The following is a 144,179-nucleotide window of genomic DNA, read 5'->3' as shown; positions in this document are numbered from 1 at the left end:
GAAATTATCACAGCTCTGCTCTTATTATGATTCCTCTTAAGAATGGTTGATAAATAAGGCCGAAAGATCTAGTCCCGTAGACCCAGAGATAGAGCGAACTGTTTTAAAGGACGGATGATTGTAGTCTGAGTGCTGGGGTGTCAGACGTGACTGTAGGAGGGCCCCGTAACAGGGCCTGAGCTCAGGTAGGTCATGTTCTCAGCTCTGATTCAGCAAGAGAACTGCTCCAGCTCATTAATCAGGTAAACGATTTCACTTCGAGTCTTAAACTAATATTTATGCACCTGTTCACAGTTTATGTTCCACAGTGTGTGGAAGTTACTAAATGTACATCACAGTCCTTTGATTTCATAAAGACCCATTTTTGTAACGATGCTGTAAAGACAAGTGTGGAGAACCTTTAAATTGGTATAGAACATTGACATTGACTTTTTTACATTTTTAAAAGGTTTTTCAGATACACACACATCTCTTCCACAAGAAAAAGAGATTCTTACAGAGCAAACAATGGTTCGTCTATGGAATCACTCAAAGAGCCCTTTTTTAAGAGTGTGTATAAGACAGGATTTGTTACATGGGGACACAAGTTTGGTTTATGTGAACCTTAGCATTTAATGTGGACAGTGGTTGGTGTAGAGCAACAGATAAAACCACTAGCTGCCAGTACGCTACTACACCATGTTGGAGACCAGGGTTTGATTCCCAGTCTGGGTGCGCTACACCAATAAGAGTCTTTGGGCAAGACTTCTAACACCGCATTGGCCCATTTTTGTAATATGAGTAACCATGTAAGTCCCTCTGGATAAGAGTGTCAGATAAATGTAAATGCACATAAGATTATTTTATGGACATTAGATTATTTGAACTAAGAATATCACTGTTTGGTGTGACTTCATACATTTAGAATGTATGAATGTATGCAAAATTATATAAATAACATCATCTGATTACTTCCCATTACATTTTGACCCTGTTCACACCTGGTCATCTAATTTGCTTGAGTATCAGGACTATATGTGGATAAATGTTTTTAATTTGAATTTAAATATGTGGCCTTAAAAATTCACATAATCCAAGACCCCATCTACCCTTGGTCACTTCATGAAACTAGTATCTGGATTGTATCCTAAGATTTTAACCATAGCAATTATTATTGGTGTTTCAGTTGTACTGGGAGTGGTTTAGGTTGTAGAATGCTTCTTGGAGAGACTGATGTGTTTATACTGCTATAACCTGGCCCTAATGCGTCTCAGACCAAGTGATCAGATTTGTATCTGGTTTAAATGCATCTTGGGTGCATTTACGCTTGCATTTATGTGGCTTATGTACGTTCCCACAGTTGGGACTTATTGGTGTGGTGCCACTTGTAGGATTCAAACATTAGGCTTAGAACATTGAGCATCTCAGTTTAACATTTCTGCCATCAGTTCCATTTGCGACTTGTAACATTGTAAACAAACACGACTGGACCCACAAGGTTGAAGATGAAATTGGAATTTTTCATTCTACCTTAAATAGTGAAGAAGCAACAGGTGCCGATTGTAACTGCAGCATCATTAAAGTGGAAGGTTGGCTTCATGTTACACAGTTATTACAATTAACTTTTTATGTTTTTTTTTAAGATTTAACTTCCACAAAAAATCTGACTCAGAAGTCCTAAAATGTCAGTTATTACATGGTCCATGATTTGAGTTTGCCTGCATGTATTGCCTGTTGATCCTCCCAACCTTCTGCAGATGGTGTAGAGATGATGCTATGTAGCGATCACATTTTAGAACTGCAGCTGCATTCATGCTAAAAGAACTCACTCTGTGTGGACTGTCACAGATAGTCAGAGTGTACTTGCAAAAGTGTTTAGCAGATGCCCTTATTCAGAGACAGAAAAGTAATCTTGTGCAGAGACTCTGCACAGGGAATCAAAACCCTTTCCCACAGATAGGTCAAAGATTGTTATCTATTACACTAGCCAATCTTTCTGGCTGCATCTCTTCATAGTTTCCACATCGAGTTATAGAGCACTCTGCAGGAGCTCTTTAATTGAATTGTGTCTTTGATGCAGAAACAGGCTATTTTGTTTGACAACAGAGGTAAAAATTACAGCAGTGCTTATTAACCCATAAATCAGTGATTGAGTACCACAGGGATTCCTAATGGTTGTATGATGTATTTGTATAATGCATGCCAGGCTCTGTAGTCAGAGAATGTTCATGTGTCTGTTCACAACAGTGTACAATAGTGTTTTAAAGTACTGAAAACTTGCTACTGCGCCAGGCCACCAGCATTACTACCACTGCACTACGATTGCTACCACAGCACTAGCATCGGTACCACAGTGTTAGCATCGCTATCACATCTGCTTTCAGCCTCACCCATCATCACTACTGCAGCATTAGTCTCAAGCCACATTCATGAGGTCCTGGACACAAACTAGTAAATATGCGGTCTACATTGTAAGGTTCTGAGGGCAAGGCTTGAGTCTTTTACCAGGCAGGGTCACATGAAATGGTACATGAAACATAATAGATGTGATTTTATGCCACAGCACTTTAAAAGCATATATTTTGGTCCAGTCGATGCTTTTTTCTTGTTTCAACCCAGTCTCTATCTACTGTATCTGTACGTACCACCATTTTACTGTGCAGTGACATTACAGGACTAGATGGTACTGTCCCCTTTACTTGCAAGTCTGAGGCACATCAGGACCTAGAGGGGTGTCAACTGAGTCTTTTGGGTTATCAAGTGGGCGCCCTCCTTCCTCCGTGTTTCACTGATAGGCCAATGACATCTTCAGAGGGTTTGGCAGAGATTCTTGGCATCACCCCCTCAATGCCATCTGCTCACTTAGGTGACCAGGGATTCAATTCCTTTTAATCCCAAGCCGCTACCTTTTTTTTTTCAGCAACTCTGGAAAGATCTTTCACTGCTTGCTGGAATGTCTTGTTCCACACCCCCATCTTTCTGAGAAGTCTTGATGTGGACACAACTACAAAACCTTGCCAGCCTGTTTCCACTGACTGTATATTGACTCTCCAACCACATTGTTAAGCATCAGTTGCAAGCTCAGTGTACCTACGCTTCCTACGCTCATAGGCCTCCTCCACTCCACAAGTTTGGATACCCTCTGCATGGTCAGTACTTAGCAACTCCCCATCTGGCAAGCACAACTAAGCACTAAGCGCAACTAAGACCCCATTTTATACCTGGTCACTTAATGTGACTAGTATCTGTATTGTATCCTGCTTTTAACCACATGCATTTACACTTGGTACTCTCCGGTTAGTTAGATGGAATGGGGACAGAAATATACAAATTAGCTTGTTTATGCAGCAAGTACAAATTTTATTGTGTTGTACTGGGAAGGGTTTTGGTTGTTGAATGTGTCTTGGAGAGAGCATGCTATAGTATGTGTCGTAAATGCGCCTCAGACCATCTTGTAAAGTGGCTGGGTGATTGGTTTCCTGTCTGTATTATTATCCAGATATAATCCTTATATTGAAGACACATAAAGAGAACAGTGGAAACAGGGAATAAGACTCTTGCAGTTTTATTTAGGGATTTTCACCTATTTTTCTTTGCAAAAGGCTTCTAATTGCTGCTGCCTGCCTACCCCCTGGTTCAGGATCTCCCACTGAGTTACCTCACTAATATTTGCCACAGTCTTCCTAACCCCTTTGTTTTCCCTTCCTTTCAGTTTTCTCATTACCATATTTTGAGATGCCCTGTTCCAACTGTTCTGTCCCAGTATTGCCTAACCCAGCTTTCCATCACCCTGCTGCCCACTGTGATTCTGTACTGCTTTGGATTCTCGATTTGGATTGGATTTACTGATCCATCCACATTATTCTTAATGTAAAGCTGCTTTGTGACAACGTTTATTGAGAAAAACGCTATATAAATAAATCTGAATTGAATTGAAGTGAATAGTTTGGTTAAATGCTGTGAGGAGCCCATGGCTGCCAATTTTTGGGACAAGGTTTGGGGAGTCATAGCATTTATAAAGCTTTAAAATTTGCATCACCTGGCCTTTTTTAACGATGACTGTGAACAAGTCATAGCACTAAGAAGCTAAGTGAGGTCTGAGATCTTGGAAAAAGTTATCTTGAAAATATGTTGAAAAGAATGTTTCGGCTTTAACTTGCCTGTGGTCACTGGTTGGATGCTGGTGATGCTCAGAATAGAGATTTGGATGAACAGTTCAAGAGGATGCATTTCCATTGAAATCAGATAAGTATAGCTGATGCAGATTAGAATTTTCCATTGATTTTCTTTAGGGACCACACAATGCATTTAATTTCATTATAATTTAACATACAAGCCAGATTTCACAAATGCATTAAACGTTCATGGGAACGTAAGAAGTAACACCTGTAACCAAGCAAGTTTTTTTTCCATATGTGTGCATGTTGCTACAAGGAGGAATTGCTTCTGACACACAAAGAAGAAACCTTCTTTTGTCACAGCAAAGCATGTACATACCTGGAGACCTCTGTGTACTACAGCCCAACTTCTGCCCTGTAAGTGATCCCCTGTTAGGCTTACATCTACATGATCTCCAAGGACATCTCTTTTCCTGGGACATAATATGTTTGTGTGCCGGGCATAAAGAATATGATGCATCATAAAATATGTCCTTTAATGAAGAAGGAGCAGTGCAGACTCTCAGCTAGTGAGGACAAGGGCCATATAAAGAATGAGTGATGAAGGGTCCCATTAAACCTTTCCATTAGGCAAAGTGATCTTTCCTGCAAGCATCTCCCTTTCATATACACTCCATGAGTACTCATTTTTTACTTGTAGTCTAGTCCATTTCTGCTTTCAATGAAGCTTCTTTCTGTTTGAATACCATCTACCACACAATGCGGCTTCTTGGTTAAAGGGCAGATCAGGTAATTGTTTGAAATGTCAGATTGTTCTTGCCTCTGCACTCTTAGAGGGTTTCTAAATAGGGTTTGATGCAAATGGTTCTTGGAAAGTCCTTTAACTGGTGCAGAACCTTTGTGTTATATGGAGGTAATTTAACCTCCCAAATGATTCTTCACACCCTCACACAACTACAAAAAAACATTCTTTAAAGAACCACCCACTGAAAAGGTCCTTTATGCAGCCAAAAGTGGTTCTTCCATGGATTTGCTCCAAAGAACCCTTTTGGCACGTTTATTTTTAAGAGTTTAGATGTGGAAATGGCTGCTTAAAAGGTGCAGACTGTGGAGTGCTGCATGAATGGATGGTTAATTGCCTCTGTTTGGAAGGAATAATCAATCAGTTACCATCAGGGTAGGATTCTAATGTTCTCTTTCAGTGCTCTGTCACCTGCATTTTGCATCTGAACAGAACATGAAGTGGAGCAAAACACTCTTAAAAGTAAAAGTGCCTAAAAAGGTTATTCGGAGTGATGGCACAATGATGCTACTTATTTAGCCCCTTTCAATGGAATTGATTTATGAAGAACTGTGTTTGAAAACAAGATGTAACATGTATAGAATCCTTTGAAAGACCAGAGAACCTCATAATACTACCAATCAAAACAGAGACTTATAAAACAATAGGGAACTATTTTCTACATTTTAGAATAAGATAGAAAACACTTTGGCAATAAAAAAAACTTGTATTGAATTGCATAGTGATCAGAAAAAATCTTATTTTTAATTCATCTAACTAGTCCATCCTGTGGCTTGATGGGTCTTTACATACACTTGGCATTCTCTCAAGCAGCTCCTCTTAGAATCCTTTTCCAGTGGACCTGAAGAAGTTCTAACATGCTGAATAAGCAACATATGCTGAGCCATTGTTAGCCAGCAAATGTCAAGGAATTGAACATAATCTTTTAGATATTTGAAAATCATGTATATAAGCCAGAAAAATGGAGTGTAGAAACTCTTCTGAAGTTCTAGGCAGGACACTGACTTCAGAAATGAATGGTTTCAGTGCTTCATCAGCTGTCATTTTTCCATCTATGCTGAAACTCTAATCTTGCATATGACCTGTTGTGTTTGGGCATTAAATATTTCTTCAAAACTAAACTACTTAACTAGAATAGAACAATGTATTCATAAGAAATGAACTACACCGATTAAATGTACAGATTTTTTTTGTTACAGAAGATTTTATGCCTTTACAGTGGTGATGAAAGGAACCAGGGGTTGTGATGTCTATTTTGTCTATTTTGAATTGGTTTGTTTCTCTACAATGGAACATTTCACGTCACACCACTCTGACTTTGTTTACATCTTAATGATTGACAAGGGCAGCAAATATGAGCCTTTTTTATCTTCTGATATAAATATCTCTAAGACATTAAATCCAGTGTGTCCTAGAGTGAAGAACCAAATTACACTGCCAAACAGAATTATTTGTACTGGTTCAAATGCTTAATCTAAACCGAGAACAGAAAAGGACTGTAATTCTGTAATTGTAGTAAAAAAGCATTTACTCTGGCATGGTCAGACGTACAGTGTACAGACTGGCAAAATGAATCCCCATTCTTTCAGCTAAAAGGTACCTCGTCAATGGGCTCTGATGGAACCTGTGCAATTTCCCTCTGAACTTGGGTCAATAAATATTTCCAGCCTCTCCACTCCTAGTAATTGCTTTCCTCGGGTCTTCATGTCTGACTTGACCTGAAGTTATCTTTAGACAATACCCACAAAGCTGCAGACTCCACTGCCTCTGATCCGCCAACTACGAACACTCCGATGATGAACGACAGACTTCGGGGTCCGGCGGAGCGGGCAGATCCTCGGAAACCCAGCGGCCAGAGAGAGGGCAGCCACATGCTACCCGGATCATTACACCACCTGAGCCCAGACCTCTGCTGCCGCTCTGATTGATGGCCTCCGGTAGCCCAAAACGCCCGGTGGAGACCATCCCATCCAGCCTACACCCAGGGTCATCCATCTTGGCTGTGGATCTTGAACGGCTCCTCGTCACTGTACATCTCGTTGTGGGGTGCCAACACCTAATCCCAGTGTTGTGATTTAATGGGCACATTAACAGCAAATACTCAATATGTCACAGTAAATTACTGCAAGCCTGCCAGGCGGACGGAATTAACACAACAGCAAATCTTGAAGTTCATTCAGATCACCAAACAACCCTAGGTAATTCATAACTGTAGCACAGCCGGCATGAGGTTAAGTGTTTGGGAAGAAACATACTAAATGGTCTACAGCACAAGATGCATGACCTGTGTCTTTCTGTTTTTGGGGACTGGCATTCAGGACTCAGGATTTCTCAGATGCTAATGGTTAGTAAATGGTGGAAAATAATGCTAATGTCAGTTGGCAAGCCTAATCAAGTGTCTCTGAAAAACAGTGCAAACGGATGGGAAAAGCAGCTTCAATGAAGCTACAAAATCCCATTTGTAACCAACATCTGTTTATCACTGTGGAGTTGGCAGTCTTCATCTACAATTTCAGCATATATGACGCATACTCTTCATCGGCATTTGTGAAGGTACCCTGTTGAATTCGTTATCTGACTTCCACAATACTTTTCAAAGAGCTTCATAAAACTTGTTCAGTCACAATTAGCTCTATGCAGGATCAAACCCATTGGTCTGTACAGAAGGAGCGCCTTCGCTGCTTGTTTGCTCCACCACCTGTTTACATAAAACGCTAGTGAAACATCAAGACATGCGATAGGAGGGAAATGTTAATTTAATTAACTGCAATAGCCAAGTCTTCTCATGAAATCATAGGTTGAGGTGATGAGAACAAGCTGTGCACATTCAGATCTGCTGTATGTCAGAGAGGGCCTGATCAAATCTGACAAGATCGGTTTGAAGTAGCAGATGTTTGGGCCCATAAATTTCATCAGCCCAGCAATACCCTCACAAAAAATGATTTTCAGATTTTTTCCCCCGGAATCGCAGTTCTTGTGTATTCTGGAGCTTGTTTTGAACACTGGGAGGCAATAAAGTAAACAGAGCTGCATGGTGAGACATTCTGTGCAAGAAGCTTATAATTCAGTCAGTCGGTTGGTTTATTAATCAACCGAGGGACGAAAAGCTGTGATGTGAATAATTCAAAGGGGATAAAACACTAAAGCCTGGCACACAGCCTCTGTGGCATTTAACTGACCTCAAACAGAAAGCACGTCAGGTAAGCCAAGCTAGAATTCAAAATTGTCAATCTGTCAGCCCGTGAGATCATTTTCGGTCTGGGTTGGCCACCAGGGTGCGTACCCTAGTCGTCCAGCAGCTTAGCATCTGGGCAAAAAAATAAAAAATACTGAACACTCTCTGAACCATCTCTCTCCCGCCCCACGCTCCACCTCTGCAGCCAGCTGCAGAAGCCAGATGCACACAGCTTGCCTGCTACCTTTGCTGCTTCAATACTCCTCATTACAGTAATTGTTGCTTAATGTTTTCATAATCTGCTGCTTAGAGGAAACTGTTTTGCTTCCTCTACTATCATCGCCGGCTCCCTGCGGCCCCCGTGTCTCAATGCTAGACCTGCATATTTATTTACGGCCCTTTTTTTTCCCTTTCCACACCTCAACCGTAATGAATTAGGATTTCTCCCAGCTGGCTGGCTTCCCTGATCGGGAGTAATCTGGGCAGAGGGACGGCAGGCTCGACTGAGCCTCGGCACAGCGCCGGCAAGGTGTTGGCCAATGGGCTTACAGCTTTCCGCTTAATTACGTGGTCACGTGTCCAGTCGTTTGGCAAGCGCGGCCAGCATCTGGTGCCCAGGCGACTGAGCATGCTTGCGGAGTTTACTTACATTTCACCTGCACAATTACTCAGAATGAGTGATTTAGCTATTTAGGCACACTCCTCGATGTCTTTTATTCTGTCTAAAGAGAGCCATACACATCCATGCATGGCTTTATGGACTAATTACCCCTTCCCTCCCACACACACACACACACACACAAAAGTAGTCTCCCTGTTTTAAAATACTCTGCTGGTTAAACATTCAGAACAGAGCACCACCACCTACCAACGTCCCCCAGAAAACAGAACCGAACTTTTGTCTCTGTCTGGGAGCAGTATGAAAAATCAGAATTCATAGTCTTCAGTCTTTGTCTAGGCCTGACTTGTGTCATTTTTTATGGCTTTAATCAAACTCTCCACAGCCCAGCTCCCCACGGATTCTCCACTGCATTGTTTTCTGTCTTTAAATTTTATCACACCATTGATTCAGCACACACACACACACACATACACACACACACGTACAGAAGTATACAGCTCCCAGTCATAGCACAAAGCTGTGTGTCAGGATCTCCTGCAGGGGCAGGTAGATTACCTCTTCTTGTAATTTCCCTGGCTGCCACTACACACTGCTGCTAACAACACAACTCCCTCACAAGAATGCACTCAAATACATCTTCCCACTGGCACTCAGAAACATCCTCACGCCCAGAAAACACCAACTTCATTTTTACAGTAACTTTTTGTAAGGGTTTGGGACCATTGCAGATACACCTCGTGACAAGACTGGTAATTTCATGCTCTTACACTGGACACCCAATGATTCTAAACAATGTCTGTAACACTTTTGTTTTTAGCTCTTTTAACCCTGTTTGTTCCCTTAATTGAGAACAAATCGAAGAACGTTTGACTGTAACGTCAAATAATTATCAGTCTTAAAGTGGGCATTAGGCAAGAACGCCAATAGTCAAAAGCCAAGCTGTACCCTTCGAGCTTTGAGAAGTACAACTAGGCTTGACCCACCATCCTTTAAGATCCACGGAAAACAAGCATTCAGCTTTTTTTCTGTCCTGGCACTGAAGTGGTGGAGCAAACCTCCCCCTGGTGTCCAAACGCCGACTGAAAACCCACCTTTTCCCAGAGTACTTGGGCGAAGTGTAGTGTTGAGTATTATGGTCTCCATATTGATTTGTGTGTTAGCTTAGAGGTATCTTTCAATTCTAGTCTATTCAAACTAGCTAAGGCTATTCTTTAATGAACAGTGAAGCACTTTTGTAAGTCGCTCTGGGTAAGAGTGTCTGATAAATGCCATACATGTAAACGTAAATGGTGTTTCTTGCTTCCAAGATTCTCCTACAGTCGGGAAGTGTACTCCGTGCTTTGAGCCACCCCTAAAGAACACACTCTACGCAACATTTCTGGACAAGCTGAGGAATGCAGAATGATCACTGATAGTGAAAGAAGTATGTGGAGTGGGGCAGTAGTAGAGTAATATCACAGGATTTTACATGACGATGACTCGGGTTAGGCAGCATTACACACTTCTTGCGGGTGTTGTCCTGCAGTTTCATAGTGGAGTTAGCAGCGCGCCGAGCCCAAATTAGCAATAATAGAGACACTGTTCTTCTTATTACAGGACAGTGAAGCAACACAATGATGTTGAAGCTGATATTTTAAGGTAAAATCCTGCATGAAGTTGCATGAAGTTAAGAGAAGAGACTTAAGAGTTTTTTTTATCCAGTTTTACCTTTTACCCAAATTTCACCTAGTAGTTTAACAGTCTCCCTTCACACACTGCAAAGCAGGGAGGCTAGCATGTGCTTCCTCTGAGGCATGTGAAGTGCCAGCACATCCATTTCAAACTGCCATTAACAGAACATCATTGGACAGTTCAACATTCTTGGAGGAGAAGTCTAACTGGCAAATATTGGTACATCAACAGACACTCAGATTGGCTAGCATCATGATTAATGATGTGAGGAAAATGGGGAGCCATTCTACTCATCCACAGAAATAGGTGGAGAGAGGCCAACTATGCTCTTATGGACTCCTGGACACGAATGGCAGTGGTATCCTTTTGGTTGCACCTAAATGGACCCCCTAATATTCAGGTTTAAAACAGTAGTGTTTATCCCGTTTGCTCTCAGTCTTGGTTGACAGAGTATGAAGGACATGTCAGATGACCAAAATCCACAAATAGCTATATATCTTTAGTTAGCTTCATGTACTTAGGTGACATTTTAAAGGGCCTTTAAAGTTTGCCTTTTTCTGAATAGTTTCCAACACTAATACACTTTGAGCTTTTTGGGACTTTTTTCTTTGAGCTCCTTTTATGTGTTTAGCCTACCTTATGTTATATTGGTACCAGCATCTGAACTGTTTTGTAAGCGTAATTAATTAAGAGTATAACAGATCCTAATAAACTACAGTTCAGATGCTGATGACACTGAACACGTTCAACTATAGTGCTGTAAGTTACTCAGAACCTCTTGGTAAGGTACATTAACTTCTACTTGCGTAATTCTTTCACAGAAGTAATAATACTTTAACTCGAGTCATTATTTCACTGCCAAAGTCAGCACCTACATTCACACTTTTAATGAAATATCCACAAAACAGGCGCATATCTCGGCCTGACATTTGAAGGACAGAGAAAAATAGTGGTTGAAGTCAAAGTTATGAGTCCCCTGATGGCAGGTTATTGATAGTAGTCAGGCGTACTAAAGAAAGTGTCTATCGACCTCACCATCTGTGGATCAGAAGGCATTTGGGTTTTTCTAATTATCTTACGCAGGCATTCTTAAAGCCCTTGACTGCTGTTAAGGGCTTATGCTGGAAGTCACAGCAAGGGTTGAGATGCCACAAGGTGATAAGGCTCATTTATTGTTTGGTCCTCATCAGCACATTTCTCTCTGTCTGTCTGTCTCTCTCTCTCTCACTTTCTCTCTCGCGTTCTCTGTCTCAAACACAAACCCGTGATTAGAATCGCCGACGTTTCTACAGGGAAAGGAAATAGCCTGCCTTTGAAGGTGAAACCTTGAGGACATCATCTGTTTAAAGCACTTCTAAAAGATGTCTCTGATTTGTCCAGTGTAGCGATTATCCCTCTCTCTCTCTTTGTGTCCTGCTGTGGCTTGGGTAAGTAAAAAAGAGGTACTTAAAGACTGATATGTTAATGCCCTGTCATGGTGGCTGGAGTAATTAACACTAAAAGGTAATGACATGTCCTTCATACTTTCATCACGCACCTGAATTAATGTAACTGTCAGCGGTTTTTAATTCAATACCGGGACATATTAAGAAATATAACATGATCAGAAACAAGGTCATTTAATAGATAATAGAAAAAAGGAAACCATTTCTCTTGTATGCTGGGTGAGATGTTGAGCGGAATCCCAATTCAATTATTTGACAGGCTCCATCATAAAAATCCATTCAACTGAACTGTTTAGACGTATTAGGCCCAGAGTCAGATGAAGTGTGTGAGAACGAAGGAGGATTAGAGTGTGTGGGTTTCAGTCTGTTGCATGATTCATGACAAGTAGAGGCAAACTTTCATGAACTGACAGTCAGTGAATGGATGATTGATACCATGCTGCGCTTATCATAGCAGTGTATCGGTTTTATGGCAAAATCCTGAAGGACACCGCTGACTGATATTGTTATTCCATAGCAAGCAGGTGCAGACCTCCAGAGAGCTCTGGATTAAAGAACATCTTTATTTAGACCAAATATGCCAAGGAATATTTACAAATTTGTGATAATATCATATAATCAGATAATGAGAGTTGCCATTACTAAACCTAACCCAGGCATGTCCAACAATTAAATGTAATATTTAAGTGCAAAATTCCACAGTATTTGCTCTACTTAGCTAAACGTAGTGGTATGTTGTCTAATCATATCTTAGATGAACATCTAATGTCCATTTGAATTATTTTAATGTACATAAATTTCCAAATAAATTATGGTATCAGAAAATTGCATGAGAGTTTCCATTAATAAACATTATGTTAATAAAGTATTTATGTATTTTATCTGTTAAATATGTTTTAATTGACAAGTTTAAACTTTACTTGAATATTTATCTTTCAAGGGCATTACCGTGAATCCTTTAAATTTTTATATGAAGCACCCAGTGAAAGACTGCATACATTTTACTGTTAATATTAACAACCTTAATGACATTAATAAAGAGCTACTTGGCAACAGGGACATCTCTATTGTTATTTAAGAGAAAATGTATTTTGAGTTTAACATGCCCTGCATTGCAGCATTGTCTTTTGCCATAGTCCAGAAGTGTGATGTAAATAAACATAGCTCTGTGTAAAAGATGAGTGGCAGAGTCAAGTCCCCCAAGGACTCGTTTAAAACACACAGATGAAAAAGCCCTCACTGTTATGTACTCTGTGTAGTAGTGCCACTCTAAAGTGCTTTGCATAAAAATGATCAAAATTAGAATCACTGGATACAGTAAAGTGCATACTGAGACCAAAAGGGCTTATCATTTTAACCATATCTTTTTCATTTCACAAAATAAAACAATGCATATATATTTAATGACTTTTCAATAAATGTTTCTTTATTAAGTGTTCTTTAGTTCAAACATTGTTTCTGTATAGAACCATAACAACTAAATGGATTCTGAAATGGTTCTTTGCATGGTTAAAAGGTTCTTTTGGATTGGTGAGAAAGCTTTTGTAAAAAAAGCTTACTTTTATGAAAATTGTTGAGATAAGTAATTTTCTTTTTTCTAATTGTACACATAATACTGGAAGATAACTGACATTATCTATAAAGTAACAAGCCAACTGCCAACTATTTTCAATATTATGCCAGCAATGACAAATTACAGGAATTCCTTATTTTTTACAGAAACAATACTGTTAACAATCCACGTCATAGAAGAGCAAAAACGATCTGCTTAAGTAGTTAGCCCACTTAGACACATATGGCTTTTTTGTTCATGTATTGCCGACTTCCTTTGTATGAACATTTGTACTACAGGCTGCCTAAAAAAAATACCCATAAAACTTTTTTACTTACATCATACTGGACTAGCCCCCGGTAATACCATCCAGTAGCAGAGATGATTGGGTGGGGAAAGATGCCTTATCGCTGAAAGACATCCACTGATGTAATGAGGGAGGCATCTCATTAGCTGGGTTAGTTGTCTTTGATTTATATAGCCCGTCCAATCACTCCTTAATCAGCAACAACCAATGATCCGTGGAGAGACCCAGCCCATTTAATTAGCAAGCCTGCGAGCATTGTACCAACTCCAGTCGCCAAGAAGGATATTTAAACATCAGATGAAGTTGCTACACTTACTACATTGATAATTTAAATAATTAAGCCGTAATTACCAGGCAAGCCTGGGAGTAGTATAACAACAAAGAACGGCATTACTTCAACACAGCAGGAAGAGAGTGCAATAAACGAGTCTATAGGAACACTGCTCTTCTTCTCCTGCTCCCTCTGCTCATATGCAGTAATGTGCAAAAACAGAGAAAATTACATTGAAAAAGATGGGCAGTGAATGTTTATTTCCTCAGAGATGCATGAATATTAGAATAAATACAGATAATACTAGTGTAATAAGTAGGGACTTTATCTATGTCAATGTCTTTCCAAACCTGTTTTTGAGGAACATAGTATTATTTGTTGTTATAATCTGACATCCAGTACAATACAGTCATACAATGGATCAATCATCAATTTGTATATGAAACAGGAAAAATACACATATACCAGTAAACAGGTGTCAAACGTATTCACATTCATTACTCGAGTAGAAGTAATGATACTATATATTATAGATACTATGGTTTAAAAAAACTTCTATAGAAGTTGAAGTATCAACTTAAGCTTTTTACTCAAGTAAAAGTGTAAAAGTACTGGTTTCAAAACTACTTAAAGTATAAAAGTAAAACTAAGGAAAGGAAAACAAATGCCAAAAGCTTAAGCCGCTCCACAATGGCCTATAGTGCACTACCCCATCTCCCCAAAAAACATTTTTCTAAAAGCCATAATAACTATAATGCTATATTAAAATGTTAATGTTGAAAATGTTGGGATGCACTAGGCTATCTGTTTCAGCTGCATGAGTTTTACTAACCAAGGTTGTACTGCCCAAACATAAGGCACATAAATTCATCACCAAGCCTAGAAATGTACCCTAAAGCCACAAACTGTCAGTGGCCAATGAAATTAGTTGCGGATGTGGCCATGCCAGAACTTGCCTTGTGTGCAGAAGTTTGAATACAAACCAATATGTTATGTGACTACATATATCGCAAAAAGCTTGTTTATTTCGGTTAAAAACACAATATGAATTTATTTTTAGATGTACAACATAATTGATTTGTGTCACATCAGCACATTTCCTATGTAAAACATTTATTCCTCCCCATGAAATTAAATACAAAAAAAAAACATTAAAATGACTTACTATCAAGACTAGGCTTAAGCAAATCCCAAAAACCTTGGTCTTTACGTCTTTATAAACGCCATGGATTTGTTTTTGTTATTGGGTGTTGTGATACTACACCTGGTATCAATATCTAAATAAAATTCTCAGAAAAACATAGATTATATTAATGCATTTGGATATACCCCACATTTAGAGTTCACATACACTTACCTTAGATCTACATTAACTGGCCATTTTATCATAGACACATGCCGTATATAAGCACTTGGTATATTTATAGTTATTGACTTTAGCTTATCCATTGCTGCGCAAGGCCACCACTGATCAGATTGTACATGGCTGGTGGAGCTTTCTCAGTACAGCAGTATGCCCAACATCGCATGCTAGTGTATGTTTCACTCAGACAAACAAGCAGAAATGCAATTTTGGGGAGGCCTATGTAAAAGTGGATAGATTGTATATATTGTCTTGTCACACTTAGTTAAAGTTATCCTACCTAACCCAATCTATCTGCCATAAGGGTGATACAAAACAATAGCAAAACTGTGTACATTAACAGGACTGATGGATTTCTGTAAATGTACGATCCACATAAACCCAATCAACACTGCAGAATCCACATAAACCCAATCAACCCTTTACTGTAAGCATGGTGAGTGAAGTCAGGGGAAATGGCATAGCAAATCAAAACCTACACAACTAAAGCATGCTGCCACAGCAGGTGTTTGTTGACCATTCGTCTTACCGCACCTCAACGCCTGGTACCCAGCTGACAAAATGACACCCATAGGACCTTCTCAGAATGACTTAAAAAGTTGTAAGGAGACTTTAAAGCAAACCAGCCATCTTTGACCCTTAGCATGTACTTGTTTTCAAAATGCACCAGGCGTGTTCAGATGTTCCTTTGAAAACTTCTGATGTTGAATTGTGTGGTGAGTATGCAGGTAAGGTTTTCTTCTGTTGACTCTTCTATGAAGGTCATATTTGTGCAGGTGTTGCCACCATTTCAACAGACAAGAGGCTGCATCTGATCTCCTCATCATTGTCACTGTACATTTTTGCATTATTAGCTATTACAGCTACTTCTCATTAGCTATTACAGCTGCATCCCAGGTAAAACAGGGTATACCTCAGATTCACAGCTCTGCTTTCAGTTGCTCCATCATAATGCATGGAAAAGCATTCAGCTGCATGCTGTGAGCATTCATTGACCCGCATAACTTTGAAAAATAGGAGCCATTAAAGTGTTATGTTAGACATCCTCTGAATGTGAAACTCCAACCAAGTAGAATGGAGGCAACCAATCACCTGCTGTCCCCTGTAAGAGGAGCTCTGTGGAGTGGCACTAATGTTGCATTAGCCCACCTTTATGGCAATCAGTATAAGAAGGACCACTCTGCTGTCATTACCTCTCAGACCTCCGACTGCAATCAGTTCATTTTATTCTTTATCTGCTGTTGTAATGATATTCAGCAGATGTGAATTTGTGTTTTCTCAGGCATAGACAGATGACACAGAGAGAAAAAAACAAATGTTCCTTCGACCTGCTTTCCAACTGTATCATCACAACACAAAGGGTGGATGTAAAAACATTTGACAAAACCTCAGACTGGAAAGCCACATGAACAATACTGAACAACTCAAACGCAAACCAGGCAAAATCAGTGCAAAACATAACATTAGACCATGATACTAAATCCAATATTTCTATCTTTGTATATTTAAAAATATCTTAATTACATTATTTGATTTAAAACCAGCCTCTAAAAGTAGGCCATCATGCTCAAACCACTCAAACACTCTATTGCCCCCTGAAATCACACAGTGTACAATGTTCAAAAGTTGGTGGGACTTAGTAGTGGTCCTTTTTAGATGAATAAACACTCTCAGTAACATCTCAACAGCATCTGAATGATGTAGCAGCAGTGAAGCATCTGCATTCTGTAGATTATCAAGAGACCTCTAATGATGATGATGTTCACCTGAGGAATTACTGATCATCTAAGTTTAATACAGATCATTTCATCCTCAGCAAGCTGCTTTAGACCATCTGAACTGGAGTTTAACCTTATTGGGCTGAGATTAAGGGGCCAGGATTAGGGTTAGGATTAGGTTTTGGGTTGAGGTTAAGATTAGAGTTAGGGCCAGGATGAGGGTTGGGATTAGGCTTTGAGTTGATTTTGAGGTGAGGTTAGGATTAAGATTAGAGCCAGGACGATGGTCAGAATTAGGTTTTGGGTTGATATTAAAGTTAGAATTAGGTTTTGGGTTGATGTTGAGGTTAGGATTGGAGCCAGAATGATGGTTAGTATTAGGCTTTGAGTTGATTTTGAGGTAAGGTTAGGATTAAGATTAGAGCCAGAATGATGGTTAGGATTAGGGAGTGGAGGATTAGGGTTAGGGTATGGGAGTGGTGGTGCACTGTTTTTCTGCACAAACATGGAACAGTCATCAGAAGAAAACCTTACCTTACAGTGTTCTCGGCCCAAAATTATTCATCAGATGTTTTCATGTCTAAACATATTTATTCTTAACAATTATATAAATATATTCCACTGGAGCAAATTATGTTCTATTTTATTTCCATTTAACCACAAGAGGTGGTATAAACCAACTCCTTGCGTCATTCTTTCTCCACTCATGCATGACTCAGCCTTTAAAGACATGTTTGGACCAGGGTTGCGTTCCCTTCCATAGCACCTGGATTGGTCTTTGGTGTTAGACTACTTGTGCTGTCCACTCTTTCAGCTACAGTCTCAAGTAGGAAATTTGTCCAATTGCCTTTTTACTAGTGATTAGATCAGCTAAATGTGGGTGATAGCAGCCCAAGCTGTTCTCTAGTTAGATGGTTCTGTTTTTTCTCACTATAATTTCTTTAATTATTTTCTGTTTAAAGTTATTAAAATCATAGACTGCTCAGTGTTCCCAGTTTGACCAGTTTGCATTAAGTGGTTTTGACCACTGACATTCTTCAGATAGTCCAAATATGTGTTTTCTCCAATCAGAGGCCTAGTTTTGGTTTCAGAACTATGATTTCTATCAGTAGTATTGCTCTGCATTTCTATTATTTATCAATTTAAAGGGCAGAGGTTGTAAAAACTGGGTTTTGTGCGTGAGGGTGCCATCCCACCGTAACACCTATTGTGGCAGTGAAGTGTCTTTTTTCTCTGTTAAAACAAAGTCTTTAAATGGTGCCTGAAATGATGAGTGACAGTACAGTATATGATCCACTAAATCCATCAAGCAGCTAAAAGTAATATTGGAGTGTTTCTATATCTTGGTCTGAAGCGAAAGATTTACAAAGTCATATTGATCATTGCTTCTTGGTCTTCGTTTGCATATTCTACTGCTTGTCAGGAGTTAGTGTGGCCTTTACTTCTTCACTGAGCTCGGTGGTGTTACCTAGGGCTACTTCAACTTCACTCTAGGGGAGTCTCAGTGCTGTGGTTCTGTGAGTCCTATGACACTGGAGTTTTTCTGTCACCCCCCCCAATATGCAAGATAGGTATCAGGTATCTGAGTGGGTTGAAGCAGGTCCTCCATGTGAAAGGAGTCACACTTCACACCAGCTGAGGTGGTCATCCAGAACCACAATTATATAGTTTACTAATCTAGACTAAATTAAATAGAATCTCTGTGAAAGAGTGGAAAATATGACAACAATAATTACATTAAAGATAGACTAAAGATTATTACTAATAATATCATTGTTTTTGTTTACATTCAAATTGTTTAAATTAAATTAGTAAATGTGGTGAAATGTCAGCATGGCAACATTTCAAATGTTGGAAAAAGTGTTCATTAAAACCCACAGTGGCAAAATAATAGACTAACAATGAAACAATTGACAGAATACCTCTGATGTTTGTGAGCATGATTGGGTACGATATATAATCTAATAGCTGCAACGATTTCTCCTTGAATGGGATTTTTACCAATATTCTGTAAAGCTTGTCCAATCTTGCAACAGTTGCTCCGAAAGATGGTGGGTGTCTGGTTTGATTTTCAGCATGTAGGTAATTTATCCTAGAGTTTACATAAAATTGGTAAGGACTATCTTTGTGGTAAGTGTACCAGTGGTATTTGTAAACAAAACCTTTGTAATGTATTTATACATTACAATGTCAATACATTACAATGTAATGTAATGCATTTGCAAGCATTATGTTAAAAATCTGCATAATAACCTCCTTAATCACATTCTCACCAATTTTACTAGTTCTGATGACTGATGTTTTGTTATTTATAGACTGTTTGTCACCATCTGGAAGTCTGTAGAACCAAGGACAGCTCACTGTACACACTAAGCAAAGCTCTGCGAGCAAAGCCAGCCTTGTCAAAATAAGTGAAATGTTCATTAATAAATATGAAGGTGAGAATATGATGCTGGGACTTGCTGGGAGGTGATGTTTATCTGGAGTGTTCCCTAGTCATATTTCTGAAGGACTGAAATGCCTGAGAATTTGACTGCCACTTCGCTGATCAAACATTACACCTTGCCAACATGATTCTAACCTTGATGATGGCCTACAAATCCATACATGACAATGGTCAAAGCTCAATTCTTACATTGAGATAGAGCCCAAGAGAGTCAGCTCAACTGTATATTAATGGTCCCACAGACTTTGGATAAAAACACAATTCACTTGATCCTAATTAATGTTTTTAGAAGTCAAGGGTTGAAGGCCATTGCTTAAAACATTTAACCTTTTCATTCTAGTGTATTATGAAAACAAAACAGATGGTTATTTGAAGACAAAATTCAGATCAACACAAAATATTCATTTGTTAACTGACATTCTTGTTTTTGCAATACTTTTTACAAATGTATGCCTGTACAACTTAATGTCAAATCTAGGATTTCCATGGCCTTCTTATCACAGTCTTAGCTTCTGTTTGTCACAAAAATACTGTTTTGTATTTTCTGCAATTATAGTGCTAAAACAGTTACACAAGGCTATTTGTTTTATTGCAGTCTTTCTGCTCGGATTAATGTGGCTAATTGTTTTCTTTTTTGTGCTTAACAGAAGCTTATCATACAGTTTGCATTTTTGTTATCTAAATCTCCATCTAATGGGCAGTTGCTGTAATTAGCTTTCCACTGATTATTTGATTGGCCTCAGCAATCTCCCTCTCTAGTATTGCCACAGTTTCCCATGTTTCCCTTCACTTTGCCAAGTCACACATAAATCACTACTATTTAAATAAAACCATGGAATTTTACATTACATATGACTATTTTATTCTAGCTTGTCCATTTGCTCGTCTACTAACCTTGGTAAAACCTTGAGATCACAGATTCGTTTGTCATTCAGTTTGCTCCAATATTTCTTACATTATGCTTAACTTTCATTTACATTACATGGGGTGGCAAAGCCAGAGGTGAGCTGGCAAGCGGAAGGCTTATGCGTTCAAATCCCATAAGACAAGTAATATTTTTGGTTGTGCCTCTAAGCAAGGTATCAACCTCCCACTGTCCCAGGCAGAGCTGGTCTGTTGGGGGTACTGTGCTGCTCATAGACTCGGCATAACTAGGCTGCAAAATTACCAATTTTCATTTTAAAAGGGATCAATAAATTTTATTCCAAGGTAATTTATTATTTTTGGGTCCATTTGTCATATAATATTTACACAATGTAAAAGGTGGCTGGTACTGTATGTTCAAATTACATTAGTAAGTAAAAACTGGCAGCTGTTCTTTACACTGTGTCAAAATAACATGATGAATAGGTCAATAGAAATCAAATCAAATTCAAATTTGATGAATTTCAAGGAATCAAATTTTTTACATTGACTTCCATTTAAAAGGTAAGATGTTTTTGTGTGACACAGACAAATTGCTTTAGAAATGGCAGGTATGTACTCATGTACATACTTGCAACTAAATAATCATATAATTCCCCTGTCATTTTGATATGACTCATGAAATGACAGCAGTGATCCAGGTTGCACTAGACTTGTGGAGAGAACTCCAGTTACATGATATAAGCTGTGAGAGAGGGAGACTAATATCTGACAAACTGCATTTACAGAATGTCATCAGTCAGTCTGCAAAACATTAACAAACATCTGCTCCTTTAAAGTCCATATTAAGATTCATGCCCTTGCAATAGCACATCCATGCCGTAAGACTGCATTAATGGGATCTGATACCCGCTCCTTTGGGTAATAGCACAAATTCTTTGCATGCTAAAACATTAATACTGATTGGCAGGTTATGCATGAAGCCTTTCCACAAATTAACCAACACACATCCACGTAGATGTGCACACACCCTCTTTCACTCACACACACACACACACACACACACACATGCAAAATGGGTGCCCATTTATTTTTTCAAACATACCCTTTCATTTTCCAAATTTAATGAGCACTCTTTTTTAAAAAGGCAAACATGACAACAGGTAACACATTCAGCAACAGTTTGCTATCAGTTTGATAAAAAAACATCCTCATTTTTATGTTTTTGTTATAATGTTGTCAAGCCATGACGAGCTAAATCTTTAGAGGCTTTCAACCATCCAGTAACAGAGCAAAAACCTCAATTGGTATCTGAAGCATGGCCATCTGAATTAATAAGGTAAAGGTGCATGTATTTGTCACTGTACAGCAATGTGTGTCCTCCGCATTTAACCCATCTGTGGTAGTGAACACACACTAGTGAGCTAGAGGCAGTGAGTACACACACCAACTCCAGCGCCCGGGGAGCAGAGAAAGTAAAGGGCATTGCTCAAGGGCCCAACAGTGGCAGCTTACCAAGCCCGGGACTCGAACCCACAACCCTGTTATCGATAACCCGGGGCTCTAACCGCTGAGCTACTGCCCCTAATAATACATTGCAGACCAACGTATTGGGACACCTGCTCATTCAGTGCTTCTTCTGAAATCAAAGATATTAAAAAGAGTTGATCCTGCTGTTGTTGAGTAACTGTCTCTACTGTCCAGGGAAGAGGGCTTTCCACTACATTTTGAATCAACTACCTCATCCCCAACTCCCCAACCCATTCCAAAAATATTGGATGGAGCACCAACCATCATTCCAGAGAACACAATTCCACTGCTTCACAAAGAGTGTGAAATTCCATGTAAACCAGTGGTAATACTTTTACATCTACTACCATCTTTACACTTTTTTGAAATTTTATTCCTGCACTAAAATAGGTGAAATTCATCCTGCTTTATGCACAGCAGGTCATTTTGTGAAAAGCAGAAAAGGGAAGGAACAGTGAAAAGAGACTTTGTCAAATGTAGCAAATACATTTTTCAGAATTTTTAAGTACAGTAAACTATTAAACTGAAAGAATTGAGAGAAAATATACATGGAAAAGATCAATTATAAGAGAGTAAGTTATAATTATAACAGAAAACCTTTATTATTTCTTACCATTATTTTATTATTTTACTAAACTAATTCATTAACAGGGACATAAATAGAGCAGGAGCAGGAGATCCCCAGAAACTTCAGGTACTGCCTGAAGCTAGACTAAAGTATATTGGTCTATTTAGTTGACAGAAACAGAAACATTTATTCTCATTCTTATTGCTATTTGTTATTTAATTTATTATTTTTTATTATCCTTAAGTATAATGTCACTTGAGGTCCCACAAAGGTTCAGAAACAGCCCTGGGTAAAAGTAATGTTTGTGTACAAGGCCAAACATCTCACACAACCTCAAAGATGGAAGACAACATGGGACAGATCTGTTTAGACTCGAGGTCACTGGTGTTGGCAAAATGGAATTGAAATGTCTGTAAGTGGCCTTGGGATCTAGATTACCATTGCGCTGTTAGTTTTTAGTAGCCTGTACCAACAATTGCTGCCGTTTTGGTGTTTCATAAACTTTGCAAGCTCCCACTGCGATCAATTAATGAGGTCAGGAGCAGATTCTTTAGAGTTTGGTGCCGCCTGACTGGAATTAAGCGCCTGGCAAGGTAAGAAGGAGTCAAGAACCTTTGGCTGTTCTTCTGTAGAGCTGTTAGCATAAATTACTACATTTGAGGCCAGGGAAGCCTCCTGTCTCTCTCGTAGCTGAGCTGAAATGTCCTTGCAGCTGTCTGATCAGAATGCAGACCAGGGTTTGTTAGTGAAACGAGGAGCTCTGTCTTTGTCAAAACTCTGCCAACTCTGTTTGTTAAATTAACAGCTGGATGGCAAATCAACAGCTGGGTATCAAGAAGCTTGAATTGAACAAATGTATCCATATGCTCATGCTTGACATGAAGAGATGAATATAAGCATTTTACCAAATGCGTTCCATTTACATTTTACATTTATGGCATTTGCTCATATTACGGGGTGGATCAGGGGTGGAATCGAACCCCAGTCTCCCACATGGTGTGGTAGCTCACTGGCAGGTAGTGGGGTTATCTGTTCCAAAATTCAATGTAACTCCATTTCTGAGCACACAGGTCGGAAAGTCAAAAGGTGAGATATACATGATTAAGCAGCAAGTGAACAGTCATTTTGTGAAGTTGATGTGTTGGAAGCAGTCACTTTGACAATGGCCATACTGTTCTGGATAGACGACTTGGTCAGAACATCTCCAAAACATTAGAGCGGTCTTATGGAGTGTTCCTGGGATGCAGTGGTCAGTACCAACCAAAAGTGCTCAGAGAAAGGATAACCGGCAATAGGGTCAAGGGTGCCTAAGACTTATTGATGCTCATGCAGAGCAAAGGCTAGCCTGTCTGGTCCAAAACCACAGGAAAGCTACTGTAGCACAAATTGCTGAAAAAGTTTATGCTGGCTATGTCTTGTGGAGTCCAACAAGCCTGAAAGAGACAAAGCTGTTTTGACAGCATGAGGGGGAGAGGGGTCTACACAATATTAGGCAGGTTGTTTTAATGTTGTGGCTGATTGGTGTATGGTTTTAGGACAATGTTGAATTGTTATAGAACCTTTACTTTATGTGGAGACTCTTTACCTTCAGTTTCTACTTTGGTTCTTTAAATGGTTCTTTACCACCTTAAAGAACAATTTTTAGTACCTTCATTTTAAGAAATTAGGACTATTATTTTTGTACAATTGACAAATTATAAATGATTCTAGATAATGCAGATGCTGTTTCAGAAGGTGTGTGAAAACTAGTTTTCAGGGGACTTCAGTGAACCAATATGTCAGGCCCTCGTTTACAAGCGATCCCTGGCCGCCACCCACAGGCCCATATAAGGACTTCCGCCTTGTTTCCTGTTTTCTAATTTGTGTTTGATTCATGTGTTGCACCTGGGACTGGGAGCATTTAAGGAGCTGGTTGTTGGCTTCTCGAAGCCGTGAATTTATTCTCCATGCGTCGGTGGCGTGTTCATGTTGGCAAGTGTTCTGATCTGGTTCAAGTGAGATCCTAGTCTGGTTCTAGAGGCAATCGCATTACGTTGCTTCCTGCTCATGCTCCTTGGCGACCCCAGCTCACGAGGCAGTCACAGCATTCTCAGGTTGGGCTCTCCAGCTACCCTGTTTGTTTTCACAGAGAACTGGTGCTCAGTTCTAGTTTCCCCTGCATCCCAAGCTAGGCTACCTTATTGTATCCTGCTCATCCCCTGTTGCTCCCAGCTCCTCCCAGGTTGTTTTCACCATCTAGTTTGTCACGTTTTATTTGGTTTCCTGTTTTGGCCATTAGTTTGCTGTACCCTCTTTCCATTACACACACTCCTTTTGTGTTTATTAAATATCTTGCTTAGTTCCATCTCTGCGAGTGTTAATCGCGTCTTGTCTGGCCGTACACACCATGACAGAATAAACCATTAATGAACCAACCAGGTAAACACAAGTGATCGCATTTGAATTGATTTAAATGCTTATATAAAGTCTTAAATGTGTTCTTGAGAAACGTTGTTCGTTTAACAAATAAGAAAACATTGGTGAATATTAGAATCTTCATTTTTAAAAATCTGCATAAGTGGGTTTTAAGAAGACGTTTCTTTCTAAGAATGCTTGGTGAAGGCCCAGTGTTATTGACAGCTCTTTTATATCATCAGTATTTAAAAATGGTCACATCAGAGATTGTTGTTTAGTGAGATATTGATTGTGGGGAAAAGGCACACAACTTAAATCTGTCAGTTGCTCGATCTGTAGATAGATTGAAATGAGAGAAAATGAAGATAGGTAGAAAGTTAGAATTTCTTTTGAAGAGATGGCCAGTCAGGTGAGGAGGTTCTGCCAGTTCAAACAAAATAATTGAGTTAAGCTTTTAATTCTTTTAAATCTGAGTTTAATAAAAACAGTGTGCTACTAAACCCAGACAAGGAAAGGGAGCGAACGAAGCTGAATGAGTTTAATATGGCTCAAAGAGCAGATTTGAGCTGACACCAGTCTGTGTATTTGAATAAGCTTGTAGAAGAGAGCTGCACTGAAATGCTCTGCCCACCCCGACCATCCTAAACATCTCTTACACCCAGCAATTTGTGTATAGTTTTCCATTCTACAAATTAAATTTTTATATAGATATTTCATTAATGTCATATTCTACTAACTTTATATGTTTTAATAGTTTTATATTAATTAAATATTCACGCTACTGTCACAGCGTATTATTCAGTGCATATATTTCATATTTCCAAGTAAACCACAAATAAAATACTGGTGCTTCAGTACCTGTTGATGATCTGTGTCGGTTGGAAGTTGGTTGAGAGCATTTAGGTCTCATCTGTATCTAATACTAATAATGATATAATGTATAAAGGGACAGATCTAATGCATATCAGCTTCACCAAATAGCCATATATTTTTTTAAATCAATTTGACATCTATTGACATAATTAGGACAAACAGACATTTAGGAGGAAAACATGTCCCTGACCCCGCGAGTAAGAGCTACACATTTTTTTTAACTTGACTCATTTGATTCTGCCTCTTCTTTTAACTACTTATAAAGGACATTTTCATCACCTATGCATTGATCACTCTGGATAATCCCATGCTCACTAGAGCGCATTATTCATTGACTTCACAAAGGTTATATTTAACATGAGGCATATCAAGGGTGTAAATCAATAAATCTGTGAAGCTGTTGCATTATTCAAAACTATGCATCACATTGGTGGGAAACCGCTATGGCTGTATTCTATTTAATAATATATATATAAGTTGTGTTATAATTAGCAATGGTAGTTTTATAATTACTTTGTTCTTCAAGCAAATAACACTTCCAAGCTGTCTAAGGGCTCAAAGGCTAAGACCAGCCAACTATACAGCCTGGCTGATTAGACTCTGCTCTGCTTTGCTCTGCTCTGACATTCCCATGCAGTAGAGTTTACCAAGATGATGAGACTTCATATATATGTATTATATATTATCTTATGCAAAGTTTTGGACAACCCTGACCAAGTAAATAAATCCTCTACAGAAAAAAAACATAAATATAGACATTTCCTGGCCATTTTATAAGCACAATTTCTATTTATTTTCTGGGTTTTTTGCATAAACATACATCTACTATCATGCAAAAACCACAACTTTACAAGGAAAGGAAAAAAGCATCTTACCTTTTAATGAATAGCAATGTTATAAGATTTAATTTCTATTGGTCCAATAATCATCATTTTTGACAATGTTAAGAACAACTGGCAGATTCAAATTGTGTCAAAAAGTGAAATACAAAGTTTTTGTTGGACAGCACAGTACAGTGTGTGACAATGAGTAACTGGGAGAAGAAAATATAAGTCTAACATATGGGACATATTTCTAAATAAATAATGACAGAGAATCCCTGTGAATCCTAACCACACCTAACTTCTAGCCTAGCAACCAGCCTACACTACAATAGTTCACCTCAAAGTACTTTAGCAAAACAGTTACTTCCACTTTCAAGATGTCATCATGACAAGGGTTTTATGTTTGTTTAGTAAACCATAGCCTGGCCTGTATTAGTCCTGAGCTGTCACAATCTTGAGCTTTATCAGAGGTGGAACTCTCAGGGCTCAGGCTGGTTGATTCCTCTTGGTAGTTTTAGCCCACACTCTGAAGAGGGTTCAACAGGCAAACATAGTTATTTTTATTTTATTTTTCAGTTTTTATTGCTATTAGTGAAACTTCACTCCTGTGGTCTTTCGTGGTCTACCAAGTCATTTACCATGGTTCATCAGTGGGTTCTTGCTTCCAAACAAACAAAAACCAAACAACTAGGTTCATATTTTGACTATGTCTCTGATTGATTCAAACTGTCAGGTTAATGATCACGCTGACACTTCTTTACAAAACAATAACAGGTGCCAGATCTAAGAGGTTTTATTAGTTCTCTTGTACATGAAGTACACTCTCTTAACAGATGCGGTAAACGCAGCACACTGTCCCTAACTAGACACATCTGTGTGTTTCTATTTTCTTCGATTTCCTAAAATAGAAGGGATATCGTGCAATATATGAATAGAACTGTAAGATTTTAAAAATATTTTTAAAAAGCAGCTAGCATTCTTCTAGCATTCCAACTTCATAGGAATTGCATTCTTCCTTATCCGGTATGCAGCAGTAAGACGTCAAAAGCAAAGAACAAAAGCTATGCTCTTGTTAAATATTTACACACTACACTGTATATATAACAGTTATCTCACCTGGTTACATTCAGACAGAAGACTTCTGATGATCTGGAAGCAAAAGAGCCCTGAAAGGCTCAACCAGTCCTTTGGCAACAAAAGGCATATGCAGCTGCACTGCACAGTTTTATGTTTCCCCTGCTTTAACACTCTTGATTCGGATCAAAAAGCCTCGCAATATGCAACAAAAAGGCCTTGCACAGTCATTGTCCAGAAATGAAGCTGAAAAGCACAGATGTTTTAGGCCATTTGCATGTTTACGTGTCTACTGAATGATTTATCAATGGTCAATTTATGCACCTTCACAACTGCACGTTAAATTTCAATGTAGGAGTATGTATTTGTTTTTGCTAATGGCAGATTTAACACTTCGTTATAGAAGGGCATCGATTCTCCAATAATTGCAGCATAATTATGTAAATATATGGACATACTGATCAAGGCTTTCTAGTGAAAGAGAATACCCTCGAGTCTCCTCACCATTCACTGCTTTTCTAATCAATCACTGAAACAGCATATAGCGCTGCGATGTGTGTTCTGCATTTTACTCGGTTCTTTAATAATAATGTCCTGCACAGGCTGCTGTGGCAGACTAACATTAATGAAGTACATTCTGCTATTCAGAGATTGTCAAAAGGTCTTTAATGTGGCTAGGTTACTCATCACATCCATGAACAAGCTTGAGAAATGTATTGCAAAATGACTTCTTAATATCATACAGGCATCTATTTGTTGATGAAGTTCCACAGAAGTGCAGATCTCCAACCGCCTCGGAGTGAACGCTCAGCATGGTGAGTCTTGGTTGAGTACCATCACCTTGCCGTGGGATTTGCTGAATGATGATCTAAAGAAACCAGGCTCTTTTGGAGACATGACTGCAGTGGAGGAACCAGCTGTTAGCCATTTGTCTTTGTATGGTCAATGAACCAGTATTCAACATACAGCTGCTCCAGAGTATCCTACTTATTAAGCACATCTGTTACACCATGGAGTCTGGATGGCTCTTATCAGGCTAATAAAACTTTTTGGCAAAATTGTTGAAAGTTGCCTTTTTTTTTTTTCTATCCTCCTGCATAGGCAAATGTACCCAAATAGGATATTTGTGCTTTATTGGTAGTTCATTGATATGTGAAGCTGTATTAAACACAATGAAATATGGCAGACAACCCCCCCCCCCCCCCCCCCAAAAAAAAAAAAAAAACAAAACAAAAAAAACAAACGAGAACAGGAGCTCAAAACTCCCTCTCTTTCCTTCCGTCTTCCAATAAATCATGTCAGCTGCATAATGAATTGAATGCAGTCTCACCTTCCCTTTGTCCTTGCACCAATCCTGGCCCTTTCTTGCAGTCAGTGGAGTCCTGCCTCCTCTCCTTGACGTCTGTCTCCCATCGCGCCTGCTTTGAATAGATGGATTTATCTCTGCTTGATTAATACTGGCTCCTCTGCATTGCCAATATTGTCTCTCTGCATGGTTCCAGTCCTGTATGTTATATTTTGCCTGGAGGTGTAAATGCATGCATTTAATACATGCATGTATACATTTACTGGATCAGCCCATGTATGAGTGCAGACTCCTAAAAATAAAGATGCTATAAAAGGTACAGTATCACTTTACTTGGATGGTTCATTGTAGACGCCTCGTAGATGTTCACCTGACATTCAACTAACATTCAAATGAATGCCTTTTAAATGCAACTGAACTCAATGAATGAATTGATGAATTCAGATGAATGCAAATGTCTATTAAATGTAGCCCTACACCTTACCCCAACCTTAACCTTTCAGGGTTAGGTTTAGGATTAGATTTAAGGTTTAGGTTAAGGTTAGCATTCTGGTTAGGTATTGGAACTAATGCAAGGTTACAGTTAAGGTTAGGTTAGGCACAGGGTTACATCTATGAGGCATTGGTAATGGACTATCTGAGTAAAGGTATACTGAAGGTTCTTTGAATTACCTTGGGGCTCATTTATTCTCTTTTACTCTTTTAAACTGCAGAATTGTTTGCAGCTGTGCTCTTGTGATGATGGATCCCATTGTCCCTGCAAAATGAAGAAATCCCAAATAAGAAAACAGTTGGTGAATGTTTGTAACGTAGATCTGTGAAGAACATTTTAAGAGCATAAAGAACCTTTGCCTGCTGTTACCAGTTTTAACACCCACACATTACTTGTACAATCATGATTCCTTAGGGAACCAGAGGTGGTTGTTCTATGGCATCAATGGACCATCACTCACCTTTTGTAGCACCTTTATTTTTAAGTCTAGTTCATAATGTAGCCATGTGGGGCAAACTATGTTTTGCGAGGTGGTGGAAAAAGTTTCCGAAACAATAGGAGGACATGCTGTTTTGTTCTAGTGCAGGACATAATAGCATATGAAAAAACATGACTCTACAAAAATTTAGGTTCCTGGCCCTAGATATATAATCTATCATTAACTCAGTTTAACATTATGCATGCGGACAGATCCTCGGAGACAGGGATGCAAATGGAGGAGGAATTTCCATAAATTTACATTTCTGAAAAACTCGCAAGGACATAAAAAGGCATTGTGTCTTTACCGCTGTGATGCACTCCCAATGCAATCTGTGTAAAAGAAAAAATTAGCTGCAATGTGAAGCTTGTTGTTGAAGTGCTTTTGAGGCCTCTCTATATCTGATTATCATTTAATATAAAAAAATGCAGTAGGATAAGATTTGTCTGTATAATAACTGTCTGTCCATTTACATATCATGTGTTTTGTTGTGGGCCCTATGCATGATTGCACCCAACTGAGTTGAAAATATGAGGTCACTTCATTTCAAACTTTTAACTACCTATCTTCTTTCGCGCTCTGCTTTGCTTTACAGGCCTCCATGGTGTCTACCCTGATTAGAGTAAAATCTAAATGCCAATCTGGGGATAATTTTCTACTTCAGCATAGCTCATCCCATGAGAATAAATCTAATTTTTAATGTCACTGCTTATTAACATGGACTATTTATAAGTTTGAGTTATTAAGAAACATTACCTGAACACCTTCAAGAGGCATGAGAATTTTACAGCCATTCTTTTTTACGGACAGCCGCAGAGAAAGCTAACTATAAAGGAGATACATACTATGGGTTAGTGAGCACATGGTTTTATTATCAGTGGAGTGCAGACACTGTGTTCATGCAAGCCATATGCATTTTAACCCACCAGCAATGCTGTCCTAATATTGTGTTGTATTCTAATGCAAGGTTTGCTGTATAACTGGGTCAGGTTTGAGAAGGATTTCACATTTACTATAGCAGCTGTACACACATAAACATGCTTGCATGCACAAGCATGCATATATACACAAATACACAGAGCACATTTACTGGATTATACTGATATATTCTCAGAATGGAAATACAGAATACAGAAATATATTTAAGGGCCCATATCATTCGAACAGAACTCTTACATTTTTAAGTCTAAGCAAAAAATTTTTTGCACTGAAAAGGGGTTCTGTGACCTATAACAATGGAATATACCTACCTTAAAAGAACCATACAGCAGTTTCAGCATTCAAATGGTTGCTTAAAAATGCTTGAAAAAACTCATGTTTTGAGAATGGAGAAGAGTTTGGTTTGAGTTAAGGAAACATGCCATTTAATACCCGGTCCATACAGTCCATAAACAGTAGGCTATAAGGAAAATAAGCTCCAAGACATCGCTGTTCAATGAAAAACATATATCTCCAATACAGTGACTTTACAGGAGAAGGCAAGAATAATCTTAACTCTACATGGAAGACAATGTAAACTAAGAGAAATGTAAAGCATTTCCATTGGCCAGAATTATTCACACAGTGTACAGAGCAGCTACAGAGTTCAAACCATGGAGAAAACTAAGAACAGACAAAAATGGAGATACATGTTTTCCATTGGACAGCAGTGAAACATATTTTCTATTTTCTATATATACTTTTTTTGTTAATGTCATAAAAACAGAGCTTCTTTAGGTCACAGCATTTAGGCAATCTATTCAGTAGGCACAGTATCAAAAAACAGCTTTTCCAAGGATAAAAAAGGTCTTTGAAATGGTCATGTGAAAATGAATGATGGTGCATGATGTCATTCTCACAGTGAATCTCAGAGGGGGAAAAAAAACATAGAAATACAATGTATGATGTGAGATGTATGGGCCCTTTAACCCTTTAAACCTTTTAAAGCTCTGAATTTACATCAGTTTAATAGGCCTTAATAAATAACCTTGTGGGACTCCACAAAATCTATCAAGCGGAACAGCAATACAGTGTGCTCTAGGATTATTAATGGAATCATTAACCTAGTGTTTAAGGGGTTAAAGTCCAAGAGAGAAACATATTTATTTCCATCGTATGACTCTACCATACCCTCTGTTAAAAACTTACATTGTGTTGCCTTTGGAGCTGTTTCACACAGTTTTTCATGATGTTGTTGCAAAAGTTTGGGAATACCAGATTTACTGGTAATGGAGTAGGTGATTTTTATAAAAGTATATAATCTATTTACCACTGCTGCCATACCGGAGCATCTGGCAATAGCAACAGCTTACATATTTCTGTACATTTGTCCTCACCAACACTGATTCAGGAGTGTGGTGCTGGAGCTGCACTGTACTGTCTGTTTATTGTGCCAACTGTCCTTTGTATTAATTATATTTATTGTATACATTTTGGCACATTTTTGTGCATTGCAATCTGGGTAGCTTTGTTTTACTTCACTGTGTATTTGCATATGCTTAAAATAACAATGAAGCCTCCTGAACGTGAAATTCAGTTAGTACATATTGAGTATATATTTATATCTGGTACTTTATAGTTTTAAAAAAACACTTTTTTCAATTTGGTAAACTCCCCTTACACTAGCAACGCACCCATCACTAGGAGGGAAGGGACTTAACCCGTCTGCTCTGATACATGCAAAGCTAGACACCTCCTCTTTTCATACTGCCACAAGTTCGGCATTCCTGGGCATGCTTAGAGGAAAACGCCGGATCCGCAGCGCCACCGCACCAGCAAACAGCCGGCTGTGAGTCATGAGGGGAGAGAATGCCACCTCTTCACCCAGAGAGAGCACAGTCAATTGTGCGCTCTCAGATTCCGGCCACTGATGGCAAAGCGATGGGGCTGGTGTTTGAAGGAATCAAACTTTTATGGGAAAAATGTATTGTTTTGTGTAGTGGTACTTTATCATTGAAAAGTTTGTTATTGCTTTACTACGCATAAAATTCTTGTTATTATATATTCAAATAAAAGACTTAATATGAAAAAAAAATAAAACAACTACTATTAAAGAAATCTGAAATTCTCCATTATTCAGCATCTTGATAAAAAGATGTAAAAATGTATCTTTGAAATATCTTATAATAGTAACTTTTAAAACTAGATTTTCTGTGAAGTTAAACGTCAAGATATGTATAAAGTTAACTTCATGCAGTCATTTTATAATCTTCCATATCTCTGTTATATATCTTTTTTAGTTGTTTGTTTATTACAGGTTCCTGTCAAGAATTTGTAATTATACCCCTGTGTAAGACATTTCTGTCTACAAATGCATTTTAAAAATAAACATGCCTTGCCTTTAAATTAGTCTGAAGTCTGAAAATTATTTAAAAAATTGCCACTAAATTATCTTATGGTAAAACTTAATTCCATTTGTTAACTGTGCTTTATGCTGTATTTTACACAGGCTTTTAGGTTGGGCCTCATTAACACCACATTTTCTGACAATGCATCTAATGATAAAAGACATGTTATGGAGAATGGAAATGGAAATGTTGGCCCCATGACCAGTTCTACAGTTTCCTCTTACCGCTCTATTTCAGAAAGCTAATCTTTCCATTATTGCTTCCATTTTTTCCCCTATAAAATTCATTCCTGGCCTAAAGGTGTCTAATGAGGTGACTAATCATTTGCAATGTCATGCCTATGTCGACTTTGCCATATTCTTATGCATCTGTTCTTATTTCATTACAAAAACCGTGGCAATGGCTGCACTAATGAGTAAGGATTACACTATTCACTATCAGAGTCTTAGAAGGATTACCTTGAACAAGCAGTCTGGCATGCAGAGGTTGCACTGGGGGAAAGTAATCTATTTCAGCAGAATGCAAAAATGAAGTGCTAGGGCTGAGGGAAAAAAATCTGGAGAAGATAGCAGGAGGACATGGGGAGGTCTGTCTGTTACACTCCCGAATGCGGCCTCATCTCTGAGTAAACTCCAAACAAATCTCCTGACTTCTGTGGCATTTTCTTTCTCCTGCTATGAATGACTGCAGGGTCCATGGGATAAGCAGAACGTGATAAGCACGCACATGTGTCCAAGCCTGCTAGGATAACAGTGTGGAAGATATAGCTTACAAAGTGGCAAGTCTCATGAAGCTCACAAAATCGAGAGATTCACACAGCCTAAATTTATGCCACTGCATAAAGAGGGAAGATTTCCCTGCAGTTGCCCTGTAATAGAAATGGAAAAGGGCTCAGAAGCCAGTATGAGTCATAACACAGGTGTCTTTGTTTGGCAGGTGATCTAAACATTTAGAGAGAGGATACCCGGCAGGGTCCTCAAAAGGTTTGAAATATTCCATCTGAAAGGCATGGAAATATAATATTCATCCTTCTTGTTTCCATCTCACTCGTGTACTGCGTGTTGGAGATTGTGGCCGACCCAAAATGAGGCGAAAGACAAACAGCCATCTCGCACAGCTCTACTCTCTTTCTCTCTCTCTCTCTCTCCCTGTCAGCCTCCAGGACACATCAAGTGTAATAAGCAATAAGGCACACTCTGTAAACAATTCATTCAAAGCGGAGGTTGCCCCTCATTGAAAAACGTGAGAACTTGATAAGCCTAGCATGGCCATTTCCAAAATAATAAGACAAAATAAACAGTCCCCATTTGGTCTTAGTGCCATTTCTTAAACATCAGTTCAAACACAGAAACTCAGAAAATGGAGACGCAGCCCAAAAGTCATCAAGACAAGTAATACAATGTACAGTGTGTTTGCAAATAAATGCTGAAGTGACAAATGATGCATGTTGTGATGCTTTTTTAACATCTGCTAAAGCATGAGCATATAACCTTTTTCTAAACGTTCCTGAAATGTTACAGTTATTTTTACAGCTACAAAAAAAGCCCAGTTTTGGAGTTTTGTACTTAGATTGCAGCCTGAGAATAAATTGTCCCACATCTTGGAGTGCTCGGCAAAGAGAGTCCTTCACCTTTGAGGAGAGGTGGCTCTGGTAATTATGAGAGAGAAGTCTATGATGGGGAATGGGATTTTCTCCATTCTTATGGGTTATTATTCCTCTCTGAGGACTCTTCTGGGTTATTACACTGGTCCTTTTTCCTCAGGACATGAGGACATCATTTGCAAGTTTGGATTTCATCTTGGTTTAGTGCCTGAGATAAGGGGAGAGAAAGTGCTAAATCAGTTGCAAATGTGTTTGAGAACGTCTGAAAATTTGAAGAAAATATTTAGAGCAGACAGGCTTGTACGGCCTTTATTTCGAGAGGGGGAAATGGGTGGCAGTTCTATTTTCTATCCCCAGCATTAGTGCAAAAAAGTGATACCATTTTCTGTCCGAATAAAACAAAGGCCCTATGCTATATTATTTTAAACATCTTCTTGCCGACATAAAGAAAGGAAACCAGTGTGGTTTCTATAGTCAAACTGGTAAATAATATCAGTAGAATATATATTTTCAAAGACTTTCCATTAGTCTTCAAAAAAGCTGTGCAAGTCACCCATATGTGATAATCTGTCGGCTTATAATTGAAATGATGGGTGTGAAATTATAAATGACCTGATATTTGGCCTAACATTACATACCTAGACCTTTATTTTCCTATAATCATTTTCCTTTGATTTCCTTTCCTGTTTCAGCATCACATACATGTTCAGTTTCATTAAAACAAATATTAAAGAAAACCATCTGGCACAAATATTATGTAATGATTCTCAAAAGAAAACCAGAGTGTCTGGAGTATCAATTCGCCAGTTCATATCTGCCCATTCCCACCAGACAGAGACAGTGTCTTTCCTGTCCCGAAGTTCATGTTGTGTACTTATTTAACTCACTTTTCACCCTGAATGTTATCACAAGGTCCATGTCGGGGTTGTAAGAACACAGTTATGGTCTTTATAATCAGTAGCATACTTGTGCTAAATGGAAAAAACACATCATGTACACAGAAAAAAATAAAGGTACTACAGAAGGTTTTTTGAGTAATGCCACAGAAGAACTACTTTTGGTTCCATGAAAAACATCGTTGTAATACAGATGTGACCATTAAATTGATAAAGGACTTTTAAATGAAGAGAAAGTTTTTTGGGTCTTTTGAAGGTTCTTCACACTTCACACATCTCTATGATAAACATGGTTCTTTATGGAAAAGTGCTTCTTCCATGGCATCACTGAATGAACTATTTGTAGCATCTTTATTTTTAAGAATATAAGTTTAAGCTTAAGCAAAACCACCAAGTGTGGACTTCGGCATAGGTCCCTTTAGCCGAGTGTATTTTTTCCTGTAAGGCCAGAGCTTGATGTGGGCCGGTGCTCAGCAGGTACGCAGCACTGGCACTTCTACATCTTGCTCTTTGCCATACCGGGAGTTTTTTCCTGTGTACTGGAACTTTTCCCAAGTGTCAAATGGCCAGGATTTTACAGGATTCAGCATGTCATTGAGAAGTCCTGCCTTCTCAATGCTGCTATTGGTCTACATGCATCAACAATAGAAGGGACAACAGAGAGTTAAACTCAGAGTCTTCACTTCAGGAAGGGACAGAACTCTTTATTAAACGTATAATGCAGGTGGGGGGGGTGGTCAACATGTAAATATTAGTGTACTTTAAAAAGTATATGTTGGAAATAATGTATAATGTAATTTCCACATAACTAAATAAAGTAATCACGTAATTACCCACTGACTAACAAGAAGGTATTTATCCATTACTACTGCTCTCTTGATATCAGAGGAGGAGAACGTTAACTGCCCAGTTCATTCATGCCTCTTAATATATACCTACTCATGCAACTCAATATGCATGCAACATAATAGGCTCTGACAGGCTAGAACCTTTTCACACCAGCAGACTTGTTTGTGCTCTCTACATCTGGCAACAGACTGATGCAGGACAGCTAGAACTATAACTTGCAGTAGGGTATCTACTTTTCGTTTTATTACTTGGGAGCCTCAAAAACTAGGATTTTACCACAGTCAGTCAAATGTTTACTGATGGGCTACTGTTGCATGTCTCACTGATCAGTGCTAATCAGGCCCAGAGAATTTATAGTGGATCCAGATGGCTTGCCAGACCTCAAAATTGCAAGAACTGGGACTCCAACAGTGCCAACTATATATTCTGTATTTGGGCTCCAATGTGAGTCTAAAAATATGGACTGTTGTGCTGACTTTCTCATTATATCTCTGTCCACATAATGACATCCTTGATGCCGAGCTGACCTTCAAGTAGGCCTGCAGGAGCAGAGAGTGTAGAAGTAGCCAGTGATTCTGCTTTCATTAAGTGGCACCAGAACCCATGACAGAACACTCACACTTACTTATTAGTCCTTGTTTTGCCTCCATGTTCTCTTGTTAATGTGATATGACTGTTTGCCACTACCATTAAAAAGTTACTTGAGGCAAATAGATACGTTTCCATATATAACTCTCTTTTGAGCCATTATCTCCACTTCTTGCAATGAACAAGGACACTGTGAGCTGTAAGCACTGCAGTAGCCCATTTCATTGGACTCTAAATTTAGAATATATATATATATTGTGCTGGTGCAAATAAGAGTAGCTCAACTCTGGCAGAGAGTAACAGACTTTGAGAGAGAGATTTATTGATGCTGTTTGCATATGAAATTTGTGTCAGTCTATTTCAGAGACATTTCCCATGCTAACAAAGTGTGTCATTTCATCAAGGAAAGATTTATGTCAATAGCACAGCTGGAGAATTGTTGTAGCACATATAAATATAGGGTCCTACAAACACTTTCTTTGAGCCCAAATCATTGGAAGCCAAATTTCCAGCACATTTCGCACAAGTAAAATAAGGTTTCCAAACGATTTTACCAAACAGTCCATATTAGAAAACTACGAAAACTGTTCTTTTTATAAGTTCTTGTTTTTGTGATGTCACAAAGCCAGTACATTTACATATTGTAACTATCAACGATCATAGTTTTCACATTTTTTTACATAATGGGATTCGGGCCATTGTTCTTCACATTCAGCCCACATTTTATGATAAATGGGACTAATAGAAATGCTCCAACGTAGCTAAGAATAGAATCCTTTTACATTGATTTTCATCGTTAGATTTTTCCTTTTTCTGTAAACGTGCCATTTTGGAGCAATCCTGCTTTCCAGATTTGGAAACCTGTATTTATAAACAGTCTAGGTCATTAAAATGAATGAACACTAGCCTCTCCCATATCGTTTATGTTATGGGTACACTGTTTGATGCTTTTCTTGTCATATGATTGAAGCATAGCAGGTTTGGAACACTTAAATTTACCACAGAGCATGAAAGCATCCTAATAGGGACATTATGGTGACTTCAAAAATCTATGGAATTGATATGTGTGGTTATTAAAGGAAAATTTCTGCTCAATTAAATTAATACAATGTAAACAAAGTTATTCAGAGTGATTTGGTGAGAAACTTACCAAATCAGAATTGTTCACAATGGTGGTGAACGGAACCAGGCATTCAGAGGACCACTAAAAGGTCCCTCACAGAAAGTTATTACACCAGTTCTGAATACACGGCCTGATGCCTGAGACACTGTTATCCTTTTTTTTATCTATTGATGGCGGAGGGATGCATGTAGGCCACTGTAACGTTTTTGCACGACAGTGACGCTATATTTGCATATTTAGCCTGCAGCAGTTAAGCCCCACCCACTCACATCCATATTATAAGGCTAAGCGTTTAGGGAGTGTTTTTTTCCCCAGTCAGTCATTGTACATTTTTAAAACAGAAAAACAGCCTGTTACCTTCTTTTGGGTGAGGATAGTTCAGAAAATAAACAATGTAAATGTTCATGTAAATATGAAATATGACTGTTTTTGGAATATAAACCCTCACAAAATGTCCTAGAAAAAAATTAACATGGGTCCCTAATGTTTTTTTTTTTCTTTCTTTTTTTGTAAGTACCAATGACCTGCTGAATGACACATTGATTAGGATGTAGAGTCTTTGTCTTTGCACTTAATCAGGTAGGCATTGATAAAAAAGGAGATGGAGGGTGAAGTCGGGGGGAGAAGGACATGTGAATGTCATGTTACCCTCCTCACCACAGCCATTGCTCCACTGCCAAAAAGGCACAACACACCCGTGTCTGGGTCAGCGAGGGGTCAAGTGTAGCACATTTTATTGTCCCTTGCAGTTAAGTGTGATGTGCAGCAAAACAGATTTCCATCCCTAGTTTTCATGCCGCTGTAAACTTACAAAAGCATGTTTAATTGCCCAATTCGAGACAATGTAGACATGGGATGGGGAAAATACACACTGCACACAATATTCTAACAGTGGTGTTTCCAATAGTGTTACATGCTCAACAGGCATCAAGTCACTTCTGATTACAACTAGTAATCTGAAACTAAACAACCACTAAAACAAGTAATTTTATGACATAGTCTTATTTCCTCAGCAAGTACTGAATTCAACCCAAATAGAATTTAGCTTATGTAGATACAGTATGTTTGATATTGCAAGCCCATTGCTTTCTATATGGAACAAATAAGGTTGAGTGCATTGTAATAAATTGTATTCAGCAAATAGCAAAGCAGTATCTCATTGTAGCTTATGGACAAGGCCTAGAGGGAACTGCTTAACATAACAACACTGCCATCTAGTGCAAGGGAAATACACAGCAGCTCATAAACAGATACCACAGACAGAAGTGGATATTTTAGAAACATCACATTAACACAAGGCTATATGTACTTTTCTTAGTTCTGTGTTAAAGATCAGTATTAAAATAGTACTAAAATATCAGGACTTACTTGGATCAGAAGGCAAGCTGGTTATTCCTAAATTGGGGGTGGGGGGGGGGGGGGGGGTGTGGTGCATAAGAGGTGAAGCCCATATTGTGTCTGGTGTCACCATTGCATTTATGTAATTTAATATTAATTAGTTTGATGTTTCCATTGCTCATAGTTTGAGGTGGATTATTGCAATATATTTTATTTTGCATATAATTTTTAATTGTAACAGGTTTCACCCCAATTTTCAGACATTTCCAGTTCCCACCCAGCATAATGTTACTTGAGCTGGAATGGTGAAGGCTTTTGCGTCACACTTTTCAAACTGCCGCTAATGCAATGTAAACAGACAAGTGAATGCTAACTGCCAGTACTGTTGCATCAGCTAACAGACCCAAGCACTGGCTAGCACTGTGCTAAAGGATGAAGGGAGACCCAGAGAAAGTGTGACCAAGTGGTGCTCCCTGGGACTTTCATTCACTGAAGCCTGTGGCATCACCAGAAATTGAAACAGCAATCTCCTGGTTATTTGGACAAACACTTAGACGGGAGCGCCACTCAAAAATAAACATTATTTATTTCAAGTCAAAAATGAAGTGTGACAAAACATTCTTGTTTTTGCAAATTGCTCTCTCATGCAAAAACTTTGCATTCATGATGATTGGACCAATAGATATGTTTGAAAATACTAACCTCTTTTTACAATTTTACATTGAATGACAAGAAGGTTTTTTCTTCTTATAAAAATGTCAAAAATATGAGTTTTTTGCATAACAGTGACACACATCGTGTCTTCACATCGATTAACCCAGCGAGATAATATTATTCAATTTTTTATGATATTTTGTAAAAATCTAAATAAGGTAAAATAAAATAGATAGTCTAATTAAAGGGGTGTCTTTGTCAGTATGCATAAAACAACCTAGTGGGTCATTTTTACATTTTAAATTAAATCTAATACTTTAGACTTCTACATTTGTATTACGTTTCTACATTGTACTGAACTGGAAGTGTTTTTAAAGCAGTTGTGTGAATTATTCATTTAGCCTATAGAGGGAGCTATAGTCTCACTATGCTCACAAAACCCAAAGCTGGTAAAACAAAAATGCATTTCTCTTCAGAATCATCCACACCCTCATTGCCTTGATTAGCTTTTTGCGTCGTGCCCTAAAGGCCCATATTAGTACAACATTCCACATTTTAAGCACTTTTTTAACATTGCTGAAGATTCTGTAGCAGCTGCTAATCATTTGGTGCAGAGAAATTCACAGAAGAGAATGGGCTTAGGGCAGAAATAAAGACCAGCTTTATTATACCTTATTACATTATGAATAAGCATATCTTTTGCACCTTCTTCACATTACTACATTGACAACTATTGAAATCAGGTGAATGAACTACAGCAAAACAGCAATCGAGTGTCAGTACCTAAAATACAACCCTCAGACTACTTGAACGTTGATCCTGCTGACAGTTTTAGGTTGTATGCAGCAAAAGTACACTGGAAGCAGTCAGTGATTCCAACAACGTACATGTTGTTCATCATCTAAATCACCTCCCATATAAAAGTAGAAAAGAGAGCTGAATACACAACTAGCCATTAGAATGGTTTATTTCGTGGGCTTGCTGTTTTCCACTGGAACTGGAAATGTCCAACATCTAAAATCATTTTCTATCCTAAACAAAGGTTAGGCAGTCGTGAAAAGCCAAAACACGTCTCCTTTTTCAGTCCTCTTCAACCTCTCCTACCCATTCAGTACTCTTTTCAAAGATAATTTAAAACACACTCCACATCTAGCCACCTTTTCAGGATATGTGGGCACCTGCTCCTCCAGAAGATGAATATAGACACCCAAGAGCATATGCATTCAAGCAAATCTTTCCTTTTATAAGAATCTGCACAGCGTACAAGACAAGAGGTTGTAATGGCAGATCTTAAGAATGCTGTGCATCCTTTCAAAATCAGCAAGCAGTTCTGACTTAGATTTCATAGACCATTACGTTCCAACGTTCACAGCCTCAGATAGTTTCAATTACAGTAGATTGTACAAGTAAAAAGTGATTACTTTCTTTAACAACTATTGTCTACCAACCTACATGGCTGTGATTATTTTTTTGACACATGGAAGCAAGTGAAATAAGACCCTGAGATGATGTTCTCAATAATCCCTCACCTTTACCCATTTGAACATAAACACTGACTTTCTCTCTTTGTAAGAGTACATACAAACACATGAATTGGCCATTAGTGCTGTGCCTGTATCACTCCTGTATGGTGACAACTTTCAAACATTCTACTGAATGCTGTGCTTGTAAAGATTGCTGTAAAATCCAATGGCACCAAACAAGTAGCCAGATTATCTCTCTGCAAGTTTTGAGGCAAGCATTTGACCACACAAATCTGGGCAAAATACTCCAGCTTGGTGTTCTTCCAGAAAGTTATTTCACTTAAAGAGATGGAAAACTGCCTCGGGTGTATCCACTAGCCAGATCATAAGAGACCTGAGAGACAGGGCAGTCCGTAAAGAAGTTTGGGAAGGTCAACGAACATGGGGAACTTTGCTCCACAGGCACAGAGCCAGATGAGTCTGTGTTGCCATAAAGAGATGGCTGCCCTGGCACTGTCCTCATGTCCCCTGTTTTTTTGGCCGCAACACCGCCTGTGCCCCAAGGCTCTGCATACAGGAAACCACCTGTCACAAAATGGTGCGAGTCAAAAGTGCCTGGCTCAGGGCCTCCAGTTCCCTCCTGCTGGACTCGTACGGGTGTAGTGTGGAAGAGCTCCTGTTCAGTGACCATGTTGCTGTAGTCAGGTCCCAGGAGCTCAAAGAACTCCGCTGCATCCGGATTTCCCCGCTCCAGGTCTTTGAGGGACATGCCGGAAGTTGATGTAACTCTGGAGCTGTTGGCTGGCTCTGTGAAGAAAGATGGGGGTAGGTTTCGGTGTCTCAGAGGGGGCTTTTTGGCCCTCTCTCCCCTCAAGTCCTTGGCAGGGTTAAAGAGGGCGGCCAGACTCTTGCTCTGCAAGTTGGCCTGAGTCCCATCTCGTTTAGGTGGTGTTTTGCTCTGCAGGGTGCTGGCTGGAGCCTGCAGGGAGTCTTGTCTCTTGCAAGGCTCTTGAGTCGCTGCATTCCCAGATGTGATGATCCCTGTGCATCTCTTGATCTGCTTCTGCAGGTATTTGCGGTGGTTCACTTTCCTTTTGGACTTGACAGGCTTGTCCAGAGCCAGTTTAATGTTGCTCGAAGCAGAGTCGATGAAGCTGAGCAGGTCCCTGGTCGTTTCCCTGAAGTCACTCTCACAGTCAGCTTCACCCAAGAGACCCCCGTCCAAGCCCTTCTCCACCTCATACTCCATGACCGAACCAGGGAAACAGAAGTTTAGGAACTGCGAGTTCATGATGGCTGTCTGAACGGCCATTTCTCTCTGCAATCTTCACCCAAGATGTCCACTGTTATCACCAAGAGTTTGTCAGATCATCATTTAAACATTTTTTTTTTTCTTTTAGCCTAGGGTGTTCCAGGGCGGTTTGCTAACCCTTGGTCCTTGCGCGGGGCAAGCACTGTGTTTCTTTTTACTCTACCAAAAGCAGTACTGGGGGACAGACTTTGGGGGAAGGCAGGGGGGATTTTAGGGGGCAGGGCCAATGATGTCAGGACATTAAAGGGGAGGGCCAGAGGGACCCTGGGACTTAACTCTTTGCTCACGCCTGACCACCTGCAACTAAGAGGGATTTGTCGGAGGCATCCCACTGAGCAAAAAGACAATAGCTACTTGTCCCACTGTCTCCAAGCAGCTCTTATTGTCTGTTTGTGTGTGTATGTGACCTGTACAATTTCATTACATAAAAGACAGTGATGGCTCACCAATACATTAAACGCATCCACAAATGTGTGTGCCTTCTATGTCCTCGTTTGTTTTGCTGTATTTTTAGGTCAACATTTTTGTCTTTCAGCAAATAAATCACTATATACCTGTAGAATCACTTTCCCACTCATGACCTATTTTTATTAATAATAGTTTTGGAAGTTTGAGAGTTGACAATATTACATGTCACTTTCATTAGAGTAGGGAGTTTATTTGCTTTTTCCCTTCTTATTGTTGCAATTTCATTGTTGAATATGCCATTACAAGCAAGGATCATGTCAATAGCAAAGTTATTACATGCTTATTACAATGTATAAAATTAATAATGTGGCCTATACAACACAGGATGATTATTTTGGTCTTTGCCAGATATTTAAAGGGACTCCACAAGATCCCACAGTAATCAAAAGCAGTTATGCACAACAAAGTGAGTTAATAATATTTTCCTGCAGGAATCAGTAATCGTCTGTCTGTAAAGTCTGCTTGATCTGCAGAGCATAAAACTCAATTAAGCCTTGAATTATAACGCACATAGCAAATGCTGAAAAGCAAAAGCTGTGGGTTCAAGCTGGTGCCATCACGTTCACATGTGTATTCCCCAACTTCCTACTAGTGTCTTAATCTGCTTGTGCTGAAAGTTGATTTCTTGTGCATTCCCGCACCAGTGGGAATTTTAGCCTCTGCCTGACAACTATTATAGGCTGCCTTTGACATACAGCCCTACAGGGTCTAAATAGCTTCTATTCTTCCTTCAGCAGTGAAAGGGATCTTTGTGCCAGAGATTCATTAAACTGCACCTCACAGCCCCTTCGTAAAATGGGGCTCAATAATGAACAGTCGATTTAACTAGAAAAGCTGCCGGAGCTGTTAAATTAAAGGGGACTAAAGTGCAGTTCAAGCCCAGTGTGCCAGAAGAAATGTTGACCTTAAGAAATCCTGGGTATGAGTGTAACGGCCGCTGTAAACAATCCCGCATTTACAGGAAGTTTCTTGGCTAACAGTGAATGCCAGTATGGGAGATGGACCAACACTGGGAGGTTCATAGGGGCCCAAACTAATCCCGGCTGAAGCAAAAGCACTTACAGGGACATGTTTTGGGGATTTTGAGAGGTAGGAAAGTTGAGAATGCTTCAAGAAAAAGGGACATCATGGAAGAGTGAAGGTATTAATCCTGATATTGTGTTGACATTTTTGTCCAGGTTTACTGAGAACTCAAGTGTAATACTTTTTTTATAACTGATGGCTATTCTCAGGCAATTGCACTGCTAATAATGGTGCTTCAAATGGTTCAAAAGGGATACTATAGAAGAACCATTTTTGTTTCCATACAGAACCATGTTTGTAATATGTGGAAGTGTAAAGAACCCGCTGAAGAATCACTCTTGTACATCTCTATTACTAACATGCTTCTTCTATGGCATTGCTGAAACATCTATCTGCAGCACCTTTGTTTTTTTTTTATGTAAAAGTAGTCGTGTAGAGGGAGAACCCATTATAATTAGGGTAGAACTGGCACCAAAATTACAGAACTACTGAAATAAGTCTTATCTTGTTTTATTCTATCATTAAACTTTGCAATCATGTGCCAAGTGTGACACATTTCATTGTACCTTCTCTTTCTTGAACACTTTTAAAGGTTTTCCCAGGCATTTTCTTTTTTTCTCCTCTCGAAAAGTGCATTCTAAGGTGAGGCAGTGAATCATTTAGATGTTTGCAAGGGTGAGTTAAAAAAAAGCCTAAGCGTCTTTGAGAAAGAGGGACTGTCGAGAGAGTGTTATTATCATGTAAATTCCAATGGAGAAAAGGAACAGTGAAACTGATAGCACTGATCTAATTATCTGTAGCCCAGCTCAAGCCCCTGGCCTGAATGGGGGTCCCAGAGAAGCTGCCATAGCCTTACAATAAACAGCTGCACGACAATGGAAAAATAGCTACAAACTTTCCTTGACTCATTGTAGACATTTATTTCTTAGAATCTCAGATTTATTAATATTAGCTTTTACTGCTATAGGATATTAAATACAGCATGATATGATTTCTTTAAAAATCCAACGTCATATCTGCAACATTATTTCTAAAGTATCGGTTACAGTATAAAACATAATCCCGATTTAAATTCAAGCTTTAAACATTGAGACTTTGTCAATGCATCTAGCCCTTTCATTTCTTTCTAAGCAAGTTTCCACATCCTCTTCTTTCTTCAGCAGCCTAATTTTGGCACAGTGACATCACCAAACTAATGGCCGAAATTTTCTCCTCTTCCCGCACAGAGCTTTTGTACATGCTAGTCATTCACATTTGAGGGCCTGACGCACTGATTCCGGAAACAAGTCTCTATGGCCACATAAAGGGCGAGGGGATCAGAGGGGGTTGGGAGTTGAATACTGGCAAGAGAGAAGGGGGGGGGGGGGGGGTTGTGGTGTTGGGAGAATTGCATTACATTAAAGAAAAGAGACAAAGGGGATTCCTGACCACTTGAACTTCCAAAAACGTCCTGATGTGTTTTGTCTGGACGCAATACATGTTAGGAAAGCGAATGCAAATACGTCTGAAACTTTTGACATGCCTCTTTTTACACTGTATACAAACCACACACCCAGACAAAACATCATAATATCTCACATGAAACAAATTATTAGACTGGGAAAAACAATAAGCAAGGTCAAATGGAGGTGAACAAACGTCTCGGTGGGAGAACAAATGAGGCAGGCCGTGAAACAACATTCATCTTTCCGCTTTCGATTCACGTCCCTGGAAAGCTGCTTAAGCAAACGGACCATTGAAAGTGAGCATTGTTTGGTTATCGTTACACACTGTGCACCCCGCCCTCAGCCCAGGGAATTTACAAACTCAGCACCCACTCCTCTTTTTTTTTTTTTTTTACCCCTCCTTTACTCCCTCTCCCTACCCCCCAAACACTCTCTCCATCGACTCTGGGTGTCAAAAGCAGGTTTTACACATTGGCAAATACACACACAACTAATCTGTTCCCACTAGTGTGTGGTCTGCATGAGCAGTGGCATAGACAGGTCCACACACTATGGATCAACGGAATGCTAATAACAAATTTGATTTAAGTGTCATGAGAGAAGAAAGCACAGCCAAATTAATGATGGAACCAAAGTCCTGAAAAAGTGTGTTATGGCTCACACTAACGGCTGCTTCACCACCAGCGTTAGTCTGTATTTGTGTCTAGAGGGACAAACTGAGCATCATCCTCAATTGTGGTTTAGTTTTGCTTATATATATATATATATATATATATATATATAGTATAAGTACTCAGGTGAAGTATGAGATGCAATAAGCATTGCCTAATCTTCAACCAGGATTTTTAACAGGGTAGTAAGTGTGCAGGTCAAATCTATGTCCTCTAACGTCTTCAGCTTCGAAATATACGCAACTGGATCAATCAAGCAAAGCAGTGTCTATGCATACATATTCCAGCTTTGCACAGCAGCACCCCATTTTGCTAATGTGGTCATGTCTTAGCAACTGGTCACATCAAACAAGGATGAACTAATATGGAAATCTGGGGTCGATACAGTAACTGATAATATATTGATTAATACTGATCAATAATCAATAATAGTTGTGATCATTTTTTAAAAGAAAGATGATGATTTTCACATTTACATGTTAAACCAGTTCCCCCTCAGACCAATGTATGAAGTGCAGTGAGTGTGGCTTAGGTCAGAAGTTTAAAGATGGATCATTAACCCTTATTCACCAAAGTTGCCTAAAACAAGCCCATATTGGAGCACACACATCTGCACCTGATCCAATGATGAAAGTTTGGTACCACATCGAAATGAAGTTAAGGAAATCTGTCCTCATAAACTTTCAAGAATTTACATTTATGCTAATTTCATTAGTGAGCCAATAAAAAGAAAGCATTCAGCAACTTATGAGTCAAAATAAAAAAAATAAATATTTCAAATAAGTCAAATAAGTCAAAAATATTTTTGCTTATATTGACAACTTATTATTTAACCGTAGATTAAGCATTTTCCAGGTTATAAAACTGCTCAGGTATGCTTAAACTTACACACACAAAAACACTAAGGTGAAAAACCACAGGATAAGAAAAATCCTGCACCTTATACTTAGGGTTAAATATTGGGCCCAGCCCATTCCCTTACAACCTCTTTACCAGTGTAATCAGCTAGGCACACCCCTCTGTCAGTGCATTGCTGGGTTAAGCCCACCTCAACCACCAACTACTTTATACATCAGTGTTACTGTGAGAAGAACACAGAAACCACTAAGGTTTGATATAAGAGCATAAGAGTGTAACACTACGTTCATGGTCCACTTTCATTACAACTGAGTAAAATGAAGCATAACTATAACAAAATACTACAAGAACAGATAAAAATTCCTTACCTAGTACTTACACCTAGGGCCCAGCCCATCCCCTTTATCGATATTGTAACCACCCACTTTTGCAATTTCTACACAGGAGTCATCAGGTCGGCACCTCTAACGATAAAAGTGATGAACAACAAAGATATTTGTGGAATTTGCACGCACTCAATTTAAGATCAAATTTGACCGTACACAACTTAGATGAATAAGGGCCACTGATTTGATCTTACCTAGCCAAAACACAGGTATGCTTCAGAGAGTTACTGTAAATTTTAGCATTTTTAACATATATATTTATATTGTTACATTATTAAACAGACATTCGTATCTAAATTCATTAATAATATTCATGGAATTTAATATATCTCTTTTTAACGAGTGAGTTTAAAAAACAAATATCCAGTATTCCAATATCCATATCATGTACCATATAATCCAATTAGAGGAATGCCTACAGTACAGTGAAAAACTATTCACCTCTGTCCTGGTTGTCTCTATAAATTTATAATTAAAAATAAATTATGATATGTTAATAATAATGTGATGTGTTTGACAAAGTCCTTCTTTGCATATATTTTACTGTATACTTATAGCTTTCAGTGTGATGGTATGTAAAAACAAGAAAAAAAAATCAGAGAGGGGGCAAACACTTTTTCACTGCACTGTATACACACTGTGGGCCTGGTAGCACAAGAGCTGACACTCTTGTGACCCTTTAAAGATAGTTGCTCGTCATCCATCATTTCATCCCATTCAACTTCATTTCATCTCCAGAGCCTCACCCTTCAACCCCAGCTCACCAGCATGCCAGAACCTCCTCCGCACTCAGGCTGCAGTATTAATAATACTACTAGCGGGGGGCAGCTTGCGAAAGATGAGGGGATGTGGAGGTACAGCAATTTCGAGAGGTTGGAGTTGCCAGTGAAAGAATGGCAGTCTGGGGGAGTCCTGCAGGTTGGTCTGCATGGGGCACGGTCTCCCTGTTATACACTGCTAGCCTCCTGCTAGCCACTTTATTGCTCAACGTCTGCCGCGGAGTTTTCATTAAATCATGCCAGAGCAGTGGCAGAGCAAGAGCAGGAAATGGGATATCTCTGCTGGATTCTATTAATATGCATTTACATTGAAGCAATTTGTGTTTTTACAAAGATACATTTTCTTTCCACATCATACAAATTTTAGATTTCTTCCATTCAAACATTCATTTGCATAACTGAGCAAAAATCTGTGTGAATTTCATCTGCAATCTGCAGCTCTTAAACTCAAACGATGGACACTATATGCATATAGCAACACAGAAAGTCTCAGTTGAGTAATCATTTAAATATTCATTTCAATATTCAAGTATCAAGAAACGGTCTTTTACAGAACAGCGTTCAGCCATAAAGTCATACATTTACTGAATGATATATTTTTATAATAATACACTTGGGGTTAGGGGAATTACAACGGTGTTCACATGTTGCTAGTTGTGTTTGTGAGTTTGTAACACCTGAAAATTATCTTCAAACACATCAGTGGTAGAGGATGCTTATATAGCTTTATAATTGCTGCTATAATTGTAGAATTAATCCTTCTCTTGTTGTGAAAGCAATCGGAACTACCACATCAACTACTAATGCAATGCAAGGAAACTCACAAATTTCATTTATTGTTTTATGTAGTGATCTGTAAATCAAACATTTGCTGAAATAAGCACAGGTAAAAACACTAGATTAGGTAAAAAAAAAATAATAATAATTTTGTACCCTGGTAAAGAGACTCAAAGAATCCGTGCAAGTTTGATCACCCCAGCTTCACAGATCATGTTAGAAAATGTAAAGACAATTACGGTGTTTTAACTAATTGCATATTTTTTTTACCATAACAGCATCCAGAAACTGACACAATGAATAAAACTGTAGCTGTGTCCTAACTCAGGGGCTGCATCCTTTGAAGGACACGGTATACAAAGGCTTTGCCTCCGAAGACTGCGTAGACCACGAAGGTCGAACTGAAAAAAGACGGCCGGCTCTATGGCGAATTTCCTGTTTGTGTTGTGTTCCTGCCCACACCGTTGCATTGTGAAATGCCACTCGTGTCACCTAGCAACCTTAATGGTTGCAGTTGGCACGCAATGAATCTTGGGATATGTTAATTGGCAAAGAATCTACCTGTTGGACCCTTTGTTGCCATGGAAAAGTAGTAGCCGCAGATGAGGGAGCCTTCGAAATGGGACAGCCTAGTCGCAGCCTCCGAAAGATGCATCCCTGAAATTGGGACACTGCTTGTATTTAGCAAATTTACAAAACAGGAAGAAAGAACAGAGGTATACAGAATAGAGGTATATCTCCTCTGTAACACAAAAACCTTCAATATTCAAAATGGCAACTGTACAGAATGGAAAACCTTCTTTGCTTCTATAGTTAAAAGTAAAGTCAAAGTAAAAAAAAAATATTATAACAAGTTATTTTTAGGGTTTTTTATTGGTCCGTTCATTATGAAACTTGAACACATTGTGAAATTCCTTTTTTTTTATTTTTTTTTATTGAAAAACAACCAAATGTTTTTTGCATGATAGTGCATGGAGGTCGGATATAACAACCTTAAATGTTTTCTATCCCACATTATGACGGCTTCTTCATGTTTGACATTATTGCTTCTGCTTCAAATGTTCCACTCATGACCCTAACCACTTATGCTCCATGACTTTTATTACACCCTGAGGATTACTAATCAGTACCTACATGCAACGTAATACAAAACTGGCCGAAAAAAGCCAGAAATCAGTGGCGTGGCTCTGAGGAGTTTTAGAGGTTAAATAGATTTGGAGTATTTTTCTGTTTTAAAAGATAAAATCCATAATACAATCCACAGTAAACTTTCAAGGAACCCAAGTTTACAGATGTGATAAATAAATGCAATGTAACTTGTTCAGACATGGTAATTTGAATGACTGACTAGGTACAATGATACATCCATAACCCAGATTTGCTATTTAGGGAGAAAAATCTGAAAGAGAAACATATATTTAAAAAAAAGTCTATTTAAGTATAAAAACACCTTCTTTGGTCCGGTTTAATAAAGAACTTGCCTTTGGAACACTTTACATAACTGAGATGATTGGTTGTGCTTAGGTTAACTTCTATCAGCCCTGGTCTATTTCGAACTACTCTCCAAAGTGGTTATCATGTACTTGTTGATTGTTTGATCCACTGCTTGAAGTACTGCACCTCCAGGGTCCGGGCATGAATGACAGTTTGTGGGTCATACTCATTATTATAGCGTAAGTCAAGGTGGTGAGCTCCATCAGGGATCAAAATTGCCACCAGAGTCTCTGAGAGAGTCTTGGTAACGCCACCACTCATCCAGGGGTCCAAACCTCCATTACTGCAATAAGAGAAATCACAGTAAACTGTAGTGATGGTCAAACAGATTCAATATTAATTTTCTCACCTGTAGCTCACTGAAACAAGTACAACATTTAGCTTATTTTGTGGCAGCTGTAGGGTCAAGTTAAAATCTTCATACACACACACACACACAGTGAATTCTGAATGAATTTTGAATTCTGAAAGCATTGCGCTGTTCACTGGAATAATTTTTGACTGTTATGTTGCTTAGAAACATAAGCTTAGAATGAATGAACTACATAAAATTCATGACTGCATGAAATTTCATATCTGAAACTCACAACGTTCAGTGGCTGTACCAATCACTTGTTAATATGGCTCCCTTTGGCCCACTGTTGCTTAGCAACAAGAGACTTACAATGCATGTTGGTCCACGGTCGGTTCATGCATCAAGCAACGCTGCTCACTAGAAATTACAAGTGCAATGTGGGAGATTGTAGTGCCCTCGAATTCCACTTCACAATTCTGAGTCTGTTTACACCTGGCATTAAGATGCATTTTTAGGGATCGGATCACGTTCATATTTCACTTGCCCGCAAGAAAAGTCAGGCGTAAACACCCCTAAGATGCACTGTGATCGTATTCCGAACTGATCACTCAAACCACATTCGGAGGTGGTCAGAGACGGATCTCTTCCACATTTAATACAAGTGTGAGCAAACTGTGCACTCTCTTAAAAAAGCAAGTAAAAGAGAGTATTAGTTACTGAGGATCTTGGCTGCACTTGCTAGGAAAGTGTCCAGATACTATCTAGATCCAAAATGCATGTTAATGCAAGGTGTACAGGTTCTCAGAGAAAAATGGCTGACATAACAAATAGTATCCTACAACGTCAATAGAAATGCATTTCAGTCACAGCTATTATTTTTTACGTAATTCAGAACAATACATAAAAAAAATCACATTCTATTTAATGTCTGAGGCTTTTATGAGAGGCATTTGAGCAACCAATTAGGCCAGTGATTCAAGCTGCTTCCCATTCTTATGCAAGTAGTGTAGCAAAGGTGTAGCGTCACGCAAGTTGCCCACCTGAAGATGATGTTGCTGTGGGAGCCAATGTTCTTCCCACCATAAACAGTGCCGGCCCAGTGCTCCCTTGGTCGCACTCCAAACAGGTCATAGCACTCATCAGAGAAAGCCTGGAAGTTCCATGGCTGAGGCTCAAACATGTCTTGAATGCCATCTGTGCACACGGGCATCACCATCTCTGTACAGGACTGGTCGAAGGAATAGTGAAAGAAGTCTTTACTCATATGACACATTCATACCCAAGATAGCAATGACCAGTGAATTAGCCTGCAGGATCTGTAATGATACCCATATTAAATAAGAAACAAGGAGAATAACTGTGCTGTGTGTCTACCTGGTAGAACCAACCCCTAAAGCCCAAACTTCCAGTAGCAGTCTGTGACGTGTTCAGGCATTCAGCACTTCCTGTGTAGTTGTAGTACACTTTCACTGCCTGGGAGATGCCATGTAACAGCTGCTTGTCTGACACCTCAATATCAAGCTGAAGGTGTGTGCACACCACCTGGAAATAAAAGTAACACAGCATTACATTAACACATGAACATCCTGCTAAACTGATGCATTTTCTAGACAGAGAATACATGCACAAAAATGTTTCTTTACATTGGATAAAAATAATTTTAAAAGATTTCATTAAAAAGACTTGTTTTATTGATTGATCACATCATATGTTCACTCACCCAACAAACCCACCCACCTTAATAAGTGAACAAATCCTGCATGTAGTGTTTCAGTTTGCCACATTTCCCAATATGTTAAAATTAAGCAATTAAACAGTAATTGTGCATTAAAACAATTTAAGGAATTTACACGATTATGTTTTTTAATTAGAAAACAGCATGATTTACACAAGTACAACATATTACAGTATCAGACAAATAGCAGAATTAGAAAATAATTCAAATTCCAAAAATTTAATTCAAATGTATTTATATAGCGCTTTTAACAGATGTTGTCACAAAGAAGCTTCACGTAGAATCCAGGTCCGAGCCCATGTAAGTAAGCCAATGGCAACAGTGGCAGGGAAAACTCCTTCAGATCAGAAGGAAGAATCCTTGAGTGGAACCAACACTCAAAAGAGAAACCCATCCTCGTCTGGTCGACACCAGATCGTCAAACAAATAACAGCTAAATATGGAAATACCAAATAAATTGATTGATCACAGCATGATTAATGTTAATAGCCTTTTCAGGAAAACAGACATTAGGTCTATGACTGCCGTGTTTATTTGAATTTGTAAAGAAGAACCCAGAAGGTTCAGTATTCCACTGATGTGTTACTTAAAGCGTTTGGTGTAAAAAACAAAATGCTCCAGCACTTTCTCGGAGCAATCGTCTGATTTGCATGTGAAATTGTGTGGAAAGGAATTTAGCTTTGCTAGAATTTATAGTTGGAGTGCTGGCACAAAGACTCCAGAGCTGTGTAAGATCGACAAGGACAAGGCAAACAAAGAGACCTCAGAAAAGAGAAAAGAAAAAAAAAAAAAAAAAACACACTAAACAGTTCTATTTTTGTGCGACCCTGGTCTGAAAAACAGCACACTAAATGATGCAGTCTACGCAAGCTTTTATTTGATGCATATGGAATGCCTACATTAATATGAGGCAGTGTTTGGGTGTTCAGTGGCTAAAGAGTTCAAGTAGAGTGGAGTTAGCATGGAGTTTGTTGCTAAGGCTTTTGTTCAAGCCCTAAGAGAGGAGGTGGTCTATGCACGAGGTAGACCACAGACATGTCCAAGCTAAGACTTATACCATGACAAAAAATGCAGTGGCTCTCTAAAGCATCTTCTCTCTACTTTTCAGATGAGATTAGGCTTATACATTCATCTCCGCCAACAGATTTCCCTCCTCTAAGCCCTCAATGCCCCCTTCTCACAGTCACTCACATAATCACATTAGCTTTGTCATTAAAAGGCCCCCTCTTTGCACCCACTGTCTAAAGCGCTTTAAAGACCCAGAGGGGTCGCATACATTAGCAGATTTGGGCAAAAATGCTAAAAAAATGACATTTTCTCTTTGTCAGACAAAAACATACCCAAATACAGACATGACACTTGATTTGGTTAACACTTGCAGACTATTTGCATGTCTTGACAAGCTTTTTTAACAAGTGGACATCCATCATCATCTTCTTCTTCATCAACATCATTATCGTTATCATTATTATTAGTAGTAGTAATAGTAGTAATAGTAGTAGTAGTAAATAAACAGTTATGTACAATGTTTCAGAAGGTCTAATTCTTGTATCTTATTTTTGTGTCAATTTAAGCATGCAGCTATGTATGGAGGAAAGAGCATTTGTCTGAAACACATTAAATACTCTTTATTAGTTTGCATTTTTTTGTTATTTAAGCATGGTATGCTATATAACACCAAATTAACATTAAGATATACAACTTGTTCTCCAAAGGTTGGATGGGTTTTTGGATACCTTTATTAATCACTTCCAATAAACACTGAGCAAATGTCAGGATTAATGTAAATACCACTACCTTTACTACTAGTCAAAAGTTACACACAGTAGTACATAAGTTACATAACAATAAAGACATAAAAGCCATGATGCAACATGTGGAATTGTATAAACTCTTTACACCAGCCCCTCCTGTAATGCCAATGCAGCTTTACACACTTTGACACAAATTCTCAAGCAGCTTTAGGAGGGGCCTTCTGGTTCCTAAAGCAGAATCTGCTACAGAATCTGCTACACATATCCTTGGAGAAGGCCTTTAAAAAACATTTAAATGCATATATAAATATGAACATTAAAAAACAACACATTACTTTTTTAATATTTAAGCAAAGGCTCACTTTAAGAGGCATAATCTAATTTTGCAGTCAGGTGACTGGTATTTTAACCTGTAACTTATACTGTTGTTACACAGAGGAATTTATAGTAGCTGTACTGCATTTTGTTTTGAGTAAACTACAAAAATAAATACATCATTATCATTATTATTATTATTATTATTATTGTACTATTATGAAATATAACCAATTTCCTAACTTATATAAGCTTTGTCAGACAAATAGACCCAGTGGAGCAGAATGCACATGCTCCTATTATACAAAGCAGCCAGCACAGAACACCTCAAAGATCTAAAAGGGGTTCTCAATAGGCAGCTTAGTGGTAAAAGAGGAGTTAAAGAATGAACTACCAATAGCAACTGATCAAAGAGAGAGAACACAAATTGAACACCAGCACCTTATGAATATTAATGATGCTTCTAGGGTAAACAAGCAATTACAAAAGACCTGAGCCTTATCTGCACAAGTAATTTGTTTCGGACAACATTAACGAGGGATTCAATTTAGAGAAAATCACAGACTTAAGAGTTGCTTTGTAGTCTTGGCACAACAGTATAACACTGATCATTTTTCGTAGGGATATGATACAATTTATTGAATCTGTAAAATGTACTCTAAAAGATGCATCTGTTCCAGCATCTTTTAAATAATCTCTCAGTGTGTTTGAGCACAAGTTGAGGGTAACAGTGTGCACCCATTATGTTGTCCAAGGTTGTTCTGTGCAATGGGTTCCTAAATGGGTTCCTCAATAATAAGCAAGACTTCTTTCATTTTTTGCAAGCACTTGTTTCATGACAAACTTCAGAAATAAACATGGCCTTTCCTATTCGATTTCTATATTTATTTAGAGTTTAGACACAATATTTCACACAATCTTTGGCACTCAAATGGCAAAGAAGTTATTTATGTGTTATGTGTAATATTTCATAGCATGTGTGTAAGCCTGGTTTCTCTTTCTTTTATTTGAACAAAGCACAGGCACATAAAAAACAGCCCTGCTCTGTGAAAGCATCTGTAAACTTTCCTGCAGTAGAATAAACTGTTCCTGTTTCCAAAGGAAACTTCTTGTTTCTATAAAGGGCAACCTGTGAAAGTGAATTCAAATGTACAGTACCTTAATAGGCCAGCGTGGGAGGGGCTGGAGAAAGTTGGCCTCATAAGGATAATCAACCATTGCCAAGTTCACCCAGGTCTCTTGAAGCCACCCCTTGAAGCCACTCACATCCTCTTCCTTCAGTGGAGAGCATAGCCCAAACTCCTTAGATAGCCACTGCAGACCTTCATCTGGGATCAATCAAATCAAAGCAACATCATTTAAGGACCACAGCAGTGTAACTTTTATCTATGGTCCAGCTGGGACAATCACAAAGAATAGGGCATGCATACAAAAATTGTAAATATTCTAGTAAACAGTGATCACACCCATACTAACCTGTAGAGGATACATTACTGATCGCCATCCACGACCTCCTGATGTTTTTGCTGCAGTTGATTCCACTAATGGCAAAGTCTTGGGTGACTATTTTGTAGAAATCACCACAGGGCACCATATCAGTGAACTGCCAGATTGGAGCTGATGCAGCTAGAGCACTGGAATAAATAAAGTGAATTTAATCAAACTTCAGGTGATTACATGAAGGATCTTTAGATTATTAAATGAAAGGTGAGTGTGAAAGTAAAAGTTGTTAAAAAGTCGTTTCAACTATCAGATGTACATTTCTGTTCGATTCATAAAGCAGTAACAACTGGGATATTAATCCATTTCTCACCCTACAACAACACTGGGGTATTTCATCCTCAGCCAAGCCGACAGCATTCCACCATAGGACCCTCCGATGGCAATAACGGGGCTATTTTGGGCTCCTGCAATAGTCTTCTTGAGGTTTTCAATCAGCACTGAAAAGTCTGCTAAAGCCTGTTCTGATGTCAGGTAGTTCAAATACTTGGCATTCTGAAAGACAGAAAGTGTTAAAAATGATGATATGTCGTGATTCAGATTGCTATCAACATTAGAACACAACTTGGCTTACACTGTAAGATTCATTTCCAAATGGTAAGGATTCTCCATAGTAACGGTGCTCTGCAAAAACCAGCATAGCTCCCAGTTCCTCTGCTATGTCCCACATGAATCCCTGGAATGAAGAAAAAAAATGACCACATTTATAAGAATATATCATCACTGTCACACAAAAAAAATTTATCTCCATTTTTTAACATTTTTTACATCATTTGAATCTGTTTTTTCTATACGTTGTGTCAAAATTTCATGATGAATGGACCAATAGAAATGGTCCAAGGTGACCAGTTTTTTTTCTACTGTAAAGTTGACGTTTGAGATATTTTATCTGGAGAAACCGAAAAGAATACAACTCACCAGACTGGTAACTGAATGAATGATTTAATTAATGAGTGAATTAATGAGGTTCAATGTCATAATTACCGTGTTGTTACAGAACCATGTGATATCTCCTTCATTTCCGGTGTAAAACAGAATCGGGCCGTTCTCCTTGTGCCAGTGCAGGTCATTGAGAAGGAACCTCTGTTTGAATGTGCCATTCTCCAAAAATCCAAAGTGATCAATCTATAAAAGAATAAACCCAGAACACCAGTTTAAGCATGGTACACAATTCAGCTAAGAACACAATACCTTTATGTAATCTTGGTATCCATCAGCTGAAATTGCAAACTTTATGTAACAGGGATGGCGTGCAAGACATGTAGCATGACTGTAGTTATTCCTGGGTGTTCCCATTGGTGATTTGGCCCTGTGCCATGTCGGTATTGTCAAGTGGAAAACCTCAGGGGGAGGATGCAAGGATAATTAGCTTCAATTTGTATTAAAATCCAACGCCAGGCCTCAGGGATGCCACATTAGTTCCGGCTTCACCAGCCCTGTGACGTCCTTTCATTCAACCCCAGAACTCATCCAATGTCTTCCCTATTTATTCCCTCGCCCTGCATTTAAGGAATGGTTGGGGGGGTTGAGGTACGTTCCCAAAGCTGAAGCTCTGTGCTGCTGCTGTGCTTCTTAACTGTTCTCCCCTCTTCTTGAATCACACCCAATAAATAAAGAATGTTCTCCTTTGTGTTGTTTTTTTCCTAACCCTCTCTTTCCCCTCCTTTGGGATAAAAAAGAGGCACAAATTTTATGAGCCAATGACAGTAAATGGATTCCCAGGGCCAAAAATGTTCATTCTCCCAACAGTCAGATCGTGGCTTCCTGCCACATGTCTGTCACTGCTTTCATAGGTTTTAAATAGTAATTCAACTTCAAAGTCATGTTAAAATGCAAAAAAAGAGGAAAAAAAAAACTTTGAAAAGAACTTGTTCCTGCTGGCTTTAAAGTGTGATGTCTCCAAATACATACATACACGTTTATATGAGCAAGTTTCAACACTCAGCATGTAGCAAACTGAAGGCAAACTTCATTGTTGTCGTCCCTTCACAACAACTTTGTCCGACATCACCAAGCTGAACAAAAGACTGGTTTGAATCTATGGTGCCACCTGGTGGTCATGAACACATGATGGCAGCGTTCGTCTTCAAACACAAAAACCACCCTAAAAATCGCAACTGTAAAGTCTAAAACAGACAACCCTTTACATAAAGGTTCTTCATCAATTTAATGATTCTTCACACTCATACATCTCTATTGCAAACATTTGTTTATGTAACCAAAATTGGTTCTACTACTAACAGTGGTTCTCAGTTCTGGTTCTGGAGTACCACTGTCTTGCATGCTGCAGTGTTTTCCTTACTGCAACATACCTAGTTCACCATAGGAACAGCTTGTTATTTAGTTTACTGGATGGATCAAGTATGTTGGTTAAAGGGTAGACTCTAAAGTGTGCAGAGTAAGGGGGTACTCCAGACCTGTGATTGAGAACCATTACTCTACAATACAATAGACACTGTTCTCTAGGGGTTTAACAGCACACAGAGTTCATGATATGCTATGTATTGTACAGTTTTGGTACCGCAATACATTTTATTTACAGAAGTAAAAAAATAAATGGCAAAAAAAAAAACAAAGGCCACAGTGTCTGGTGCAACCATAATTAACACAAACAAGTCATTTTTTGCAGAAAATTAAGAGAAATAAATGTTAATGCTAAGGATGTCCTGATCTGATCCAGTGGCTCAGGATCAGGTCAGATCTAGGCATGTTTTATTGCACCGGGTTTCGGCTATTTTAATCCCAAGTCTTCGTTTTAACCATGGTGTTTAGAGCATGTTAAAACCTAAATGGACTCTTAACTATCTGACACTATTAATATTACCACTATTAACCATCATTACTCTCATTACTCTGACCATCACTGCCATGACTATATTAAGTTATAATACACCACGATTATTATATTATGATTATGAATATGTTGCAAACCACAACAGTATAGATGGTTTGGTCATTTTAATCAATAATGTTTAAATAGTTCTGATCAGAGGAGGATGAGTCGGGTCCCCTTTGTGAGTCTTGGTTCCTCCCAAGGTTTCTTCCTCCAGCTCTGAGGGAGTTTTTCCTTGCCACTGTTGCCGTTGGCTTGTTCACTTGGGGTCTTAGATTTTTCATGTCTTTTTATGTTATTTATTTTTAGACAATATTTTTATATTGTCTTTTACTAATTACTGATTGTGTAAAGCTGCTTCTAGACAACAAACAGCTGTGAAAAGCTATACAAATAAATTTGACTTGACTTGACTTTAGAGCTCCATCTGGTGGTGTCAAGGTGCCATTATCGGACATTATTGTCCAGCCAGCAGCGGTGCGGATGTTCTCAGACTGTAAATAAAAGAGTTAAGAGCCTGCAGTGTGGAGCTATTTTACAGTGGAATATGAAAACAGACTATAATATCTGAACCCATCACTGAAACTCTTTGTTTTACCAGTGAGAGAACCGCTCACCTTTCTTTGTTTTTAAACCAACACTGAAAAGCACATTCAGAACCGAGTACAGACTAACGCTAATGCAAATACACTCACACGCTACAGAAACCCAAATCACACACAGCACATTCACCATATATAAACTACTTATTTCACACAGTAGACAAACAACAACAGATATCAGTCAAGAGTGTGTACCACTACACACATACACACAGGAAGTGACCTGACTGCAGTGTTTTAGAGGAGCTGGGAGCTGATTGGTCAGGGGGGAGAGTCAGACTGGATTATAAGATATTAATACTGTAAAATTAATACAGTCATTTTAAGAAATGTCTCTACTAAACTAAATCATTCAGTTCAGAATGTCTCATTATAAAAACTGCTACTAAAAACTAAAGCGATTTTACTTATTAACTTACTTATTAATGAACAGCTCATCTTATCTAAACTGCCTGAATTATCTTTACAAAGATCGCATCTGTATCGGCTGACGCTGAGCATTTAGAGAAACAACCTGATCTTTACATTTCTAGTTAATGCGAAATGTAAATAATGAGGTTGCCTACACCCTTCCTATTTATTCTGGGGATACCCTGATCTGCACAATGTCAATTATTCTCCACCTCAACACACGATTCAGTTAGTGTAGTGTAGAGGGCAACAAAATTATCTTCCCTGTGACAGACCAGGGTTTGAATTCCCAGCCACACAAGACACACACAATACTAATAAGAAACCTTGGTTAAGACTCTGAACACTACAATCACCTAACATGATTCAATTTTAAGTGTCTATAGATAAGAGCATCAGCCAAATGCCACAAATGTAAATGTAGGTCAGGCCTGATCCGCCTGATATGCTCTCATCTGGCCAGTCAAAACAAATGAAAATGAGAATATGACAAGCACTTTCAGTTCACAAAAACAGTAAGCTGTTACAGCTTCTTATTTTTCCACTTCTGCTTTTCAGTCACCACATAAGGTAAAAAGAATCTGTGTTCTGCTGGAAATTCCCTCTTCTTAAAATGTGAAAACATCAGAACCAGCACAAGCTGCTTTAGGCTTGCTGAACAAGCATTCTTTGCTAGTAACTCATTCTCTGCAAATGCTCAAACCATCTTTATCAGTCAGCAAAAGATTGTGGCGATGTATGCTCTGATCTACTGTGGCGTGCATATGTTTGGGCACCCCTGATCAAAATGTCTTATGGGAAATAGTTAAGTGAGTTGAGTTAAGAAGATAAACTGATCTCCAAAAAGCACAAAGTTATATCTGAAACATTCTTTTCAACATTTTCACCAAGATTAGTGTACTCGTTTTGTCTTGTACTATTATAGAGTGGAAAAAGGCTAAGGAGCACTATGCAAAAGTATGGGCACCCCAAGAGATTTGAGCTCTCATAACTTTTACCAAGGTCTCAGACCTTAATTACCTTGTTAGGGCAAATGGTTTTCTCACAATACTCACTGGGAAAGGCAAGGTGATGGAAAGTTTTACAGCTTTACAAAATATTCTTATACCAAATCCTGTGGACTGACTGAGTAGAATTAGATATTCCTAAATCTTCTTTAGGCAAATAATTATTTGGAGAAAAAGGATGCAGAAATGCACAAAAAGAACACCTCTCCAACTGTTAAGCAATGCAGGTGGGTCGATCGTGCTTGTGCCGCAGCCAGTGGCATAGGGAACATTTCACTGGTAGAGGGAAGAATGGATTCAATCAAATACCAGCACGTTTTATTTATCCTTCTACAGCAGGATCATAATCCTAAATACACCTCAAAATCCACAATGATCTACACAAAGGAGCTCAGGCTGGAAGTCTCACCATGGCCATCGCAGCCCCCTCACACTTAAACATCACTGAAAATCTGTGGATGGATCTAAATAAATAATATAGTATTATATTATTAATAGTATAATATTATATAATATATAATAATATGGGCCAAGAATCTCACAGAACTAGAAGCGTTTTGCTAGGAAAAACGAGCAAAAGTCCCCCGAACAAGAACCGAAAGACTCCTAGTTGTCTGCAAAAAGCATTTTCAAGCTGTGATCTTTGCAAAGAGGACATTACTAAGTACTGACTATGCAAGGAGCCCATACATTTGCTTCAGGCCTTTTTGTTTTGTTATTTTAAAACCGTAATAGATTAAATTAACAAAAATAATTTCACTACTTATTATAGAAATGTGTAATCTTGAAGTTCATATCTATTGAAAATCAGGTCACATTTTACTTCCTAAGCTACAGTTCACAGCAACTTCACAGTAACACAAATTATGACTAGGGGTGTTCAAACCACCATATATGTCCTTCAATAAACACTGGGAAAACCGTATGCCATGAACCACCTTCAAGCTGCTGAACTGTTAAGAACCTATTTTTTAAACCATTACTAGGTTGTTTTGGCAGAAATGGTTCCACACAGACCCATTACTCATTTAAAGTACTCTTAAAGAGGCTAGCACAACTGCAGGTTACTGATTACAACCCGATAAGTGCTGACAAAGGGAAAAGAGAGGACAATAAGGAGCAAGAAGGTCAGGAAATGGCCTCACTCTTCCTTAGGCCTTGGCAGATGAATCTGGCACTGCAAAGCTTTACAAGCAGAACAGGCGGCGTTAAACAATTCCCTTCGATCTGATACGTTCAGGTCAAAAGGTAATTACGTTCACAGTCCAGTCCGCCAGACTGTTTTTGTATTAAACAAGTTGGGGTTTTCCTGTGTCAGCTGTTCTCACGCATAGTAAAGCAACAGCTCAAATACTGCAAAAACGACCTAAAAATCTTCCCAAAAAAATACAGCATCACATCACGCATTCTGCTCCGCTGATCATGTCAAAGAAATGTCGCACATATTCCTAACTCAAGTCTTTTCAGGATGTCACCAAGAGCTTCACTTTCAATTCAAATGCATAAATCCTTCTTGGCCCAATGCCATTACCAGGTGACACAGCACTACAGGCAGGACCAGCGCTAGGTCTCTTCTGGCTTTGCTTTTCTACTTAGTAGGCAAACCGGAAAAGCTGATTGTCAGCAGACACAATACAAAGCAGTGGAGCAGAGATTATGTGCAGAAAATTAAGGAAATCCGTAGAGGAAACCCAGTTGTAAACCATGAGTAAACCACCAACAGATATAACTGCTGGGACTGGGAATATTGTCTTACACTAAAAAAAAAAACAAACAAACAAAACAAAAAATCACAAATGATTTAATTGATTTTAATTTGACAGTTAAAACATTCAGGGTCATATTTTTTATATGCAAATAGTCACAGTCACACAAAAAATGCCAACTTTACAGGAGAAGGAAAAACACCTTAACTTTAAATGGAAGTCAATGGAAAAATATTTTATACCATATATAAACATAAGCTATAAGAGTCTTTTGGAGCCTTTCTGTTGGTCCAATCATGAAATCAAGGTTTTTATATAATGAAAAGAACAACTGCCAGATTTAAAGTATTTTAAAAACCAAGAACAAATCAACTAGCAGTTTTTTTCAGACTTTTTAAGACCTTGTCTTGAAAATCAATCAAATCTCATTTGATCTCACAAATTTTTTAAGAAGTCTTAATGAGCATTTAACCGTAATTTCTATCACTTGAAAGTGTTTAATTTAATACATTCTTTGTCCTAAAGGTCACCTTGCCCATTTCTAAGGACGTTTAGTCCCTAGACCCACTAAAAACCTCAGTAGTAATATATCTACATATGGTTTTATTTTTAATCCTCTGCCACAGGATCTGTAAGTCTTCCAGAAGGATAAACGTGAACACGGAAATCCCCACAGAAGAGTGAAAAGCTACAGGGGTTTTTGTGTGAGTGACAAAATACTATATTATTTAATGTAAGTATATAATGTTTTTCAAACACAGGGTGTAGATATGACTCATCCATATCCAGCAACTACTTTTTTTGCGTAGTTTCATGGACTATTTGTACTTTAAATAATGAGAAACTACAATTTTTCTATTTCTACAGTATTGTAAAATATGAGTAGTCCACTTAGTCCACAAGACTTCTGAGCAATAGAAACTCACCTTAAGCCACATAGTGTGACTGATCTGACACCTATTTCACATGATCATTAGCTGAAGGGTTAAAAAAGCTTGATGAAGTCCAGAAAGTCTTGCAGATACTCAGATACAGCCAGGCTGTGCTGATCCAGCCTGTGAGATCTCTCCACGTGACAGCGTCCAAAACATGCATTTAACTTAGTTCTGAGCAGAAGCTGAAAACCTACCTGCTGTTCCACATATAAGGTTTTGTAGAAGACGGTCCTCTGCTGGGGGGAACTTCGAGTAACTCTGTGTCTGCCGAGAAGATGAGGAGTTTTGAGCGCTGCTGCAGGAGAGCAGGAGGCGAGCAGTGCGAGCAGAGCTGCGGAGAGAAAGAAGGGTCCGGAGCCAGCTCTCATGGCTGATGGAGAGCAGAGGAGAGGACAGGCAAGCCGAAGAGGAGTGTGCCGGGTGTCCCTCCTGGACTGGAGCTACATGAACGGAAGAAGGAAGGAACCTGTCAGTGCTGCTGCTGCTGCTGCTGCTGCTGCTCAGACTCTCCACAGGGTAGCTAGTCCTCCCCCTTTACAGCGGGACACAGCAACTCAGCAAGCACAGCAGTTATGGCATGAAGCAACGACCAGACAACTTTTCCCATTTATCACTCAGCCTCTGTTTAGTCCCAAGTAAAGTCGTTAAGAAGGAAAAACAACATATACAAGCCGTTAAAGCGCAGTTTTCCTTCTTATCGTGTTTTTTTAAAGCTTTTCGGTTTGTGCTTGTGCCACAACAACAAACGCGGCACACTTTACGTCCGCCGTAAAGACACGTCAGGCGCAGTGGCTGACGGGAGTTGTAGTCTTCACATGGTTTCTTGCTGTCCATGATAATCAAGAGCTGGGTAGAGTACAGAAAGATCATTTTCTAACCCTAGCTTTATTCTAGCTACTATTTTGATGAAAACTCCTAGCACTACATTATCCTACCTGTGTAACATGAGTCAAATCTAGCTAAATTCCTCTGGATAAGATTGCAAAAATGATAATGCTCCTGCCTAATAGTGTGAACTGAATAGTAGGAATTCATTTTAACACTTTTAAGTTAAAATTATTAAGCATAAACATCCTAACAGAAGACGAGACACCCAAAGGAATCAGAAGCACTAGTCCTAGTAACACTAAAATAAAATATTAGTAACCAAAATTAAATTAATAATAAAAAACAATTCTGTCCTTACAGATATATACTATATGACAAAAGTATTGGGACACCTGCTCACTTAATGTTTCTTCCAACATCAAGGGAAGGACCAGGGAAGGCTTTTTTTCTAGATTTTGGGTGCATTGCGTTGAGAGGTTAGTGAGGTCAAGATGTTGGAGTATCACCACCACACCTCATCATCCCCAACTCCCCAACTCATCCTAAAAGGTACTGGATGAAGCACCATCCTTCATTCAGGATGAACACTGTTCCACTGCTTCACAATTTAAAGCAAACAGGGGTTTTATAGCCTTCTAGTCCACACCTAGCATTAGGCACGTTGCCTCTAGGTTCATGTTTATGTGCTCCAGAGTGTCCTATTCTATTTGCCTAACTTCTCTACAGGGACTAGACAAGCTGTATGGATGTATTGTGGAATGCATTCATTAGGAAAGGGTACCACAAATATTTGGACATTTAGATGTAGTCAAGTTTTATCAAGAATTAGTTGAGTACTTCTGAGTAAATTGACAGAGTGACTTGAAATTTTGTGTTTTACATTTTACATTTACAGACATAATATTTAGCCCAATAATCAGGAAAAGAAAAAGTACAGTACATACAATTAGTGGGATAACTTCATATTTAATTGGGAAAAGGTTTTATATTGACTTGCAGCCTACACACAGTGTGAGAAGTAACAAAAACATGATACTGAGACAGAACTGTACAAAGTAAAATATCTTATTTTAAAACATGAGATTCGGTAGTTGTACTGTAGACTTTAGTGAGTTTAGACTCACTAAAACTCACGAATAACAGCTTTCCTATCGCTCTCACAGTTCAGATAGTCACTAAAAAAGGGAACATTCAACAAATGTAACTGTTACAGCCTAATACAAATCAAAGAAAGTGAAATGAACTGAAATAAATATGGTCAACTGAAGGAATGGTGTTTGTGTTTTTCACTATTTTGAGAAAAAAAAATGAAATTATGAATTAGAATTTTAAAAACTGTATTTTTTTTAATACTACTATTTTGGAAATTAAGGCCTAAACATATAAAAGAAAGGGAAAGTCCCACAGTAATACAAAGCAAAATGTTACAATGTGACACATATCTGTAAAATAAAGCTAGACAAATTACCTGACAAAGAGCATATTGTGCATGGCACGACATAAAACATATAGAAAAAAATAGTCTATATACAAAATTAGAAAAGGTTATCACTTTGAAATAAATGAGTTAATAGAAAATATGGCCATTAGGGGTAAACAGCTAAAAGGCATGGATGTGAACGAAATAAAATCAAAAGCAAAACAAAGGGCTAGAGCTTGAAATAATACTAATAAGAATTCGAAAAAGCAAAAAAAAAAATAAAATAAAATAAAATAAAGATCTTTGTCTTTTAGCAGATCGTGTTATTTGTGGATTTGGAACATGGATTTTGTGGACGGTCAAGATTCACAACATGAAATGTCTGAATCCTTTAATCACAGGTAACACAGGGCATAAGAGGGAAGGCAATTAATGACCTGTGAAGGATCTATGAATGTATGAATTCTGTTAAAGGAAATCAAATGCAAATGCTTATAGCAGCAAGTAAAACATTTGAGAAAAATAAAAATAAAATAAAATAAAAGATAAAATTCACAGTTCCATTGTAATACAGGTGCAAACATCCATACAATAGAGTCAAGTCAACATGGAGGTACACTTTCCAATTATTTCAAACTTAAATCAAGATGCACAACAACACTGTTCAAGAAAAAGGCAGCGAACAAAGTCATACTTTATCACGTCACATCGTGGAAACGGGGAAAAAAAAAAATACTTTAGATGCCATCGCTCTGCTCTTGATGTGATGAAGTGCCATTAATATACGTGCTGACAATAATCGAATGTAACAGATTCTCCACACACACACGCACTCGCTCGCACACTCACTTCCAGGTCAAACGCTTTAAAACACTGCAAATGTAAATGACCAAAAGTTTAGTACCAAAGCTTCACTAAATAAACAAAGCTTCCCATTACACTGTATGTATTATATACTAATAATAATGGTTGCAAATCAGAGAAAGGCAGAATTAAGCTAACACAACTCTTTTAAGAGCTAAAGTCAGAATGAAAGAATTGTTCAACCATTAAAGGTGAGCCACAGTCTGAACAAATCAAGCTAAGCAAATAGGGTACAGTTTGATAATGACGAGTTCTATAGAGCCAATGCGGTTACAAATCCCTCCCTTGGTTTACCAGGGATTACATCCAGGGGTTCTCCAGATACACATGTGAACAGCACTCAGAGCGTTGTACATAAAGGGAAGTGAAGTGTGTTCAGTTTTAAGAAAAGTGTGCAAATATAAAGCCTTGATCCCCAAACTTCCTAACTCCCATACATCCACAGGCCTGCATTTTACCTGCTCCAACACACAAATTATATTATGAAGGAATTATTAATAAATGATCGCTGTCACATAAAATCCTTGTGTCTTTATTTTTTATGTTTTCACTTTAACATAATGTGAATCTGACAGGTGGTCTTTACACGGTCATAATTTCCTGATTAACTGACCAATAGAAATACTCCAAAATGACTTGGAATAAAATTATTTTACATTGACTTACATTTAAGGTTCATTTCTTCCTTCTCATGTGAGCTGCCAGTTTGAGTGACAACGACAATCCGGGAAGGAGAAAAAAACAAACAAACACACTTGTCCATTCTGCACTTGTCTAGAATTCAAAACACCACGAGGTCCCCCATGGAGTAGACCAGAGGACATTTCCAATGCATGTCATTTCATTTCATTCTAGTGAACGATCCAACTGCATAGTCATCTAAATGACTGTCAGATTTGTGAGAAACAAGTAGATGTTGTTCTTGATTCTGACCACAGTAAAACTGCTTTTCATGCTCGCATCACTGCAGATGTGCACCAACAGAACATTATACAGAGAGGCCACAAGACAAAAAGGGTGATGTCATGAATTGAGGGTAGATCACGGAGGAAGTTCTTACTGCATAATAATAACAGGAGACAGAAGGACTGACACTGTTACTTTCATGTACAACGCAGTCCAGATGTATGGTGCACAGTGTCAATTTCTGTTGTTTTGGCTGTGTTCTTCAGTATACTGGATCTGTAGTGAAGATTGGAGTAGCTTATCAGGGGGATATCTACATTTATTACAAAAGAAATAACAATAATAAAAAAACAGACAATGATAAAACTCCAGTAAATTCCAACAGCGACCTGATTTCAATTGAAAAGCGTTTACTATCCTGCAGAGAGTCTCTGACAGATATGTGTGCACCTATACAAAAAAATAGAGCACAGAGGAGCCCCTGTAAAAGAGTAAATTACCCCAGGACACCATGTAAATCTAACCAGTGTCTGAATAGTGTTAATGAATTAAAGTTTAAAGGTTAAAGTGTTGAGCATAAGCCTTAATTCATTGCAGGGTATCTGGTCCGACCTGAGCTGTTGACAAAGATCGTTTCCACAAACAGCTATACAAGCCCAAGCCATGACACTACCTCCACCACATTTCACAGATAAGGATCACAGTTCCGTTTTTTTTCCAGTCCCTTTCCTCTTTCCATCACTCTGGTTCAAATGAGTCTTAAGTCTCACCTGTCCCAGATGTCAAAGCATTCTGTGCACTTTCAATCAAACTGTAACCTGGGCTTTCTGTTGCTGAGGCTTATCACTAGATTGCATCTGCTGTCATGCAGGTACATTCTTCTCTCTATAGTACACAGTGACACATCTGTGTCCAAGCCCTGCAGGTGGAGAATGGATAATATTCTACATACATCCAGTCCTGTGGTCTCATTCTTAACAATGTATGATACAGATTTTGACTTATCTAATTGGGCTGATTTATGCTGATTTTTTATGATGGCCTGCTCCACTTGCATTGCTTTGGAACTTATTAAAAGGTGTTTTCACACTTGGATTGTTTGTTTTAGCATGTGTAAACACATCAGACGACCTCAGACCACTCTTAACAGGCTTAACTGAAACCACCTCAGCTCGGTTTATCTATGGTCCGTTTGGTAGGCTGTGTCTGAAACTGGAAGAAGCTAGCCGACTTGATGCCTTGCTGCCCACGCTGTCTCAGAAAGCAGTGTAGTAAAGGAGGTCTATGTAACCGAATCACAAAGGCAATTTGTCCATTTTTGACGGCTTACTGCTAAATATGAGCATTTAGCGGTGTTGTCAGTAGCCATTAGCTTTTTGCCCAATAAAACAGAAGGCTAGATTACTGAACTTCAATTCAGTCCAGACTGGGCATCTTCCTGTCTCAGAATCCTGTCTGAGTAGGCAGCATTTCTTACATTTCATGTAACATTTTCACACACAGCCATAGTCTGCTTGATTTGCGCACTGTGATATATGCCAATTGTGAGATATGGAAAGAGGACCCCCCGTTAGTCTGTTAACTCCCTGCAGTGCACAGAAATATTAAGATTTTCCTGCCATTTTCCAAAAAAATTAAAAAGAGGATACAGAATGACGCTGTAGCGCCACGGACAGTAAGGAAAATGAGACATGAGTGCACATGACAAAATCAGTGAAAGTGGGGAGTCCACTGAAACGGAGGACACATATAATTTCTTTGAGAAACTAGAAGAACATTTGAGGAACAAGTGCACATGTTTTACATAGCTAGGATCTGTGTTCTAAATGAGTTGTGGTGTGAACAAAAAGTGGCCTGAGATTTCATCAGTGCTAAAGAGGACCAGAAAAGAACTCAGTCACTCACAGTGAAAACACAAAAAGCACTGAGGTCATTTCCAAGTTCACTTTCACAGAACTGAGCTGTATGTGAAAACACCCTCAGAAACAACAGCTATGCAAATCACATCCATCATCAGCTTTCCTGAACATAACCCAGGATACAGTGATGTTATGTCATAATGTTACTTCATAGGGTAACTGTTCAACTACTTGTGGAGGAGACCATTTCTAAAAGGGCTATAGGTCCTATCTAATTGACTCAGTGTGGACAATCGCACATTTTGAATTCAGGTGGCAGTTCGTAGTTTAACCTCATGGTCATTGTTTCAGCTCAAATCCACTACACTGGAACACAGAGCCAAGGCAGCAGAAATTGCACCACTGTCCAAGAACCTACATACTACACTGTATTAGAATCTTCCCCATAAAATGACCCTATGTATGCACAAAACCACCTTCTTTCCACAGTGTTTTAAAGTGTTCACAAATGATTTGAATCATTTTCTGGTGTGCAGAAATGCACCTAACAGACAGTTAACTTCTGCTTGCGTCTAAACTTGGCTTGTGGAAACTTCAACTTAATGCAAGTTCAGCAAATTCATGCACTTGAGCGACGATACACTGACTTTAGTTTGCTGTATACCTAAAGCCTTTCAGAAGTGCATGTCTAGACTGGACAAAAACCCAAAGACCCCAAAGAAGAGGATTTCGGAGCAATATTCTGGCATATGACCATCTTTCAAGGGATCTGGCTAAGAAGAAATGTCAGTGTGTGTTAGTTATTAGGATTCTATAATGCATTGAAAACAACATCTTCCCTCTGTTACATTACATAACATTTGTGATTTCTGGCACATTCTTAAATTGTCAAGCAATCAACCTAAATGAGCTTAATATGTTTTGGAAGTGAATTCTGAGCAACGCTTGAATTAAGGGGTATGCCAGCGCTCCACACACTGTCGTTTGTCATTACAGTGTGGCAGATTTTCTGTGATTCAGAATGATGTGTCCCTGCTGGTGAAGACCTGCATTTTTGCTTAAATCTCTCACAGAGTACACACATTGGCTTATACATCTTTAGTATTATACTCAAGTGCATAAAAATCTCATTGTCTGGCCTGTGGTTTTCCTTTCAGTACTCCAACTAGCAGTATTCGGTAAGAAGGCTGTTTTTACTTCCAGATGCATTTAGAAGGTTCAGTTCCCCTCAGTGGCAGCAGCATACGTTATTATCTCCTCTTGACATTCTATACGTACAGTGAGTAGTTTTCTTTTTAAAAATACCCCAGGGGTTCAAGTAAGGGTTAAGGAAGTATCCTAAACTTCAACTGCGGTGGTAAAGAGGAATCATCGCAACAACGCAGAGAACGGCAACAATAACCACCACCTTATGTACTCCGTGGGGAGAGGACAGTGCCCTTCGCCGGATTCGCAGCCAAGCTCCCTAGTTGATGCTGCAGCAGCTTAGGTAATTGATGTTCTTCCCTTCTCCAGGCATGGGGGCAGCCTCGTTGTTGTCCAATGTGTTCTGCTTGGCTTCACGAATCAGTTCGCAGGCCAGGTCCAGGAAGAGTTTCTCCACATTGTCAGATTCTTTGGCGGATGTCTCCAGGTAGAGCATGCTCTGGGCCTCGGCAAACTCTTCCGCTCTCTGTCTGTGGACCTCTCGCTTTTCAGCCAAGTCAATCTTATTCCCTGTTGATGACAATGGTGATGAGCATGGTCAGATAACTGAGCACTGCAAGCAACACAACCTCTACTGACAACTGGCCTCAGATAGAAGCCTTAGATAAAGGAAGAAAAGCAGCACCTATACCTAAAGCCAATACATTGCTTAAGTCCCCAGTTGCAGATTAAAATACAATGTGGACAAAAGTTCTGGGACACCTGCTCATTCATCCTGCTTTTGCTGGAGTAACTGTCGCTACTGTCCAGGAAAGGCTTTCTACTAGATTTTGGAGCACTGCTATGAGGATTTGATAGAATTCAGCGGCAAGAGTGTTAGTGAGGTCAGGATGTTGGATGATCACCACTCCACCTCACCACAAACTCCCCGACTCAAGACCAAGAGTATTGGATAGAGAACCATCATTCCAGAGAACAGTTCCACTGCTCCACAGCTCAATGCTGGGGGATTTATACCCCTCTAGCCCACACCTGGCTTTAGGCATAGTGCCAATAAGTTTATGCTTATGTGCTCCAAAGAGTCCCATTCTATCGGCAATACTTATTTATGTGGACATTTACACTGCCCGCTGCATCCGCAAAGCAACCAGCATTGTGGATGACTCCAGTAGATAGACTGTTCTCCCTCCTGCCATCAGGAAGAAGGTACCACAGCATCCGGTCCAACACAACCAGACTCTGCAATGGCTTCTTCCCCCAAGCCATCAAACTTCTCAACTCTTGACTTGACTTGATGTGCGATTGCACATCTGTGTCAGCAAGGGTCAAAGATTTCATTTTTTATTTTTCAATTAATGGATGGTATTGTGTCTCAGGGCTCTTTGGATCACTGAAAGCAATCTCAGACACCTATGAGAATTAGTTTGCCAGGCGAGCCCAATTAAAAAACTACTTTAGAAGGATGATGAGATGTTTTTGACCGAAACAGCTTTTGGTTTCAGTAAATGTGACCTCTTAATGCTACATATTCTTCAAATTTACAACCTAAATAAAATGTTTAGAACAGTGCATTGCAGAGGTTTTTTTGTTTATTTTTGAATAATACATAACATATAATTATCATTGGGAGTTCGATTTATGCTCTAAAGGCTGATGACTGTGCTCTAAATTATACCAACTGTCATTTGCATCAACCATTTAGGAAATTCAGAGAAAAATATAATTTGCATAATCATTTGGAACGATGTTTATTGTCATAATTACCATCAGGCCCCAAAATAGAACAATGTAGAAACCCATGAGATATGCAAAATCAAACAGTTACAGAATAAATGACAATGTGTAATAGGAATAGGACACCTCTCAGTCATCATATTTCTGTATTAAAATATTGCTCAAAATATTGTGAGATTATCAAGTCTTTAAGTCAGTACTGTGAACTGAATGTCAAGTGTACTGTTACACCCCTAATTTGCAACATAAACCCCATCAGTCAGTACCAGGATTTATCTATTAGAGGGACATCTGTAAAAACGTACGTGTCTTCGAACTGGAATGTTGTATCACATGGTTACACGGTCACATTTGCATCCGAATGCTCAAAGAAACAATTTGATTACATTTTGAAAGTTTTCGTTTCTGAAAATTTTGTTTTTCATTGATATGTGTTTTTGATTTGGATTTTGGATTTGCACAGTCTAAGGCTAAATATGGCTTGTAGTAGCAGCCAAAACATGTTTTTTTTGAGCAGGAAGCAACATTTCATTTTCCTATGAAAAACAGATGAGAGTCTGGATGGGACTAAAATTATTATATTATTATAAGTTCAGTGAAACAGTAAGTCATTAAGACTGTAATTTTCTCAGTGGAGGAGTGAGAAGAACACAGACATGGCTGATCCTGAAAAAATATCACAGATGAGCGCCATGTATACTTAATAATCCCATCTGAATAGTGTTTTAATCACACTGTTGCAAAAGTGCGGCTTAAGACATGAATTTACCGAACTAGACAGGATACATCTGTATTATATTGTCATGAAGTAGGTTTGAATTAAGTAAACGCACAATCCTGTTTTTTTGGTTTTTAATCTGCAAAAGTACCTAAGTGCCCAAATTTACTAGTTTTATAAGGTCTTTCGTTGCTCTTATATGAACGTGGTAGACACCACTTACCAACTAAGATTGTCACCACTTGGTTATTAGCATATTGCTCGATCTCCCTCAGCCACTCTGGAAGACAGCGGAAGGAGTCCTCGCATGTAATGTCGTAGGTGAGGATGAGAGCATTGGCACTGCGGTAGTAGCTCTGTGTGATGGAGCGGAACCTCTCCTGTCCCGCCGTGTCCCAGATTTGAAGCTGCACAAATCAGAAAATCAAATAATCAATGCAGCCACTTAGCAGCTGAACCCAGTTTCCACTGCAACTGGCATCTGCCATGTGGACTAAAATGGGGAAGAGAGTAAAGTGACATTTAAAGTCAGCTGCAGTCAGAAGAGATAAATCATAAAAACATGAATTTATAAACTACATAGCAAAGAAATGACTAGAAGTTGGTGTAGTATCCTTGTGTCTTTTGCACATAAAGAAAGCAGCAATTCATCATAACTGAAATATACAACACAGGCCACTTATGCATGTAAACCCTGGCCTTGATATTCTCCAAGAGCCGCTCTGAAAGAATGATACACACATACCTTTACTTTCACTCCTTTTATTTCCACAGTTTTGATCATGAAATCAACCCCAATTGTTGCTCCTTGACCAGGTGGGAACAGACCCTACAGCAATTAGCATGAATTAGAAAACACAGCAAAAATGAGCCTCATAAATGTCTCATAAATACTTAACATAACAAAATACTTAACATACTAAAGCCACCGTCCAAATGCTGAGCTTCTTTTTACAGCATTGTAAATTATACAGCATGTCTCTAAAGGGTCCAAATCCTGCCAACAGCTTCTGCTCTGCATGGGGGGAGGCTGTGTTATGTGGGTGTTTAAACTGCATCCCCCTCATTTACCAGGTTTTAAAGCAATATCTCACCTACAACATCTTTATCTATTGGTGAATGGAGGGACAGCAAAGTAAGAATTTCATTGTACAGCGTAACTGTCTGTTTCTGCTGTGCATATGACAATAAAACTCTTGAATCTTGAATCTTGAACCCTTGTGTAGTCTCAACATCCTGTGTACTCCCCTTGTCTTAAGGGTTAAAAATGCACCTATGACAACTATTTTACCCTGGTGGGGTACAGCTTTTATGGAAGTTAGAAAAAAGGGCAATGTATGACTCTCTTTTTAAGCTAAAAAAAATAATAATAATAATTACAGGGGCTTTATCTGCAGGTAAACGTAGGGACAGGTCATTTTTGATCCTTAACACAACACAAGGATTAAGAAGAGTATAGTGGTCTGCATGAAAAAAAAAACTCTTTCACTGATTATTATCCCCACTAGCAAGTTTTGAATAAACTGGAACTAAACACAAAAGACATGAGAGGACAGACCTGAGTGAAGCGTCTGACGAGACAGGTTTTGCCCACTCCTGCATTTCCTATCAGCACAATTTTGAACAGGTAATCATAATCCTCCATGGTCACAAGTAGCTGAGAAGTGGGGAGAGAGAGAGAGAGAGAGAGAGAGAAATGTGTGTTTAGAGCCACATGACACACATCTGTGCACCTCATTAAATCTCAAATCCATATGATACGTAATATGAAGCATATCCGTACTCCCATTACTCCTGATGCATGAAAATATTTTACATAACCAGACATTACGTTATTTTAAAGGTCATTTCAATGATACTTAAAGGCCTTACAGAATATCATCAATCTTGAATTCCAAAAAACAGTAGATTGACTTTTGTTGACATTTAAGACAATGTAATTCTGCAGCGTTTCTAGTTGTCCACTCATTGTGAAATTCTGACACAATATAAAGACAGCAACTGGATTTCTTGTGATGTATTCTTGCCCCATATAATTTCCCTTTTATTGCATTTATGAGGTTCTGTGTACCAAAAAGCAGCCATAATTCATTTTTACACAACCATTTCCCATCCCCATGTTATCCCTTACAACACTGGCCACTAATCTTCCTCTCCTGAAGCTCTGCCCTCCTGGAGGTTTCACCTCCAACCCAAATAAAGCATGACTAGATAAAAGATGAATCAATCAGGGCTGGAGGCAAGGTTCGCATTAAGGTAGCGATCCAGAGTAGGGTTAGTGACCTTTCCCCTAGAATTGAACAGGCTGTCTTTGTCACTGCGTCTTTAAGACATGTGATATGTAGGCGATATGTAAATGATCTCTGCCCTTATTGGCTGCCAACACTCTTCCCAAAGTTAACGCAGCTGAAGTGCTGTCGGCTAAATAAATGGATGTGTACCGACTGTGTGATCGCAAACACGAACAATTAAAAAAATGTTTTTGCAGCTTGTTTACATATATGAACCGTATAGGCCGGCAAACATGAACAGTGTTTACAAACAGGCTCGTATTTTTATTATTGCTTATAAAAAAAACTACAGTCCTGGTAGCAGTCGTAGCTGCACACAGTCATGTGAAAAAAATTAGGACATCCCATTAAAACCTTTGCCTCTTTTAACAATTTTAAATATATGAATATATGAACATTTAATCTCCTTTTTCACACTATATAATTTTTTCCCACATTTATCACTGCTTAAAATACCTAAAACTAGGATCAGGTGCACCACATTAGCTGCAGGTGATAAGAAAAGGGTAGAGCAGATTTTGAGAAACCGTCTAATTTAAACCTCAGGCATTTTGTTTGGCTTGCTCATGATTGTTGATGTAAGTCGCATCATCATGGCCAGATGCATAGGAGTCTGAGAAGGGGTTTAAAAACATCTCAGCACACTTAGAAATCAGCCGTTCCACTGTCCACTAAATAATTTACCAGTGAAACAACTGTCAACATGGCGTTGTCTGGCCTAGCCGTCCTAGCAAATTCAGCCCAAGAGGAGACCACAAGACCATGAAAGTCTCCAACAAGCCTAAAATGTCATCACAGGACCTACAGGTAGCTCTTGCAACAGGTACAGACATCTACCATCAAAAAAAAACTGCACAAGTTTATTGTTTTTTGTGAGGTGCTCCTTGCTGTATAAACCCTCATAACATCAGGGCAAGACGAAAATTTGCCAGAAAACACCTAGAACAAGACTGTGTACAAAACGGTGCCCTATTCGCTCTATAGCGCACTCCTCTGGGGTTATGGTTGGTTTGGTGTCCAAAATGAATTGCAATAAGTATTACACAAACATTGAATAAAACACCCTAGCAGACATGGAATACCCATGACTAAAGACTGAAGATTCACGTGCAGCTCCTCTGAGGAAGAGCGATGTTCAGACTGCTGATGCGATGCAACCTGCGGGTCGCGCAGCAATGAGCTCACACGCTTAATGAGGTGCCCCAAACTGTTGGACACAGGGCACAGTTTTGAATCCTAAGTCTTGCCCTGATGTTTTCCTCATTGAACACATATATAGCTACATAGGCTATTCAAAGGCCATCCTGAGCCCACAATATGCAGGCTTGTATTTTTTGTCTTGGGTTATACAATATATAAGATTTATTTATTTATTTATTTATTTATTTTCAGCACAACCTGGGGAATCTGTAAGCCTTGGGACATCAGTGTTTGGGTTTTTTTCCAGCATTTATTAGAAACACAAATCTATCAGATAAAATGCTGAAGTGTATTCATGGCAACCTGCCTCCCCCTCCCCTTCTTTAAGTGGAGTGTTGCTAAGGGCAGAGCCTTCAGTGCGCGTGTTTAAATGGTCTGGTTGCCAAGGCCTATGGCAGGATGCTGGGAGGACTGCAATAAAGAAACAAGGGATATAAAGAAGGGGCCTACCACGACTCGCCAAGCCAAAACTAGGCAACCCACACATTTTCTCACACACACACACACACACACCCTCCTCTGTACAGAAGTGCACAGCAGAAAAGTATTTGCCTAAATTTGCCTAAAAAAGACAAAGGCATTGTACTAATACGATACCACCAATCTCTTACTATCCTGCACATATTAACGTTAGTACCTCAGATTTACATAAACTGATTTTTAATCCAAGCCAAGACTGCTAGCTAATTCAGCTCGTTTCAGCCCTGAGCACTGATTTACTGAGATTCTGCATCCATGTCTGCTGTCTAAACAGAGAAAGGAAGGTCTGCACTGACTGAAAGCTTCTTAGTCCTCCTGTTTTGTCCTTATCCCGATATTATCTTCCTTGCAAATGCAATGCTGCTTTTTTCAACCTGCAGGAGGGGAGAAAACAACAGCAGGCACCCCGCTACCCCGCTAGCCAGCTAGCAAAATGCATCCATCCCCCTTCGGATTTATCCAGGTTATTTATCATTACAGCCACATAAATGGAGTGTGGTTGGACTTACCAAATGCAGGGGATTCACCCCAGCCAACGGATTATTCCACAGGCATCCAGTCTGCCACAGACGTGCTTACAGAAGGCGTTATTGCAAACCCCCCTCAGTCTGGGTTTCTGCTCCCTCTGATTGCAGAGTTTCCTTCGGTTTTCATCATGACATCATCACGCCTGCCGCTGGAAACCCGAGCCCCTGAACATGGGAGACGGTGGAGCGAGGCATTATGGGAGTTGGAGTTCACTGTCCTAAGTGTGTCAGGGGTGTGTGTGTTTACCTATTTTACATATATGTTGATAGCTAATCTAACTAGATATCGACTAATCATCGGGCAAGTCTAGAGTGTGTAAATGTGTATTTGCAAGAATAATAAGACAGGTAGATAGTTATTGCATTGCTCAGAGTTGTAAATAGGCGTGTTTACATTTATATTTATATTATAGTTAGCTATAGTTGTAGACACAGTGCCGTACTCTTTAATCTAAAGATTGTTCTACATATATTTTGGACATTATAGTTTGTTTGTTTTTATAGTACGGCGCAGAGATTTGTTACAGTGGGTCTGATTGTCTGCTTATTTTTGTACGGTTATTTTTTTATATATTTGTATATATATATATATATATATATATATATATATATATATATATATATACATTTTTGTTTTTTATAGTTATATATTTATATATATATATATTTACATTTTTGTTTTTTATAGTTATATATTTATATATATATATATATATTTACATTTTTGTTTTTTATATTTATATATTTATATATATATATATATATATATTTACATTTTTGTTTTTTATAGTTATTTATTTGTATATATATATATATATATTAATTTTCTACTTCTTATTCTTATTTCTTACCATAAACAATGCGATGAATATAGGCTACATGAGCCTCAGATTTTTTAATGGCTAAAAACGTAAAATATATTTCTCATAATCCTTCATAAAATGAATTAGCTCAAATGTAATGTATGCTATTTTTTTAACAAAATTTTTTGTGATCATTTTTATTTCAGCTGATTACAACACGTTGGCTTTTGAACACACGTACACGGACTCACTTTAAATGAAGCGCAGGATCAGTTTTAGTATTAAAGCGCAGTATCGGTTTTAGTTTTAAAAAGTCAGCATTGTCTTCTACTAGTGATGTAGCTAAATGCACCAGTGTGTCAGACGGCATATAGACATACCGAGCTCTCTCTATCTAGGTCTCACAATCAGCTACAGAGACGCCGGAACCTTTGAAAGTAACGCCGTGTTTCCCCCCCGGCGGACTACATCTGCTGCGTTTCCTCCTAAACATTGCCCTTGGTTTGAGAATTGATGTGATAACGGGCTGAAAGTGCCCTGCTGCAGAAGAAACTCACAGCTTATCCGCGATCATGGGGCTTTTCCCCGACGAAGGGAAGGTTCTCCCTCCTCCAGGGATCATAAACACATGCTCAGTGTGGCTCGGTTTCACTGGGTGGGTCACGGCGATGCTGGACAACGGTTTTAAACACAGGCCTCCGTTAAAGTCTGGTGAGTCTCCAGCAGAACCTGCTAGCCAGTGCTAGTGCTCTTTGATTTAGCTCAGGTTTAGGTGGCTGATATGAGCGGTGCTAGTATCCTATATATATATATATATATATATATATATATATAAATACACCAGTAATCGTGTACGTCGCAGCTCCGAGTTCACGGAGGAATGACCGACCCTGCTAAATCCCCACCACGATATTCTCCAAATATAGAAGGGCAATTAACCCATACCTCATGAGGGGCTATCAAGTAGTCTGTCCTCTCCTCTAGAGGTATTAAAACAGCAAGGCCAGATTTTGTTTTGCAATTTTGCAATACAGGATCAGGAGAATTAATAAATAATAATAATAATCTTCATATTACAGTGGAATATCTTAAACAACTTAAACATGATGTCTGTTGACTGCCTATTATGTGATATTATGTGTCGCACAAATGATTGTTTATTTATTTTTGTTTTGTTCTATTTTCTAAGTTTGCACATAAACATCAAGTACAATGCTAGCACCATAAATCACAGCCACACTCGCAGTATACAGGACACAAACAGAAGAGAGTCTCTGAAAGGCTCTACCCAAGACCCTCCAGGTAGGTCCAAAAAGGGGACCATACCTGTCAGAACCTCTCCATAGTCATAGAGCCGTAAGGTCAGTGATGGGGATTGTTGAGAGGACCAGAGTAGGAAGAAACACTTTTTTTTTTTTGCTGTTCCAGCTGGAAATAAAATAAAAAGTCATCCAGTTGATCATTCAGCAGATATAGTGAAGGGTGCATAGCAATCTGCATGTCAGATGAATTCTCCATTACACAGTGCACGTCCCTCCAGAATGGTTTCATTTTACTTCGGGTCCAACAAGAATGAATGGCTGTGCCTCTCTGTGCCTGAAATTTAAAACATAGATCAGATCTCACTGCGTTTTTGTGGGTAGTCGTACTGGTGTTAAGTAGATTCTATGTATGAACTTAAAATGAAGTTTATGCGCACTAATTGAAGTACACTTGGGGTAAAAGCTCAAACAAACAGAATTCCATAGGTCTTGGTCCAATTCCATTTCCATCTTTCTCCCCAAATACCCTTTACTTTTATCAGAGGAGACGGAGATTCATTAGACAACATAATATATATCTTTGAAATCAGCCCCTTTGATTCATACTGTTTGTTAAATATCTGTTCTATCTCTGTCAGCCCCATTTGCAACTCCCCCTTATCTAGAACAAACATAAGGACTTGATGTTTAATTTGAAGATATCTGGAAACGATCTGACTGACTGTACTTCTTTAGAATATACATAAAGGGCAGCAAGACCCCGTCCAAAACGACAGGAGATCTGTGTAATTCCCCATCTAAAAACGGTAGGGTGGGAATTACACTGAACACTCCTTATAATTGCACAGTGTGTGTGTGTGTATGTGTGTGTGTATATATATATATATATATATATATATATATATATATATATATATATATATATATATACTACCAGTTATGATGATCATAACACTTAACACTTAAATGCTTTTGAGAAACTGGATCTTGAACAGTTTGCAAATGTCATACATGTCGACTAAATGGGCACCTGGGTTACAGTTATTTTATTAAGTTATGTTTATGTTTTTATTAAGTTAAGTTATGACAGGTGATGTGAAAACCCTGATTATCTTCATCTACAGTGGTATCTGTCAAGGTGTGGGGTCTATTAGCCAGCACATGAGCAGTCAGTTCTTAAAGTTGGTGTGTTGGAAGCAGTAATCTGAGCCAAGGGTCAAATTATGATGGCAACATCAGGCAGGACCTGTTGGGATATTCTGGTATGCAGTGGTTACTACCTACCAAAAGTGGTCCAAGAAAGGACAACCTGTAAAACTCAATTGATGCAATCTATGGAGGCCTCACCTCACAACTTGATAAACCTAAAGGATCTAGTGCTAATGCCTTGTTGCCAGATACCACAGGATTCCTTCATAGGTCTTGAATTGGTCAGACCTGTTGTGACTGCACAGGGTGGATGTATGCAGTAATAGGCAGGTGGTACTAATGTTATGGCTGATTGGTGTAATTCTAGTTATTGCTTGGTGTCATTGGAATTAATGCCATTTTGTGACTTTAATATCAACTAGTATAGACTACATTAAAAATATTCTTTAATGTTTGTCTTGTACACAGTTTAAAAGCAATGGGAATTGGTTCGTAATCATAGCACCCAGTTCACCCACCTATGATATGATCAAAAATGGGTTTTGGGTTGATGCTTGTACAGGTGACCACTGCTTTGACCTGATGCTACCTGAGGACATCATGCTGATGAATCTCTTTTCATACAGTCCTTTCTTTTTTATTCTTTCTAGTGTTTGCATAACAGCCAACAGTTTGAGTTAAATTATCTATTGCATGTTGAAGCTGTATGTGTTTTATAGGTGTTCACCGGCAAGCATTGTTTGTGACTGTTGGCTGGTTCATCGGCTACCACGTACAAAAGTATGCAAACTATGTGCACGCCAAGTTGGACAAAGAGATGATTGGATACGTCAAAGTACACCCTGAGGAGTTTGCAAATGAAGGTAATGATCAACTAAAGTGTATCCACTAGCTTGTCTTGCATACTCTATACAGGCATGGCCAAAAGTGTTGGCACCCCTGACATGAAAATAATTGCAATTACACATGTTTTGTTATACACACGTTTATTTCCTTTGTGAGAATTGGAACAAAACAAAAAGGCTAATTTGCCATAAGTTCACACAAAACTTAAAAAATGGGCCAGACAAAATTGTTGGTGAGTTTACCTGTGGCAAGTAACCGGTATGGGCAATATATAAATCACACCTGAACCCAGACAAAAAGGAGAGAAGTTGACTTAATCTGTGCATCACGTGTCTGTGTGCCTCACTAAGCATGGAGAACAGAAAGAGGAGAAGAGAACTGTCTGAGGACCTGAGAACCAAAATTGTGGGAAAATCTCAAAGTTAGAAGTTCATCTCCAGAGATCTTGACGTTCCGTTGTCCACTGCGTGTAACATAATCAAGACATTTACAACCCATGACACTATAGCTAATCTCACTGGATGTGGACAGAGGAGAAAAACTGATGAAAATGATAGTCTGGATGGTGAATAAGCAGCCAGTCAAGTTCCAAAAAAATTCAAACTGTCCTTCTGGCTCAGGGTGCATCAGTGTCCGTGTGAACTATCCGTCGACATTTGAATGAAATTAAAAGCTATGGCAGGAGACCAAGGAGGACCCCACTGCTGACACAGACATAAAGCTAGACTGCAGTTTGCTAAAATGTATGTGAATAAGCCAAAATCCTTCTGGGAAAACGTCTTGTGGACAGATAAGAACAAGATAGAGCTTTTTAGTAAAGCACATCATTCTAATGTTTACTGAAAACTGAATAATGCCTACAGAGAAAGGAACACAGTACCCACAGTCAAATATGGTGGAGGTTTAAAGATGTTTCGGGGGGTTGTTTTGCTGCCTCTGACACTGAGTGCTTTGACTATGTACGAGGCATCATGAAATCTGAAGGTCACAACGTGGGGCCCAGTGTCAGAAAGCTGGGTTTGCGTCCTAGTTCATGGGTCTTCCAGCAGGACACACACACTTCAAAAAGCACCCAGAAATGGTTGGAAATAAAGCGCTGGAGAGTTCTGAAGTGGCCGGCAATGAATCCGGAGATATCACCTGTGGAGATATCCTGAAATTGCTGTAGAGGGAAAGGCACGTTTTTGGAAAGATTTCAGGCATGGCAATACCTTTGGTCATGACTGTATGTTCAAATGTTTGTGGACACCCCTTTTAATGAATGCATGCAACTATTTAAAGTTGCACCCACCACTGACTCAGATGTGCAAAGAACTAATGCCAATAGAATAGGAGTCTCTGGTGCGGATGAACATGAGCCTGTTGGCACCATGCCTAATGCCAGGTGTGGGCTGTAAGGGTAAAAAGCCCGAGAGCAATGAGCTGTGAAGCCACGGAACTGTATTCCCTGGAAATCCAGTACACCTGGGATGAGGTGGGGAGGAGGTGGTGGTGTTGATCATCCAACATCCAAAATCGTGACATCACGAACACTCTTGTCACTAAATGCAACCAACAATGCTTGAAAATCTAGTAGAACGCCTAAGAAATAGTAGACACAGTTACTCCATCAAACGCAGGATAAACGTTTTTTTTTAGTACACTTTATTTAGAAAGAACAATAAATGAGCAGTTGTCCCAATACTTTCGTCCATGTAATGATCATTTTGACATGATTTACACTGATTGTTGTGGTTTTGTTCTCAATGTTCCCTTATGTTACTGTTTCAGACAAGAAGACTTTTGCAGAGCTTGTGGAGCCATTTCATCCCGTCCGTTGAGGGAAGCTGGTTGTCTTGTTTTTGAAGAACGTAAAGAACATTTTGGAAGTTTGCTTGTCAATCGCCATCAATCTGTTGATACGGTGCAGTGTATGATAAATATATAATTTCATGAATATGATATTAAACAATACAAAAATCTAAAATTGTTTATTGGTCATCTTTAATTGGGTTTAATGTAGTGCAGAATGTCAAAAGAATAAGGAAAATGACTGTAGTGTGTTGATAGCATTTTTTACATTAAATGTTACTTCTGTTTTGCTCGTCAAACACTCAATATTGCAAAGGTTCTTAATGTGTTTTTTTTTTTGTTTGTTTGTTTGTTTTTTCCCTCCCTTTTTCTTTCTTTCTTATAGATCACCCACCCCTAGAGTAGAGACATAGCTTCTGATACTCAAATTTATTTTCTTGTAATAGTTAATAGGAAATTAATTAGTTTGGAGATGCTGGGGACATTTATTCTGCTTATGTGGGTGGTCTTTTTTTTTTTTTTTTTTTCCCTTCTGGAAACCGAGGTTTCCACCAGGTGGCGCCAGTTGAACACTGGTAGTTGACAAAAGTCAGGACACCTCACCGTCCCTACAAACAGGCTTGTCATTTAGCCTGCTGTGAGTTTGAAGGCTGAACGGAAGGCCTATGCACAACAGGCTGGCTTTAGTCTTTTAAAACCCGGGACCGAGGCGATCCTGTTTGTGGCAAATTTTGTTTGGTACAAACCTGGAGCCGGATTCACAAACGCTTTGCTAAGGATCATAAGATGAACTCTAAGAAGTGTATTAAAATGACCTTAAATGCAGATCTCGGTAGAAAAACCTTCACAAAGTTTTAAGGATTTTCCCCAATATATTTTTAATGGTTTTCTTATGCTGTTTTTTGTTGCATTTTGCAGTTTAACTCGATACACATTTAAAATGTCCCAATATTCAGTTAAATACGGGTAGTAGATGGAAAATGAAGTGTTCAAAATGTTCAGTAAACTTAACTAGAATTAATAATGGTTTAAATTCAGTTAAGTCAGGCGTTATTTGTTGTGATTCAGATATTTACGCTGAGCACTTCAGAGGCTACCTTCTGCAATCTTACAGTCTGATGAGTGTGAGGTCATTATAAGGTTAGGAAAATTGTTTTTAAATTTTTTAAGAATAGCAAATATTGTTAAATATTTTTCTTAAGACAAAACTAATGTAACTTTAATGTAAGTTTTTAAATAAGAAACTGTAATGTACATTTTAAAATAAGATTTGTAATAATACTGTATAAGTTTTTTTTTTTCTTAGGCATAAAGTTAAGAAATAAACAATCTAAAAATAATTTCTTTCATAACACAGTGACACGTTTGTGAATCCGGCTCTGTGGCTGGGAGGTGGGTTTATTTGGATCAATAGGGGAGTAAGGGATGCATGTTTTTGTGGAGGCTCGTGGATGCAGAATCAGTTTAGCTCCTTATTTCTTATTTCATTAGAGATGTTCACATGGACGTGTTGTTTTTATTGGGCTCGACTCCAGCACTTTATGAAACAAAGAAATGATGTTGGGGTGGAAAATGCAGTTTAATAGCAATGCTGAAATGTGCTGTCAAGGTTTTCCAGCCCTCACTGACAGTAATGCTACCCTGAAGTCTTCCATTTTTCTGGAAGTATGAGGAACACTGTAGTTTGTTTCACCTACTGTCCCTGTGTTGCACTGCACATTCCATGTCTAGGCTGTATTTGAAATGATCATGAAATGAACAAAGTGAAATGATGACAAATTTTATTGCACTTGACATTATTCTCAAGCAGTGTTGAGATTTATGTAAACAGATATTTGTCAAGAAAACCACATCAGAAATTGTTGATGACAAATAGCAGTGGCAAAGGACAACAGATCCTGTTATGGTCCAGCTTAATTTCCAATGCCGACAATATCCAGGTATTTTTCTGTGAGATTCTGGGACTTCTTCGTTAGGCTGCCCATGACTGAGAAGAGTCCCCGCAGATGGAAGTAGAAAAATGCCTCTGGGTCAGCTTCCAGCAGTGGTTCCATGCTTTTGTGCAGAGCCATGTTCTTTTTGGCTTTACTCTCATCATGAGGCACGAGACCGCTTTCCACAGTGTTCCTGATGGCCTTCAGCAGTTGATAACACTCATACAGGTCCACGCTGTTCTCCACAGCCTCTCCACAGGAGTTCTCTACGTCTTCAGACGGGACATCTCTGAGCAGGCTGGGTAGCAGGATGGTCTGCTCCATGTTGTTCACCACTGAGCTGTAGCGCATGAGTGCCAGCAGCAGGGAGTTTTTGTTGAGCTTGGTCTCGACGCACTGCATGATTGACAGAGGGATGGTCCAGGCAGCTCCTGCTCTGTTGGAAAGGCGGTGTTGTGGCTGAGGAAGCCTGAGTGCTGTGCAGAGTGTGTGAGTTGCTGTTCTTTAATAGTGTGTGGAGCTGGGAGGAGGGCCTACCACCCAGTACTGTTGCGTAAACACTGGGGTCTGATTAGACTGGAACATTGCAACTTCTCTGGGATGTAGCAACCACCGCTTACACTATTTGATTTTTCCACAGACTTACAATTTGGCTGGACGATTTCAAGGCCACTGAGCTCAGTGTAGGACACCGACCGCAAGTTGATGGTTCAGATCAGACCATGCTTTCAGCAAATCATGTACAGTATGCACCTTCTTCTGAAATGTTTTCCTGTTGTTACATCAGTGAGTACCTGTTGCTCTGTTCTTGTCAGATTTACACATTTCTTAATGATCAAGTTACCTTTAACATGTAGTGCAGGGTATTGGCTACGGACTATAACCACCCTAGTTTAAATAATTAAATATGGTAATAATACAATTATTAAAGATTTACAATTCAGGGAAAAGAAAAAAAACTTTCAGGTCACTCACATGCAGACAGAGGGCCTGATTTAGGCAATGTGGCCTTGATGTTTATAGAACAGATAACAGATTGACACGCTGTACCCATTGTACAATGTGTCAGTAAATACTGAGACCTGTGTTAGATTGTGATTTATCTGGTAAAAGATAAGCTGAGACTTAGCTGTTAAGCTATCTACCACATCATACTGTACATTGAAATAAAATAATTAGTACTTTACAGTAATTTTAATAAGTTTGTAGCCAAAATATTAGATCTCAATATTCTGAAATGAAAGCCTAAACGCTGCACTTTGGAGTTGAAATATATATTATAAATATATATATATATAAATATTGAATATGAGCTCAGTGTGCTGTGGTAGACAGCTGGCACAAACATAACTCTGCCTGACAGACTAAATGTACATATTTGCAAAAACAAAAGCATCTGAATAATCCCTAAGCCATTTTGGATCAGTCCAAAGTCTATTTTTTTATTTGGTGTAAATCTAATCCTGCGAAACAACAAGGAGAGAGTGAAATAAAGTCTTAAGAGATATTGGTGGCAATTATTTCTGCAAAATCCACAAAAATCCCATTTGTAAACAATGTTGGAGTAACCAGTAACCCAAAACACAGGACACATGAAACATGAACACAGGACAGAAATCCTTGTGTGTGTCCAACACCAGCTCCCATCAAATTAGCTGAAAATCAATTCGTGTATATATATATATAACAGTCGTGAAAATATCAGGGATGCATTATGAAAACCTTTCTTTTTTTGAACATATTTAAACATATGGACATCTTCATTTGAACAATATTAAGAGATGGAGGTAACATAACCAAGAGCATAAAACTGTACAAATGTCTTTAAAAATGTTTATAAATTTAATAAATAGAAATGTATTGCTACTATTGGAAATGTACTACTCAAAATACCAAAAGGCCTGCTTAGCAAGTTCAGCCCAAGAGCAGACCAGAATATGAGTAAAGAAGAGTAAAGAACTCCCCAACAATCCTGATATGACCTTATGACAGCTTTGACAATAATATTATGGGACCTACAGGTAGCTCTTGCCACAGCTAATGTTAAAAGTTCATGCATCTACCACCAGAAAGAGACTGCACACATTTGATGTTAATTGGAGGTGTGCAAGCAGAATATAAATAACATCAGGGAAAGACTAAACATTGTCAGAGAACACCTAGACCAGGACATCTGGAACAATGTGCTTTGGACAGATACTCATCATTTGAGAACCTCATACCAACTGTGAATCAACGGAGGTGAAAATGTCATGGTTTGGGCTGCTTTGCTGCAACAGGGCCTAAAGAGCTCTCTATCAAAGAATCAACTATGAATTATTTTATTGTATTATCAAATCAAATGTAATTTATTTGTATAGCACTTTTTTAGTTGTCACAAAGTAGTTTTTAGGTGTCAGTAAAAGACAAGAAATCAACAACATAAGAAGACATAGAAACCTAAGACCCTTGGTGAGCAGCCAAAGGCAACAGTGGCAAGGGAAATTCCCTCAGAGCTGGAGGAAGAAACCTTGGGAAAAACCAAGACTCACAAGGGGGACCCAACCCATCTGCCTCTGGTTAGAATTATCAATATTGATATATTAGAGGGTGCTTGAGGAACATGGCCAAAACTCTTCACATCTGTCCAAAATCGAAGCTAAAACACCACACAGCTGAAAGTATTCTGCATGAAGGAGTGGGTGGAAAGTTTCTCCCTGTCAGTGTCAGAGGATGGTTATAGGAAACATCTAATTGAGGTCATTTCAGGGAGAAAATTCCAGCTATTAGAGGAAAAGAGTAATGTTTCCTCATAGGAAAAATGCATTTCTATTAATTACATTTCAGAAGCTATTTTTTTTTAATTATATTTCATTTTATTTTATTTGTTTAGTTATTTTACCTCCATTTGTGTTGTTAAAACATAGAAAACTCAACTTTACATTGAGTGTTCTGAGTTTTTTCACATGGATAAATATTCTGTAAACAAGTTAAAACTGAAATTAGTTGCTTATTAAAATGAATTGTCTTAACTCTTTTTATTAATTACAATGCAAAGAGAATAAAAATGTACCACTGTAACAATCTTGCAGCTCAACCATAACAGCCAGACACTGATTTCCTGCCACGTCGTCAAGCATGTCAAGGTGAATTTGCAAAAATGTTCCTTAAAATGTTTACTTACTGTTTTTGTGAAATTGTGGGGTCTGCCTGACTGATTAGCCAGTGTCCAGACTGGACACCAGTGTGAAATGTTGGCTAGAGCTTTTCAGGCATTCTGCCTTTGGTTAGTTCATCACGAGTGTGTGGCAATCCTGTTTGAAAGACCTCGCTGGTTTCACATGATAGCTGAATGCAACCCTTTTTTGGCATACAGTAGACTGTAATAGGCAGTAACCTATGTCCCATGTTGTGAACCTTCTAAAAAGAGAGAGCCTTTTTTAGATTCAGCTGGTGTGATGTGAAGCAGGGTACAGGGATGATGACACAGTGCCATCACTTTAATGCCAGACAGGTTGTGCAGGGGTCAGACTGTTGGTAGTTTTTTAAAGGATTGGGCAGGTAACTTACTTATCACAGATTACTGATATAAATCATACAATTGCCTAAAATCTTCGCAGTTAAAGTCAGAAATGCATAACTTTATGAACGAATGAATTTTGTTTGTTCCTTTATTTTTTATCTTAAGGCAGTGGTTTCCAGTCGTAGTACCCGCTGTCCTGCATATGTCCCTGTTCACACTTGATCCAACTAATCTATTAGATAACAAGCTTGTCCTGAGTTGAAGTTGATGTGTTAGAGCAGGAAAGCACTGATTTCTGTAAGACAGGGGACACAGTCTTCTCAATTTTTAATGGAAGTCAATGTAACAATAGATATTTTGGAGTATTTCTGTTGGTCCATTCGTCATGACATTTTGACAAGGATACTAAATTGTTTATTCTTTGACAGTGTCAGAAGAACCCTTTTTGGCACCCGTACTTTTCAAAATGCCAAACAAAATAAAATGTCAAACTGTAAAAGTACTATTTGTCTTTAAAGGTAAAGGTGCACGTATTTGTCACTGTACTATGTACAGCAAAATGTGTCCTCCACATTTAACCCATCTGTGGTAGTGAACACACACACTAGTGAACTAGGGGCAGTGAGTACACACACACCCAGAGCGGTGGGCAGCCAACTCCAGTGCCCGGGAGGCAGAGAGGGTAAAGAGCCTTGCTCAAGGGCCCAACAGTGACAGCTTGCCGAGCCCAGGAATCAAACCCAGAACACTGTTATCAATAGCCCAGCACTCTAACCACTGAGCCACCACAGCCACCACTGCTTCAAGCACACTCTTAAAAATAAAGGTGCTACAGAGTTCTTCAAATGATGCCACAGAAGAACCATTTTGTAGAGTAGCTGTATACTATCCTGAAGAAGGTTTATATGGAAAAACATTTAAACCTTTTAAACCTTACACACATCCCTTTACAAAAATGGCTGTGGTTCTTCTACAAAAGGTTCTTCAATTTTGAGTGTAGTGAGCCTTCAGTAATTCAACGCTTCTGTGTATACAGTATACATCAAATCATCATGCCTGTACAATCTGGTGAATAAACACAGGAGGTGAATTTTGCATATTAAAATTTATTTAAGGCAGCTCTTATGGATATTTTTTTTTAAGTATACAAAACACATTTGGAAAACCAGTACTTAAACCAGTAGGTCTACCTGTTCTTGTGAAGTTCTACTTAAGATAGACTAAAGGAGGAGGTTAAGCACATATGTGCAACATAATACATGGAAAAACACAAAAACATGTGCATCAAGTAAACACTATTATCTGTCGCTCTACATTATTTTCATCAGCTGTTTACTCATCATGTATTAAACTTTAGGATGAATTGGGCCTGTTTTTTTGGATTCGTTATATGTGGCTAAATTTGGTAGCTGATGATTTCGAAATTACTGCTTCTCAGATAAGACTCAACAGACATTGGACTAAAAGTTGCTTAATTCAGCTGCACACTCAGACCAAAAGATGCCACACATTGATGTATCTGTCTCCAGTGGAGAATCCAGCTAATCCAAGTCCATCTCTTGTACCCCTGGGGTTGGTTCACTGAAACTCAAACTGTGACATGAGGAGGAGACAACAAGTCTCCTCGACTCAGGAGGCACAAAGACAGAGGACGGGTGTAGAGAAATAACCACTCCTTGGAAGTTCCTCACTCCCTTTCCCTCAAGATTTGCAATTGCCTCAGGGGCCTATTTTCAATCGCCCTTCACCCGTACTCTTTTTTTATAATTATTATTAAACACTGATTTTTTTTAAAGCTTGTAGGACACAGTTCGATGACGTTCACATGGTGAGGAGAACGGTGTTTTTGCCAGTTGCATGGCACCGCAAAATCAGGCTTGAGCAGGCTTCTTCTGTCCATTGACTATAATCTCTAAAACGTGAGTTAGGTCCATCATCTTGGCAAGCATCTCCATAATGTCAGGATGCTCCTTAGCCCCAGTGATGAACTCCTCCAAAGTCAGCTCACCTAAGACAGAAAGTATCATGCATTAAGGTATGTAGATACAGTACATATCATTTCCTTCATTTGGGCCACTTTTGGACCAGGATCCTATAGTTAGAGTTATCTACAAATGTTATCTAAATGAATGTAGAACAGTCCCAGAACCTAATGATATTAATGATACCTTCATTGTTGACATCAATCCTTTCGTAAATGAGTGTGACGATCTCCTCAGGAGGCACATCATAGCTACGAGTGATGTCCTGTATGGCCTGTGTGAAGAGAAAAGCTCTGTTTAGGCTCATGTGTTTCATGTCACTCAGGCACCTCACTACAACCCCCCACAATTTTTATATCTAAACAGGCATAGTTGATTCTGTTTATTCTGGTGGTTCTCATCCCTGATCCTACGGTACCCCTTAAAGTACGGTTATCCAACACCGAAAAAAACAAACCAACTAATCAGCTTATTAACAAACCCATTTCTGAGTCTGTGTGGAGTCAGTTGTGGGGACCCACTGCCTAGTTTAATGGATTCTCTACCTAAACACACCTGAGCTGCACTATATGTCCAAATGTTTGTGGACACCCCGCCTAATGAATGCATTCAGCTACTATAGCTGACACAGATGTGCAAATGCACACAGCTTATCAATTCCAAATTCCCTGTACTGCCAATAGAATAGGACTCTCTGGAGCAGATAAACATAAAGTTTTGAACATCATGGCCACTCCAACAGATCATTAACAGAGGCTATCTAGTATAGGAAATAATTCATTGAAGTGGCATTAGGTACAGCATATCCAAGAACATCTATGAATGAGTTTTAATATAAAGTATAGAAGAGGTGTGGGAGGAGGAGTTTAAATCTGTGGAAAACCTCAAGTCAAATCCAGAAGATGAGCCAAAGGATTCTTCAGAGGCCCAACGCTTCTGGCAGCTCTAGGCAATCATTGCATAGCTAATCATATAGTTTACAACTAGCCTGCTGCTAGTTTTCAAACTAAAATGTCATTATTACTATAAGTGGGTTATTTTGCATAAGTCAAGCAGCCACTCCCAACTCATTTTTACATTTTACAGACGTCCTGTAGTAAAATTGCATTACTCCCAACAGTAATCCCGTCCAAATAGGACTGAAGAGAGCAAAAGACCATGATGGATTTAGGTTAGGATTAAGACATGTGGGTGAAAAGATTAAGAGCACTTTGTGTCTGTGGGTTGCGTAGACTGTTTTTAAGCCTTTCCAGGGATAATGTGTACCTCAAGCATATTTATTGTTTATAAAGAAGAAAACTCCACTTGAACATTAGACACAACATACATAGTGTTCAGTTCATTGCAGTCGATGTCTTTTCTTTGTTTTGTGTGAAGCTACGTTGGGTTTTAAACCTGGATTCTTGTGCAACACCATAGACATTCTCTATCATACTACATTTATTTCTAAATACCTTGAATATGGTCTCCATCTCATCTTTGTCAATCTTTCCATTTCCATCTTGATCAAAGAGCTTGAAGTACCACTTGAGCTTCTGGTTGATCTCTCCTTTCAGTAGTAGACTTACTGCCGCTATATATTCCACAAAATCTATATACCCGTCCTGAGAAGAAAAGAGATGCTTATGGTTATTATTTGGGATCAAATGTGAAAAACAAGGTTTGGATTGTAGACCATAGTCAAAAATACGGAATTACCATTTTTAGTAATGTCATCCCATTAACCCTGGATTAAGAACACTACTACTGGCAATGTGAAGGATGATCTCATGAAAAACAAGCACTGGTTCTTAGTTAATTGCAGCTCATAAATAAATGTCTTGAAAAATTTCCTCAATTTCATTTCATGGAACTTTTTAAACATTAGATTATGTGTATGTGGCCTCATAACAGCAGCAGCATTTTGAATGCTAATCAAAATTGTATACTGGTTTGCATTATGAGCATTATTGTACTCCATAGTGAGCAGACTTTGGGAAGTTGTGAATAGGTGTCCATGCCCACCAAACTGGCCAAACTAAAGTACTGATCAGGCCCAGACTGTTTGCTAACCCAGGTCAGACTAAAGACAATGTTTTCTATGATGCATCTTTGCATCCAACTGTAAAGCAAAATGTGCAGTACTACAAAGTGGCTGCATGCAGTGATTGTAAGCTCCTACCCCATCCATGTCAAAAGTGAAGAAAACTTGGTCCACATAGCTGCTAGCCTCCTCCGTCATGCCCTGCATTTGTAGCATGGTCTTCAACTCGAAGAGGGTGATGAGCCCTGATGGAGATTCCCTCATAAACTTATTGTACCAGTGGTGCATGTCCTCAGCCAGGATTTCATCCAGGTTAGATCCATGGGCACCCATAACTCCTAGAGGAAAGTGTGTTTGCTTCGCTTTGGATGCGTGGATGCGTGGATGCTAGAGTCGAAGTCCCACGTCCTCAGATCTTACTGGTGCTGAAGCAGGAGCAGCAGCCTCAGACGTAGAGACGCTGGGGCCGCTGGTGATTCTTGGCTGAACTTGTTGGAGAATGGCAGAGCTGTGCGACTATCCACTAAAGCCCTTAAGTCTTTCAGCATGTAAAAGGGGAGATAACCCCTTAACAAGATAACCATTGAACTCTTCTAAGCGTATAAGATGGGGATTCCTGCTTGGAATTCTTACACAACTACTCCCTCCAGAAAAACATCCAATACTACGCTGAAGTTCAGGAGCCAAGCTTGATTAAGACATTCGGTTAAGTTTATCAGTTCCTTTCCAAGAAGAGGTCAGGAATCGGTCATCTCTTGAATCCTCCTGCCCCTACTGCATTTAATTTTAGAACCTGTTACAATCTGCAAAGATCACTGTCTCCATAGGACAAGCAGTTTGAGTAGAAGGTGCAGGTGTTACGAGTACCATGTGGGCACTTGAGGGTTGCTCCAGTTTACTTCTGTCTTTAGAACAATTCCTATGCAGTGAGTTCTTTTGCTTTAGCAGCCAGTAAAACCAACCAAATTAACTGCCTGTATAGCAAAAGTGGTTTGGTGAACATGAAGGCTCCCACAGACTTAAAAACCTCCTAACCTGGAAAAGGGATAACCATAACCCTTTGAGGCACAGTAGTCACTGTAGGAAACCCCCTTGTTTTTGCTCATGTTTAATGTGCATTTGTGTTTAAACAGGAAACCTCTACATTGGGTCTACATGGTTGCTGGCAGAGCCTGTCAGAAACTGCTTACCAGGTGATCCAGGGTGGTTTTGCATGTATGGTAGTAGTTTGTAATTGTAGATAACATGGTGTAGAATGAGAATTTACAACAACAATAATAAAACTAAAGAAATTTTTATCAATATAGGGGGTTTGCCTAGTAACCAGTGTGAATATATGTGAAGTAGATGTGAAGTAGTAGGCTAATATTTGATGGTTACACAAGTAATCACAATGCATTTAGGGCAAACACATGATGACATGGGGAAATAGTGATAGACAGGGTGACACTGTGTCTGGCCCTCCTGTCACGGCTGAATTGACGGGCCTGTTTATTTGATGAGGATCTTTTAGAGCACATAAACTAACCTATAGACTCAACTAAAACTTCCCAAACTGCTACCACTTTTAAGCAATCAACATTCTCACCGGGGTTAAAATAGTCACATTGCGTGGCTCTGAATTGTAGCATCATCGAAGCTGCAGAAAGCAGCGGCGTTCAGAATTTTGCAAAGGAAAGCAGAAGCAGAGCATTTCTTTATGTTCCCCACATCACATCTCTGAATGGACAGACTAATGACCAGCCTTACTGAGGTTCATTTTAAAGGTTTCATTCATCTCACTCGGTCCATGTAAACATTAGCAACATTAGCAAGTAGCAAAGACCAGCATCCAGCATATTTCTCCATTAAAGTAGACCAAGATACAGTGCTGAGGGGTCCGTTTCTCAAAACTTAACCATTGAGCAGCGAGACAGATTTACTCATGTTTGTGATTAAAAACGATGAACTCGAAGATCAACGTAAGTTCATTTAGCATTTATTTAAATTCTTATCAGCAAGGTTTGGTTAAGTTCAATGGTTAGTAATTTGTTCATATCAATAAATCTGACATTTTTAAGGAAATGATCTATTTGTGCCTGAAGGAATTTGAGCATATCAGTCAATCAATCAACAGTTTATGGTTATGGATAATCAGATTTCTTAAAAATCGAATGAAACAATTTGTTCCTTTAATAAGATACATATGGTGGTTGGTGTGGCGCAACAGATAACACCACTACCTGCCACTGAGCTACCACACCATGTGGGAGGCTTGGTTGCGATTCCCGGTCTGTGTGACTATGCTGCGCTACATCAATAAGAGTCCTTGGGCAAGACTCCTAACACTACATTGGCCCACCTCTGTAATACGAGTAACCTTGTAAGTCGCTCTGGATAAGAGCGTCAGCTAAATGCCATAAATGTAATGTAAATGTAATAAAACTACTTCAGAGGCAATAGAAATAACATCTTAGCTTGGACCTCATGTTGAGTAACTTATTCCAGCTCGTTTGAAATGTTGAGTATTTATTTGTCCAATATGTGTTACAATATTTTTTTGGTCATTTACAGCATGACCTGCTTCCTGCTGTCAACCAAGTGTGATGATCTACAATAATACAAAGAACATATTTTATCCTACCATCAAACTTACCACAACAAATTTATAACAGTTTCTAACAGTAGTCAAGTTAACAGGCCCCAGAACAGCGTTATGAGAGCGTGGCACAGATGGACGCTGCATGTTTGGCCAACAGAGCTCACCCTTTTGTGACCTTATTTATCAGTGACCCATGGAAACAGCTTTGGCACATATAATCTGTGTGTAGCTAAATGCAACCAGGCGGCCGGGCACGGATGATCTGATGAAGAGCATGTGTTTCAATCAATAAAGCTATCAAAGATCAGTGCTCCTGTTTTAGTAAATCTGGCCTCAGACGCTTAACAACCTCTACATCAGACGAGATTAATGCCAGGGTGATTCCTTTCAGCAGTCAAAGTGCAGAGTACAGCAGAACCACTCCATAATGCACTGGGGACACTGGGACTACCAAAAATATTTGGAGTCTTAGAACAGATTTATGTTGTAGCTAATCGGATTTAAAGCACTGTAGGTTGAGTAGAGATAGAAAGTCTGCTTAGGGGTAAAGTTAAAGTAGAGAAAAGTAGAAATCAAGCCTGAACAGTCAACCTTTGTTGCCCTAACACTAAATGGGTCTAATGTCTTACACAGTAGAATTAATAATTCAATATATACACTTTTACTAAATCCTGACAGCACTGATTAGTAAACCAACTGGTACACTTAAAAGTACTTAAAAGTTCATTAGAAGTAAAGGTGCTTCCAATGGCCATGGACGAACTACTGTTAGCCATGTTTATACTAGAGATGTTTGAGTGTGAAGGACCCTTTACAAAAAAATGAAGGCTCTATTTGGTGGTTTAAATCTAAAGGATCGCACTCACTATTATGGAACCAAAAGTAGTTCTTCTATTGAATTGTTTGAAGAACCCTTTATAGCACCTTTATTGTGTATACATTAGTACATTAGTAAGCTGTAAATGTACTTTTAGAGATGTCCAGAGTAATATGGAGACATAGAGGGTTCTACAATAACTAAAATGACAATTAGTTTAGATTTTACAATCTGATGAATCTGGTTGAGAAGTGTTCAAACCGTGCTGATATTAGAGATAATGGCAAAGCTTTACTAATGCATGGGCAAAACTGAAAAGGCTGAGCAGAACCAAAGCCCCCCATGCAACCCCCTAATGCACCTATGCAGTTCTTTACAGTCACACGAGACCAGGCTCCCATCTCTATAACAGAGACCAAAATACTCTAAGCTAAAGATCAGATTAGCATTTTAAAAGAATATTTTAATACACTGCAAAAAAAAACCTTCATGAGAAGTTTGTAGCCTTTGCCTCAATAATGCACAAAATATCAGATTTTTGTAGCTAGTTCTGGCTACTGTGCTTATGCACACCTCCACATTGAGGAGGCACTTTGCTCATTAGTATGTTGACCCTCCTTCTCTGGTGGTGTTGGCAAGATAACTGGCAAGCTCCCTTTTCTAAAGGGCGGGACATCAACCGTAAACAGATGCCATGTTGAGCGTTACAAAAAAGCTTGGGCTCAACAGGTACTTCAACAAACCTACTTAATAAACTGACTTGTCTTTTTGGCTGTAGAAACTGACAGTATTAGAGCATATACAACATGAAATTCAAGGCTTCTTTTATTCGTTTTGGGTTTTACATTCTTCTTGAAATACTAAAAAAGCATGTATATTTAGAAATGTATATAGAAATATATATTTTCACATTATTCACAGGAAATTTAATGGGCTCAAACTTAAGAGAGTGTTTTGGTTCGTAAGAGGGAGACAAACTACTGTCCCACTGACAGTGAAAGCCAAACAGGGTTTACAGGATTTGTGTTAATGTTAATAAGATCAGTCCTATTTATTTATTTATTTATACTATTTAAACACCCAATGGCCACTTTATTAGACACATCTACCTTACTGATATAGAGTTAGAAACTGTAGAGTTTTTTTTTTTAGCTTTTTAAGACTATAGATTATGTTTTAATGTTAATGCAACCAATAATGGTAAATGTAGTTAGTAATAGTAAATTGTACAGTAGTAGTTATGTTGTCTGAGGCCTTTTGGGACCTGGACCAGATATGTGAGGCCTTGGACTACACTGTATGTCAGGTCACACTTGACAACAGTCCAGGTCAGACTGGCAATGTATTTAAAGTTCACCAACATTGGAATTGATTAGTGAGCGATGTTGACCCCACACTGAGCAGACTTTCTTAGAAGGATTAGATTATGTCGACACAGCATGTGATGAAAATGAACTATCAGCATATCAAAACTACTAAAATGTGCTATTTGTCAGCAAAAACGTAAGGAAAACGATGGACTATATTTTATTAATGTAATAATCATGTTTTAAAGCTAGTGGATAAAACTAACAGGATAAGTTATGCCATGCTATCTAAAATGCTAGTGTGGTGTTTTGTTTCTCCTACATCCTACATGCATTATTTACCTTAATGAAAAAGATCAATAAAAAAATACATTTAAAAAATCTAATAAAAAATATTTAATAAAAGAAGCTCAGCTCTGCTAACCGTAGCTCTGCTTGCCTTGTTGTTGAAAAATGTTCTACTTGGCACACTGATAAACTAGACAATGAGGTTTGGTCCAAGAGAAGGAACAGCTTAAACCTAGTGGTGATCTTGTTAGGAGCTTTATAAAAAGCCTCGTTTACACGACCTTATTTAGCATGGAGCTGGATCTCTGGCACACACAGTGGCTAGGCTCTAGCTAAAAAGATAAAAGATTCAGCAGTTGTTGGTCACAGAATTAGTTACATTTACTGGTTCACCTCAAAATACAGTTATGTGAAAGCACCTAATGATTTCTTACATTTCCTGTGAGTGCCGACTCTCACAAACATATAAAGACAAACTCAGGAATAGCCTTGCAGATAATATTCGGGACTCTTTAAATCTAAGCAGGAAACTCATCTGTTTAGTTTAGCTTTTGGTAAGTAATGTTTCCCCTTAGATAAAGGTTGTAAGTCCAGGGGTTTGCAGACACAGGGTATTGTAGTACACTGGGATGCTGGAGCTGTCGTCTCGCTGCTAGCACACAATCACTTAGGTTTGTGGATGGTGAAGCAGATGGACGCTGGCACTTTGTCAGAGTGCAGGAAAGGCACTATGCTTGGATTTCAATATACCCTAGTTTAGGTACTGTTTAAATGTTTCATTTGGATCATTTTGTTGTGGAAGGACGAGTCATGGACACCCTGCCTAGCAAACAGAAATGTTTCTGTTGGGCAGAATTTGGGAATATTTACTTGAGGGAGCTTAGAATGTGGAGGAAACTGCCCTAAACCTCATTGGTCAGTCAGAGACACTACACTATTACTGGATCTTCAGTTTCATTGAGTCCTCAGAAACATGCACCCTAATTCAGCCTTGCTATAGTGCTGACAAAAATAAGTAAATACAAATAAAAAATTTATTTTAGACACGAGGCAGAGATTTGGTTGAGCAGCAGAGATGTGCTCCACATTTAGACATTTATATGTTTAGGGCATGTATGGGATGCTCTTATCCAGAGCGACATACAAAAGTGCTTTACTGTTTACTCAGAAAATACCCTTAGCTAATTTGCATCAGCTAGGAAGTTTGCATCGGCTCCAAAAAGTGGGATTATCGGCAAAATGGTTACAGTAAAGGTTACAGTTGCTTTTCATATTGTGTCGAAATCTCCAATAGTGACTTGGAATGAAATCTTTTTGAATCAACTTCCACTAAAGTTTTTTTTACTTCTCCTGAAAAGCTGCCATTTTAGAGAAGTGTTGCTGTCATGCATCTCTATACATCTTTCACTTTTTGACATTTAAATCTGGCAGTTGTTCTGTATACTGTGTCAAAATTTTAAGATGGACCAACAGAAACACTTAAAAAATGAAAATTAAATCTTTTTACATTGACCTCCATTGTAAGTTAAGAAGCCCCCCCCCCATCTTGTAAAAGTTGCCATTGTGGACATGCAAGCATTTTGCAGGACAGTGATGATTTATATTATATATACATTTGCAGTTCTGTAACCAGTGACTTTAAGTTTATTTCATGCGTTTACTTATAAAAGTTAGTTTGAATTTCATCAAATGACATCAGAAACGTGAGATTTAGAAACACAGGTTCAGTTATTAAACACTCATTGAGACATGAGGAAGCACAGATCAAATGACTGTAGCGTTCACTTGCACATTATCTCATGTGAAGCAGCAGCACCACCTTCTGACTGTTACAAAAACTACAAAAGTCAGAAAAAAATTCTATATAAAATAGAACAAAGATTTACTACTTTATAGTAGCAATTTGTAATTCTCAGACAAACACTAGTGCTGTACAGCAAACCTTATGAACAATTTTGAGTTTTTTTTCCAAAAGCTTTAAAGAGGTTGTATCTACAAAAATAAAAGCATGCATATCTGCCACTTGACTCATGAACTAGCGACTCCCCCAAAGTACATAAACTCGCTTGGCTTATATGCTTATCAAGCGTGCAGCAAGGCCTGGAGTGTGTTAACTCCAGGAACATGGGAAGGCCTGAAAGTTAAAGATAAACTTGGGATTTGGTTCCAAGGGTGACAACAAAACAGTTACTAAGTCCCAGAAACACTCAGAAGCAACCACCATCCTCATCGGAGTGTAAAGGCCCAAGAAATACACAACATTAAGACAATAACAGTGGTAGTGCAAAGAGAGACAGGTGTACACACTTACACTCAAAGAGTGCATAAGTGGAAGCTCCCAAATAGTCATTATATAAAATAGGTGACAGTAGAAACCATCATATCAGCACAGCGTCAGAGACCAGGTCATCCATCTGCAAAGAGAGATAAGAATCATTGTCTGTGCCACCTGTTTGTTTGTTCCCAAACCCAGATAAATCATAAACCTGCACTAATGGCTCTTCAATGGGGAACAACCACTAAAATTACAATTAAGACTAGGGGTTAATTCATGTCTAGGAAACCAGCCAATGTTTCAACCTCTAAGCATGACACAATCATATCTGTGCTCGGTGCCTGAATAAATTGTTATTCTGAAGTGTTACCCTCTGCATGCTGACTGAAGAAGACTCGATGTACAGTGGATCCTCTGTGTCTTGGTCAAGCAGTTGTTGCACAAGCACAGAATAAACGATTTCTCTGCTCAGGACATAGTGTTTTAACTGCTCATGCTCCTCAGGCATCTTAAACACCAGCTCATACTGGACAATGGCTTTGCTGTGACTGAAAAAAATGAGACCTTGTTTTAGAGAGGAATCATACTTTCACAGACAAGCTGTATCTCATCTTTATTGTTTTAGTTCACACAAAAACATCTAACAGGATGTCATGTCCAGTCCCGGTGGGCCAGGGTCAAGCACAATTTTCCCTGCTTAAACACACCAACTAAACCTGGTAATCTATATGTGGGTTCAAACTGTGCTGAACACCAGCCCACAAGGACTGCATTTTGACAGTGGGAAAGACAGTGTGTTACCTCACTGTATGTATTTTGGCAAGAGAGAAGTAGCGCTCCAGAACATGGGAGGATTTGTAGACGTCAGTCAGCTTGAGATGGCAGAAGACACAAAATGAAAGAAAAACCATCTTACTTTGCACAAAGCACAAAGAGGAAGCTTCAGTGCTGACCTACCTAAAGTGGAAACCCCCCTAAAGTTCCCCAAAAGCTCACAATCACAGGGTTAAGAGTTCTCCGAACTCCTCAACATATACTGTAGGTGAAACATTCCTTTAACCACAGCTACAAAAACAGTCACTCTTTTAACAGATATAGTGACTTTCACCTATATGTGTAACTTTAGCAATAGTAACCTTATAGCAGTTTAAATAGTGCCTGTCAAATAGCAAGTGTTGCCATGGTATCAGTGTAATAAAGTAGGACAGAAAGTAAAGGAAATGACTCAGCACTCTAAAACCAGCCTGCTTCTGTGAAAAAAAAATCCTCATGACAAGTGCAGACAAGTCAAATAACGGTTACAGATAATGGTTATGAATAGTAAGGTCATAGGTTTCTTGGTAGCCTTACCTTTTGTTCAAGCTTTATGAAAAGATCATTGTCTCGACTGGGTTCAGACACTGGGTCTTGGGCAAAGCTGTAGTTGGCAAGCCTAAAACTCCCATTGAAGAGGAGTGGCAACACATACAATGAAGCATCATAGTTGTCATCAGCGTCCTTTTGTTGACCTGGGTAACCAAGACACACAGCAGTACAGTCATCTCTCATCATCAGGAAATCCAGCTTTAACTCAAAATCATAGATTCAAATTAAGATTAAAAGTTGAAAAAGTATGGTTTATAGCTCATGCAATCAGAAGCACAGTATCTAAAATTTACTTAATAATCTCTCTGTCTAGTCCAGCACACACAACCACAACCATGGGGAAGACTACTGACTCAAGAAGACAAACACTGACCCCTTCCACAAGGAGGGTCAAACAAAAGGCATGGCTGTTGGCAGTGTGCTGTATCAAAGCATATTAATGGAAAGTTGGCTGGAAGTGAAAGATGTGGTAGGAACGAGGTGGACGAGCAACAGATGACAGCAGCCTTGAGAGGATGGTCAAGAAAAATCAATTCAAGAACTTGACTGATGCTGGGGTCAGTGCATAAAGTGCCACCACACAGGGATGTCACCAGGAAAGGGGATACAATTGACGCATTTCTAATATCAACCCAACCCTGAACCAGAGACAAAGTCTGAAGGGTCTAACCTGAGCTAAGGACGAATAGAACTGGACTGTTGCTCAGTGCTCCCAAGTCCTCTTTTCAGAATAATTTATTCAGAACAATGACGTTTTTGATGAACAATCGCAACCAGTGTGGAGTGAGAAAATACTCACTCACATTTTATTTGTGATATGTGGGGACGTACCTGAGCAAAGAAAGAGAATGAACAAAATGATAGAAACGATGAAGACGAAGGCGAGTAGAAGGGCCATCCACAGTCTAATCTTCCCAAACACTTTTTCGTTCAGCTCCTCTTTCAGCCCCTGCAGCACCTATATCATAAAAAAAAGTACTACATAAATAGAGCAGCATACACACATCATGTTCTTAAGTAGACAACATTTTACAGACGAACAGAGGAAACGTGCCCCATACTAAACATCTCCATCCTTTTCTATAGAGCACTGCAGATGCAGCAAAAATAGAAGGATATATTTAACAAATCCAGGGCCTGTTTATATCTTACATGCATACCAAAAACATGCATTTCCGGATCTCGGATCACCCAGGACACATTGTGGTCGGATTACAATCAGATCACTTAAACCACATTTGGGGTAGTCAGGGGCGTATCTGGACCATATTTAACATGAGTGTTAACAGAATGGTGAGAATTGTTGGTTACAGGTAACAGAAATTTACCAGAAACAGAAACTGCAACCCTACAACCCTGCAGTGTGATGCTAATACAGTTTACCACTGCGTTCAATATTTATGCATGGTGTGTTTCAGATTGTTGTTCTTTGTCTGTCTAGCACACGACCAAAAAGTTCATTCACACATGTATGTTTGGGAGGGCTTCAAGGTGGAGGCGCTGCACTTGCTGGTGAGGTCATGCTCTGAAAACTGGTGGGGATATAAACATGTGAAGAAAAAAAAAAACTGGCTTGGGATAGGAGTTCAGCGACTGACTTGAATTATTACTAATAAAAGAGGGCAAGCAAACCGAGACGAACCAGTCTGCTAAATGCACCTGAAAACAGGTTGTAGCCAGGGGTGAAAACACATACAACAAGAACTTCTACCTAGAAAGTAAGCCTCTATACCCATCACATGGTTCCATTAGATGCATTGTGCTGGTTAAAGGTTAGTTAAGTTAAATTCCACGAATCAGTGACTACCAAAACATGTTCAATAGCTGCTGCTAAGTAACTCAAAAGACTATTCACCTTACTTTGTGTTCTCACGTGAGACATTACCTAAAAGTGTGTGATTTGAGCCCCATTTAGTTGGACATGGTCTGTGCTGTTAGCTCACTTGTATAAGCCTAGCTACGGGTCCAAACACAACATAACCTGTCTCACTACGACACTCCAACACCAATCGTTCAACCTTGCCCTCTCAGACACAAGTTTTTATTCACAATACAGGTTAACTTAGCGAGCGGGCTACAGGTTCAAAACCCTTTCATTTCAGCTTTCTGTTCTTTCACCAGCAGTTGCTCATCAATATTGTCTAAACGTTTTAATGTGAGCTTTCAGTCAGCCAGACATGAAAGTGTTCTATGGAGAGCAGATTGGTATTATGCTAATTAAGTTAAAGCTCACCAGCTTCCTTCTCCTGATTCAGAGCAGTTTAACATTTGCAGTTGTTTTCAGACTGATGGTTTTACCATTTACTGAAGGACCAAGTTAAAATTATGGACACTGGTCACTTAGTTGCTGACTGTGTAAACAAACTGAACTTCGTTTGTGACTGGTTTCCAGTTTTGAAATAATGTAGGACGAGTTGGCACCTGAGCCATCTTAGGTAAACGTAGCACCATCTGCACTACTTACACATCCAGTACATCCAGTGTATACCACGGTAATATCTGGAGACCATATAACGGTATTAAAAAGGTAAACAGCCCTAATATTGACGTGTCTTTTATACAGGAAAGTAAAACGTGATTAGAGGATTGGTGGGGGTTCTACAACACGGTGAAACAACAGATGTTTGACGTTCCTGTAACGGCTCTATCAGAAAATAAAATGGACTACTTAAACCGCAAGGGAACACACTCTGCTCAGGCATGCACGCACAAACACACCGAGCCAAGACCCACAGTAATGAGTGCTCATATTTGTTGTTTTTCCGACAGGCGTATTTCCGCTTGCCTGATCGGTTTACGCTTGTATTAAATGTGGATTAACGTGAAGATTCATTCCTAACCACCTCCAAATGTGTTTTTTAGTGATCCGATTGTCTTAGTACTTATTGTCTATGCACCCAGTCGCGTGTTTGGTCTATTGTCCTTGCATTATTGTACGTTCTATCTATTCTGCACAGGAGACTTAGTCTAACAGTGTTCCGTTGTAACGCACAACCCTGTATTAGGATAAGGACAATAAAGCTGAATTAAATTGAACTGAAATCACAAAGTGTCTTGGGGTGTTTATATTTGGGTTTTCATGTGGTCAAAATGTGGTCAAATCTGAACATGATCCGATTACCAAAAACGCATTTGCATAACATCAGGTGTAATCAAGCCCATTTTATTCAAAATGGAATCTGGCCAAAGTATATCCAGATACAATCCAAATATTAAATGCATGTTAATGCAAATTGTGAACAGCCTCTCAGACACAGAAATACAAACAGGATTACACACCGGCTTCTGCAGCCACAGATTTTTCTGTGAAAAAAAAGTCACAGTTAAAGCAACATAAAAAAAAGTGTTTTAAAAAAAGCCAGTCCCAGTCTTTGGTGCCTTTAGGCTGGTTCCTTTTTTTTGTATTATTTATGACTTAGGAAAACTTATTCCAGTATAATTCAGTATCAGGTACATACAGACAGAGCCTTGCTGTGACTACATAAATAATGCCATTCAATACCTTCTTCTTTGGCGCACCATCTGATTCGACTCTCACTGCAACTTGCCCTCCATTGCTCTCAGCACCCTGAGAATGCAAACACACAACACACCCCATACACTCACTTGGGTTACTAAGAAGCCAAACGGCAAGAAATACATGGGATGAGTCATATCAGCACCAAATGCATAAGGAAGTAAGACAGTGATCATGAAAGAAGCAAGAACTGGGGCGTTATTCAACATCTCAATGCTTGGTTTGCTGTGTTATGCGATCTAGGATGGGTTGTGGGCCTGACAATTCTTTTGTGGGGTGTTAGATTGCAGTCTTGGAAGCACAATAAAACTGAGAGCAGTTGGGTTTGCCTGCTTTGCCTCCAGTATAACACCGGTGTTTCAGATTTCCAAAATAACTGAATGATTATAGTTCATGAATTTTCTTAATGTGGAATGACAGGTGAATAATGTTTATATAAGTGCCACTTGCTGTGTAAAAGGCTACGAATGAAACGGGGAAACGAATGAAGTGGGGAAATGAGGTGACCGAACTAACCTCATATGAATGATCCTACCTGTGCTGACTGAAGTAAAGGGCTGTGTTCGGGGGCTCCTGTTCCAAGGTGACTCCCATTCCCTGGGTTCACCTAAACAGCATAAAGAAATATATTGCCCTGGATAAAGAGAAACTGCAGACAATAAATAGACAGAGCCCTCTTTCTGTTTACTGAGCAAACACTGCTCTGGAATGTATGCAGTTCCAAAGCAGACAGTGGGAACCTGAGGGCTGGTCTCTCCAACTGCTCCATGAAAGCTTAGCTTAACATTCGACTAAAGGGCTTGAATACAGAGAAATAGTTAGTCAATGCTTTTTAATAATATTCCTCAGTAGGACACTAAGCCAGGATGTTTGGGGGGACGTGCTTGTACTTGCACAGACCCCACGGCCAGTCGCCTGTAACCATTTTCCATTGTCCAGCTGGCCACAGTCTCACTGGTGCTTCTGTCTAAAACGTGGTTTATATAATAAACACCACATCTGAGGTATTTTAGAACTGTGTGTATGAGTAGTATTGATTATATGATGACCAGACAAGTCTCACAGACGGTGAGGTTTGTCTGGCCACTGAAACACGAGCAGTAGCAGAGGATCTGTGGAGAAGGAAATTCTCAAACGTACCTCATTCCCTTCTTCAATCTCGACGTTATTGTTCTCGGAGTGTCCTTCTGGACGGGTGGATGCCTTATCCACATTTTCCAACTCCAAATCCATATTTTCCAGAGTGTTACTTCTTCCCTCTTACCCGGAAACAAGAGGCATTTTCTATGTCGACTGAAGTTGCGCAAACCTGCCGAGTGACTTTTCAGTGTCTGAGCTCAAAAAGAAGACAACCACGACGAAACTAAGTATCTAAATAACGCCTACAGATAACCAGCTTAACCACACAGTGGTATATCCTTTACTGTTCATGCGAACTAACTGCTATTTCTGTGGTGAATTCAGAGCTCTGGGTAAATGCCTGCGCCTGCTCTCATTATTCCCCCATGCCTCAATCACCTCAGGTGCAGGTGAGCAGAAGCTCCAAGTGGCTTTTTGGTTTGCGCCCGTATTCCGACAAGCCCCGCCCCCCTGTGCTTGGATTGGCTAGTATTGGCTAGTGTATCCTCTCAGTCTGAGCTGGTTCAACCTTTGGGCACTTCCAGCGGAGCAGTCAGAATGAGAGTGGGTCAGAGAGTAGAGAGCATCTTTGTGGGGTAAGATGTTTATGGGAGGTTTTTTGGCTTTTGAAGCAGTAAAGATGAATCGACACTTCAAATCATTTGAAACACATCTCTACTACGCCACCTGGTGTGCAACTGAACATACTACGCCACCATTGCCTGATTTACTTGTGTCGATAATAAGGGTTGTCCCAACTAAGACCAGAGCACCATACGGTCTACTTTTAACCAAATGCACGAATTTCACCTGAGAATGACAATGTTTTGTTCTCTTTGCATACAAAATAATCAAAATGTTCAATTAATATGAAATATGAATGTGAATATGAATATGAATGTAGTGTGTGCATGAGTTGAACACAGAAGTAAACAACAGAAATAGGTTTCAATATTATAAAAATCAATGATTTTTTCACTAATGATATCAGCAGCTTTTGAGAACACATGCTCAAAAGGTACAGCGGTCACGGTTTGAGTAGGATAGTTACGGGTCAGTGTCAAGATGAGGGAAGACTGCAGAGCGGGATGTCCAGTATTCAAGGAGATTCTCTGTTCTTGCCAAGTAGACATCAGGCATGCATCTTCTTACTTCCACAGTGGCACCCTGACCAAACTGTCCAACAGCTCCCACAAGTTTTTAGTTGAGGTGTGGATGGCTGATCAGACTGAGGCTCAGGCTGGCCAGATGCTCAGATCAGTTCAGCACATTCAGCAGTCAGATGCTTCTCTGCCTCTTGACAACACAAGTGATTTGGTCAGTAAAGCCCCTCTTAAAGATAACACCATTTAGTTTCTTTGATGTTATTTGCTGTGAACTCTAGGAAATTTGGTCACACCAAGAACAGAAGAAAGATTTAATGAGAGAAACATAAAGCCAAGTAACTCTAAGATAAGCATTCATGTTTACAGACGTTCACATGTTCACTGCAAGAATCAGCACTATGGACCTCTGCCATAGCCTTTACTTTTTCTTCTTGATATTGTTTTGCCACCATAGTCTTGAGTGTCTTCCTTGTAGGCAAGATATAAGTTGGGTTAAGCTTATTAACAAAAGCTCTGCAGCCCCCCATCCTCCACAATTGAGGATGCACATCCATAACAATCATCTTGACCAGTACTTCACCCAGTTCTTCTTGTTTGCCTAATAAACAAAAGTATTTTTACGATTATATTGAAAGAATGGTCATCACATGCTAAAACATAAGAATTCACTTACAGTGAAAAACACACATAAAGTTCTCAAATATAGGTAATAATAATTATATAGCATTGTATAATAATAATAATAATAATAATAACACATTTTGGGAAAGAAACGTAATATACATATTCTATTAGGATATTAAGGTTACCTTCTTAAGGTGGTCTACACTCTGCAGTAGTATCACGGTTTGGAACAGGGGTGTTAGAGCATTAAAGAGGTGTTGTTGGAATAGGACAGTTGTTGGTCAAAAAACATACATATTACCTTGGTGGGAGAATTGAGATGGAAACGCTCCCACATTTATGATCTTGGTCTTTTTCTTGTGTTTTTCATATTATTCAAAATCAACTCAACAAACAAATCACGCTCATGCTCACGCTCATGCTTATGCTCACGCTCATGCTCACGCCATCTTCCATCAAAAACCCTCGAAGACGGAGCGCTGTCAAGGACCTTTATACTCATTATGGCATCATGGGTACAACACCTGACATTCAAACCAAATACTATGAGCATGTTTTATTTTTTATTCACTTTTTTAGGGAAGTGACCCAAAAGACACACCATTTTTATTTATTTATATAAACAAAAGATAATGTGACCTCTGTCAGTTAGACAGCGCTAGACTCACTGTTTCGATGCGGGAGTGCCTTGAAAACTGGAGACGTGCTCAAGCGAGCCATCCCTGAGAAAGCCTAATTACGCACTTTAGCATCTGCTTAGCCATACAGTACCACCAGCTCTGATTATGGAGACTAGATTGTCCTGGGGAACCGGTTAATGCAATAATGTAGCATGTTCTTATTCTGTAACCTGTAAATCCTGTAATGTTACTGCGTCGGTTCTCATGCTTCTTTCAGTTTGTCATCATGCTGTGTAGAGCGTGTCCTTTAGTGGTGGCTCAAAGTATGACTGTAGAGCAAATCCAGGAGCAGGAAATACTTGCATAATACTGCTCTAAATTAATAATCCATGTAGATTTTCCTGATTTTACCCATTTTCTTCCCAGTTTGGATCGCCAGTTGCCCAACCCATACATATTCTCCCCCTATCACATGCAATGCTTCCAACACTGGGAGGGTAAAGACTGACACACACCTCCTCCAACATGTTCACAGCCAGCCAGCAACTCTTTTTCCAAACAGCCACCAATGCAACGTCACGGGGCAGCCAACATGCTTGGAGCTGTGTACCCAGCTCTAATGCATCAGGCAGCAGACGCCAGTGCTGGCCAGCATCGCAGCGGAGTGATGTGGGGAGAAAGTGCCATCTTCCTACCCTGGAGAGAACTAGCGATCCTCTGGGCATGGTGACAGTGCCTTATTCCACTTGACCACTCAAAGTCGAAATCAGGTATTGTTTAATGATTCAGGTGACATTCTCTAAGAGAACTTCTACATCAACTCATTCAAACAGCCGATGGTGTGGAAGCAGTGAAGTGCATAAGATCATACATATATGGCCCAGCAGCTTAAGGGAATATTCACATCAGCCATCAGACTGGGGGGGGGGGGGGGGGGGGGTGATCTGATTGATTTTGTACTATAAAGAAAAAGCATCCAGTGAGGTCAAGAGAGAATGTCCAGGCTGGTTTAAGCTGAAAGAAAAGCTATGTTAGTTCAGATAACCTCTCTGTACAATGGTGAGGAGTAGAAAAAAAAACATTTCAGAATGCATAACCAGTCAAACCCTGAGGAAGATGGGCTACAACAGCAGAGGACCACAGTGAGTTCCACTTCTGGCAGCCAAGAACAAAAAGCTGAGGGGGAAGTGGGCACAGGCTCACCAAAACTGGACAGGTGAAGGCAAACTTAGCCTGGTCTGATTAATCTCAATTTCTGCTGAGGCACACGGTAGAGTCAGAACTGAACAACTTGAATCCATGAACCCAACCTGCCTTGTGTCAACAGTCCAGGCTGGTGGACAGTTTGGGGCTGTTAATTTTGACCAGTCATCTGGTAATTGTTTAAACAGTGATCAGCCTGCATTATCAGGCCCAAAAAGTTCTCCAGCCTGGACTGCTGACCAAGGCAGGTTGGGCCTTTGGATTTATGTTGTTTAAGTCCAATTCTGACCCTTCCATCAATACCATAGCCCTACCAGTGTGTTTGAATATTGGAGTTCAGTATTCTTCAGTGGCCTTCCCAGTCACTGGATCTAAGACCAGTAGAAACACTTTTGAAATGAGGTGGAAAATGAGATGCACATCAGAAAAGCGCTCCAGAAAAATAAGCAGGTATTGCATAATTGCAGTACGTCATGATAAGTCATAACATATCAGTGGCAAATGTCTGTAGATTTGGACCCACAAGGTCCTAAAAACCTCCAAAGGAAACAATTCATTTCTTAAATATAAAATCAAGCTCTTTAATCAGTCTTGTACAGCAAATAGCTCAGTAGCAATATCGCTTAATCATTAGTCAGTGAACACAGTGATCCACCTTAGATGCCCCAATAAAATTAGCTCTGGTCTTCACTTTGCACAGCATCTGAGGTCTATTATTATACCTGCCCTGTCTGCATTCATTTGGCATATTAAAAAAGTTCATCTGTAAGCTATGCAAGCTCAGAAAGAGTGAAAGCACAATGTTTAAAGACAGTTCAAGAAGGTCAATAGTTGCCCTGCTGTAATGTCAATGACTGTGATCAAGCACATCTGCATAGGAAAGGTTAATATCTTCTTATCTTATTTTCTGATCATATTGTGAAAATATTTTCTTATTTCAGGCCACTAAATTGTCTAAATTGTCATTCATCCAAGGCATGTGGACAGCTGTGGTGGTGTCGACAGGACCTTTCAAAGCAAAGGCTTACTGATGTTGGTTTTGATGATCTAACCTTGTACACAACAATTTAATCAGAGCATAAATCCAGGTCCATCATTGCAGAAAAAAACAGTCTTTCCATATTTCAGTGTCTTCTTTGCTTCCTTTGGTGTTTGGTGTTGTTTATCAAGCTTTCCGACATTTCCAGACTTTTCTAACTCAGTCTTCAGACATTTTCTCCTGAAAAATGAAGAGAATTTTGGTTAGAAATGTATTCAAAAAGCAATTTTCTTATTTTCATACCAATGATTTCCACTTACCACACACTATCCAGGTCTTTACATTACATGATGCTACCAGTGTTAAAAGAGCTAGCCCAGGTTTCTTCCGGGACGTGTGAAATACCACCACACCTTTTAAAACTACCGCTAACGTCACCTCATCATACAGCTCGATGCGCTTGGAGTAGAACGCTAACTGTCAATTTTGTTGAACCATGCACTAGACAGCATTATGCAGAATGATGGGGAGGAAAATGTGAGCCATGCTAGAAAGGGTGAGGACAATTATGTTGTTTTGGACCAATGACTACAGATGAAAGTTTGATATTATAGCTAAAATTAAAGGATTTATGACTTAATGATTTTAAATCATTTCATAACCAGTGTTGCCAGAATCTCTGATTCTTGTGTGAGACTTCTGATGATCTGTCTGAAAAACAGAACTTCATTCATTTGGATTGCAGTGTTGGGTTCATGGTGCAATTCCTGTGTGAGACTGTGATGGAAAATAAATAAAAAAAGACGAAAACTAATCTAAAGAAATCAAAATATTATACTTAATTGTAAAAATCTAACAGTCACGGTTTGTAGTTTGTATTTCCATTCAAATTTGTTTTACAAAAATTGACACAGTAGTGTCAATTAGACAATATAAATGTTATATAAATGTTACAAAGAAAGGCCTCACTGGTCTCATGAGAGTAAGGTACACAGTATTACATACCTTTAAGCACTGAACAAATGTTGCATAGCTCATTAAAACACATTGCAGCAAATACACACACAAATATTACACACATATGTTTAAGGGGTTATCATAGGTACCTTCACTGTGCTAAGCATGAGACAGTTACCTTTAGTTCCTGGTTCTCTTCTGTGGGGAGAAGTTCGCTCCCTTCTTCTACTTCTTCCATCTCCTCTGGGCTTTGTTCTTGACTTGGCTTCTCCTCTTCTTGCATCTCCACAGGGTCAGTAGCCTGAGGTTTGTCTGAACTTTCTGCTTTAGCTACCTTTTCCCCCATCTCCCCTTGGGTAACTTTAGTCCCTCCATTGTCCTGGTTTTCATCTCCACTTTGTCCTTCCTTTGGCTCCGTGTTTTGGTCAGTAACGAGATGCGCAGAATCGTCCAAGGCCTCCTCTGTCTCCTCCTGAGGAACACTGAACACCTCCCCATTCTTTTCAGGACTGTGTGACCCACAAGGGGAAGTGCTTCCATCTTGACCATCTGTAACTGCCTCTTCACCTGCTGACTTTCTGTGCTGGCGAGTGGGCGGCCTCCGCTTGAACGACAGCCGGACCCGACTCTATGAGGTGAATGTGCAGAATGCTCAGTGTCATACAGGTCCAAGTGGTGCATTACACTGTTCACATATAACATAACATAGTCCTGTACAATTGTTTAAAGAAATAATACAGTTAAAAAGCTAACATGGCAGTTAATAACAGCATTTGCAATCGTTATTGTGCATGTAGATCAGTTATCATTTTCATAATACTCAGTTGTTAACATATTTGTCATCCAATGTTAGTTATAATGGCTATTTTGAGGCAAAGCACTTTTAGAATCTTACAGAAACCTTGGCAAGAGCAAACCAGCTGTGAAGCAACCAGCTGTGCACTGTAGGCAACTTACAAGCTACTTAATGTCAGCACAATCAGAAACAATGAGATTAGCAACAGTATAGCTAACAAGTAAAGGAAGCTTCAGTGGTCACACGTTTGCCTCAGACTTGGTAATCTCAAACAGACTTGCTTATGTGGTTTCTAACACTGCATTTATCTACAAAAAAAAGACAGAAGCTGTTTTAGCAGCAGTTCCGTGCTTTTGTCAGTTTTTATATGTTTTATATTTTATATGACTAGTTAGTAACACTGAAGAAGGAAATCTGCAACACTAAACATGTCTTGGCTAATTGGCTACATTATAGTTTAATGGGGGAAATTGTGCTAATGTGACTTGTCAGCAAGCAGCATTAACATTGTTTTAAGGGGTTTCAGCACTCTATACGTTTACAGAAGTAGTACAGTTTAAAAGCTAACATGGCCAACAATGCATCATTTGCATTGATCCGTTGATTGATTGTGCACATATTTCCCATCCACTACCTTCACGTTCTGGTCACCTTGACCCTGGCCAACAGAAGCAACCAGCCGTTCTTTGTAAGCCACTCACAAGCTACTTAATTTCAATACAATTTGATATGATCTCATAGCAAACAATTCCAGTCAATTTTCAGCTTGACATTCATTTCTGAATCTGACTTCTCAGACAGAGGTATACGGATGTAAGGGAGAAGTAGGTTAAAGGGATTACATCCTCCATTGCTGGCCACTTTAGGCTTATGTGGAGCTTAGGCCCTGAAAACAGCTCAACCTCTGCAGCTAATGTGTTCTAACCAGCGTATGACATCAATTCTGCTTTAATGCACAATGTGCTGAGGATATATATATGCATTTTGACATTTTCTCTACCGTGACCTCTTTGCTCAGATAGGATAGAGGGAGTCACAATAAGTCTCTTAGGCCAGGTTCACACATGAGCTATATACAGGTTCAAATCTCCTTTATAGGTCTTAATACTTAACGTTCAGACTCAGCTCAGAAGTGCTCCATTAACATCTATCTATCTATCTATCTATCTATCTATCTATCTATCTATCTATCTACCTACCTACCTACCTACCTACCTACCAACCTACCTATTGGATGGAGAACCATCATTCCAGAGAGCACAATTCCACCACTCCACACCTCAATGCTGCCCCTCTACCCAATGTCATCAGGCATGGTGCTAGTAGGTTCATGTTCATCTACTCCAGAGAGTCCTAATCTATTGGCAGTATTTCTCTACAGGGACTAGACAAGCTGTGTGTTTGCATTTGTACATCTGTGCCAGCAATGGTCACAACTTAATGTAGCTGAATGCATTCATTAGAAGGAGTGTCGACAAACATGTGGACATATGATAAATGTACATGTGTGATCAAACACATCATACATACTGAATATAGCTGGAATCAGTACAGTGCAGTACAGTCCAGTAAATATGCATGTCAAGCCAAACACTGTGACCATGCTCTAGTAATAGGAGTATTTCACATTCAGATGCCAGCGTTACTACAAACTAGAAAGGCCTGGTTAGGAAAGGTTCCTAGAGTCACATTGGCATTTTTGAGAAAGTATATCCTTCAAAACCATGTATTTTGTTTGCTGTGTGTCTGTTTAGGTGTTAATTGAATTATTCAAATAAAATTATAAACTTTTGGCAGTACAGTAACAGCACTATACAACAGTTGAGGGTAAATCTCATTCAGAATAACTTCACAGCTCCAGAGTTATCAGTTAGAAATCAGTTAGACCTTATTGATGTTGGGCAGGGGGGTGCCCTCAGCTGGCTGCTCGAAGCTGACGGGCACTTCATCCTCACTGGGTTGCTGAGGGGGCCGCAGCGTGTGGCTTAGGGGGCCACAGGGGCTGATGGGGCAAAAAGGTGAGGACTGCAGCTTCGCCTCCGAGTTTTTGGGTGAGTTTAGCAGTGCTGGGGGTGTCAAAGCGAGGTTCGCCTACCAGGAACACAAACAGAGGAAATTAAATAAAGGTTATGTTTTAGAGACACTGGAAAATAAACACTTACTAAGTGATTTAACTGAGTCTTTAACTGCTAGGCTGCATCACATGGCAGTGAGCCCAATTTAGAGACCTGTAAAAACAGCTGCGCCACTAGAGCTGTCTGGGACAGCCTAACCTAACCTGGATTCAGCACTTTGAATAAGCACATGAAAAGACCAATCCATAGACACAACATCCCCTTTACAGAGGAACACTTCTGTGGAATGAATAAATATGTGCTTCTTGTGGAAGCTGAGATGCTCTTGGTGCTGTGTGTTCTTCATCTTTACATTCTAAAAAATGTATCATAGATATCTAGATGCTTTAGAGGAACCACAGTTGAATCCTTAAACAACCTTTCAATGAATTGTTCCTTAAATGAACACCTTTGTTTGAGGGCCAAGAACTTTCACAATGTTCAGTAGAACCTTCATCAAGTTCAGATCAACCTCCACGTAATATAAGTTCTATTCCAGTCAAGCGTTTTTTTTATAGGACCCCACATCTATGTCAGGAACTATTTAGAACCCCTTATTTTTTACATTTGGAGGCACAAACATGAAAAATAACACAAAGTATTGCATGAAGTATATTAGTCCTACCTGTACAGGAGAGAAAAGAAAGAGAGAGAAGCGGCAGCCCTTTTGTCCCATGGCTGCTGAGTGGAGACTAGGTCGACTCAGCGCCCCAGGGAGCATATCTAAGGCTTTATCTCATTAGCCGGAGAGCTTGGACAGATCCAGGCTGGAGCAATAGAGCCCTCCCCACCCCCTCTTTCCAACACTGCTCCTGTAATAGTGTTGCAGCTAATGAACACTGGGTGGCAGCATAGCTAAAGGAACGATAAGTGAAAGCAATCTACAGCAGATGGCAGGTTTTCTTCACAGGTGTCATTTCAGCTGAAAAAGGGGTTTCTATACACTACCCTTCAGAACCATTTTGTTGGATTTTAATAATGTAACATGATAACAACTAAGTAGCTTTATTTATTATTTAAAAAATCACTATTTAGGAAATATCTGCTCTTTGTAACTATTAAAACAGTTCTATAAACATAAAAAAAATAATCTGAATCCTGTAAAATTTAGGATTAATAAGTGTAAATAAGTGTAGGAAAATTACAATTTCTAAGGAAGCAAGCATTAATCCCTGTACACCAACCATTTATTAAAACTATGTATGTTGAATGTTACATCAAAGATGGACTGATCTCATCAACCAGAAATACTGCACTCATAATCTGGATCTATAGCAGTGGTGTAACGGAAAATACAAAACTCATAGCATGGATCATATGTTTTTAGTCATGGATCATTTTGCGGAACACCCCAAAAAAGAGGCATTTTGTATTAGTGTGTTACTTTTGTAAGATAAGATAAGATAAGATAAGATAAGATAAGATAATCCTTTATTAGTCCCACAGTGGGGAAATTCTCAGTGTCACAGCAGAAAGGGATAGCAAGACACTCAGTTACAAAAACATAGATACATGACACTATATACACAAAATAAATAATAGAAGTAAAAAAGCAAGAACAATATTATTTACAGATTATTTACAGGTAATTGCAAATGACTCTTAATTGCACATGGGGGGGGGGGGGGGGGGTGTTGCACAATGTATTTTTACATTGAGGGATCTCCATTCCCAGAACATTTGTGTGTAGTTAAGTGTGTGCGTATGTGATCTGCTGTATTGGTGTGTTTGTATTGGTGACATTTGTATTATTTTGTCATGGTCTGTTCATTTGTATTAGGGACTTTTAATTTGACATTGTCTGTATACGATGTAAAGGCTGAATGGAGCCAAAATGGAGCAGTTGCCTCTCTCACAGGCTCCATTTTTTTTTCTTTAATTTCGTTCCACATTAAACGTTAATAGTGTAGTCTGTCGTTCTGAGGTTAACTTACTTGAGGATTCCTCCTTTTTACATTCAGCCCATGTCCATGTGAGTCTCCCACCCCTTACACCAGAGTGATATTACTGCAGACATGTAGCCATGCTCGATGTGTTGCCTTGTGGTTCTTGTGGCACAAAACCGCAACAATTTCATCCACGCGCTCCATTCACGCAACGCACAGCTGCTCAGTCTTATGTTTTCACAGCATGCTCTATGTCCAGCAGCAGTAAAACTATATTCCATGGTTATGGTTAAACTTTGGCGATTAATCCGCAGTTCATGTGCATCACGAACCACGGGGTACAATCCGCGTGTGTCACGGATTATCTGTGATCAGTTTTACCACTAGTCTATAGTGAATCATTTTTACTGCGAACACAGCTTGAGACTTTGAAACTTTCCAGAACAGATTACCTGCAGTCTCTCGATCAGAGGAGAATTCTTCAGCTTGGGTTTTGGAGGGTGAGAAGGCACAGCTGGTTTCTTAGACAGAAAAAATGTGCAACATTTAGTGGTTATCAGCAAGTAAACTGAATACCTAAGCATCTAATTGTGTTAAAGGACATTGCGTCTTTATACATTCTATTAAGCAATAGTATCGTTTATCAGAAGGGTAAAATGTAAGTTCTCACCTCCTGCTCACTCTCACCATCCGTCTGGTTGTGTAGGTGCAGGGAGCATGGAGGACTCTTTCTAACAGGTTTCCTCTGAAACAGTAACAGACAATCTTACAATACCAATCAACAGGCTCTGTGCAGACTGTGCTCATGAACATTAGAATACGCTGTTAAAGTTTCATGTTCAATTTTAGATCAAGACATTCAGTATTTGCTCAAGCGTAGTGCCGTGGCCGGATGATAATGAATAAATACATGCACACAGCTTTCACTTTACTAGCACTTCTAACTGCACAGTCTGCAACACCTCAATTAAGGTCCATGTTTGGGAGAAGGTTGGGTGCTATAGGGACATTGCAGGAACAGGGAAAACATGAAGCATTACCTCCTCATTCATTGGCATTGGCAGTGCATGACCTTTGAACTTTCCAGTCAGTTCAGCTACAGATGGCTTGACTGGAGATGTCTCCTGAAAAGGTGAGAGAGATCATCATCGTCCTCATCGTCACACACTCATCTTCTTTATTTTAAACTACTGAGTCTGTGTAAAGAGGTAACTCACAACGCTGGCCCCCTTGGTTAGTGAGCATATTTCAAAGGAATATTTCCTCAATTTCTGCATAATTAAATGGTTACAATGTAAAAAAAAAAGTGATTTTCTGTGGGCTTTTATGTGAAAAACTACATTCTAGAGACAGTCAGACAGTCAGAACTGGTCACAGTGAAGATAAGAACCAGACGCCTGAGTTTTTTGCCTCTAAAAGCTACCTCACAGAAACTTGGTTTCCAGTTGGGCTAATCAGACAGGGCCCACATGGGCATGTTAACTAGTCTCTGTGGAGCATAGACAAGCTGTGTGTGAATTTTCAGATCTGTGTCAGCAGAGGGTGCACCTTAAAGTGGCTGAATGCATTCATTAGAAGGAGTGTCCACAAACATTTGTATGTATAGTGTTAAATGTCAAATAAAGTCTCCACATATTATATATATATATATATATATATATATATATATATATATATATAATTTATATTTTTGTATATTCAGTGTTTTTGTAATAATGCAGAATTTTATACAAATTAATTGACATTCAGTAATTCCCATTCAATCATTTCCTAATCGTAATTAAATTAAACTGCGGTAAGGACAGAGATTTAGACTCTCACCACGAATATCACATGTTCCATGAATTATAGAACTGAAGCCCTGGCCTGTGTTTAGTTAATGGATTTACTGGAGCGATGGTGCTGTTGCTGCTGGATGTTCTCTGACCCGTGCCCTTCTGAGACGGCACTTACTCCTAGCTTATTCTTCTGTTGACACAGTTTTCCCACAAAACCAGACCACCGAAAGAGCAAGAGCAAGAATTACAGGCTTACAGGGCAGAGAACACAACCCGAGTGATAGTTTTACATCTGTCTATGTCTGTATTTTTCTGCCCCGTAACTGAAAACAAACCATGATGCATGGGTTAGGTTGAAATTCAGCCAGCACTTGTTTTATGAGGCTGATCACGTTTCCCAGTATTTCACAACAACAGGAAAACATGAAATGCAGCGCAGGGAAACGGTGCCACCAAAGCAGAAGAGCATTAGAGAGGTACAGGGAAGGCCTGTGTGTGTTTTGTAGAACAAAGAGAAGCATGTTCTGGGAGGGGAACATCAACAGAGCTGTCTAACATCATAGTAACTGCCTGGAGAATCACGCAGCAACTGTAGATTTCAGTCTCTCTCCCTCCCTCCCTCTCTCTCTCTCTCTCTCTCTCTCTCTCTCTCTCTATCTCTCTCCCTCTATCTCTCTCTCTCTCTCTCTCTCTCTCTCTCTCTCTCTCTCTGTCTCTCTCTCTCCCTCTCTCTGTCTCTCTCTCTATCTCTCTCCCTCTATCTCTCCCTCTCTCTCTCTCTCTCTCTCTCTCTCTCTCTCTCTCTATCTCTCTCCCTCTCTCTCTCTCTCTCTCTCTCTCTCTCTCTCTGTCTCTCTCTCTCCCTCTCTCTCTCCCTCTCCCTCTATCTCTCTCTCTCTCCCTCCCTCCCTCTCTCTCTCTCTCTCTCTCTCTCTCTCTCTCTCTCTCTCTCTCTCTCTCCCTCTATCTCTCTCTCTCTCTCTCTCTCTCTCTGTCTCTCTCTCTCCCTCTCCCTCTCTCTCTCTCTCTCTCTCTCTCTCTCCCTCCCTCTCTCTCTCTCTCTCTCTCTCTCTCTCTATCTCTCTCCCTCTCTCTCTCTCTCTCTCTCTCTCTCTCTCTCTCTCATTCTCTCTCTCTCTCTCTCTGTCTCTCTCTCTCCCTCTCTCTCTCTCTCTCTCTCTCTACTCTATACCATATTGTTGTGGAGTTAATGTGAACATGTCGTTGCAGTCATGCAAAAACATTGTATCTCCAAAATGAAAACTTTACAGGAGAAGGATAAAACCTTCCTTCCTTTTAATGGAAGCCAAAGTAAGACTGCATTTTGGAGCATTTCTATTTGTCCATTCATCATGAAATTTGACACAATGTAAAGAACAACTGTCGTAACTGTAGTGTTAAAAACTAGTATCATTATTTTTGTCGCTTCTCACTTTTTGATATAATTGTGTTGTGTCAGACAGAATATGGAGTTACTGCATTAAACTTCAGGTGGATTGGGATAAAGTTAAGGCTGTCATTGTTACTTTTATCAATTAATATTAATAATTAATTATATTATTATACAAGGTATTTTATTATAATATTATTATAATATTACTTTTTATAAACATTTATCAATATTTTTTGTGTTTTTTCATGTTTATATGATCAATGATCAAGGACTGTCACTTCTTCTATGTGTTCTTTTTGTTCCTCACTCTCTTTAGCTCTCAGGAGGGTCAGTAAACTGGGATAGAGCTTTTCTGGACAGCACTTCCTGTGCCCACACACATCCTCCTTACCGCTGCCCCTAGCTTTGGGTGTCTGGAGCGGCTGAGCCAAAGTCTTTGGAAACATTAACACACTTCTCCCACAGTATTTTTCCTAAGTCTTGCAGATATACACACATTCCCCATTTTAATGACACTCTTTATTTTCACTCTTTCCGCACACACAGTGACCTCACCTACCTTGCACCCTCCACCCAAAAGCGGATTACAGCGAGCACACACTCAAACCCCTGCACATACATACACACACAGCCTAAACATACTAACAATACAAAGGACAGAGAGGGAGAGAGAGAGCAAACGTTTCTCAGTGATTTGCTTCCCTTGAAATTCCTGCAGTTCCTTTTCTTCATCCATGATAAGCAGAAGCCCCCAGAGACCACCCACCCTTGACTCACTATTTTGGCGCCCATGATTGTTAACTCCTTCCTGTCTCTTAGAAACAACTCCCCCCCCATGATCAAGCGTTCGCTGTGCAAAACCTCAGAAGAAAACAATGGAGTCAAGTATTTACTGAATGTTTTCTATATTGTTGTATTGATTAGACACAGCGCTGATGTTTTCTAGTACAAAGCTATTGGACAGTAGCCAAACCCTTCCTCTTTATCCAGCCTGAAAAATGACCTACTCTCCTATAATAGCACACAGGCCACACAGAGAACTAACACTATAGTTGCTGTGTGCAGCATTCAGGAACTGAACTCCAGCCAGTCTAGCTACAGTATTCCTAAAGGCTATTATCATTTTAACATGGGTTTCATAGCGAGTGCAGTTGTGATCAAAATCACACCTATAGAAAATCAGGGCAGTGTGAAAACTTGATATCACTAAAATACTCCTACACTCCTAAAAAAGAGCTGAAATCGATTATTTAACCCTTTAAGCAGTTACATATTTAAAGGTTTAAATATTAGTTTCATAGTAAATACTGAATCATTTATAGTAAATACTGAATAATTCATAGTAGATATGAAATCGATTATTGTAGATACTGAATCATTTACAGTAGATTCAGAATCATTTATTGTAGATACTGAATCATTTATAGTAGATACGGAATCATTTACAGTAGATACCGAATCATTTATAGTAGATACTGAATCATTTACAGTAGATACGGAATCATTTACAGTAGATACTGAATCATTTATAGTAGATACAGAATCTTTTATAGTAGATATGAAATCGATTATAGTAAATACTAAATAATTCATAGTAGATATGAAATCGATTATTGTAGATACTGAATCATTTACAGTAGATTCAGAATCATTTATTGTAGATACTGAATCATTTATAGTAGATACGGAATAATTTACAGTAGATACTGAATCATTTATAGTAGATACTGAATAATTTATACTAGATACAAAATCAATAATAGTAGATACTGAGTACATATGAAATTGTTTATAGTAGATACTGAATCATTTTTAGTAGATACAAAATTGTTCATAGTAGATACGGAATCATTTACAGTACATTTGCTAGATGCTGACTAATAGATCTTAAAATTAAAAGTAAAAAATAAGCTATTAAGCAAATGTGGATATTTAATTCTCTAAACGCTCTGCTTTTCTGAAGTCATCAGAATATCAGTATCTGTATGAAATATCAGTCAAATCTAAACATCAGTCATATTGAAATACTCCACATGTGTCCACTACTGCATAATTATCATTGTATTTACATAAGCTGTAAAGTTGTCAGGCAAGATACACCATGTAAGGGAAAACCTGTTGGGCACCTAACCCAGTTTTGAGCCTATATGAGATAAGAGTTCATGGTTCTGGGAGAGTTAGAGGGGTCCTCTGTGGGAGAGAGAACCCAGCCAACTCTATTTTAGGGGCCTTGGGGCCTGAGAAAAACCCAGCTGAGTGGCCATGCAGGCTTGGGTCATTTGTCTGTTGATGACCTTGAAATACAATCTTGTCCAGAGGGGGGAAAATTCCCGCAAGCCACAGATTTCTATAGTTCTGCTCTTGGAGGCATCATGTTCAAGGTGAAAGACAGAGGACCTTCATGTGGTCTGTACTCCTTACATTTCCACTTTTTTCTTCTCTGAATGTTTACTAGTAAATGTACCTAAAACAGAAGAAAGATTTCAAATGGAGAAACTCATTATAGTTACTATAACGCACTTAAGGGTAGTTTTCTCACACTCAGATTAAGCCTATGTCTAGTCTAGCCATCCAATGGGGACTGACTACTGGTACTGCTTTTCTGTCCTGTGCAAGACCAGATTTTATCAATGTCTGGAAAATCTTCTGTTTATATAATAATGTGACTCTAAGCTGACCAAGGTTACCATAAAATGCAATGTCCAACTCACAAAATTGTACTGCACTGATCAGAGCACAGAAACAACTCATCATTATCTCAACCTCCATCATCCTCTGACACAGGAAGTCTGTGAATTAGTGATAGGAGGATGAGACAACAAAACAGCCTGCGCAGGAAGAGACTCAGTTAACATTTGCGTTCAGTGATGTACAGAAGGTAGAGGGTGTTGGGTTATTTGCAACCCATTTGGTCCTCCAACAATCAGGGTCGAAATAGCTATCTGATCTAATACAAGCCTTTTAGAGTTCAAATGTTACAAACAGTTTATATCTATAGTAATTGTACACTTTTTGACCTATTTTTGACCTTTAACCTAATATGAATGAGGGCATGTTTTTTGAATGCATAAATTATTCAGATTACTCCTTTTTATCAACACATTACTCCATACATTCATGTAGTGTTATAACTGTAATGGTGGTCCACAGCTCCTACACTTAGAGAGTAGAGATATTACTTGAGTAAAGGTAAAAAAATGTCTATTTCTATTTGAGTTAAAGGACAGAAGTACTTACTTTTAAATGTCCTCAAGTAACAAAAGTCCTGTGTGATACTTTACCAAGTCCACATGTCTCCTCTTGTGTCTTCAGTTTAGGAAATAGGTCACATTTTACTTCTCATCCAAACCCCCAGGATACCCGGTATTGAAAATGATCGCGCACAACATATGTTTTGCAGTTTTGTCAGAGATGGCTGGGCCTAGTTACAGTTGCAAAGCTATGACTAGATGATGTGTATTTAGAGGCAGGGCTTATTGTTACATTTGGTAGGTGATCTTTTCCAATGTTACCCAGACAACATGTCCATTTGGGGCCTGTATGATTAGCCCAACTGGGAACTTGAATGTTTTGACCATGGGTTCCATGTTGGCCCCACATATGAATGCCCACCACGGTCCCACCAGGGTCGGTGATAGGACTAGGATAGGTAGAACATGGGCCGCATATGAGTTGTATGATGAACATGGTGCCTAGATGGGACCCATATGAAATTAAGCGGGACTGTAACGATGGGGCCCATTTGGGAACAACACATGTAGAGACCCACTTAGAGCCCATGCCCACCAGGAACCAACCTAGACCCAGTTCCACCCATTTGAGCCCTCAAATGAGCATGTTGGCTGTGAACTAGAAATGACATCATATGTAGGTGACGTTGGGGGTCTTTTGTTGGTACTCTGTGGTGTTTTTCTCAGGTGGGGATCTCAAATACTGGATTTAGTCCAAGTTTCTACTTTTTTATTTACAATATTTAACTTTAGATATTGGTATAGTACAGGAAGCATGTTGAATATCAAAGCGTTTACCACAGTAAGGTTTTCTAAATGTGAGATAAGTTGTCAACTTGGCACATTACTCAGAGAACACACAAACTAAATGAGTGCAATGCCCTCTGCGAAAGGGAACAAAAAGTCCTCTATTGGACATTTGCTGCAGCCACACATCATTCTGATAGGATGACTTCAGTTTTTTAGATGACTTCCCAGAAAACTTCACAGTACCAAGAACTAACAAATCCTCAAACACAGTCTTTGTCAAACTATGATTATCATCACATCAGCAGCACAGACACATGATTCTACACTCTATAAACCGTACTGTCTAAAAAAAAAAGAATCAGCACAATTCACCCAAAAAGCCCTACCAAGTTCCCAATATGATTCACGTCCAAATATAGTCAACCCTGTCCTCAGGATACACTGTATGTTTGAGGGAACCTATGGTAAAGATAATGAATCTTAAAAGGAAAGACTCTGTAAGAACGGAAGGAGGTGAAAGCAGACAAGAGGAAGAAGAAGTGATGGAATTAGCAGTCCCATCGGCGTCTGGTACTGAGCAGAATTTGGGCGTACTAATGTTTACGTTCATTTAAAGCGTGGTGGATTAAAGCTGGAGAATGCTGGGTCTAGGCCGAGTCTTCCTGCCAAACAGTGACTTTTTAAAACAGCAGACAGCTCCAAGTCTTGTTAAAGCTAGAAAAAGTAGAGCGGACTCGCGAGGGCTCTCTGTCGCTCCAGGTTTCCAGGAAAACATGATGTGTTTGAAATCGCATCATCGCTTTTCCACTGGAATCACAAGCCTCTTCATTCATTCAGCTGCTTGTGTACTTGTGCAAAGTTCTTAGACTTTCTTTTCCCCCTTTTACTTTCTCACAGTCAACTGGTGTGAGTTCAAATCCAAGGCAATGCTCTCGTTAGAGAATGAACAAAAGAGCACTTTAGGACAAATGAATAAGGTGTATGAGCTAGACTGGAAATGCTGTCATGTTTGCGAGGAATAAAAAGAAGGAAATGCAGCTCACTGTTCTACTCTCTGCTCCTCGGCTTAAACCAGGTGGCTCATTTATTTTAGTGCAGTGTTAAAACACCCTGCTGGTTTCATCTGTTGCATTTATACCACATTCTGGCACCTGTTGTAAAAAATGCCACAAATGGGCACAAAACACTGTATCTTTAAATTGGTAACTTTAAAGGAGAAGCAAAACCTTTCGTTAGTTTAAAGCAGCATTGTAATTGGTATCAGTGTAATTGGTATTGGTCAGTGGTATTACTGGTATTACAATTGGTATCATTATGTGGGGATTAGTGTTCTGTGCTACTGGGCTCCCTCTACTGTTGCAGAGTGTAATTCACTTTTACATCACTGTCACAAATACAAATCACGCAAAAATCACAACAAAAAGTTGATGGCACTGTGATATTTCTTCAGTACTTAAACTGGTCAGCCATAACATCTATCGATGTTATTGATAACAGGGTTGTGGGTTCGATTCCTGGGCTTGGCAAGCTGCCACTGTTGGGCCCTTGAGCAAGGCCCTTTACCCTTTCTGCTCCCTGTGCACTGGAGTTGGCTGCCCACCGTTCTGGGTGTGTGTGTACTCACTGCCCCGAGTTCACTAGTGTGTGTGTGTGTTCACTACCACAGATGGGTTAAATGCGGAGGACACATTTTGCTGTACAGTGTACAGTGACAAATACGTGCACCTTTACCTTTACCTTTTTACATTAGAACCACTGACAGTTGAAGTGATATTTTTTTTTCTTTATCTACAGTGGCGTCTATCAAGGGTGAGATATATTGGGCAGCAAGTGAACAGTTCATTTTTGAAGATGATGTGTTAAAAGCAGGAAAAATGGGCAAGCATAATGAGCCACGTTGACAAGAGCCTAATTGTGATGTCTAGATGGCGGCTCAGAAAATCTCTGAAACATCAGGCTGGTCTTGTGAGGTGTTCGCAGTGTGCGGTGGTCAGTACCTACTAAAAGTGGTCCAAGAAAGCACAAGAAAGCACCAGCAAAAGGGTCATGGACACCTACGGCTCACTGATGCAGTCCATGAAGTCCTCACCCCTCAACTTGAAGGACCTGAATGTCAGATACCACAAGACTGCTTCAGAATCCATGCCTAAAATGGTCAGATGGTGCTAATGTAATGGTTGATGGGTGTATATTGAAATGTTGCGTAATACTGATACCAATTACATTTTCCCTTGAAACCACCTAATGAGTATTTCACTTAAGATGAACATCTAAAAGCAGTCTATCTACTAAAATGCTGAAATACCCCATAGTGTGTAAAACACACTCTCACACTGTTAGTGAGTGCTATTTCAGGCTACATTCGATTGGATCAGATTTCCTCTTTCTTCCTGATATCCCTGATACAGCATTTTCTGTTGACGTTGATCAATATCAGCACTGATATGACTATTTAAACTAAAATAAAAATGAAGTTACAAGCTTTTGATATGACAGCAACAGTGTTGATGAATGTGTCTATTTTTCGCAGAGCTCATTCCTGGAGTCACATTTTTAAAACAAATTTCTGTGATAAAACAAATTAAAACCATATATAGAACATGACCCACATCTATGCTGCTCTTCTTTATCAGTACCCTGAAATATGGGTTCTAAGATCAAGGCACGTTCTGGCAAATCCACTGGAATGTCAAGCAATCGTGGCCTGCAAAGATACCCATCAGATTCTTCTCATTATTAATGCATCGAGACAGGATGGGGCCAAGCGCCCTAGAGTGCTCTGAAACAGTCCAGACATGCACTTACACACATTCCAAGCATAAAGCGATGTATAAAGGGGCGCTCCAGATGCACAGCAATGTACAAGTCACAAGACGTAAAGCTTCCTCACGCTGCTTACATCTCACATGCTTAACATCCTCCACTCCCCCCCCCCACTGCTGCTGGATTACTAAGGTCATGTCTTGCTGACTACTGTAAAACCTTCCATTCAGGACCATCATCAGGTGTGGTTGTGGAATTGCTTTTCAGGTGATCCATGTAGAAAGTCCTGTAGGTATTAGGAGAACTTCTGGGATTATGGTGGGATGATGGTTGAGCCTAGATCTGATATTTTTCTTAAAGGGGTTACCCCCAAACACACCCATCTCAGCCGGGAATAGCGGAAAAGGCCACTAATGACTGCAACTACAAGTGAAATGTTTATCAAGCACAGGTTTCTATGTGAATGGGGTTTGATTGTTTATTCTGACGTTATTTTACTGTATTACAATCATCCCACTTGTCCACATGAATAGCCAGGCATAAACACCCTCAGGACTCACTGTGATTGGATAACTCAAGCCACATTCTTGTCCACGGATTGCATTTTCTGTGATACTGTGATACTGTGAGACAGATGTGATAAATAATGTTCCACAAAACTGTTCTCAGTATCCTAGAGAAGGACAATTTGGATGAGACACTGTTGTTTACAGGAAGGATGGATGTGTCGGTGAGCTTTTTACGCGGGAAAGCAACATCGGATGTCATCAGGTCACAACTGGGACACATTTTACACATGTTACAGATGTGCAAATGCACACACTCAGCATGTCTAGTCCCTGTAGAGATGCACTGCCAAAATAATAGAACTCTTTGGAGCAGATAAACATCAACCTTGTGGTACCATGCCTAATCCCAGGCATGGGCTAGAAGGGCATTGAGCTGTGGAGCAGCAGAACTGTGTTCTCCAGAATGATGGTGGTGCTCCATCCAATATGTTTGAGATAAGTAGGGGATGAGGTGGGGTGGTGATCATCCAACATCCTGACCTCACTAATCTTCTTGTTGCTGAATGAAATCAAATCCTCACAGAAATGCTCTTCCAAAATCTAGTAGAAAGCCTTCCCTGGACAGTAGAGAAAGTTACTCCAACAAGAGCAGGATGAGTGCGGTTGCCATGGTGTGGGGGTCTTCAAGGTTTATCCTAAAACTCACAGGACTATAAAAGTGATCCAATTAGCAGTTAACTATATCCTAGCATCATAGCCTGAACCCTAGCATGAAGAAGGCTAACATCTGCTATCTCCGTGACATGAAGCCAGTCGCCACAGTTGTCTCATATGCATTCTTGTGAGACAATTTAGCACAATCCAGCTGCATGATTTTGGAGTTCAGTAAACAGCTGATATTATGTTGACTTAGCCGGATTCTTGTAGCGCCGTTCTGTTCTGACAGGGTGAGAGGAACTATGCCATTGTACCCACCCAGTGAAGCATGCGGTTTTGAAGTCTGTACAGGGCTGATCTAATCAGCAGTCCTCAGCTTGCTTTCAGCATGCTTTCTGAGGTTGTCCTCAGCCTTGATGAGGAGATGTTCCCACTCCAATCAGCCACACCACAATGAAGCTCTATCTAATGAACAGCAGCCCCACTAACCGGATTGAATATTGCTATGGAGAAGCAATTGAATCCAAACAACTGACGCAGCGATAGAAGCCGCGTAAGTAACATGGCTCTGTCTGCTTCTAGACAAGTATGTGAGACATCTCCATTCCTTCCTTTTGCTCAACCCATTGTTCTGGATATGGTTATCCATATTGGTCTAATTCAGATAAGTAGCAATGAGGGCAGCCAGGCTTAAAATGTGCTAATAAGATCAGATGCCAAGCATGTGGCCTGGTGTTCTGTCAGACACACTTCACGCAGTGTAATTTGTTCAAGCAATTTTTTTGCATATTAACAGATGCATGTGTGTGAAGTTTGTGAAGTATAACTAATGATCTATTGCACAGATGGAAAAATACACTATAAACCCAAAATATTGGGACACCTGTTCATTCATGGATTTATAGGAATAACTATCTCTTCTGTCCTGGGAAGGCTTTGTACTAGATTGTGGGAAATGCTGCAAGGATTTGATTGCATTCAGCAAAAAGAGCTTTAGTGAGGTCAGGATTTTGCATAATCACCATCTCACCTCATCCTCAACCCCCCAACTCATCCCAAAAGTATTGAAAGAAGCACCATCCATCACTTCAGAGCACACTGTTCCACTACTCTACAGCTCAATGGTGTATGGAGGGGGGGGGGGCTTTATAACCCTGCCAACAGGTATATGTTTATCTGCTTCAGAAAGTCCTATTCTATTGCCAATACATTGCCCCAGGGACTAGACAAGCTGTGTGTGTGTGTGTATTTGCATCTGTGTCAGCAATAGGTGCAATTTTAGGTAGCTGGGTACATTCATTAGAATGACTTTTGTTTCTGCTGTTAATGTTGCAATAACCAATTGGATAGATCTGTTGTGCACGGTTGTGAGCTTTGTACTATGCATTCATTTAGTATAGATTCGTGATGCAGAACTGTTGTGTCTAAATGTTTTCATGCCCTTAGTCTGCATAGTGTTGTGTGTAGAGCATAGTTAGCATAACTATTTTTATATACAAACGTTCTGCATATTGACTCCATGGCATAGCATCCAGGAGCCCATTCACTACCCCCCCCCCCCCCACTAACTTTATTACATAAATGTGTATTTTATCTAGCTATAGGACAGTTTTTCCATACAAATGATAATTCACATGACACCCACAACTGCTTTTCCCACATAGTAAGGGTTTTGCACTTAAGTGATAATGGCCTTTTACATTAAACGTGATACCTCACCTCCCACACACCACTGGCTGTGGCTGGCTGAACTGGTGTTTGTTGATGTCTTTGTGTGTATGCATGTATAGTGTTAGTTATTAGGTGTATTTAGTCCTTTGGCTGAATATCTACCGAACATCATATCAGTGAGCCACTACCAGCAGACCCAGCATAGACAGGGATTCAGGTTCTAAGCCCATACATACATTATAACAGAGGGAAAGGACTCAATGTTTGACGTCTAACAATTCTGTTTTGTCTTCTTTTTAGCAACGCCATCCCAGACTGGATGTTGAACTATGAAGAAGAGAAGTGTTTAGATCACATGTGCCCTCTTCTGCACTGCAGTTTCCTAGTGAAAGCTTTAGAAATGTGCCAAAGGCGCTGACTGCAGCAGATGAACCAAACAACCAGAGATGTCTGCTTGAGACTTTGCAGCACTTCCTAAAATAAATACTGAAAACAGGAGATTTCCCTCATACCTCAAACCAGAACGTTGAGTCAAGTCTGTTCACTTTTTTACGTGGGGTTTGATATTCATATGCAAAAAAATAGTGCACTTATTTTCCTTATTTATATCTGTATATGATTGTCACTCAAAAATCTTGTTACCTAGCACTGACTACCTAGTGATGCTGTATCAGCGGCAGTTAGAATAGAGGCAGAGTCTACACACTCCTAGTGTTGGGGGCATTGCTAGTGATAGGGGTAACTGACCTTCCAAATTGGGCAGAAATGGGAAATTAGAAATAAATTATTTAATAAACAAATCCACTGATTTAATGAATACAATCGTTTTTACATTGACTTGCTTTGAAAGTTAGAGGTGGCAATATTTCTAAATGTCTTTCAGTGTATTTACTTTTGGCAGTAGCTGTGTTAAAGTAACATGTTTTATTCCTGTGGAAATGATGCCCCCATTTCTCACCACATTGTTATTTTCAGTGCAGGTACTTTGGCTGGGATCTGGTGGATTCATTATTAGTGCCCACCTGATTGTTCAGCCTGCAAAAGAGATTAGAGTTCTGCTGTTGGAGTAAAGCAGCCAGTCTTCAGTCGTCACCATTCTCTTCACAGCTCAGCGTGTGGCTGGCCAACTGGTAATGGCATTAATCGTGGTGTTTGAGGTGCTACACATAGCAGCATTGTTGTCTTTGCGCTTACAACACATTACATAAGAAATGTGCAGCCCATATGCTTGGCAGGTTCACCCCGTTCTCTCACAACTCCAGTTACACTGTGTTCCCTGCCAGCACAGCACAGCTTTACTCCCTCCAGATATATGAGGGACCAACCACATACGCATAATCACACACGCAGGGGACTCCCAGACCACTCAGTATAGTGGGAACTGGCCAGAGGATGTTGTGAATTTTCCCTTTTGTGTTCCCACATGCTCTCTCTCTCTCTCTCTTTCTCTCTCTCTCTCTCTCTCTCTTTAGCACAGTCTACTAAAAGTCAATCATCCTATAAATAAAACAGCATTTTCTTTCTTAAGAATGTGCTCTCTCTCTCTCACTCTCTCTCTCACTCTCTCTCTCTCTCTCTCTCTCTCTCTCTCTCTATCTCTCTCTCGCTCTCTCTCTACCTCTCAGTCTCCTCTTCTCTCACTCTCTCTCTCTCTCTCTCTCTCTCGCTCTCTCTCTACCTCTAAGTCTCCTCCTCTCTCAGTCTCTTCCTCTCTCTCTCTCTTCCTTGTTTGCTCTGTACCTCTCTTGATCTACCCACTGTCTCTCTCTCTACCTCTCTCACTCTTTTCATCTCTTTTGCTCTATTTCTCGCTCTCTAATTCTCTCTACCCATATGTCTGTCTCTCTCTACTCCCCCTCTTTCTCTGCCCCTCTCTACCTCTCTGTCTTTACCTCTTTCTCTCACACGTTCTCCTTTTACTGCTCTTACTCTCTTTTAAAATCTCTCTCTCTCTCTCTCTCTCTCTCTCTCTCTCTCTCTCTTTCACTGTCTCTACCGCTTTTACTCTTTCTCTCTCTCTCTCTCTCTTTTTACTTCTTTCACTATATCTCTATGTCTCTACCTCTCTCACTCTCATCCTCTCTCAGTGCTTCTCTCTCTGGATCTCTCACTCTCTCTCTCTACCCCTCCCACTCCATTTCTACCTACTTTCTACATATCTCATTTGCTTGCTGGCTTTCTCTACCTCTCACACATTCTCTCACTTGACCTGTCATTTACTTTTTCACAGTCCCCCTTTACCTCTCTCTGCCTCTCGCCTTTTCTCCTTCTTTCTCTCTCTCCACCTCTCTCACTCCTTGACTCTCTCTGCCTCTAGCTAGGTTTCTTTCTTTCTACCTGCCTCACTATCTCTTTCTCCGTTTCACTCTCTCTCACTCTCTCCGCTACTTGTCACATAAAGTGCTCAGCTGAGAAACACACATTCTCTTTTGCGTCCAGACCGACAGCATCAGCAGGCCTCAGCTGATATTTGAGCAAACTCAGGCATTTCTGAGGGCAGTAAGGAAACTAGCAGCATGCGCTGTGTGAGGAAGTGCCCCACATACACAGACTCAGAGCAGAACCACTGCACTTGTTTCACATACGACAGCAGGAATGTGCACTTTCAGTAAGAGCGCTCACGTTTTTCCCCTTTCATATTCTCTTTTACTGTGCTAAGCTCCAGCCTGAGCAGGCCTTCCTTTCTTAATGTGTCAGCTTCATTCACAGACCGTTAGTACCTCAATATCTCTCCAGCTTTAAGCTTTAAAGTGCTTACAGATACCAGATAACACCAAGACTAATAGTACATAAATCTGAGAGTGATATGTCCACAACTATCCAAACGGCTCATTAGTTAGTGAATTTAGACGCAGTTCTGATACAGTATGTATACTCTCTATAGAAAAGCACTGGCAGTAAAATGAGAAATTCCTAAGCTCTTTAGCACCTGCATATTAGCCTAAGGCCACCAAACCCAATGCCAAGAGTTGGCAAGTGGGATATAAAGCCCCCGGCGTTCTCTGAAGAGATGGAGTTCCACTACCACTACCTTTGGGATTAACTTGAGTGGTGTTTGAGATACAGAACAAATCACTCAACATCAGCACCTGACCTCACTCATGCTATTATGTCTAAATGCAGTCAAAATCCTCACAACAGTGTTCCAGCATCTAGTGTAAAGTCTCCTGAGAAGACTAGAGACTGAAGCAAAGAGGGACAAACTCTGGATAAGATGAAGGACACCATTTGCATAATAACTAACAGTCTAATCCCCTCTGTTTAAAGGAATTACAGTAGATTCATTCAAATGAACTGTCACGCAAAAACCTTTTATTTCTATTTTGCCACTTTTCACTTTTTGACATAATGTAAAACAGGCAGTTGTTCTGTATATTGTGGCAATGGTCAAAAGCCAATCAGTACCAAGAGCCCTTCGTGCTTTAAGTACGGTTCGGCTTGACCCACCATTCTTTAAGATCCACGGAAGACAAGCATCCAGGCTTTTTTCTGTCCTGGCACCGAAGTGGTGGAGCGAACTTCCCCTGGGTGTCCGAACAGCAGAGTCGCTCGCTGTCTTCAAACGCAGACTGAAGACCCACCTCTTCCAAGAGTACTTGGGTGAAGTGTAGTGCTGAGTGTCTCCATACTGACTTCTGTATTTAGTAGTATCTAAGTTTAGAGGTATCGTCTGGATCCTAGTCTATACAAACTAGCTGAGGGTATTTTCTGACTAAACATTGAAGCACCTTTGTAAGTCGCTCTGGAGAAGAACGTCTGCCTTAATGTAAATGTGTCCAAATTTTATAATGAACAGACCAATAGAAATGCTCTAAAATTACTTCCACTGAAAGTTAAGAAGATTTTTCCTTCCTGGTTTGGATATACAAGGTTTTTGCATGACAGTGACAATTAGGGCTGGCCAATGAATCGAAAAACGGATCAAAATTCAACTTTTAGAACCTCTAATCGACAGAATTTTGCCCATGTCAACTGTTTTGACTTTTTTTTTTGTTCTATAAGTCATTTCCCCACAGTGTGTGTGTTTATGAACCATCCCCTTAAACACATTCTACTGCATGTGTAGTCACTTGACTCCACCCCAACATGGAAGTAGCAAAAAGGAGAACTCCACGAAACAACAGCCGAGCCAACAGAGTGGCTTATAGAACTATTGATTAATCGAAAACCGAGGTAAAATGTTCAGTTAATCATGATGTTGATTTGAGGTCATATCGCCCAGCACTACCGACAATATACCTTTTTATTCCACTGTATAGTCTGGTATGGAGCACTGCAGCACTGCCCTTGCTATCATTAGCGAAATCATTTCTGTATTTAAATTATATTGTGTCGATATTAGGCTATATTAAGCTATTATGCGATCACACATCTGAATAATACGTGTGGTTCTGTGTGGTTATTTCACACATTCACTTGCTACAATCAGCAATCAATTATTTTCCAGCATCAAATACAAATAAATGACATAATAATGATATTCATATTGCTGTTTAGGAAAAGACTCACTGTCCATATTTGTATGTAAGACTCCATCAATTCTCAAAAAGAATCGTCAGAATGGGAAGAATCAGGATTCAGTATCAGTCCAGCCACCCCTACAGAACCGCTCACTGAGCTGATGCCTCAGAAATCAGCTGCAGTTCACTCTCCTGTTCAGAAATGATTCAGTCCACGTAAAGGTACCAGTTTCTCCTCAACTGCGATCTCCTTAACTACGCTGTCCAGTTCGGTCGCTAAAGCAGGACGGTTTGCTCGCCCTCTTTTACGCACGACTGTCTAAAAGTGCTACAAAGTTCCACTGGATCACCCTTCACCGCTTCACGCTCACAAATACACCAAAACCCCAAGCCCACATCCAAAGAACGTCAGAAAGCGTGTGGACGTGGTCTGTCTGTACCTCCATGCTGGACACCTCGGTCCGTCCCTCAGTGCGCGGACACTCGAGCTGAAGGCTGCTGGCCAGCGCATGTGTCCAGAAGCCTGGGTGAAGGCTCTCTCGCTCACACACAGCAGAGCGGCTGAATCTTCGGCAGCTCTGAGCGGGAACAACAAGGAAGGGGGTTTGCCCTGGCCTGGGTGGATCAGTGCGCTCTGGAGCGCCGTTGCGCAAGACGCTCTGCGCTTGATGGGAGGGATGGATGGAGGATCTTCAGCCTCCGGTCCAGCTGCACCTTCTCAGACTGCAAGAGCTGACCGGCCTCACTCGTCTTCTTTATGCCTCGAGCGTTAAAGATTGGAGAAAAGGTGTGGAAATGTGAAGAGTGAAAGACTAACCTGTGCAAGATGTAGCAGGGTTTAGTGCCTTTTACACGTTCAGATACAACCTGCTGTTGGTCATCATATATAAATACACAGTATGTTCAAATATTTTGCATCTGTATATTACACAGATGTGCAAATGCAGTGGGACTGTTGTCTGGAATGATGGTGCTCCATCCAATACATAACGAGTTAGGGAGTTAGGGATGAGGAGGGGTGGTGATCATCCACCACACTTTTGTTGCTGAATACAATCAAATCCTCAAAGCAATGTTCCAAAATCTAGTAGAAAGCCTTCACTGGACAGAAGAGACAGTTAGTCCAACAACTGCAGGATCAATTCTTTTTAATACCCTTGATTTAAGAAGAAACAATGAATGAGCAGGTGTCCCAATACTTTTGTCCATGTAGTAAATATCAAATATAGTAAATCATTATAAATAAGTACTGTCATCATTGATTTATTTGAAATCAGATATTTGTGCTTGGGTTTTGCAGATTTACTGCAGGCTCATCATTTCTTAAACCTCTTCCAGATCCATTAATGGAAAGAGGCCACCACAGGATCACCACTGACCAGAAATGGTCACCACAGCAAATGATACCAGGTAATAGCATGCTGGCATGTGCTGAGCTGGAGCAGGTTCATCGTATGTAGTAGCAGCATTTCTGAGAACTGCTTGTGTGCACCTGTGAGGTAAGAGGCCAGAGAATGCAGACACTAAGATTCAATGGAAGCAAGTAGATCAGTTCTCATCCACACTAGAGCAGTGTTATTAAAAAAGCAGCGCCAAAACCACCTAAAGCCAATCTCAAGCGAATCATGTGATACTGGATATGAGAAGAAGCTGTGAAGGAGAGTGAGTTAGAGAGAGAGAGAGAGAAGGAGAGAGAGAGAGAGAGAGAGAGAGAGAGAGAGAGAGAGAGAGAGAGAGACATAGAGAGAGAGTGAGACAGAGAGAGAGAGAGTGAGAGAGAGAGAGAGAGAGAGAGGGACATAGAGAGAGAGAGAGGAAGAGAGAGAGAGCGAGACATAGAGACATATATAGAGAGAGACATAGAGAGACATATATATATAGAGAGACATAGAGAGAGAGAGAGGGAGAGAGAGAGAGAGAGCACATCAGGAGTATTTTAACATTTAAAGGTCTCATATTCTACATTTCCTCCCTCAAAATTATGATAGTCTATAAAATTAAAACCAGCCCAGGCTGAAACACTCTTTATAAATTCAGTGGGAATGGGCAGAGCTAAACTGTGGTAGGCTGAATAGGTGGTAAATGTGTTTTAAAATGTGGCATTGGTTGAACCCTGTAGGGCACACGCCTCACATATTGTTTAATAACCGTGCTGCACATTGCATATCCTGGGGGTCTCCACAAATCTTTTGAAGAGGACAATACTAATAATATCCAGAAATACATTGAGACCATAGAGGGGTATCCAGACCCCTGACTTATGCAGTTTGGGCACACACACATTCTGCACTGTAACTCAACTCCTATGAAAAGGGCACAGGAGTGGTCAGTCCTAGCAAGGGCAGTGCCAAGGTGACTCAGACGCTGTGTGTAGTGTGGTACTCTAAGGCATGTTAAGATAAAATGCCTGCTCCCCATCCCTTTTATACTGTTATTTATAAACAGGGCCACAGCTGAGTGAGCTCACATCCTGTAGAGGTTGAGATTAGCTAACACAAAAAAGGGGATGGACTGTGGTCAGACAGAGTAAGAGATTCAAGGCGCACAGCATGGCGGGATAATTATAGGGACTTAGTTGTTGAGGAAGATTGAGGGAGATTAGTTGTTGAGAAAGACAGTTAGGAAGACAAGGGCATCAGTAACAATGTGAGTTGCCCTTGGGGCCTAGCTTCTGCACAAAGCCAAAGCCTGAAGGTAGATTTCTGCTGATTGATGTTAAGAAGGACAAATGGAAGATGCTGACCTTTGGTGCTGGGATGAGATGTTAGGGGTGAGATTTGTTATGGGCTGGAGTAAACACCAGCTTACAATGCTGGAGCAAAAGTGCAGCTTCTTAGAGCACCATTGAAGAGATGCCGGGGTGTGTCTGCACATTAAGAAATGAGTTTAGTGACCACTTCAGGTCAGAACGCTGGAGTGACCGATAAAACAACATGCTTTAGTGAAGGTTTCTGAAAAGACAGAAGGGAAATTTCCAAAGTCCCAAAGGAACCAAGTGTATGGCAGTGTTGATTAGAGATGCAGCACTTCTCTGATTATTAGGACGCTGATGTCGTGTACAGTGGTTAAGATCAGGTCAACAGCATCATTGCTAACTTTAGAGGGTTAAAAATGAAGATGCTCAAAGGGTTCTTTGAAGCAATTCATTCCTTTGATGAACCAAACTGTTTGGTTCCCTGAAGAACCATTCAATATATATCATAGCCGTCATGATCACTCCAGTCCTTATCAGAGCAATGCTTATAGAGGTAAAATAATACTGCCCCCTTCTGGTGGAACACCATTACAGTACTGCAGGAAGACAGAGCAACGTTTTACTGTAATGCTATTCAAATCACAACACCATGAACAGATTTCCTGTCGTACATTTACAGGATAATTCTAGAAAGACATGTTTGTACTATGTCCCTTTGAAAATGTCATTAAAGATATACAGATAAATCTGTATAAATATATGTTTATAGAAAATAGATATGGTCACAGTCCACAATAAACTAGCTGATGAAGTTGGAAAGGGAAAGCTGGGTCAAGTCTAGGATTAGGCTTAGGTTGGAGTCACATTAGGTTTAGAGGTAGATTTAACAGAACCGGTTACATTCAACTCAACGTTCAATTGCATCTATGCCTTTGAACCCTAAGGAATGGGCACTGTGTGGACAAAAGTATTGGGACTGCTTATTCATTGTTTATTCATCAAGGGCATTTTAATTAATGGTATTCAAAAGAATTAGAGTTTATACTGCTTTTGTTGGAAGAACTAACGTCTCCAACGTTTTGGAACATTGCTGTGAGGATTTGATTCCATTCAGGGAGCTGCTGGGGGGCCTTATACCCCTCTAGCCCATGTCATGGGTTAATGTTTATCTGCTCCAGAGAGTTCTGTTCTACTGGCAGTACTTCTCTATAGGGACTAGACATGTGTGTATGTGCGTGCATTTGCACATCTATGTCAGCAATGAATGGAACTCAGAAGTATAGTGTATGTGGGCCCACACTCAGTTTCTTACTTTCAGAGCCACATAACACACATGTTAATTTCATAATAGATGCCAAATAATTCATAATAGTGAAGTCTTGAGATTAATAACTGAAAAATAAGCGTAAGGTCAGCTTGTTGTAAATGTAGTGGCAGTGATGCGTCTATTTTTCACATACTGACCGTTAGATGTTAATTAAAAGCCGCTATGATCGTTAAATTGCTGTTTATGCAACTTCTGGCTTTCGCACAACATAATCATCATGGCCATTTTTGTGACAAACCCGGAGACACTCAGCAAAGCTTTACGTCAGAAGTACATTTGTTACATTAGAACAAATTATGTGTGTGGGTTATACGCCCATCTGACAATGAGTGGACCTTGAGTCTGGACGCTGGGTCAAACACTTCTGGCTTTTTGCTCATTATCAGCAGTACAGTGACCTATCAGGATTATGAGTAATAACTGAGAGGGCATGTTGTTTCTATTTCCATTCACAGCGCTCAATCATCCTGTGCTAAAAAGAGTCTTGTATGAGTCATATCCCACATCTCTTTCTTAACCCACTCCTTTGAATCATCTATTTTTGTGCTGTACGGCTCCAAATCATCATTTTTCTATTCTGCTCCCTTGCCTCATTCATTCACTCGTTTAAAAAGCCCACATCGCTGCAATTCTGTGCTAGGCTCCTTCATGTCCCTCAAGCTTCTGCTTTTAGAGACATCATTAAAAGCATCAAATGGACCTTCTGTAAGTCTCGGCTGGGGCTTGCTGAGTGCCTGTCGTCCGCTAAGTTTGGGACGAAGAAGCAGACATAGAAGGGCAGCCAGCACAATACACAATGCCAACACAGACATGACTGGGCACGGAGGGAGAGCTAAGAAAAAACACACACAGTAAGAGCTACAGATGTGTCCATGGTCCAAGATGTCGTAACCAGAATTCCCCTTAATCCAAAAGGATAGAGATCACCAGATCACCCAGGACACATGTTAATACCAGGTGTGAACGGGGCCCGAGTTCTCCACCCTCTCTTACAGTGTCCCCCACATTATCAAATTATCATGGCATGGAGCAAATGTTTAAATTCACAATTATAAAAGCAGTTACAGTAAGGTTCCACTTTGAGAGAGAGGTTTTAGAACTACAAAGATTTAAGGTTAAATGAATTAAAATGCAGTGGCCAATGAACATACCAGTGCAAAATTACCCTAACATACATAATCATCTAAACCAGTGTTTCTCAACAACACCCCTAATTCGACTAATCAGCTCATTAACAAGCCCATCAGAGTTGCAGGGAGTGTGTTAAAGAAGGGAGTCCACTAAAATGTGAAAATACCTCCAGGACTAGGGTTAAGAAACCCTGATCTATACAACCCACAAAATGTTCCTAATATCCTCTCATTTCACTGCATTATCGTGCCTTTCTGAGTCAGAAAATGGCGTCAGAGACTTCTGTTTCCTTTTCTGCTCTGCTAGATTATTCGAAAACAGGAGCATGGAAACCCTCATGAAATCTGATTTAGTGTGGCAATCCAATCTGGGATCCACCAACAGTGGCTGTGCTCTGTGATCTAGGCTAACGACTAACATTAATACGACAATAAGACATTACTGATTTAATGTTCCCAAACAGCAACAGTGAGGCTTTTGGGCTTTGTAAACTCAAGCTGTAGCCACTTGTCTGGAAGACGAGGCTCCGGAATAAGCGTGGGATATGCGACATGTGCCCGTGATCCCAGAACAATTAAACATTTGGAATAATGGACGTGAGATTAATATCTCCCTGTTGTTTTTGCTCACTTTAGTTGATAAGAGGGTTGTTTAATTAAGAGTGCACATATGCTGCCGGTGTAGCGTTGTGAAAAAAATGGATTCTGTTCAAAGGATTTAACGAGGGATATTCATTTTCCTCCTGTTACATTTGTACAAGCAAATACTGGAGGAGGAAAATGAATAAAGGTAACAGGCTCTTCGTGCCACCTTAAATAGTCATTCCTATAGATTTACACATTATATGTCCAAATGTTTGCGGGCACTCCTTCTAATGAAGGCATTCTGCCACATGCCATTGCACCCATTGCTGACAAAGATGTGCAAATGCACCACTTGTCTAGTGCCTGTAGAAGTCCCTGAAGAAGACTAACAGGGAAAGCTTTCTATTAGATTTTGGTGCATTGCTGTGAGGATTTGATTGCATTTAGCGACAAGAGCATTAGTGAGGTCAGGAAGTTGGATGGGCATGCCCATAACCCATCCCAAAAGTATGGAGCACCATCACTCCAGAGAACACAGTTCCACAGCTCAATGCTGGGGACTTTATAGGCCTCTTTGCCACATTGAATTCATTAGAAGGAGTGTCCACAAACATTTGGACAGCGGAGCTGATGTTTGGATCTCCACTGCTGGATTTACAGAGGCTCCTGAGTGGGTGACTGGTGTGTATGTTCATATTCGAGGAGGAAAATCGTGAAAGTAGGAGGAAATGAATGAGCTCAAAGAAAAAGAAGTGTGTGTAGGGGGGATTAAAGGACTCTGAACAGTTCCCATGGTTTCCTCATAATTAGCACTACATTTGTGATCCCATTAGTTGGCGTCATGCTGTAATTACAGTGATAACTCCACAAGCGAGAAAAGAAATCTGATACAGTTAAGAGTCCTACCAGGATTTCCTTTCTCCTCAGACCTGAAAACCAACCATAGTGAAGAACATGGCTCATCAGTGGCTATCCTGCTGAGTCCAGCACAGTGCTGACTCCTTGCTCTAACGCACCAACCTAAATCTGGGAACTTAACTGATGAACTGAATCAGGTGTGAGCTGGAAAATCACCAAATTGTGTTACATTCTCCAGGACCAATCCTGATGACTCTTGTCATACAGATTAAGCTCCTGGAAATTCTTTTGTATGGTAATCAGGACATGTTTTACTGCTGAACTCTTCACAGTAACAAAGATATTGACCAGGGGTGTCAAGCCTTTTTTTAAAGGTCCTCCTAGAATGGACAACTGGCGAATCAGTGACAGGGTCATGGGCACCCAAGGCTCTTTGACGCAATCCATGATCGCCCCACCACACAACTTACAGGACTCAAAGGACCTGCTGCTAATGTCTTGGCGCCGAATACCACAGGATGCCTTCAGAGGTCTTGCCGAATCCATGCCTCGAATGCTCAGATCTGTTGTGGCAGCACGAGGGGGACCTCAGTACAGTCATATCGGAATATTATGACCACCCCTGGTTTGATTTAAATTGGCCTATTTCATCAGCTCCACTTACTATAACTACTCTGTAGTTTTACAAATCCAGACTGTAGTCCATCTGTATCCTTTGTTAGCCTCCTTTTAGACCAAACACAGCAGTGCTGCTGGAGTATTTAAACACTGTCTGTCCACTCACTGACCACTATATTAGACACTCCCACCTAGTTGGTCCACCTTGTAGCTGTAAAGTCAGAGACAGAAGCTCATCTGTTGCTGCACAGTTTGTGTTGGTCATCCTCTAGTCCTTCATCAGTGCTCACAGGATGCTGTGACTGTGATTTTTGGTAGGTGGACTGTTTTTAGTCCAGCGGTGAGGTGAGGTGTTTAAAAACTCTGGTAGCTCTGCTGTGTCTGATCCACTCGTACCAGCACAACTCACACTAACACGCCACCCCCACATCAGTGTGACCCACCACCTAAATAATACCTACTCTGTAGTGGTCCTGTGGGGTCGTAAGCAGTGAAGTACAGGGTGAAATAAGGCTAAAAGAGTATGCAGAAAAACAGATGGACTGCAGTCTGGAATTACAGAACTACATCGGGCTCCTATATGATGAGTGGAGCTGATGTAATGGACACAGGTACTAATGTTATGGCTGACTGGTGTACATACATCAAGTGTTTTTTCCAAATGTGAATGAAACCGAAAGCTTTAGCAGCCTACAGAATACAGTGCCTTGCAGTGGGGTCCTGCCCAATTACTCTGGAGCTCACCAGTATCACCATTTCTTCGGTGGTTCACCAAAACGTAAGCTAGGTTCACACTGCAGGGCAAATTGGATTTGTGTCTTAAATCAAATTTCCAGACCACATTGCAAGCTATAAGTGACAAATCCGATTTGTATGGTCAGACCGTGATCACATTTGCTCATGTATCCAAGTTGGTTGGCATAGTAACGACATTGCCATACACACGGTGACTATGGAGGTGTATTTTCTTCTTACACAGTCAGACATCAAGAAGCGTTGCATACGGGGAAAACATTAAATCTGATGTCAAAAACTGAGTCACATGGTCAATAATCTAATCAAAACTGTGTCTTGAGTTTGTCAATTGGGAAAAACGGAATTTCCTGTTGCTTTTGCTGTTCAGACTGCCCAAACTCTTTCTTGTTCAAATCCACTATATATCTACACACTTTGTGGATAATAGTCCCCATAGAGAACTAATGCCAATGAAATAAGACTCTCTGGAGCCTATTAAACATGAACCTACTACCTACTGGCATCCTGGCAATAAGGATGGAGAGGTATAAAGCCCCCTTCCAGCATTGAGCTGTGGAGCAGGAGACCTGTATTCTCTGGAATGATGGATGGTGCTCCATCCAATACTTTTGGGAAGAGTTGGGGTGATGATCATCCAACAACCTGACCTCACTAATGCTCTTGTTGCTGAATGCAATCAAATCCTCACAGCAATGCTCCAAAATCCAGTAGATAGCCTTCTCCCTGGATAGAAGACACAGTTACTTCAACAAAAGCATGATAAATAATAATTAATAACATTTTATCGTGTGTGTGTGTGGGGGGGGGGGCATGAACGAGCATGTGTCCCAATACTTTTGTCCATATAGTGTATGCCTATGCATCAGATATGCCGAATTTAGTGTGGCTTCAAATACCTATAATGCAGTCATTCCTCAGCTCTCCACTGACAACTGGCTGGTAAGGTAAGGGAAGAGCACAGTAGGAAGAGGCTTTATAAGGACACTGACTGCAGGACCACAACACAGGAAAAGATCTTAACCAAACGGTCATTCCCCAGCACTCTGTTTACAACGCTGTGTCTGTGCCAGCAGAATCAGAAAGCAGATTTTTTGCCCAGATTTTGTGCCATTATACAATCAACAAGCACTTTGTTAGGAACACCTACAAAATGATGGTATTAGCGGACTATAAAGCCATGCAGATACACATGCCCAGCAGCACAAGGTAATGTTTACATCAACAACAATCAGAATGGGGAAAACATGATCTCGGTGATTTTGACCATGGCATGGCTGTTTGTGTCAGACAGGCTGCTTTGAGTATTTCTAGAACTGCTGAGCTCCTGAGATTTTCAGCACAGCAGTCTCTAGAGTTTCCTCAGAATGGTGTGATACAGAAAAACATCCAGTGAGCTGCAGTTCTGCGGACAGAAACGCCTTGTTGATGAGAAAGTTCAACAGAAAATCACCAGATTGGTTCAACCTGACCTGAACTCACATAACCACTCTGGCGAGCATTGCATCTCAGAATGGACAACAATTCCAAAACCTTGAGGCAGGTGGGTGCCTGCTCTGTCAGCTAAGAACAGAAAGCTGAGGCTGGAATTGGCACAGGCTCTCTAAAACTGGACAGTTGAAGACTGGCTCAAATTTGGCCCAACAGCTTTAATCAATAGACCCAACCTGCCTGCAGCCTGCAGCCTGATGTAATGGTGTGGCGAATGCTTTTTTTTTTGGGCACAATTTGGGCTTGTTAATGATCACTTGAATGGAACAACCCATTTTGAGTATTGTTACTGATCATGTGCATCTCTTTGTGGCTTCTAATGATACTTCCAGCAGGATGATGCACCACTTCACAAAGCAAAGGTCATCTCAAACTGGTTTCATGAACATGATAATGAGTTTAATGGTTTTCCAGGGCCTTCTGATCCACAAAACCTGCAGGAAATGTGATGTAATCTGGTCAACATAAACACGAATCTCAGAGGAACATTTCGGACATCTTGTTAAATCAATGCCACAAAGAACTGAAGCTGTTTGGGAGCAACCAGGATTTAGTAGTGTTCCTAAAGTGCTTGTGAAGTCAAAACAGGGTGTGATTCTCTATTTACCAACACAAGATTTCTAATACTACACCAGATGTTCAGAGGTAGGGGGACATATTTAAGCATTTCTCC

The 144,179-nt window shown here is 39.6% G+C and overlaps 8 protein-coding genes across 9 annotated transcripts; 1 reads left to right on the top strand and 7 right to left on the bottom strand.

Annotated features, from left to right (window-relative positions):
- Positions 1-40,215: 40,215 nt before the first annotated feature.
- Positions 40,216-43,176, bottom strand: fam181b (family with sequence similarity 181 member B). Its single transcript, XM_072691119.1, has one exon. It carries the CDS (start codon positions 43,023-43,025, stop codon positions 42,054-42,056), a length of 972 nt encoding a protein of 323 aa, XP_072547220.1. The 5' UTR covers positions 43,026-43,176; the 3' UTR covers positions 40,216-42,053.
- A 7,110-nt stretch (positions 43,177-50,286) lies between these two features.
- prcp (prolylcarboxypeptidase (angiotensinase C)) lies at positions 50,287-64,771 on the bottom strand. Its single transcript, XM_072691820.1, has 9 exons — positions 64,214-64,771; positions 57,510-57,650; positions 57,100-57,201; positions 56,839-57,020; positions 56,502-56,659; positions 56,184-56,353; positions 52,596-52,763; positions 52,262-52,449; positions 50,287-51,209 (listed from the first exon to the last, which is right to left on the bottom strand). The coding sequence occupies exons 1-9, from the start codon at positions 64,385-64,387 to the stop codon at positions 51,008-51,010; spliced, it is 1,485 nt and encodes a 494-aa protein (XP_072547921.1). The 5' UTR covers positions 64,388-64,771; the 3' UTR covers positions 50,287-51,007.
- Positions 64,772-65,793: 1,022 nt separating this feature from the next.
- Positions 65,794-78,112, bottom strand: rab30 (RAB30, member RAS oncogene family). The gene is made up of 5 exons (XM_072691821.1): positions 77,975-78,112; positions 75,053-75,151; positions 74,240-74,323; positions 73,718-73,901; positions 65,794-71,612 (listed from the first exon to the last, which is right to left on the bottom strand). The coding sequence occupies exons 2-5, from the start codon at positions 75,137-75,139 to the stop codon at positions 71,362-71,364; spliced, it is 606 nt and encodes a 201-aa protein (XP_072547922.1). The 5' UTR covers positions 75,140-75,151; positions 77,975-78,112; the 3' UTR covers positions 65,794-71,361.
- A 1,141-nt stretch (positions 78,113-79,253) lies between these two features.
- ndufc2 (NADH:ubiquinone oxidoreductase subunit C2) lies at positions 79,254-84,018 on the top strand. The gene is made up of 3 exons (XM_072691822.1): positions 79,254-79,506; positions 81,926-82,069; positions 83,823-84,018. The coding sequence occupies exons 1-3, from the start codon at positions 79,368-79,370 to the stop codon at positions 83,870-83,872; spliced, it is 333 nt and encodes a 110-aa protein (XP_072547923.1). The 5' UTR covers positions 79,254-79,367; the 3' UTR covers positions 83,873-84,018.
- A 1,589-nt stretch (positions 84,019-85,607) lies between these two features.
- On the bottom strand, positions 85,608-86,263 carry thrsp (thyroid hormone responsive). Its single transcript, XM_072691146.1, has one exon. The coding sequence runs from the start codon at positions 86,177-86,179 to the stop codon at positions 85,757-85,759; it is 423 nt and encodes a 140-aa protein (XP_072547247.1). The 5' UTR covers positions 86,180-86,263; the 3' UTR covers positions 85,608-85,756.
- A 4,136-nt stretch (positions 86,264-90,399) lies between these two features.
- Positions 90,400-93,641, bottom strand: guca1c (guanylate cyclase activator 1C). The gene is made up of 4 exons (XM_072691035.1): positions 93,423-93,641; positions 92,716-92,865; positions 91,448-91,535; positions 90,400-91,287 (listed from the first exon to the last, which is right to left on the bottom strand). Exons 1-4 carry the CDS (start codon positions 93,615-93,617, stop codon positions 91,151-91,153), a joined length of 570 nt encoding a protein of 189 aa, XP_072547136.1. The 5' UTR covers positions 93,618-93,641; the 3' UTR covers positions 90,400-91,150.
- A 5,656-nt stretch (positions 93,642-99,297) lies between these two features.
- Positions 99,298-106,978, bottom strand: LOC140565750 (TPA-induced transmembrane protein). Of its 2 annotated transcripts, XM_072691806.1 has the most exons (9): positions 106,575-106,978; positions 105,970-106,041; positions 105,420-105,485; positions 105,197-105,220; positions 102,749-102,875; positions 101,903-102,060; positions 101,354-101,424; positions 100,923-101,100; positions 99,298-100,691 (listed from the first exon to the last, which is right to left on the bottom strand). In XM_072691806.1, the coding sequence occupies exons 1-9, from the start codon at positions 106,665-106,667 to the stop codon at positions 100,656-100,658; spliced, it is 825 nt and encodes a 274-aa protein (XP_072547907.1). In that variant the 5' UTR covers positions 106,668-106,978; the 3' UTR covers positions 99,298-100,655. The 2 variants fall into 2 exon arrangements, with proteins under 2 accessions (XP_072547907.1, XP_072547908.1); XM_072691807.1 differs by lacking the exon at positions 105,197-105,220 and having other exon boundaries at positions 106,575-106,977.
- Positions 106,979-110,662: 3,684 nt separating this feature from the next.
- Positions 110,663-134,630, bottom strand: LOC140565212 (capZ-interacting protein). Its single transcript, XM_072691042.1, has 7 exons — positions 134,490-134,630; positions 117,879-117,962; positions 117,509-117,583; positions 117,291-117,359; positions 114,726-114,929; positions 112,221-112,670; positions 110,663-111,325 (listed from the first exon to the last, which is right to left on the bottom strand). Exons 1-7 carry the CDS (start codon positions 134,493-134,495, stop codon positions 111,305-111,307), a joined length of 909 nt encoding a protein of 302 aa, XP_072547143.1. The 5' UTR covers positions 134,496-134,630; the 3' UTR covers positions 110,663-111,304.
- Positions 134,631-144,179: the final 9,549 nt, after the last annotated feature.

The sequence above is a fragment of the Salminus brasiliensis genome, chromosome 11 (genome assembly GCF_030463535.1).
Source record: "Salminus brasiliensis chromosome 11, fSalBra1.hap2, whole genome shotgun sequence".
Classification (NCBI taxonomy): Eukaryota; Metazoa; Chordata; class Actinopteri; order Characiformes; family Bryconidae; genus Salminus; species Salminus brasiliensis.
Note: the sequence above shows the minus strand (reverse complement) of the source record. Positions and strands in the feature narration are given on the sequence as shown.

Excerpts from the sequence above, each read along its gene's own strand:
- fam181b (XM_072691119.1), bottom strand. The coding sequence starts at position 43,025 with ATGGCCGTTCAGACAGCCATCATGAACTCGCAGTTCCTAAACTTCTGT.
- guca1c (XM_072691035.1), bottom strand. The coding sequence starts at position 93,617 with ATGGGTGCCCATGGATCTAACCTGGATGAAATCCTGGCTGAGGACATG. Across the intron at positions 91,536-92,715 it reads AGATGGAGACCATATTCAAG|GCCATACAGGACATCACTCG; the intron begins GTATTTAGAAAT and ends CTCTTCACACAG. Across the intron at positions 91,288-91,447 it reads GATTGATGTCAACAATGAAG|GTGAGCTGACTTTGGAGGAG; the intron begins GTATCATTAATA and ends TTTCTGTCTTAG.
- prcp (XM_072691820.1), bottom strand. The coding sequence starts at position 64,387 with ATGAGAGCTGGCTCCGGACCCTTCTTTCTCTCCGCAGCTCTGCTCGCA. Across the intron at positions 57,202-57,509 it reads CATGGTTCTGTAACAACACG|GGATTCATGTGGGACATAGC; the intron begins GTAATTATGACA and ends TCTTCATTCCAG. Across the intron at positions 57,021-57,099 it reads TTGGAAATGAATCTTACAGT|AATGCCAAGTATTTGAACTA; the intron begins GTAAGCCAAGTT and ends TCTGTCTTTCAG.
- thrsp (XM_072691146.1), bottom strand. The coding sequence starts at position 86,179 with ATGCAGTGCGTCGAGACCAAGCTCAACAAAAACTCCCTGCTGCTGGCA.
- ndufc2 (XM_072691822.1), top strand. The coding sequence starts at position 79,368 with ATGGGGCTTTTCCCCGACGAAGGGAAGGTTCTCCCTCCTCCAGGGATC. Across the intron at positions 79,507-81,925 it reads CAGGCCTCCGTTAAAGTCTG|GTGTTCACCGGCAAGCATTG; the intron begins GTGAGTCTCCAG and ends TGTGTTTTATAG. Across the intron at positions 82,070-83,822 it reads TGAGGAGTTTGCAAATGAAG|ACAAGAAGACTTTTGCAGAG; the intron begins GTAATGATCAAC and ends TTACTGTTTCAG.
- LOC140565212 (XM_072691042.1), bottom strand. Across the intron at positions 112,671-114,725 it reads CCCTGCCCAACATCAATAAG|AGTCGGGTCCGGCTGTCGTT; the intron begins GTCTAACTGATT and ends TTCACCTCATAG. Across the intron at positions 111,326-112,220 it reads AAGAGAACCAGGAACTAAAG|GAGAAAATGTCTGAAGACTG; the intron begins GTAACTGTCTCA and ends TTCATTTTTCAG.
- LOC140565750 (XM_072691806.1), bottom strand. The coding sequence starts at position 106,667 with ATGGATTTGGAGTTGGAAAATGTGGATAAGGCATCCACCCGTCCAGAA. Across the intron at positions 102,876-105,196 it reads ATCTGTGGCTGCAGAAGCCG|GTGCTGCAGGGGCTGAAAGA; the intron begins GTGTGTAATCCT and ends TTTATGATATAG. Across the intron at positions 101,101-101,353 it reads GCCAAAATACATACAGTGAG|TCACAGCAAAGCCATTGTCC; the intron begins GTAACACACTGT and ends CATTTTTTTCAG.
- rab30 (XM_072691821.1), bottom strand. The coding sequence starts at position 75,139 with ATGGAGGATTATGATTACCTGTTCAAAATTGTGCTGATAGGAAATGCA. Across the intron at positions 74,324-75,052 it reads TCGTCAGACGCTTCACTCAG|GGTCTGTTCCCACCTGGTCA; the intron begins GTCTGTCCTCTC and ends TAATTGCTGTAG. Across the intron at positions 73,902-74,239 it reads TAAAAGGAGTGAAAGTAAAG|CTTCAAATCTGGGACACGGC; the intron begins GTATGTGTGTAT and ends TGATTTGTGCAG.